Source organism: Urtica dioica, chromosome 4 (assembly GCF_054948205.1).
Source record: "Urtica dioica subsp. dioica isolate 48M chromosome 4, U.dioica_male_clone48M_v1_H2, whole genome shotgun sequence".
In the NCBI taxonomy this organism is placed as follows: domain Eukaryota; kingdom Viridiplantae; phylum Streptophyta; class Magnoliopsida; order Rosales; family Urticaceae; genus Urtica; species Urtica dioica.
Genome location: NC_142759.1, coordinates 11,464,186 through 11,603,030, shown reverse-complemented (window position 1 = coordinate 11,603,030; position 138,845 = coordinate 11,464,186). Strand labels below are relative to the sequence as shown.

The 138,845-nt window shown below is 37.9% G+C and overlaps 18 protein-coding genes, 1 long non-coding RNA gene and 3 other non-coding genes across 29 annotated transcripts in view; 15 read left to right on the top strand and 7 right to left on the bottom strand.

Moving 5' to 3' along the window:
* Positions 1 to 1,056, bottom strand: part of GC4 (golgin Putative 4) — a 5,695-nt gene extending 4,639 nt beyond the window's left edge. The window contains exons 1-2 of the mRNA XM_089612494.1: positions 640 to 1,056; positions 1 to 27 (exon numbers count right to left, since the gene is read on the bottom strand). The exon at positions 1 to 27 is cut by the window's left edge and continues 72 nt beyond it. Of these exons, the coding sequence (XP_089468620.1) occupies positions 1 to 27; positions 640 to 858 (246 nt within the window). The 5' untranslated portion in view covers positions 859 to 1,056. The remainder of the gene's footprint in view (positions 28 to 639) is intronic.
* An 11,729-nt stretch (positions 1,057 to 12,785) lies between these two features.
* On the top strand, positions 12,786 to 15,052 carry SLD2 (Fatty acid/sphingolipid desaturase). Its single transcript, XM_089612048.1, has one exon. It carries the CDS (start codon positions 13,102 to 13,104, stop codon positions 14,467 to 14,469), a length of 1,368 nt encoding a protein of 455 aa, XP_089468174.1. The 5' UTR covers positions 12,786 to 13,101; the 3' UTR covers positions 14,470 to 15,052.
* Positions 15,053 to 17,860: 2,808 nt separating this feature from the next.
* On the bottom strand, positions 17,861 to 19,919 carry LOC149400431 (uncharacterized). Its single transcript, XR_016296757.1, has 3 exons — positions 19,849 to 19,919; positions 19,371 to 19,466; positions 17,861 to 18,314 (listed from the first exon to the last, which is right to left on the bottom strand). It is a non-coding gene; the product is annotated as an uncharacterized LOC149400431 (long non-coding RNA).
* A 5,106-nt stretch (positions 19,920 to 25,025) lies between these two features.
* Positions 25,026 to 25,175, top strand: LOC149400430 (small nucleolar RNA snoR145). Its single transcript, XR_016296847.1, has one exon. It is a non-coding gene; the product is annotated as a small nucleolar RNA snoR145 (small nucleolar RNA).
* A 2,509-nt stretch (positions 25,176 to 27,684) lies between these two features.
* Positions 27,685 to 29,895, top strand: LOC149400429 (uncharacterized). Its single transcript, XM_089610430.1, has 3 exons — positions 27,685 to 27,788; positions 27,896 to 29,299; positions 29,390 to 29,895. The coding sequence occupies exons 1-3, from the start codon at positions 27,685 to 27,687 to the stop codon at positions 29,877 to 29,879; spliced, it is 1,998 nt and encodes a 665-aa protein (XP_089466556.1). The 3' UTR covers positions 29,880 to 29,895.
* Positions 29,896 to 32,690: 2,795 nt separating this feature from the next.
* On the bottom strand, positions 32,691 to 35,328 carry LOC149400428 (U11/U12 small nuclear ribonucleoprotein). Its single transcript, XM_089613103.1, has 8 exons — positions 34,757 to 35,328; positions 34,213 to 34,540; positions 34,064 to 34,147; positions 33,825 to 33,890; positions 33,670 to 33,742; positions 33,196 to 33,575; positions 33,064 to 33,104; positions 32,691 to 32,983 (listed from the first exon to the last, which is right to left on the bottom strand). Exons 1-8 carry the CDS (start codon positions 34,894 to 34,896, stop codon positions 32,905 to 32,907), a joined length of 1,191 nt encoding a protein of 396 aa, XP_089469229.1. The 5' UTR covers positions 34,897 to 35,328; the 3' UTR covers positions 32,691 to 32,904.
* On the top strand, positions 35,256 to 35,339 carry TRNAL-CAA (transfer RNA leucine (anticodon CAA)). The gene has a single exon. It is a non-coding gene; the product is annotated as a tRNA-Leu (tRNA).
* Positions 35,340 to 42,884: 7,545 nt separating this feature from the next.
* Positions 42,885 to 46,877, top strand: LOC149400426 (RING/U-box superfamily protein). The gene is made up of 10 exons (XM_089612509.1): positions 42,885 to 43,176; positions 43,846 to 43,943; positions 44,044 to 44,298; positions 44,488 to 44,539; positions 44,623 to 44,668; positions 44,801 to 44,882; positions 45,024 to 45,171; positions 45,255 to 45,336; positions 45,615 to 45,681; positions 45,846 to 46,877. Exons 3-10 carry the CDS (start codon positions 44,107 to 44,109, stop codon positions 46,446 to 46,448), a joined length of 1,272 nt encoding a protein of 423 aa, XP_089468635.1. The 5' UTR covers positions 42,885 to 43,176; positions 43,846 to 43,943; positions 44,044 to 44,106; the 3' UTR covers positions 46,449 to 46,877.
* Positions 46,878 to 55,931: 9,054 nt separating this feature from the next.
* Positions 55,932 to 59,159, top strand: LOC149400425 (interactor of constitutive active ROPs 4-like). 5 transcript variants are annotated; one of them, XM_089613007.1, is made up of 3 exons: positions 55,932 to 56,294; positions 57,703 to 57,781; positions 57,878 to 59,159. In XM_089613007.1, exons 2-3 carry the CDS (start codon positions 57,768 to 57,770, stop codon positions 58,884 to 58,886), a joined length of 1,023 nt encoding a protein of 340 aa, XP_089469133.1. In that variant the 5' UTR covers positions 55,932 to 56,294; positions 57,703 to 57,767; the 3' UTR covers positions 58,887 to 59,159. The 5 variants fall into 5 exon arrangements, with proteins under 5 accessions (XP_089469133.1, XP_089469136.1, XP_089469135.1 ...); XM_089613010.1 differs by lacking the exon at positions 55,932 to 56,294 and adding an exon at positions 57,337 to 57,357; XM_089613009.1 differs by lacking the exon at positions 55,932 to 56,294 and adding an exon at positions 57,479 to 57,497.
* A 925-nt stretch (positions 59,160 to 60,084) lies between these two features.
* Positions 60,085 to 63,739, top strand: LOC149400424 (bystin-like protein). Of its 2 annotated transcripts, none has more exons than XM_089613523.1 (11): positions 60,085 to 60,503; positions 60,800 to 60,923; positions 61,065 to 61,116; positions 61,226 to 61,553; positions 61,666 to 61,745; positions 62,038 to 62,085; positions 62,163 to 62,309; positions 62,874 to 62,946; positions 63,037 to 63,112; positions 63,257 to 63,349; positions 63,444 to 63,739. In XM_089613523.1, exons 1-10 carry the CDS (start codon positions 60,171 to 60,173, stop codon positions 63,340 to 63,342), a joined length of 1,347 nt encoding a protein of 448 aa, XP_089469649.1. In that variant the 5' UTR covers positions 60,085 to 60,170; the 3' UTR covers positions 63,343 to 63,349; positions 63,444 to 63,739. The 2 variants fall into 2 exon arrangements, with proteins under 2 accessions (XP_089469649.1, XP_089469650.1); XM_089613524.1 differs by having other exon boundaries at positions 63,257 to 63,354.
* Positions 63,740 to 75,971: 12,232 nt separating this feature from the next.
* Positions 75,972 to 77,943, bottom strand: LOC149400423 (DUF2358 family protein (DUF2358)). The gene is made up of 2 exons (XM_089613363.1): positions 77,399 to 77,943; positions 75,972 to 76,692 (listed from the first exon to the last, which is right to left on the bottom strand). Exons 1-2 carry the CDS (start codon positions 77,746 to 77,748, stop codon positions 76,293 to 76,295), a joined length of 750 nt encoding a protein of 249 aa, XP_089469489.1. The 5' UTR covers positions 77,749 to 77,943; the 3' UTR covers positions 75,972 to 76,292.
* A 4,964-nt stretch (positions 77,944 to 82,907) lies between these two features.
* On the top strand, positions 82,908 to 85,947 carry ABIL1 (ABI-1-like 1). Its single transcript, XM_089613705.1, has 9 exons — positions 82,908 to 83,419; positions 84,029 to 84,111; positions 84,308 to 84,458; positions 84,559 to 84,658; positions 84,735 to 84,827; positions 84,963 to 85,047; positions 85,137 to 85,189; positions 85,326 to 85,387; positions 85,500 to 85,947. Exons 1-9 carry the CDS (start codon positions 83,327 to 83,329, stop codon positions 85,656 to 85,658), a joined length of 879 nt encoding a protein of 292 aa, XP_089469831.1. The 5' UTR covers positions 82,908 to 83,326; the 3' UTR covers positions 85,659 to 85,947.
* A 409-nt stretch (positions 85,948 to 86,356) lies between these two features.
* On the top strand, positions 86,357 to 89,432 carry MGP4 (Nucleotide-diphospho-sugar transferase family protein). The gene is made up of 4 exons (XM_089613823.1): positions 86,357 to 87,026; positions 87,772 to 87,933; positions 88,249 to 88,464; positions 88,574 to 89,432. Exons 1-4 carry the CDS (start codon positions 86,541 to 86,543, stop codon positions 88,784 to 88,786), a joined length of 1,077 nt encoding a protein of 358 aa, XP_089469949.1. The 5' UTR covers positions 86,357 to 86,540; the 3' UTR covers positions 88,787 to 89,432.
* An 89-nt stretch (positions 89,433 to 89,521) lies between these two features.
* TRNAG-UCC (transfer RNA glycine (anticodon UCC)) lies at positions 89,522 to 89,593 on the bottom strand. Its single transcript has one exon. It is a non-coding gene; the product is annotated as a tRNA-Gly (tRNA).
* Positions 89,594 to 95,253: 5,660 nt separating this feature from the next.
* On the top strand, positions 95,254 to 100,747 carry LOC149400419 (glycosyl transferase family 1 protein). Of its 2 annotated transcripts, none has more exons than XM_089611621.1 (14): positions 95,254 to 95,969; positions 96,092 to 96,178; positions 96,488 to 96,597; positions 96,706 to 96,756; positions 96,881 to 97,052; positions 97,407 to 97,730; positions 97,799 to 98,002; positions 98,097 to 98,582; positions 98,742 to 98,951; positions 99,046 to 99,234; positions 99,340 to 99,503; positions 99,604 to 99,756; positions 99,837 to 99,915; positions 100,005 to 100,747. In XM_089611621.1, the coding sequence occupies exons 1-14, from the start codon at positions 95,538 to 95,540 to the stop codon at positions 100,449 to 100,451; spliced, it is 3,108 nt and encodes a 1,035-aa protein (XP_089467747.1). In that variant the 5' UTR covers positions 95,254 to 95,537; the 3' UTR covers positions 100,452 to 100,747. The 2 variants fall into 2 exon arrangements, with proteins under 2 accessions (XP_089467747.1, XP_089467748.1); XM_089611622.1 differs by having other exon boundaries at positions 95,883 to 95,969; positions 96,102 to 96,178.
* A 2,394-nt stretch (positions 100,748 to 103,141) lies between these two features.
* On the top strand, positions 103,142 to 104,594 carry LOC149400418 (thioredoxin H-type 2-like; the record flags this gene model as incomplete). Its single annotated transcript, XM_089610429.1, has 4 exons — positions 103,142 to 103,162; positions 103,787 to 103,909; positions 104,056 to 104,272; positions 104,462 to 104,594. Coding segments are annotated over 3 exons (291 nt in total), but the record flags the coding sequence as incomplete, so codon positions are not given.
* Positions 104,595 to 115,717: 11,123 nt separating this feature from the next.
* Positions 115,718 to 117,072, bottom strand: LOC149400417 (hevamine-A-like). Its single transcript, XM_089610427.1, has 2 exons — positions 116,900 to 117,072; positions 115,718 to 116,213 (listed from the first exon to the last, which is right to left on the bottom strand). Exons 1-2 carry the CDS (start codon positions 117,070 to 117,072, stop codon positions 115,718 to 115,720), a joined length of 669 nt encoding a protein of 222 aa, XP_089466553.1.
* A 951-nt stretch (positions 117,073 to 118,023) lies between these two features.
* On the top strand, positions 118,024 to 118,536 carry LOC149400416 (uncharacterized). Its single transcript, XM_089610426.1, has one exon. The coding sequence runs from the start codon at positions 118,024 to 118,026 to the stop codon at positions 118,534 to 118,536; it is 513 nt and encodes a 170-aa protein (XP_089466552.1).
* A 578-nt stretch (positions 118,537 to 119,114) lies between these two features.
* LOC149400415 (uncharacterized) lies at positions 119,115 to 122,226 on the top strand. The gene is made up of 3 exons (XM_089612798.1): positions 119,115 to 119,523; positions 120,095 to 120,867; positions 120,957 to 122,226. Exons 1-3 carry the CDS (start codon positions 119,200 to 119,202, stop codon positions 121,888 to 121,890), a joined length of 2,031 nt encoding a protein of 676 aa, XP_089468924.1. The 5' UTR covers positions 119,115 to 119,199; the 3' UTR covers positions 121,891 to 122,226.
* A 2,009-nt stretch (positions 122,227 to 124,235) lies between these two features.
* Positions 124,236 to 128,101, bottom strand: LOC149400414 (uncharacterized). 2 transcript variants are annotated; one of them, XR_016296482.1, is made up of 4 exons: positions 127,706 to 128,101; positions 126,492 to 127,349; positions 124,401 to 125,065; positions 124,236 to 124,340 (listed from the first exon to the last, which is right to left on the bottom strand). XR_016296482.1 is itself a non-coding variant. In XM_089611827.1 (3 exons), exons 1-3 carry the CDS (start codon positions 128,071 to 128,073, stop codon positions 124,516 to 124,518), a joined length of 1,776 nt encoding a protein of 591 aa, XP_089467953.1. In that variant the 5' UTR covers positions 128,074 to 128,101; the 3' UTR covers positions 124,236 to 124,515. The 2 variants fall into 2 exon arrangements, 1 of the variants encoding a protein (XP_089467953.1); XM_089611827.1 differs by having other exon boundaries at positions 124,236 to 125,065.
* Positions 128,102 to 129,080: 979 nt separating this feature from the next.
* Positions 129,081 to 132,455, top strand: BAG6 (BCL-2-associated athanogene 6). The gene is made up of 3 exons (XM_089613871.1): positions 129,081 to 129,297; positions 129,666 to 131,000; positions 131,132 to 132,455. The coding sequence occupies exons 2-3, from the start codon at positions 129,696 to 129,698 to the stop codon at positions 132,311 to 132,313; spliced, it is 2,487 nt and encodes an 828-aa protein (XP_089469997.1). The 5' UTR covers positions 129,081 to 129,297; positions 129,666 to 129,695; the 3' UTR covers positions 132,314 to 132,455.
* Positions 132,456 to 132,549: 94 nt separating this feature from the next.
* On the top strand, positions 132,550 to 133,771 carry LOC149400412 (Calcium-dependent lipid-binding (CaLB domain) family protein). Its single transcript, XM_089613872.1, has one exon. It carries the CDS (start codon positions 132,829 to 132,831, stop codon positions 133,618 to 133,620), a length of 792 nt encoding a protein of 263 aa, XP_089469998.1. The 5' UTR covers positions 132,550 to 132,828; the 3' UTR covers positions 133,621 to 133,771.
* The last annotated feature ends 5,074 nt before the right edge of the window (positions 133,772 to 138,845 follow it).

The window sequence follows — 138,845 nt, the reverse complement described above, 5'->3', positions numbered from 1 at the left end:
CTTAATTTCTGACTTGTATTGTTGAACCTGAAAGAAAGGTAGAAAGTTAGACGGACGAAAGAAGATGCAGGGAAAACTAGAATGATGCATCACAACCAAACAATCACACTTTAAAAATTCAAGCTACCACTTGCATTTTCTTTACAAAGGACTACGAGAGAACGAATTTTATTGTGAGAGAGAGAGAGAGAGATCTTTCTGATGAGTATTAACATGGAGTAACAGGAGGGATCTTCATTATAACGAGATGGCATTGACCAAAATAATACAAATCCTAATAGCATGCGGTAAAGACACAAGACTCTTAAAGGTCAATTCAAACACCATCAATCGCTGTAAATTTCTAGAGCCATTATAAAACACGAATTACCCAACCAATGAATTGATAAGGTGCTACTAATATACACCTGAAATTCGAAAGAAGCAGAAAGGAAGCGATTCCACCATAAATCAAGTTGACAATTGTCCTTATTCAACAAAATGCTCAGCAGCAAAATACAATTAGACGTTGATCACTAAGAATATCCGATTGATTAACACAATTCAACAGGACAACAAATTCATAATTATATCATAAGGACAATTTAGGTTAGCCAGATCACGTTTGACCCCAAATTGAGCACAATCGCGACACCGTACCTCAGGACTGTTCGTTGGATCGATGCCATTGGCGAGCGGCGAGTTGGAGAACAACCTGGAACGCGCCGAGCCGTGCGAGTTTCTCCGATCGGAAAGCGGCGTGGTTTCGCCGCCGTTAATGGCGGCATAGATCTCGAAATTACTGTCGTCCTCGTCGTCGTGCACATCCTGAGCGATCTTGTTCAGGTTCTCCTTCAGGTTCGCGATTGTGCCCCACATAATTCAGGCGAAAATTAAAGACCAAAAACCCTCGCTCACCACCTCAATCGCCCAAACCAAACAGCAATATGTCTGTAACTATGTGTGTGCATATATTTACGCACGCTTAAACAATTAAGCTCTTGACCTCTCGCTGAGTCGATAAACACACGACGTTTTTGAGTTCTTAAAGAACCGAAAATGAAATTTGGTAGATCTGAATAGTTGGGAAGTAGATATTCGAATTTTTTTTTTTTAACAAGGTAAAATAAAAATTTATATCAACGTGGCGAAACTCAACTTTTATATTTTCCAAAAATCAAATGTACAGCCCGAAGTTTGTAAGAAGCTAGTAAGAAGTAAGAACAATACAAATATATTTAAAATATTTTTTTAGCATAAAAACTCATAATAACATATCTCTGCGAAAGGGGCGATAGTTCAATCGCTAAAAAACGCAATATTAACGTTTGAATATTAGATTTTGTAATTTGTACTTAAATATTCAATGTAATTGATGATATAATACATGATGTGAAAATAAATTATTTAAAAAAAAACGCATGATAAACTACGATTTTATTAACGAAAATAAAAGTCATATACATTACTCGCACTTAATATCAATACTCGAGAGCCCGTGATGATGCAAGGGACGTAATCGATATACCACGTCCTTTAAAAAAGTTATTATCAATTTTTTTTGTTAGAGAATTATGGTTATGAAATGCAAATTTGATGTGCTACAACATCAAGTCTTAATAAAGTCAACAAATACAAGAAGGTCTATCATCAGTCTTGATCTTCTAGTCGGCAAAAAGTTGATTTATCGATTTATACCACGTGAATAAAACAAAGAAAGTGAGCTAAGAGAGTATGAATAGATTTCCCCTCATGGTGTTACAATTTGGGATTCGATCTCGAAACGGGAGCTTTGTCAATCTTTAGACTCCCATCCTTTGTGAGAGAATAAACTTGATTGCCTTTTTAATTGATTCAGGGCCTCTTAAATAGAAATAGGTTTATAACTTAATGGGTCAGGCCTAAACCATAAACCTAATTACATTAAAAAAATCCTAATTAATTATCTATATTCGAAATAATAAAAAGGCGTAATTTAAAAATCTAATTACATAGTATAAAACCCTAATTTCATAATTGAAGACCATTAATTTCCCTAATTAATAACTATAGATACTAAATAAGTAACACGCTTCAACTTTAATATTAGTATGGTTACTATGTGAAGTGGGGGCATTGAGTCTCGTCTCTAAAGTTATAGAGATTAAGTAGAGAGAGCGAGAAAAAAGAAGGGGAAATTTGACATGGTTTCTTTAAGTTAGAATGCAGTTACTTCAAACTTAGCTAAACGAGTATTTATAGAGTTTTGAAGGTTTATATGGGATCAAGATACGTTATCGGTAATGACTTAAGCGACGAGAAGCTTCGTGCGTGAGGCGGCTTGATCACGAACGCGAGAATACGCAAGGGCTAAGTGAGGCGCGAGAGTTAGGAGGACAAAATGTAATCCACGTCAAACAAGCGTGGTGTGAAAGTTTCCTCGAACTTGATTGATGAAGTATTCAATGGAGATTTGTGAGGGATCAAGATTTGATATTGGTAAAGACAAGTGAGGAAAGGTTTCACCTGCGAACTGGAATCAACTTTGACGAATTGATAAGCCTTTTGGGTGAGACAATGTGATCCTTCAATATATTGAATAGAAATGAAATTGCAAAATACTCGTGTAAATTGAAAAAAATAAAGTACATACCGTCTGGATTGGGTTTTTATTGAAAAATCAATTTCAATTCATGCCCTTTGTTTCTTTTTCTTACAAAAATTCTAACACTATGTTCATATATACATGCATACAGCAAATGTTTAAAGGATCTAGATACTAGTCACCTCATATAGGCAGCACATTTAAATCTTGATAAGATTATTACAACTCATGCAGTTTATAGATTATGGGCATCACAATTATAAATTATCTGAATTAAACAATTTGCAATCAAGGAAACAGTACATAACAACTTATCTGAATTGACCTCTTAACCTAAGTTCTTTTGTTGAAGTAAAGAAGTTAAAAATGGTTAACAGGGAAAATCGATTCATCTTTATTTCATTTATATAGTTAACTAATTTTTGTAATTAAAAAATGCTTTTGTTAATTTAAAAATACTTTTCTACTAATAATTATAAAATATATTTTTTGCTTAGTTAAACAAATGGCTAAAATTAACATGTCAAACCCGTTTGACCGGTTTAAAAACCCACCTTAAAGTTAAGCAAAGTCTAAAATACCAATATCGATACTTATAGCTCCGATACCGAATTTCTTATATGACTTATATATCGGCTATTGATTAATTTTCTATAAAAAAAAAAATTAATTTGCCACAATATTTTGTACGAATTGGATTTTCATGTATACAACTTATCAACATGTATATCAACCGATATCCTATAAAATAATACAATATATTCCATAAAAATAATCCCAAAACCACATACTCCTTGTCGTAAAATAGTCTCAAATGCTACAATTTCGGTACAGCAAGTATTCAAAGTGTAAACTTAAAATAATTTTCAAATAGTACAAACTCAATACTCCAAATCATGAATCTTAATTCAAAACTTCACATATCAAATTATATTTCATAATTTTATAGCATAATTGATAATCAATTTCATAAATGATTTGATATCATAATCAATAATCAATTTCATAAAAAATTATATTTCATAATCGATAATCACATATCACATAAGAGTTAAAACAAAATTTCACAAATCTTTAACAATAACCGATTTATAAAATTTATACTAACATTACTAACGAAAAAATTATGAGAATACTTTTCTCACTATTATAAATAGAGGTTCAGCAAAAAAAAAGTGGTGGTGCTCCTTAGAAAATTAAAAACCTCGACTACAAAAACTTGTAGAGTAAGTAAATCATCTTCTAATCACACATATACAATAGTAATAAACAAAATCACATTAAAAACTCGAAAAAAAAATCTTAAACCTAGTGCTTTATCGTGTAAAATACGAGAAAATACAAATGATTACCCGTTTTAAATTACGAAGTCGCAACTGAGGCAATCGATTTCATGGCAAGAAGGCGGCCGGGCGTGGTATATATGGCTAAAATAAACACGTTGGTATGAAACAAATAATATATGAAGATTTTGATATTTTTATACATATTGTTAAGATATCAGAAGAAATGACATGAATCAATGAGTAAAACGACTATGTTGATGTCTGTCGTTTTACTCTCCCAACAATACCCCTGATATTTACCTTCAGAGAGTTCTAGACTTTGGTGACGTGTCTATCTCAGCAGACCAGTGATATTTTCTGGTACAATTCATATCAGACCGTTGCTCATATGAGGACAAGCTCAAGGACGATTGGCAGCTATTATACAGCTTTTATTTATGCCTTTTACACCTTAATTTATGGTATTACCTGGTGTATAAAAAGGGATAGCCTACAGTGTAAAGTGTGTAAGACTGATTGAATACAATACAGATTATTTCCCATTTATGAAATTCTCTCTTTATTGATTTATTCATATGGTATCAGAGCTACCATCAGTCTTCATCACAGCATCTTAAAATGGCCCACCTTCAGCATATTGAAAACCCAAACCAAGCCGAGATTGTTCAACCTCTTCCTCATCAACCTGTTGTCAACCTCGCACATAATGCTATCACAATTCGTCTGACTGAGGCTAACTTCTTGCTATGGCGTCAACAAGTAATGGTAGCCGTTAGAGGCTATGGCTTTACACCCTTCATTCTCAGAAACACTCAACCTCCACAAACCATAAACAACCCTCAAGACCCACAAATCTAAATTCTAAACCCTATTTATGACTCTTGGGAACGTCAAGATCAACTTCTTGCATCCTGGCTTCTTGTCTCCATCAGTGAACCGGTTCTTGTGACCACTGTTGGCTTAAACACTTCATTTCAGATCTGGACAGCCATGGACCAAGCTTTTGCTGGCCAGTCAAAGGCTAAAATCCTGCAATACAAATTGCAAGTCCAGACAATGAAAAAGGGGTCAATGACGATGAGAGACTACCTTTCAAAAATGAAGTCGTGCATTGATTTTTTGGCTGCTGCAGGTCATACTCTCACTGATGAGGATAAAGTGCTCCATATCCTTGCCGGACTCGGCAGTGAATATGACGCGGTCGTTGTTCCAATCACAACCAGATCTGAGCCATTCTCTAGCAGTGATGTTAGCTTTCTTCTCTTGAGCTTTGAAGCCCGCTTTGACCGATCCACCAACCCTCAAGATATTCACCTCCCTAGCGTAAACCTAGCTACAAACTACAACAACCAAAAGAAAACACCCATCCCACGCCAAAACACGAACTTTTCTACTTATAACCAAAATAACTTCCAAAGTTCCATGAGAGGAGGTCGAGGGGGCAGAGGACGTCGCCGAAGCAGCTACAACAGTCGTCTCCAATGTCAGATCTGCGGCAAGATGGGCCATTCTGCAAACAGGTGCTTCAACCGATACAACAGCTCTTCCTCCGGCTACAACAACAACGAAAATGGTGCCTACAACAACTCTGGCGGCTCCTTCAACAACCAAAACCCATCAGCATTGGCAGCAATGTACTCCTCCAACGATCAGACAAGAGATGAGTCATGGTACCCAGACTCCGGTGCCTCGAACCACGTGACAAGTGACCTCAGCAACCTCAACCTCGGATCCGAGTACAGAGGCAACAACCGAGTTCAGATCGGCAATGGTGAAGGTTTGTCTATCTCTAATGTTGGTTGCTCAATCTTATCTTCTACACGTGACTCTCAAACCTCAAATAAATTCTTCTTAAACAATCTTCTTCATGTACCTGCAATAACAAAAAATCTTATCAGTGTTTCACAATTTGAACTAGATAACTCTGTTTATTTTGAGTTTCACCCATCTTATTGCCTTGTGAAGGATCAAGCAACACAGCGCACACTTCTTCAAGGGAAACTTGAGCATGGGTTGTATCAGTTCAAGCTCTCCACCATAAAGTCATCATCTCTAAACAGATCACCCACACCATTCAACCACGATTCTTGTTTTTCCAACAAAAAAAATGGTCCTTGTGTTAATACTGTTCAGCAGCCCTTAGGTAGTGAGTCATGTTTTTTAAATCAAAATGTTTCAAATGATGTAATAGAGTGGCATAGACGGCTTGGCCATCCCACTGTCAAAGTCATTCAAAAAATTATGTCTATTTGTAACTCATTTTTACCCAACAAACATGTTTTTTGCAATGCTTGTCAACAAGGAAAATCCCATCGTTTACCTTATTCTCGCAACACTACCATTGTTACTGCTCCTTTAGACATCATCCACACTGATTTATGGGGCCTTTCTCCGATTCTATCTCGAAATGGCTACAAGTACTATGTTAGTTTTATTGATGCTCATAGTCGATATACACTACAACAAATCTCACCATTACCGACGATTTTTTTCGTCGCTAATAACCCCGTAATCGTCGCTAAATCTCTTTAGCGATTATTTTAGCGACGATTTTTATCGTCGCTAAATGCTCGTGCCTAAATATATTTAGCGACGAATTAATCGTCGCTAAATATTTACCGACGATATTAGCGACGATTTTTTCGTCCCTAAATGTTTAAACTAGGAGTTTTTTTAATTATTTAGAGACGACTTAATCGTCGCTAATTCCCGCGGGTGAATTTCGGGCGCGAATTAGCGAAGATTAAGTCGTCGCTAATACGTTAATTGTTTAATAATTAGCGACGACTTTGTCGTCGCTAATTACAAACTTTTTTTTTCGATTTCTAAAATTATTAATTTTTATCGTCGTTAATTATTTATTTTTCATTTTGTTTTTCGTTTATGAAATTCTAACATTAAAAATCAAATAAAAATAAAATTATATTATCGAAATGAACTTATATATAAAATACGGTTACGATTTCGATTATCGACAAATATGCAAATAAAAATCTACTATATACAAAATATGTAATAAAACACTAGTCGCGACCTTTGCTTCGTCGTCCCGCCACTCGTTTTCCCCCGCCTCGACGTGAAACGCTCTTCTGCTGGCGCCGAAACTCTGCATGGTGCGGCACAAAATCCTTGTCAAGACAAGTCACACAACCAAACACGAATCAAACTATAACTTGTCACAAAATCCTTAGACTTGTCATAAAAATTTCTAGACTTGTCATTAAAATTTTCTAACTCGTCATAAAATTTAAATTTCAACTTCAAGATTAACTAGCAAAAAGCCGAGCCCGAACAAAAAAAAATCAATCTCAAATCATTATTCATTGATTTCAAAATCACAAACAAGCGAATCCTCATCAAAATCACCAAAATAAATAACCCGAGGCTCAGAATCACAAAACGCAATCGGTCAAGACAAGTCCTCGGCCAAAAATAACAACACGGCTAACTCAAATCCTCGGCCAAGATAACACATGGCAAAAACGAGCACTCGGCCAAGACAACAAAAAAGTCTCAATAATTCGAAATTCACAACAATCATCACAGCCTCATAATCAACAGAATTTTAAATAGCATTCCAAACAAAACCTCAAAATTCACACGTCCAACACAATTCCAAACCAAAATTCGTCCAAAAAAATTCAACAAAAATTAAAACATGCCCTACAATCATCACCCAACCATTAAACACTCTCATAAACGTCTCATGATCACAAACAAGCCTTAAGAAATCAAAAAGCCCCAAAAATTAACAAATATTTATAAAACTAATTTCAATATTTATAAAATTTATAACAAATATATAATTCATTTATAACTAATTACTTCATTTATAATTTATAAAATTTATAACAAATATATAATCCTAAAAATATAAATTATGTAAATATAACTAATCAAAATAAATTTATAACTAATATATAACTAAAGTTATATATATATATATATATATATATATATATAAATAACTAATATATATAACTACTATATTAATTCTATAACTAACTAATATATATATATATATATATATAAAGTTTTAAAAAAAAAACTTACCGATCCACGGTCAGAGAGAGAGCGCGCGGCCAGAGAGAAGGGGAAGCGGCCAAGGACGGCGTCGGCGGGGAAGCGGCTACGGCGTCGGCGGCGGAGTAGTGGTGGAGCGCGGCGGAGGAGCTGAAATCGGAGAGAGAGAGGTAAGGAGAGAGCTGTGAGGAGAGAGAGAACTGAGGGGAGAGAGAGAGACTTACCGGAGAGGACGACTTCGGCGTCGACGGCGTCGGCGGCACACGGCGGAGGAGGGCACACGGCGGACGAACGGCGGGAGAGGCGAAACTGAGAGAAAACTCGATTTAGGTCAAGGAAAAACGAAATGGGGAAACTGATTCGCGATCTGGTATTTAAAGACATTTAGCGACGATTAAATCGTCGCTAACTGTTTAAAATTCGTCGCTAAATCATTTCGTTGTAATTAAATGTGAAGGATTTTTCCCTCTTTAAAATTCGTCAAAATTCAAAAACATTTAGCGACGATTTAATCGTCGCTAAATGATTAAAATTCGTCGCTAAATCATTTCGTCGTAATTTAATGTGAGGGATTTTTCCCTCTTTAAATTTCGTCAAAATTCAAAAACATTTAGCGACGATTTAATCGTCGCTAAATGATTAAAATTCGTCGCTAAATCATTTCGTCGTAATTTAATGTGAGGGATTTTTCCCTCTTTAAAATTCGTCAAAATTCAAAAACATTTAGCGACGATTTAATCGTCGCTAATTGTATAGCGACGACAAAAAAAACATTTAGCGACGATATAATTATTTTCCCGGGAACTTAGCGACGACAAAAAAGAAGTAGCGACGATAAATTCGTCGCTAATTATCTTTGCCGCCAAACTTTAATATTTTTGGCACCAAAAAATTAGCGACGATATAATCGTCGCTAAAAGGGTGATTAGCGACGATTTATTAGCGACGATTAAGTCGTCGCTAATAGTTTCGTCGCTAAATGTGGTATTTCTTGTAGTGATACCTGGATTTATTTTCTAAAAGCCAAATCAGAAGTGTTCGATGTTTTTATCAAATTTAAAACCAAAGTTGAACTTCAATTTAACACAAAAATCAAACGAGTGCAATCTGATTGGGGGGGGGGGGGGGGGGGGGGTGAATATCGAACTCTTATAGATTTTCTTGCAAATTCAGGAATTGAACATTTTCTTTCATGTCCACATATTCCAGAGCAAAATGGTGTAGCCGAGCGTAAACATAGGCACATTGTCGAAACCGGTCTAACCATTTTGTCTCAAGCTAGTATGCCTCAAAAATTTTGGGATGATGCTTTTTTTCCCGGCACTTATCTCATTAATAGGCTTCCCTCAAGTGTCATCAATTTTGTAAGTCCTTTTGAAAAACTGTTCCATCGGAAACCAAATTATCAAATGCTCAAAGTCTTTGGTTGCCAATGTTTTCCAAATCTCTGTCCTTACATCAAACATAAGCTTGAATTTCGATCTCAGCCTTGCACGTTTATCGGCTACACACCCCAACACAAGGGTTACAAATGTCTTGCAAATGATGGTCGTCTCTACATCTCTCGATATGTAACTTTCAATGAATCGGTGTTTCCATATGCTTCCCAACAGCCTTCTGTTGTCCAACACAATGCCCAAACGGATACAAACCAGCTCAATGCTCCCTTGATGTTGCTGCCAGCGCCGACTCAGGTACATCCTTCACCTCATTTATCCTCTTCACACACAGCACAAAACACACAGCCACCCATCACACCCTCACCTAGCCAAGACAGTCCCTCTTCTTCCCAACACTCTCACTCACAACCTACTATTATTGAGCAACCAACTGCGGTTTTAGACTCACCACTAGCTCAGCCAGTGGCTCATAATCAACACCATATGGTTACACGTGGCAAGGCTGGAATCCGGAAGCCCAAAATCTATGCTACAACAGTGTCTACTAACGTGGTTGATTTATTTGAAACAGAGCCACGTACCATTGACGAAGCACTCGAGTCTCCACATTGGAAAGCAACCATGCTTGAGGAACTTGACGCTCTCGACAAGAACAAAACGTGGTCGATTGCCAAACCTCCGCCGGACAGGAAAATCGTGGGGTGCAAATGGGTGTACAAGGTGAAACGCCACTCCACCAGGAAAGTGTCTCAGTACAAAGCACGCCTTGTCGCAAAAGGCTTTCACCAAGTGACGGGATTCGACTATACCGATACTTTCTCACCGGTGGTCAAACCTGCAACTATTCGAGTGGTTCTTAGCATAGCTCTTGCTCGGGGCTGGAAAATAAATCAATTGGATGTAAATAACGCTTTTCTCAACGGTGAGCTTACGGAGGAAGTTTACATGGAGCAGCCACCAGGGTTCGAAGTCTCATCATCGTTGCCTCGAGTATGCAGGTTTCACAAAGCTATATACGGGCTTAAACAAGCCCCGCGAGCTTGGTATGAAAAGCTTAGTACCACACTTGCTCAACTCGGTTTTCACGGCTCTAAAGCGGATACATCCCTTTTTGTTCGTTTCACTAAAATGTCATCTATATATTTACTCGTATATGTAGATGACATTATTGTCACCGGCAGCAGCAACACGAAGATTGAGAATGTGATAACTCTTCTTGATCGTGTCTTCTCACTAAAAGACTTGGGGCAGCTCAGTTATTTTCTTGGCGTCGAAGTGCAGACTTGCAACAACGGTCTCCATATGTCTCAACAGCGTTATATCACTGATCTTCTTGCTCGCACCAATATGCTTGAAGCAAGTCCAAATCTGACTCCCATGATCAGTGGCCTTCGTCTTTCAGCACACAACGGGGATCCAATTGAAGATGTCACCTTATATCAGAGTGTGGTTGGCGCTCTGCAATACGCCACAATCACAAGGCCGGAAATTAGCTTCAGCGTAAATAAAGTAAGCCAATTTATGCATTCCCCGCTTCAGCCACATTGGAAAGCTGTGAAACGCATACTGAGGTATCTCCGAGGAACTCTACATCATGGTCTGTTTCTGCAGAAGCCCAACTCACTCAACATCATTGGGTTCTCGGACTCGGATTGGGCTACGGACATTGACGATCGCCGGTCTACAAGCGGATTGTGCATCTTTTTGGGTCAAAATTTGATCACTTGGAGTTCCAAGAAGCAGCCAACAGTCTCTAGATCATCCACAGAAGCTGAGTACCGCAACCTCGCCACAACTACAACTGAAATACTCTGGCTTCAGTCTCTTCTCAGCGAACTTCGAATTTGCACGCCTCACAAGCCGATTATCTGGTGTGATAATCTCAGCACCGTTCTACTGTCTGCAAATCCGATTCAGAATGCTCGCACCAAACATATGGAGCTCGACCTCTTCTTTGTCCGCGAGAAGGTGCAGGAAAAATCTCTTGATCTGCGTCATGTCCCAGCTCAAGACCAGATCGCGGATATCCTGACCAAGCCACTCTCACATTCCTTTTTTAGCCGACTGCGAAACAAATTGGGGGTTCAACCCAAGAGGGAGCTCGATTTCAAGGGGAATGTTAAGATATCAGAAGAAATGACATGAATCAATGAGTAAAACGACTATGTTGATGTCTGTCGTTTTACTCTCCCAACAATACCCTTGATATTTACCTTCAGAGAGTTCTAGACTTTGGTGACGTGTCTATCTCAGCAGACCAGCGATATTTTCTGGTACAATTCATATCAGACCGTTGCTCATATGAGGACAAACTCTAGGACGATTGGCAGCTATTATACAACTTTTATTTATGCCTTTTACACCTTAATTTATGGTATTACCTAGTGTATAAAAAAGGATAGCCTACAGTGTAAAGTGTGTAAGACTGATTGAATACAATACAGATTATTTCTCATTTATGGAATTCTCTCTTTATTGATTTATTCATACATATGATATTTTATCGCGTGGTATTTGAAATATTGTGATATACGGCAGTAATAAAACGGTTGTACATAAAGCAACATGGTTTTTACGCGTATTATTTTAGTGGCACTTTAGATTTTGTGATATACCAACGAGATATTGTGGTACGACAATATTTTAATCCTTGAGATTAAGTGCCTTGAGTCCTTTCGTACATACAAATACTTTTAATTATCAAATTATATTATAGCATTATACTTTAAGATTATTGCATTAAACTTTAATTTAATCAATGCGATGTATTCCAAATTGTATCTGAAATTTGAAAAAGGTCAATAAAATCATATACAGTTGCAAACGTTTCAAAAGCTTTTTTTTATTATTTTTGGAAAAACATTTCAAAAGCCTTAATAGATAATGAAACATGCTGATGAAATCTCACATTCCGAGTCAATTTATAAAATTAATTTTAAATTTTATAATTTACCGTCTTTAAATTTGTATTTTTGAAAAATTATCCCTTTTAAATTTTATTACTACTTGTGGTACTTCATATAATTTAGTTGATAATTTCATGAGTTCAATCTCATACTCTTCAAAAAAATAAAATAAAAAATAAATAAATCGTTGCTACCTCCACGCATCCGAATATATCGGAATCATTATTTCAAATAAATGTAATACACATGTAGTTATTTCCGTAAGTAACCACTATGTCACTAAAATCATCGATCAAACTCAATTTGTTAGCCAACTCTACGTCATCTAAGTTCGAGATGTCTCTTTCATTTTTTTCGATCGATAAAGAAATAAAGAAGTTATTTGACAGCACAAACAACTTTAGTCTTAACTTTATATAATAAAAAAAGAGATAATCAAGACAATTTTAAGCCCAAAGGGGTGATCTTAAATCAACGGCAGCAAGAGCAAAATATCCCATTTTAAGGTATCGGTTGTGTGACCACCAGGTAACTTTAGAATTCCCCTTTATTCTCTCACTTGGAAGTTCAATAAGATATATTATTCTCCTCTTCTCAAATCGCATATCCGCGTGCATAGCTGTTCGTTTTGTTTCTCCTCTCCCACACACTAAAACCCCTCTCCACCGCTTGTTCTGTTTCCACGTCCTTTTTTTCTTTCATCATTCTTTCCCATTCCCTTCCTAAATACACAATATATAACTCAATAAATAAAATACGAAATAGAGGCGAAACAGATCCAAAATCCCTCAAATCGCATTCTCGTCGCTTAACGGGATTGTCGTTTTGAAGGAAGGAAAAAAAAAAGGTTTTTGGATTGGTTCCGATTTCGCATTCTCAGAGTAAACCCTAGTTTTGTGGTTCCCAATCTCTTCTTCTCAACAATGGGGTCCCTCGAGAACGTCGACGGTGACAATCGGAAGTACATTACGAGCGAAGATCTGAAATCTCACAACAAGCCAGGAGATCTCTGGATCTCCATCCAGGGAAAAGTCTACAATGTATCCGACTGGGTTAAAGGCCATCCCGGCGGCGAAATCCCTCTCCGGAACCTCGCCGGAGAAGAAGTCACCGACGCTTTCATCGCCTACCATCCCCGCACAGCCTGGGCTCGCCTGGACCGATTCTTCACCGGCTACTACCTCCGCGACTTCAAGGTCTCCGAGATCTCGAAGGACTACAGAAAGCTCGCCGGCGAGCTCCACAAGGCCGGAACGTTCGAGAAGAAAGGCCACATCATAATGTACACCATGATCGCCGTCGCCGCGATGCTCGCCCTGGTGTTCTACGGCGTCGCGAGGTCGGAGAGCGTGCTCGTCCACCTCCTCTGCGCGGCGGTGCTCGGAATGGCGTGGATCCAGAGCGCCTACGTCGGCCACGATTCCGGCCACTACCAGATCATGCCGACGAAGGCCACGACCAGAGTCGCCCAACTCCTCGCCGGAAACTGCATCACCGGAATAAGCATGGCGTGGTGGAAGTGGACTCACAACGCCCACCACATCGCCTGCAACAGCCTGGACAACGACCCCGATCTCCAGCACATCCCGGTCTTCGCGGTCTCCTCGGAGTTTTTCCAATCGATCACCTCGAAATTCTACGGCCGAAAACTCACCTTCGACTCGGTCTCCCGATTCCTGGTGAGCTACCAGCACTTCACGTACTACCCGGTGATGTGCGTGGGAAGGATAAACCTCTTCATCCAGACCCTGATCCTGCTAGCCTCGCCGCACCGCCGGGTCCCGGACCGAGCCCTGAACATCGCCGGAATCCTGATCTTCTGGACGTGGTTTCCCTACCTGGTCTCGCTCCTCCCGAGCTGGGGAGAGAGGTTCGCGTTCGTGTTCGTGAGCTTCGCGGTGACGGCGATCCAGCACGTGCAGTTCACGCTGAACCACTTCTCGGCGGACGTGTATTTGGGGCTGCCAAACGGCAACGACTGGTTCGAGAAGCAGGCGAGCGGGACCATCGACATCTCGTGCCCGTCGTGGATGGACTGGTTCTTCGGGGGGCTTCAGTTTCAGCTCGAGCACCATCTCTTCCCTCGCCTCCCGCGCGGCCAGCTCCGCAGAATCTCGCCGGTCATTCGAGACCTCTGCAAGAAGCACGGCTTGCCTTACCGGAGCCTCTCCTTCTGGGGAGCCAATGTGTCCACTCTGAGGACGCTCAAGACCGCCGCGCTTCAGGCCAGGGATTTGTCCAACCCCGTCCCAAAGAATCTCGTCTGGGAAGCCGTCAACACCCATGGCTGATTCGGGCATATATTTTTCTTTTTTTTTGTTTTTATTTCTTTGCTTATTTATGATGATTATTATTGCTTTTTTTTTTTTCCCTTGCTTTCTTTGTTGAAGGCGATACTACTATGATGATCATGAGCACGACCGGTCATCTCTTTTTAATAGAATGGACTTTTTTTTCTTTAGGCTTATTTATTTATTTATTTATTTTGTTCTTTGAATTTGAATTTTGTAGAGGGAGGGAGGTTACTGATCATTGAGATGGAGATCAAGAACAATTATTATTTTTTTTTTAAAAAAATGGCTGTTTTGGAGTTGTTTTTTTTTTTTTTTTTTTTTTTTTTTTTATTGTATGTCCAACTCCAATGGCTCTAGTCTAGTTAGTTCCCCAGGAGGACCCTTCCCCAGTATTTGTTGCTGTAGTTTCCTTCTTCTTGTTGAATAGTTAAATTTGATCTGTGTAGAGATAAAGGTAAATGATCTTATAATTATTTAAATTATTGTATAGAATATGTAATTTTTAATTTTTTTTTGGGCGACGTTGCTTCTTTCTTGCTGTTTGATTTGGAGTTTATATAAATTGCCTGTCTTTGTCGTATGACTGTTGAGGATGCTGAGAAGAATATTCTGAAATTGGCAGGTTAATATATTCAAGCGGTTCAAATTTTCAAATGCAATACTCGTACCCTTTTTAGCAATACATATCATGGAGATGTAAACTCTGTTTGCCTTGTTGGTCGAAAAGGCAAATTTCAAAGCATCCTCTGCTCATAGAAAAAAATTAGTGAATCACAACCAGGCCATAAATTTAATAAGATATCAGAAATAAATGTGCTATAAAAGATATTGGATTCGTTCTAGATTAATTTTATGATCATACTTCGTTAGCGTTAGAGTACGTTGAGATAGAATAGTCACGGTAGAGAAATCGTCAAAACTCTTGAACGTTGGTGTTGATGACATTACTTAGGTTGCAAGTGTTTGCCAATTTTAGCTTGCTTAATAAAATAACCCTAAAAATAATGGTCCTTGTTAAGTTGCCAAAAATGTAGTTTCGAGAAAAGTAGAACATTTCGGGCATGTTTGGTAAGCAACTCAAAAACTGTTTTTTAGTTTTTGAGTTGAAAAAATTGAAAACAAAAATTGAAATCATGTTTGGTAAAGTGTTTTCGGAAAAAAATTTCAAAAAATTTTGAAGTTGTTTTGGAAAAAAGTAAAGAAAACAGAAAACAAATAAAATGTGTTTTTGAAAAAAAAATTTCTTCTCTTCTCTCCTCTTTCTCCTTATCTTCTCTTTTCATTCTTTCAAAAACAAAAATGAAAACTATACCAAACACTTTTTTCAGTTTTTTCACTTTCTCAAAAACAAAAATGAAAACTGTACCAAACAACTTTTAGAAAACAACTACAAAACAGTTTTTCAATACAACTACAGAAATTAGAAAACAGAAAACAAAAAACTTTTTGAGTTAACTACGGAACATAACCTTCCACATCCCAAACCATTTTTTCCACTCTGTTTTGTCTTGGGTTTGACTTTGACCTTTGGTTGGATTACAATTTGCTCCACTGAAAATGGATCTTTTCGGTGTTTTTGTGAAGGTGTTGATCTGACAGCCGTGAAAAAATGACTAGGTAAAAAAAAAAAAAAAAAAAACCCACGAGTATGAAGGAATAAGATTTTTAAAAAGAAATTGACCCTATTTTGAAATTAATGACACGGTCTATTTTCGCCAAGTTGGCCTCTGGGGAGATATTTAAATAGCTTGACCACTAAATAAATAGATATGTGCTTGTGCGTATGTGGCTAAGAATTGATCAATCTTAGATGACTTGGCAAAACATGACTCATGAGTCACATGTCATAACCAGGCCACTACCCTTTGGTGTAAACACATACCACCTCTGGCATAGTCTTCTTGGCAAGATCTGGTTATTTAAAATGAGATACTATTTGCATAAATTTCAGATACAATATATGTTATAATGAATGCACCGTATCACCATTTAAGTTCAACTGGAAAAATGAAAATCCTAATATTGAAAATAATTAAACTTACCAACTCTTTCAATTAAAAGTAAAAGATTGAAATGAGGAAATAGAGTAAAGATACTTGTTGACGTGAGAAATCACACAAAAGCAGTCACGACAACTTAAATAAGTAGATAGGTCGATTTAGATTTAGGACTGTGCATCAAATCTCCGTTGCAAGATCAAATAGAAAAACTGAATCAATTTTATATATTGGTAAAAATTAACTAAAAGAAAGAACTAAATGCAAAGTGAGTTCGGGGCCGTTTATTAAAATCACTGAAAATAATACAACGATTTGAATTGGGAGATGGTTGATGTCGATTTTTGGATCGATCAACAATCACAGATATTAAAATGCTAATATATGATATATATTTTATCGAGATTCCGAAAGACGTCGTATAAGAAACTATTTAAAGATGAATGGCAATACTAAAAGGAAATTATTAATAGGCTTTATTGATCACGACAACGAATTACAATAGGGCGAAGTGACGAAGTCTTATAGGCGAATTCAACATTGAGAACAATAATACTGAAAAAATGATTGGAAGATAAATTCTGAACTTGTGGCGCAAATACACATCTGATCCCCTATTTATAGACGAGGCGAGACTCCTTCGTTGAAGACATGTGTTGCCTGATCCGTTTCACACTGTCGGGGTTGAATTGGTCCTAGACCCTGTCTTCGTGGCGCGATTTCCCTTTGACTGACCGATTCTTCTGGTCAGGATGACGTGGTCGAACTGGAAGGTGTGACTAGGTCGGGGCCGATCTGGAACATATCTGATCTTAGGCCGACTTGTCGAAGTCGAACTGGGCCCAAGACTGATATGCGGTCTGTCCTACAAAAATGGTAATGGGCTAGGTCTGAATTGAAGCCCAATATGAGATAATATTTTTTAGAGTAGATTTTTAACCCCCACAGTTAGCCCCCGAATATTTTGAAAATATTCCGAATTTTTCGAAATATTGGAGCGAAGTTATTCTAGGGTTACGGAAAATCAGCGATTTCGACGAATACTGCGGACGCGTGGCATGTTACCGTTTGTCCACGTAAGACGTAGTCGAAGGGTTGGGAAAGCGGTTATATTATTTTATTCGTATTTATTCCTCTTTTTCTCGGAATTCGGTTTAATATAAAAGCTTATAAATAAGTGAAATTCAAAAAGACTTCTTATTTACTTATAACTTTCAGCGAACTCGGCATAGAAAGGTAACTTTTATTTTCTCTTCCTTCGCACAAAAGATTAATTTTATCTCTAAAGTTTTAAACTCTTTTAAAGACTTCGACTTTTGGCATTTCAGTTCGACTGTCGATGTCACGACCCGCAGGACACCCGTCGCCCTCGGAACGCGACCTTTCTCGTAACATTTTCATAACCATTTATATTTTCAAACGAAATGAACATAAAACATTTTCAAACGTCATTTACAAAACGTTTATTGAACGACAGCGGAAATAAATTTAATTTACATATAAGGAATAACAAAGGTTTCTAGAGCTAGTCCGCTAAAAACCGGTAAAATTTTTCGCTTTTAAAAGGGTTACAAAAATGCGGACTACCCTAGCTTGCTATCCATAAGCACATGCCCATAATCGTGCTAACCGAGTTTCAAAACGTAAAAAGAGTTTCGGGCCGATTATCTAAACGTTATTATATAATAAAAGTTATTCCAAAAGCTATATAAAACTTTCACGAGCATACAAGCTCGGTTTTCAAAAACCTGATACCCATTTCCCAAAAAGACATTTCCTATGCCACAGGTCGTCATGAGATCTACCTTGACTAGCACTCCTGCTTCGCCTGAGCTTTTCCTTTATCTACAAGGAGAGGGATTTAAGGGGTGAGTCACACCGACTCAGCAAGCAGGATATCTAACCTAGCACTACATGAGATGCATGGTTGCAGATGATAAAATGCAGATGACAGCAGGTGATAGATTCAGAAGAATAAAGAAGTTCCATCATACAATCAGGATAACAAAAATATCATTCAATCAACATAGACATATTCAGTTTTAGAACCCCGTTCTAGAACAATCAAACACATAATCATATAGGAATCCGGCTAACAACCGTCTTCCTAGAAACTCATCCATCTCGCTCATACCGGCGCCTTACATCAGTGGACTGGCCAATCAACACTTCAGTCCGTAGCCGTTCATGAGAGATGAGTAAACCATTCTGAGAACTTGAGCCTAGCCCTCAGAAGGCCGAAGTTTTAACGTCTGGGATCCACTAGCACATGTAGGAGGGCCTTAGCGCGCGTTTGGTAGAGGGAATCAAACCCTCACCAATCCCTGGTCGATCCAGGGTTCATATTTCCTTCAGGACAGGTAAGCCACCCATCGACTTCCCATTAAAGGACCTTCGGGAATGCCACTCGCTACATTGCCGACAAGAGTTCGTTATGTTTTACAGGAGCTGTCTACAGCCTACCTGTCTATCTTATTACATGAGGAGATCTTATCGGGATAAAGCCCGTCATCAACATTATTAATTTCACTGTATGGCTCTTTAAGTATTTTAGAAGGAGTAGTCGACAGCTGTGAGGCTGGACTTTCTCCTAGAACAGTTCCTCTCGGGATTGAATCCGAAGGACACCGTCTTTCCTCCTCCTGTTGTCCTCTCATCAGGACGAAGGGGTAAAACCTATTACAGAAGCTCAACATAACTTTAAAGGCTTCAAGGTTCTTATCCCGCTAACCGTTTAACCCTATCATTTTATTATCTTATTAGTTAGTGGCCGAAGCCTTATTCGGTCATCTTGTCTAACTGAGGGTTTCTCTTTGTTTTAGGATTAAACGAAGAAACATAAACAATTACTCTACTAGGCACCATTCCCCTTTTGGCGCCTCAAACTTAAATCCCACTTACCCGGAATAGTTCGTCGGAGAACTCGATGAATTCCGGAGGACACTTTGCTTTACACGCTTCCCGAGACCTTTAGCACGTCCTGGAGCGTCGAGAGAACTAGAATCCGAAGTTGAAACTTCGTTAGTTACTGGATTTGAAACTACTTGAAAAGATAAGGTTCGTTGTCGGGATTAGATTCGAGTCGGTTCGGAATTCGAGAATTTAATTCATTATTCTCCGGTTTTTCGGAAGTCAAACTTATTCAAGACTCGCGTATTTTCGTATCGAGAACAATACGAAATAAAATCCAATAACATGCTTATGAGTCTCAAATAAATTGATCCGAATAAAAAGTAACCGAGAATTCCAAAGCGAATCAAATCAATTTCTTAAACGTTGTTAAATAAATAATCATAAATTATTTATTTAAATACGCGAAATACATCACATTAATCAAATCCAAGAGTATTTAAACGCGAGACGCGATTAAAAGACTCACGAGTTAATCGAGCTTTAATTTCGATAACTCTTTTTCTTAGAATCTTCAAAACCGGCCTCGTCGCCTCCGCCTCGTTGTACCTGGATCCTTTTAATTTTATTCTCTTTTCGAGAGATGGAAAAATATAACGAGGAAATTAATCCACTAATTTCCTTTCGAACTCCTTTCACGTTGGAATTAGTTTAAGGTCGTTAAAATATATTTTCACTTTCACCATCCTTAAATCCGTGAAAATATTCTAAAATATTATCGACCTTAATATTCTTAATTTTCCATTCTCGATTGTTTCCTCATTCATTCGAGAAATTCCTTAATATTATTTCCTTCGTTCTCAAGCACTTAAATTTATTCCAACATTCAAGGGCTTTCAAAAATCTCTTTCCTTATATTCGGATTATCAAAACTCACCATTTCCTTATTGTGAATTCTTATAATTCATTCAACACGGAGAGAGAAGAAAATTTCCTTTATTTATTGATAAGAGGAAATTTTTACAGAAGCTGACGTGTACAAAAGTCGGGTCTCACAGTCGAACTCTACATTTCCTTCTATTTTCTTTGACTTCGCTTCGATTTGTTAGACTAACTCAAGGTTTTTTCTTCCAGTTTGCCTTGCAATCTTTATTATCCTCAAATCTTTTGAAGTTCTTCAAACATTTTTCTATAAAAAAAAAAAGACGAAAAAATGTCTTCTTCGGAAATTCCTCCGTCGGGATCCAACCCTTCGAATGTTGAAGATATATGTCTGCCATCATCTGTCAAGAGTTCCGATCTCGCCCTTTTTCGCCGAAAATATCAGATTCCGTCCGAGATAGGGCTTATTCTTCCTCCCCCTTATGCGACAGCGAAGACCATCCTTGACGATCGATGTTGCATGTACGAAGTTTGGTTGGATAAGTGTGGACTACGGTTCCCGATCCCCTCTCTTCTTTTTTATTATGTCGAAGCCCTGGGACTGACGCTTCCTCAGATGTGTCCGAACTTCGTCCGGATGGTTCTGGGTTTGATGGTTGTGGCCCACGAGCAAGGCGTTGATCTCGACGTGATGGACCTAGTCCGTTTATGCGTCATGAAGGCGAACTCTAAGCATGACCCAAAATGCTTCTATCTTTCGAAGGCGGCGGGCAAATGGGTGATCTCGGCCCTTCCTTCGAAGGACAAGTATTGGGGTCGTCGATATTTTTACTTTACCGTCAATGAGCACTCTCTCGGGGACTGAGCTCCTCGATTCAGGTCGAGATGGGCGAGCTCTCCGAGTAGGCCAATTAATTTCGCAACTGTCTTTATTCGCTTACAGGGATCGAAGTGATTTACTTGTTCATGATATTTTTCTATAATCGTTTCTCAGGAAAAATCAGGGCACCATCGAGTCCTCAGTTCGTCGAAAAGCTCGAGCTTCTGCAAGACGGACGCGATGAGTGGCCTTCTTTTACTGGAGAGAGATTCACTTCGGCTGGACTTTGGCCGACCTCCTCTGCAACCTTTGAAGGTTCGTGTTCTTTATCATTTTTATGTTTATATGTATATTTTATTATTTATTTATCTCTTTTTTTTCTGAAAAAGTTGTCGGAGACAACATGAACTCCAACGTTTTTGCTCGCGACACGAGGCGTCAAAAGAAATATGTTGCCGGGGTCTCTTCCTCGTCCACCACGTCGCCGGTTCCTTCTCAGGAACCCGAAGTCGAGATCATCGGGACTCGAAATCCCAGTGATATCCCGGTCGTCGATGTTGAGGACGACGTGGTTCCGGAGGACTCTGAGGCCACTCGGGGTGATCAAGCCCCTGATTCTGCTCCGGTCGCACTGGACGGAGAGGCGGAGAAGTCGGGCGACCCCTCCAGCGGACCCAGAAAAAGGAAGGACCCGGAGAGGAAGAGGGTGAGGGTGAACCTTCTGGAGACGAGGGGAAGAATAAGAGGAAGAAGAAGAAGAACTCTGATGGAGGCAGGGTGTCCACACCGGCATCCACGGTCGGGGTGGCCAAATCAGTGCCTTCATCTACAGCGGACAAGGGGAAATCCTCGTCTACTGCGGCTCGGGCGGCCCAGGAAAGGAGGAGGCCAGTTTTGGGCGAGGGGAGTCTGGTGGAGACTCATTCGAGCGGGGCGGGCGCGGTGAAATCTGTGAATGAGGTGGGTTCTACTTCGAAGCCGAAGAAGAAGTACAACATCCACTTCAGGTACCACCGCGACACCCTGCTCTGCGACGATTTGTACTCGTCCGCCGGGCTCCTTAGGCAGCTTACTGTCGACGTCTTGCCGCTGCCCAAGATCCTATGCTCATCGAGGCGGACTGGTATCTCAAAGGGAAAAAGAGGAAATTGGCTCATAAATATGTGATATTCTATAGAAGAGGAAACTACATTATTGAAGGTGAGACCTCTCCTATAAATAGGAGCCTCATTCAACACTTTTCATTCATTCCAAAGTTTTAGAGATTTGAGAGACTCTCTCTCTAGACCTTGGCCGATCCTCTCTCTCTCTCTATTCAATTTCGTTTTATTGTTTTGGCACCTAGGTCCTCATTTGACCTAGAGTTTAGCTCTGCGACTTCAAGACTCGTTCTTAAGTCGTAGTGTTTAAAAGTGCCCACTCACTGATTCCTTTTATTTCGAGTGATTCAGTGATATAAATCATCGTGGTTGCTCGAGTTATCGAGGAAATAAAGAGAGACGTGCTGGGAGGAGACGAGCGTTGCAACTTTCCAAAAGCTTCTCAAAGTTCAAGCTTCAAGAAAGGTTAGTAAACTTCTTAGCTCATAATAGTTTTTATTTATATGTACTTGCTCTTTGTCTAGGTCAGTAAAAAAATGTTTTTACTTGAAAAGAAAATTTTTAAAATTCCGCCGCTTTGCGAAGCGTTAAACTTTTTCTTAAACCCTAGATCAATTCCAACAAAATATGCAAAAAAAGACACGAATGCAATTTAGACTCATTTGTGATACAAATGAAATAATGTGCTGTTATTGTGACATTAACAGCAAATTCCACTAGAGAGATTTGCATCAAAGTCACAAACTCGGCTCCAAATTGCAAATGAGTCACGACGAAAAAAGGTGTTGCATAGATGTCATTTTGGTAAAAAAAAAAGGACAAAAATACCCTTACGTAGATTTCAAAGTATATTCGCAGTCAAATATTTCGAAAAAAAGTAGACTCACAAAAGAAATTACAAAGAGTAGACTCGCAGTCAAATATTTCGAAAAAAATAGACTCACAGAACAAATTACAAAAAGTAGACTCGCAGTCAAATATTTCAAAAAAATAAGTAGACTCCTTCACAAATACAAATACATCAACACAGATTCCTTCGTCCTCTTCTTCCCCGATTCCTTCACGATCTGGCTCCCGAGCCTTGCCGTCGACCACAGCCCCGACGGCCTCGCATTCTCGTCGCCGTCGCCGATGGTCTCCGCCGAAACTAGGCTTTTCCTCGCTGACGACGCCGATCAGAGAATCCTCTTCTCTAAAGTCTCGATTCATTCTCGATCTGCCTCCTGAGCCTCGCCGTCGACCACAGTCCTGACGGCCTCGCGTTCTCGTCGCCGTCACTGGTGGTCTCCGCCGGAACCAGTCTCTTCCTCGCCGACGACGACGATCGGAGAATCCTCTTCTCCAAACTCCCGATTCATTCTCGATCTGCCTCCCGAGCCTCGCCGTCGACCACAGCCCCGACGGCCTCGCGTTCTCGTCGCCGTCGCCTGTGGTCTCCGCCGGAACCAGCCTCTTCCTCGCCGACGACGACGATCGGAGAATCCTCTTCTCCAAACTCCTGATTCCTTCTCGATCCGCCTCCCGAACCTCGCCGTCGACCACAGCCTCGACGCCCTCGCGTTCTCATCGCTGTCGCCGGTGGTCTCCGTCGGAACCAGCCTCTTCTTTGCGGCGGCGGAGGAAGATGAGAAAGGGGAGAGAGAGTTGGCGAGCTTCTTCTTGTCGGATCTGACTAGGGAGTTTGAGAGAGATTGATTTTATTATAAGAGGGTAATTTAGACTTTCTATAGGTGACACAAATGCAAATAAGTGATACGGATGCAATTTTAGCAAATAAGTGACACAAATGCAAGGAATGGTTGAAGTTGTGACTTCAGCCGCAAATGCCACTTGTTCGAATGCAGAGGTCAACATATCTGCCCGGGTGGCAATACAAGAGAAGGTGGGGCTGAAGACAAACGACATAAGCAAAGGAAACGACTTCCCATTTCAACGTGAAGAAGTACTAACAGTGCTATGCGTTTTGCTACAGAAACTTGTCAAGACCGTCAGATTGAAGTTCATCGTGTGGCCATGAGCAACTCGGGTCAGATTTGGAATGGGTCAGGTTGGAGAGGCGCATAAGAGAGTAAACCCTAGTTGCTTGGGTTATAACTCTCATTGCCCCTTTATATCGATTGTCAGAGCTTCTCTCACTAAGCCTCTCAGCCAACGAAAATCCAACTCAGTAACTGAATCCCTACCCTTGCCAGAGATACAAACCCGACGTATTTTTCTTGCTAGTGGTCTTTATGACTCTGAGATTGAGTCTAAACGAGATTGGGGTTTGCTCTATTTTTTGGGGGTTTTCGGATATGTTGTTGTTTTGAGTTGTATTGTTCGTTTCGGTAACTGTATTGGGATTATCGACCACGATACATTTCTTGTGTCTCGTTTACGTTTCTGCACTTTTATTTCTCTGTCATTCAATCCACTGCTTGTTATATCTTGTTTCTGTGATTGTTTGGTTTGATTCCGGTTCAATTTGAGTAGTAGAGAAATCTTTAGGGCTGTTTTGATGGTTGTCTTTGTGATTAAAAGAAAATAGAGTAGGATTCGTTTCGATTCCGTGTTTTTTTATTTATCATTTTATTTGAATCAGTAGAGATGCGATGAAGAATACTATTTAATTGAAATTCGTCGATTGGTTTTCATCAATATGAGAACATCAATATTTCGGTTCGTATTCCCTGAGCATCGTCGCCACTTTGTTGTCTTTCTTTTTGCTTTCAAATAATCTGAAACGAGGGACCTATGGAAGAAGCGCTATACAACAATGCGCTTTTGGCCAAGTTTGCCTTCGGAGATTATTCAATTCGAAAACCAGATCGCCGAATCTCATGCCATAAAGCTGTTTTCGGTTTTTTTTCTATATTCTTAGATCTATATTTCGAACATTAAATAAATAGTTAGAAGAATTTTTGAACGCGAAGGTCCCAGCGGAGAGGCGGTAATTCTTGATCATTGAGGCCTCTCTAACATCAAATATTAAACCTTCGCAAATTAAAGAGCCATATCGTAGGATGACCAGAATGCTCTGTTTCTGGATCATCTGGAACCCTTGGCTACATTTCAATAACATGACTAAATACTGTTTTCCGATGTGAATCATCACTAATATGCTTTGAGGCTAGTATACAGTTAATGGCACAGAGGAGACTAATTTCTATTCCGGAGTCCGTATGATTTCGGGAAACGGAACTTGTCTGTAATAATAGAACTTTAAAAGCGATATGATTCCAGTCTTAAAACTATTAACTGAAACAATGGAACTCTGAAGGTGGCAGTTGATTTACTTGCGACGTTGGACAAATTCTTGGTTTGAATGCGAAGAATGGGTTATAATCATTTATACCTAGACGAACCAATGTCGCTGCTAGTTTGGTAGAATACTATTGCCCGGGAGGCTTAGTGATGAAGTTCGTTGAAAAAAATAAATAAATAAATAAAAAATGAACCTCACATGTAACCGTGGTTCAACGGTAGCGGGATGAGACGGAATCTCTGCTACCGTTAGGAACAATAATGGGAGCGGGACTCCCGTTATTGCTATTGGGATGGGACGGGAATCCCCGGATGTTAATTTTTTTTTATTTATTTTTTTTAATTTTGGCCGTTGGATAAAAAAAAAATAGCCGTTGAAAATTGTTACCGTTTAAATTATAGTCGTTGTAATTTCGGTCGTCTTTTTTTTTTTACCCATTAATTTCTAAAATCTATAAATACCTCACATTTCATTCATTTTTTTCACACATTTCTCTCAAACTCTCAAATTCTCTCAATCTCAATATCAAATACTCTCATACTCGGCCAATTTTAATCTCTAATATTCTTTACCGCTTTCAATTTTTCATGGCATCCTCATCCCACAAACGATGAGGTCGAAGGGGAAGAGTTTCTCGAGGTGAACGAATGCACCGTTTTGAAGAAAATTGGTTGCACTTGTCTCAAAACGCCCTCGACCTAAACACCCAATACTCTTTCGATCCAAATTATGTTGCTCTTACTTTCGGCCATTCGGAATTCACCGAAATTTCAAATACCCAACTGCCATACTACAATCAAATGGATCCCGAACAAGCCTATCAAGCTCAAATTCCGCCATCCGAAGTGGCTTACAGGGCCGGCCATGGGCTAAGGCGAGCTAGGCCTGGGCCTAGGGCCCCGAAATTGGATGGGCCCCAATTTTTTTTTTTTTTTTTTTTTTTTTTCTATTTAATGAACGAGCAGGGCAGGGCAGAAGCTCCACAACCCAAACGAACTTCTTCTCCCCTAACGACGCCGCCCAAACGAACTAGTTCTCCTCCGCGAACTTCTCCTCCGCTCACGACGCCACCCAAACGAACGACTGAGCTTCTCCTCCGTTAACGACGCCACCCAAACGAACGAGCTTCTCCTCCGCCTCCGCGCGACCCAAGCGAACGACAACGAGCCTCAGCGCCATCTCCTCCGCTCCGCGCGCGCGTCAAGTGAAGTGAGCACCGCATCCAGGCCTGACCGCATCACCGAGCGTCCGAGTCCGATCGAATCAAGGTGAGGAATTAGAAATTTCTGGTTTGATTTTCTGCTGATTTGAGCGTAGGTTAGGTATTTGATTTTCTGCTGATTTGAGCGTAGGTTAAGTATTCGATTGAATCGATCCCCTGGTTTGATTTTCCGCTGAGTTTGAGCAAGCAATTAGGTAAGGATTTTATTTGTAATTTGATTTTATTTGAGTTTGAGCAAGCAATAGGAAGAGTCTGTTTATCATTCCCTGGTTTTTTTTTTTTTTTTTTTAATGTGATTCCCTGGTTTGATTTGTCGCTGAGTATATTGTGTGTATGATATTGTTGAATTGATATATTCTTTCACATATCCTGTTTGCAGAGCCGGATACATTTGGGAAATTTCAAGTCTTACTGCAATAAAAAAAAGAGAAGCACGATCACTTTTTTGGTAAATAATTCCCAGGGCCTCACGTGGAAAGGCAAAAGCTATGATATAATGTTAGTTATTATTTAATTAGAGGAACTAAATGCACAAGCAATTAGAATTTGTTTTAATAATTTGTATTTTATTATGTTTTTTTTGCATCTTATATATTTATTAACTTATTTTTAATTTTTTTCAGCAGTTAATTTAATGAGTTCAATTAGAAGATACAAGTCGGGTGCAGAAAAAAGAAAGGAAAAAGAGAAAAAAGAAGTTTTACATAAGAGTCAAATTGGTTCTCTCGATAAGTATTTTAAGAAAGATGTGGTTACGGATGAAACAAGAGCTGAAGTCGGGATTGAGAACGAACAAACTAGTCAAAACGAGAACGAGAACGAACAAACTAGTCAAAACGAAAACGAGAACGAGAACGAGAACGAGAACGAGAACGAGAATGTGAATGTGAATGAGAACGAGAACGAGAATGAGAATGTGAATGAGAACGAGAACGAGAACGAGAATGTGACCCCGAATGAAGAACACGATAATGAAATAGGTTCCATTTGTTTTGACGAGGATGATCCGGCGAATTGGAAGCAAATAAATCAAAGTCTTATCGATTTTCTTGTTGAAAAAGGTCCTAAAAAAAACATTGATATGAGATTTCCTAAAGATGAGTCTGATAGAAGTTTCTCTTCAAGTCATTATTTGCGAGTTTTACCGAATGGAGAGAGACAAGACAGGAGGTGGTTGGTGTATTCAGCTTCAGTCGATAAAGTTTTTTGCTTTTGCTGTAAGTTATTTGCAACGAATCGTCATAATGTAGGCCTCTTAGGTGATGGAGGTTTAAATGATTGGCATAATATTTCTGCACGACTTTATAGCCACGAGAGAAGTAAGCTACACGTTGACGCTATTGCTAATTGGGTGGATTTGGAAAAAAGGCTTAAACAGGTGTCAACCATTGATTCGAGTTTACAAGAACATATCAACAAAGAAAAGGAGCATTGGAAACAGATTCTACAAAGGATACTTGCTGTTGTAAAAAGGCTTGGGAGAAATAATTTGGCATTTCGCGGGGATAATGAAAAAATATATGAAGAGAGGAATGGGCTTTTTCTACAGATGATAGAGTTGCTTGCAGAGTTTGATCCCACGATGCAAGAACATGTTCGCCGTATCTCGAAAAGGGAAATTAATTATCATTATTTGAGCCACAAAATTCAAAATGAATTGATTCAATTGATGGCAAACGAGGTGAAACTCTCAATTGTTTCTACAATCAAAGAAGCAAAATATTTTTCGATTATACTTGATTGTACGCCGGATGTTAGCAATGAAGAACAAATGTCTCTAGTAGTGAGGTGCGTGAATATTTCCAAAAATCCAATTGTGGTTGAAGAGTTTTTTATAGAGTTCATAAAGGTAGATGACACTTCAGGGCTTGGACTCTTTAATGAACTTCTACATGTTTTGGAGGCTCTTCATCTTAATGTTGATGACATAAGAGGGCAGGGATATGATAACGGTGCTAACATGAAAGGAAAAAATAAAGGTGTACAAAGTAGAATGCTTGAAAAGAATCCTAGAGCATTTTATTCACCTTGTGCTTGTCATTCTCTAAATCTTATGCTTTGTGATATGGCTAATTGTTGTCCCAAAGTTGTGTCATTTTTCGGTGTCATACAACGAATATACACATTATTCTCAGCTTCTACGAAGAGATGGAAAGTCTTTAATGATCATGTGAAAGGTCTCACTGTCAAGCCATTGTCGGAAACACGTTGGGAAAGTCGCATTGATAGCGTTAAAGCAGTAAGATACCAAGCCCCGCAGATAAAAGAAGCTTTAATGTTTTTGGCAAATAGTAATGAAGATGCCAAGACAAAAAGTGATGCTGAGACTTTAGCCGTATACAATATCCAGAATTATGAGTTCTTGTTGGCATTAATTATTTGGCATGATCTGTTATTTGTTGTTAACAACGTGAGCAAATTTCTCCAAACTAAAGATATGCAAATGGATGTTGCCATCAAAGAATTAGAAAGTCTACTTGGCTTTTTGAAGCAATACAGGGAAATTGGATACGATCAAGCTAAATTACAAGCTACAACGATAGCAATTGAGATGGATATAGAGCCCGTGTTCATTGAAAAACGAAGAGTACAAAGGAAAAGACAATTTGATGACAACGCTAGTGACGCGCTCTCACAATCCGAGGAAGAGTCCTTTAAAATTAACTATTTTTTCTACATTGTTGATCAAGCTATATCGTCATTCCATACCAGGTTAGATTATTTAATCTTACTATTCAACACTTACTATATCAACAAATATTTTTGTTCATAATTTATTGTCATAATTATCTTTGTCAATAGGTTTGTACAGTTTCAGGATTTTGAAAAACAGTTCGGGCTTTTATTTGATTTGAAGAAATTAAAGGTCGCCGATAAACAGACTTTAAAGAGTTTCTGCGACAATCTTGCATCATCGATGGAGCATAATGAGATTTCAGATTTAGACAAGAATGATCTCTTCAAGGAATTGGAAATGTTGAGCCATAGTGTCCCGGAAGATATAAACAAAGCAATAGATGTTTTGAATTACATTAAGGACTTGGATTGCATTTATCCAAATGCGTGGATCGCTTACAGAATTATGCTAACTTTACCGGTCACGGTTGCCCATGCAGAAAGAAGCTTCTCAAAGTTAAAATTGATCAAGTCTTATCTTCGTTCAACTATGTCGCAAGAAAGATTGAGCGGTTTAGCTACTCTGTCTATTGAAAAAGATATGGTCGAGAAACTTGATTATACGAATTTGATTAGTATTTTTGCATCTAAAAGTGCTAGGCGTGTTATGTTTTGATGAATGAAAATCTTGATTATAATTTTTTGTTTTATATTTAATTTTTTATTGTTATCGAAAGGCCCCAAAATTTTTATTCGCCTAGGGCCCCGGATGAGATCGGGCCGGCCCTGGTGGCTTATGAAGCATTTCAAGAATTCAAGCAACATATGCGTGAATCCCAAAATCCAAATGAAGAAGAAGATGACGATGAAACCCAAAATCCAAATGAAGAAGAGGAGGAGGAGGAAGAAGAAGACCTACTACCACCACCATCTCAACGTCGAAGTCAAGTTCCACGACTTCGACAACGTGAACAACAAGAGGAGACACAACAACGACGAGCACGACAACAACAACATGAAAGTGCTCAACAACAACAATCACCACCTCAACAACAACCACCACGACGTCGTGATAGGTCCGTTGTGTGGACTTTCTTTGAAGAGGTGATTGCGCACGGCGAAAAAGCCGGAAAATGTCACAGTTGTGGCAAAATCTTCAGCGCTCACAACACAAGAGTCGGGACGTCGCTATTGTGGAGTCATCACAGGCACTGCCAGGGGACGCAATCTGAAGCCTCGTCAAGCCAGGTAAGTCACATCGATCTTGTAAGCTTTAGACGTGATTTAGTATAATATGTTTCCACCGATCAATCTTTTAGTCATATCGAATCTCAAGGCTTTGTTAGATTCATGAGTTCTATAATTTCAAACGTTCAAATAGTGTCTAGGAAAGCCTTGAGAACCGATATCCTAAAATGGTTTTTAGGAGAAAATGAACAAACGAAAGACACAATATCATCTGGTAGGTATAGCGTAGCCTTAACCTCGGATATATGGATTGGTCAATCAAATATGGATTTCATGAGTGTTGTAGTGCATAATATAGACGACGATTGGAACCTCAACAAACGTATCATAGCCTTTAGGAGGATAGAAGGTTCTCACACTAGTCAAAACATCTTAGACATCATAGTTAGTGTTATAGCTGAGTGGGGTTTGACCGATAGTATTATATTTGTAACTTTAGATAATGCCACAAGCAACAACGCCATCATTAGAGACTTAAAGGAGAAACTTAATGTTGACGATACCCTTTTGCATCAACAATGTACTACCCATATCATAAACTTCATAGTTCAAGCTGGAGCCGCTAGTTATGACCATTCGATCAACAAGGTTATGAATTACATTAGTTGGATAAATAGTTCAACCTCTAGAGTAGACGAGCTTAAGAGACGCCTTAGACTAAACGGTCTCCAAGAGCGCACCTTTCACCTAGATAACAAAATTAGGCAGAATTCTACCTTTCTCACGTTGACCAACTTTTTATCCGAGCATTATGTCAATGTTATTGTTTCTTACATTAACAGTGAACATAGTGATGACGCTATCACCAAATATGATATTGGGAAGGCTGAATCATTTGTTTCTTTTCTCGACGTTTTTTACAAAGAAACTTGTTATCTCTCTGCTGTTTACATTCCTACTTCTTTTCTCGGTCTTCATACTATGACCGCAATTGCTATGCATTTTGATAAATATAAAAACGAAACAATTTTTGAAGATTGTATTCAAGCAATGAGAGCCAAGTTTCTAAAATATTGGGGGGCTGGAAAGGTTCCATTACTATACGGTAATAGAGCCATTCTAGACTGCCGATGTAAAATTGGTGGTTTAAAAAAATTTCTTAAGTACATTAGAAACCATTTCGAGGACGAAGATTACGTTGCACTTGATCTCGCGAGGATTGTGCAAGCTTTTTATGATCTTTTCAGGGTATACGAGGCGAAACTCCTACCGCAATATCGAACACAAGCAAATCAATCACAGATGCAGTATCCAAGAAGACACCAATACACGAATGTCTTCGTCAACGCGCCCGCTTACAACCCATCGCCTCAACAACAAGAAGCTGGGACAAGTCAGACGAGGTCGAGCCTAGCCGACGCACGGTCCCATTCGGAGATCCAAGAGTACGATCGGAACGAGTGGGTCAAACCGGATGACGAAGCCATCGACCTATTGGTTTGGTGGAGACAGAATGCGAGAAGGTTCTCGGTCTTGTCATCTATGACGCAAGACATCCTCACCATCCATGTTTCAACCGTGTCATCTGAGGCGGCTTTTAGTAGCGCGGGCCGTATCATCGACGATTGAAGATGTAGCTTGAAACCGGAGATGGTCGAAGCATTGATGAGTGGTAAGGATTGGATTCAACATAGAAATCGAGCACAATAAACATTCATGTGCTTCGATATTCTTGACGATTTTGAAGTTGATTTCGCAAATGTAAACATCAATGGTTAGACTACCTCGTATACCTAAGGGATATCCCGGCCCTTGTCCGGGATAATTTTTCAAATAATTAACGAGGAAAAGGGTGCTCTTTTTCCTCGCCGTCGCACTTTTTTAGGGGTCAGTGAGGTTTTTTAGGAGGCTCATTTTTAAATTCACATTCTTCTTTATTCTTTTTTTCTACCCACTTAATTTAAATTCTTTTAAAACATTTTTTTTTCTTTTTTTTTTTCTTTTTTTTACGCCTAACGGGGTCCGAATCCCGTTAGACGGGAGTCCCGCTACTGTCCCGTTCATTAACGGGACGGGACTCCCGTTTGGCCAAACAACGGGAGTCCGGGCTCGGGCGGGACGGGATTAGCGGTTATTACCGCTAGTCCAGGTTTACTCACATGTTTACAATGCAAGCTAAGGGAACGAGTCAATGACCATAGATATTGTAGTTTTCACGTGGAAACTTGAATTGACAACTTGCCAACTTGTATGTACAATTGTACATACTAATTTTTGTTCTAAATACTAATGACATAAATGATAAAATAAATAAATAAATAAAAACCTTGTTACAAAGAATTGTAGACTAATTGAGCTCTTAAATGGCGTTTTGTTTCCTTAAGTTGCTACCTGTTAATGACACCAGTTTCTCATCACCGAACATTGAAAGATTTTAGGACCTCAATGTGAAAAAAAAAGACAGGAGTAAATGAAGCAAAAAAAAAAAAAATGTCGATTAGTATTGCAGCATGTCATTTAGGCCTTGCCAAGTAAGACGCCCAAGTCTCGCTGGAAGGAGGCGGCGGCTGAATCCAATGTCCCGGTATCCGGCTGAAAATATAATTATATTAAAATAATTCAAAAAAACGGAGAAAATACAAAAGAATAAAGTTAAGGTTCAGCGACCCAACCTTCCCCCCGGTCGAATATAGGCGTCCCATGCTCTTCTAACCTGCACGCAGATGATCTACCTAGTTAATATTTTCGAAACGGGGCACAAATATTTAAATAAGAAATATTTTTCTAATAAAATACAGAGACACCTCGATGAGAGTTCCTATATCCTTATTGCTGCCGTGATAGTAGTGGTACATCTCGATCGGTAGATTTCTGATTGAATCGTAAGCTCCGTTGTTATTGTTACTAAAATTATACCCTTGTTGTGTCTTCTCTGGTTCGTTCGGGACGGGTGGTTCGCTCGAAGAACCCGGGTCCATATTTTCCGTGGCCTCGTCGCTTTTGTGGTCTTCCGGGTCGGTCCCGGGGATGGTGTTGAGTGTCTTTTTCCTCGATTCCTCGGCCGTTGCGATAGCCTCCTTGGCGGCTTCTGTATCGGCTGCTGCGATCGCTTGTCGCTCCTCTTCCTCCACCGCGGCTTGAACCCTCTCGAGGAATTTGTCGTCTTCCTCGGGAAGAAAATGGCCTATATTGTGAGAAGGGACATTAACCTCAAAAACATATGGCATAAAATTGTAAACAAGAAATCACAGACAAAAGAGATTTAATAGATATTAAACCTTGTTTTTTCAACTTTTCGATCCTGATTGAACGCAGTTCTTGCAACTTCTCCACAATCAGCACCAGCTCAAGCTGCAAAATATACATTTCACTATCGATGTAAAACCTAAAGAGAGTTAGGTTAAGAGTATTTTCGAGTGTCACTGATCTGTACCTCAGACTCTAGCTTGTTCCTCTCTTCTTTTGCTTTAACCTTTGCAATCTCCTTCATCTTTTCTACCTAAATAAAACCCACAAGCCAAAACCCCAGATAAGCCAATGTGATCGCTGAAGCCTGGTATCAAATACTAAGGTTTATTCATTTTTGCGAACAAGTATTTCATCAAGTTCAGTTTCTTGTCAGCCGATGGAAACCTAAGAAAACCAGACAAATGAGTGTTCTAATTAATATACCTTGCGTTGCGCGATATACTTGGCAATTTCCCTGGCTCTCCATTCATCAGCTTCTTGATCAGCTAGTTCGAACCTTTCCCGTTCCTAAGATCATGAAAACGAGACAAGTAAGCCGATATTAGAAATACAAGGGACTGAAAACAGCAAACCTTTGCGAGAGTGTCTGCAACGCGCCGTCTCTTCCTTTTCCTCCACAGCTTGTTCCGCTTCGACTTCCTCATCTTATTCGATAATCGGATCACCGCAGATTTTTCTTCCCACGGACACATTTCGTCTGTTACAACCTTGAATGGCTCGACCAGAAACCTCAACTTGGACATCAAAGAGTTGGCAGAGTTCACTGAAACCGGGACTTGCGATTCCATACTAACCCCTCTATCTTCCAAGACCTTAATGAACCCTCTAATGTTGTCTTCCTCTTCTTCTACAGACCCTTTACAGTCATTGATCACGATCAACGTCTCAAGTTCTCTCTTCCTATCCAGAACAAAACAACAACAAATCCATGACAAGAGTAAAAACCCTAAGTCCATATTCGTTCCTAACTAACATCGTATCTTTAGGAATCCTTCGAAAAAAGAGATCATTCTCAGAATAATGGAACAGAAATATAAAACACGCCACTTTTAGAGCAAAAACCCTAACGCAGGCCAACAATGATATCCAGTAATACGATTGTAACAATAATCGTACATTGCTTTGGCGAGAGCGAGCGAGTCCTGCAAATCCTTGAGTCGAGCGCCGACATTCTCAGCAGTCCAAAAGGCGCTTGAAATCGGCGGGTTCGGTGGGACCATAGAGAACCACGGAGGTTGAAACTGACTCGAATTCATCTGCGAACAAACTAAAAGACACACCAAAACGAACAAACCTCGGTTCGACTGGCCGAAGGTGTCCGATTCCGCGGAAGAAAGGGTAAATCGGAGAGAGCGAAGCCAGGAATTCCAGAGCTCTCAATCTTCCACTCGTCTCTATCGTTTTGAAAGGCTTTTTGATAGTAGAGAATGAATGTGTGCTGAGTTTTGGCGGTCTGTAAATCAAAGTCTGCGTTTTTCTGACGGAAGTTTAGAGAGGAGAGCGGGAAGCTGCGGACTAAATAAAAGAGGACGAAAGTTGCAATAACGGGGAGGAACGAACTCGATAAGTAAAATAAATTATATATGAACATATTGAAACACTTTTCGGTAATCAAGTCAGGATGGCCGAGTGGTCTAAGGCGCCAGACTCAAGTTCTGGTCTTCGAAAGAGGGCGTGGGTTCAAATCCCACTTCTGACATTACAGGCTTAGCCTTTTATTTTCTGTATAAGAAACGGTTTTGCTTTTTTTTTTTTTTTTTTTTCTTTTCTTTCAAGATAATGTAAATTTTAGGGCTTTTTAAACCTATATTAAAAAGGGTAGTGTAGCAAAATAGCCAAAATGAAACTATGAATTTTGTTTTTAGTTCATGTTTCACAACTTTTAGGGAAATAGCCAACAGGTTTACGTGTCAATAATTAAGGTCTGATTTACCCTTATTTATTAACAAATTCGTAATTTTCTCTCTCCTATTTTTTTCATACATTTTTTTTTTTACATAAAAACTTCAAAAAACCATATCTATCTCATATGAACTCGAAATTAAGTGATTCCAAATCCTACGGATTCGTGACGTCGAGATCTTAAAAAATAGATCCATTGTGTTTGATGAAAAATCATGTTTAATACCATAGATATAGAAATAACTTGAAATTTTTGAAATTATCAAAAAAATAAATGGAAACGTAACTATGATGCATTAAACATAATTTTTCATCAAACACAATGGGTCTACTTTTGAAGATCTCGACGCCACGAATTTGTAGGATCTGAAATCACTCAATTTCGAGTTCGTATGAGAAAGATACGAATTTTTGAAGTTTTGATGAAAAAAAAATTATTTAAAAAAAATAGTAGAGAGAAAGTAACGAATTTGTTAATAAATAAAGGCAAATAAGACCTTAATTATTGCCACATAAATCATTTGGCTATTTCCCTAAAAATTGTCAAACATATGCTAGATCTAAAATTACATGTTTAAAGTGGCCTAGTTAGTTACAAATCTCTATTAAAAATAAATTAGATAAAACAGCTTATTTTTTTTAAAAAATTGTCTTAAAATTTGAAGCTTTTTTTAGACCATTTTCTCCATCTCAACTACAGGTAATGCCATACTAAATAAAGATCAACTACATAAAAATATTTTACATAAATTCATCTGTAAATATTTTTCTCACCAAAATAAACATCTAAAGTTCATTAAAATGTATTTTAATTATTTAATTCTAATAAGTTGGGCTTGTATATATATAAAGGTCTTATTTGCGTTGTTATAACTTGTTTTGATTTTCGTTTCTTTTCTTTTATAATTCTAAGTTCTTTTTATATATTTTTAAAATGCTCGTGGTTGGACTTTTCTTTTGCAGATGGACATCTGTCTCGGTCTCGGTCGTGTGTATATGTTTACGCGACGACACGTGGATAGGGTTTCAGCCTTGATCAAAGCAAGCATGGTGCTGATTCACTGCCTGGTTATATTGCTGGAGACACAACTTTTAATTTTATGTATAAGAAACAGTTTAGCTTTTTTTCCTTTTGAATATAATGTAAATTTTAGGGCTTTTTAAACTTATATTAAAAATAAATTAGATAAAACAGCTTATTTTTTTAAAAAAATTGTCTTAAAATTTGAAGCCTTTTTTAGACCATTTTCTCTATCTCAATTACAGGTAATGCCATACTAAATAAAGATCAACTACAGAAAAATATTTTACATAAATTCATCTGCAAATATTTTTCTCACCAAAATAAACATCTAAAGTTCATTAAAATGTCTTTGAATGATTTAATTCTAATAAGTTGGGCTTGTATATATATAAAGGTCTTATTTGCGCTTTTATAACTTGTTTTGATTTTCGTTTCTTTTCTTTTATAATTCTAAGTTCGTTTTATATATTTTCAAATGCTCGTGGCTGGACTTTTCTTTTGCATATGGACGTCGGTCTCGGTCTCGGTCGTGTGTATATGTTTATGCGACGACACGTGACAAGGTTTCAGCCTTGATCAAAGCAAGCATGGTGCTGATTCACTGCCTAGTAATATTGCTGGAGGTCTTCATGCCACTCTTCGTCGAGTCCAAGGAGTTGACTCTCCGTCTTGGGTGGCTTGGCGTTTTTTTGACGAGCACATAAATTTGTGGAAGACTTTTATACTCTTGAGTTCTTAGTCAAATTTATATCTAATCATCATTGGGTTTATTAGTTTTTAATTTTCTGTATAAGAAACAGTTTAGCTTTTTTTTTCCTTTTGAAGATAATGTAAATTTTAGGGATTTTTAAACCTATATTAAAATAAATTAGATAAAACAGCTTATTTTTTTTTAAAAAAAATTGCCTTAAAATTTGAAGCCCTTTTAAGACCATTTTCTCCATCTCAATTACAGGTAATGCCATACTAAATAAAGATCAACTACAAAAAAATATTTTACATAAATTCATCTGTAAATATTTTTCTCACCAAAATAAACATCTAAAGTTCATTAAAATGTCTTTTAATTATTTAATTCTAATAAGTTGGGCTTGTATATATATAAAGGTCTTATTTGCGCTTTTATAACTTGTTTTGATTTTCGTTTCTTTTCTTTTATAATTCTAAGTTTTTTTTTATATATTTTCAAAATGCTCGTGGTTGGACTTTTCTTTTGCAGATGGACGTCCGTCTCGGTCTCGGTCGTGTGTATATGTTTATGCGACGACACGTGGCTAGGGTTTCAGCCTTGATCAAAGCAAGCATGGTGCTGATTCACTGCCTGGTTATATTGCTGGAGGTCTTCATGCCACTCCTCGTCGAGTCCAAGGAGTTGACTCTTCGTCTTGGGTGGCTTGGCGTTTTTTTGACGAGCACATAAATTTGTGGAAGACTTTTATTCTCTTGAGTTCTTAGTCAAATTTATATTTAATCAGCATTGGGTTTATTAGTTAGTAGTGTTAACCAAAATACGATATAGATAGTTGTACAACAACATCGAAATTAGTCACGAACAATATATATGAAAAAATCATAAAACTTAAACTAAAGTGTAGAAAATAATAAAATTTAATGTTCAAAAGCGTAGGGGACATATGCCCCCAAAGTCTGTAGCTAGTTCTGCATGAGTAGTAATTTAACAGTTATAGTAGTACATTTCAACATGAGTTTAAAAAAATTGCTAGCTATAATTTCAAACTTCAAAATACAAGTGTTTGTTAAGAAGAGAGAGAGAGAAAGAGAGAGAGAGAGAGAGAGAGAGAGAGAGAGAGAGAGAGAGAGAGAGCAAAATGCTCTCTTAGGAGACTATGAATCGATCTCAAGTGTTACAAAGCGAGGACTTAAGCTTATATACATTCTTTAAATCCTTCACACCTCAGTTACACATCAACTGCTTATTACACATAAAGTGAATGAATGTACATTCATCAACATAGTCATCCAATACATATCTAACACAACCCCTCAAGCGAAACTACAGTTCCTTCATATTGAAGTAAGCTTGAAAACGAGCCTTCAACATCTTCGAGATTTCATAGCGCTGTAAGCTTGTTGTAAAGATCATGAAAGCATGGAATTAAGAGTGCATGTGTCAATATATATGTTGTTTGGTGAACAAACCTTATCTCCAGTTCCTTTGCAATTACTATATCTCGAACAAAGTGTACATCGATCTCCACGTGCTTGATCGTGGCATGAAATACATGATTTTCTGCGAGAGATGTTGCACCTATGTTGTCACACCACAACACTACAGGTCATTGCACTTGAATGCCAAGTTCTCGAAGCAGATTTTGCAGCCAAGTTAACTCATAAGCAGCTTCTGCAACTGCTTTGTACTTAGCTTCTCAACTCGAGCGTGCCACCAATTTTTTCTTTTTTAAAACACCAATTCACCAAGGAATACACAATATCCATTTGTGGACATGCGATCATCTATCGAGCTCGAGATTCAATGAACACATGAGAAACACACAAAATTAACATGGAGAACGAGATTCCTCTGTAGAGTGTGTCTTTCAGATATCATATAATTTTATAACATGCACTCCAATGCTCAGTGGTTGGAGTTTGTAGAAATTGACTTAGCTTATTCACTAGAAAAACTATGTCAGGCCGCGTCAAAGTCATATACTGCAATGCTCCGATCTTGCTTCTATATAATTGAGGATTCTCGGGTAACACACCCCTTCACTCAAGAGTTTTTTACACGGACACATAGGTGACGAACTTGGCTTTGCTGTTATCATGTCGGTCTTAGTCAACAAATCAACAGTGTACTTGCATTGAGTGAGATGATAACTTGAGCCTCGCTTAGTTGCTTCAAAGCCAAGGAACATGTTGACCTGACCAAGATCCTTGAGTGCAAAACAACTATTCAGCGCAGTGACAATAGAATACCTGAAGATTCAATTCGCCTGGACGTGAAGTGAGATTGATTACCATAGATTCGTACTATCGGCCAACACATGCTAAGATGTATATAATCAATCCTTCATTAGAGATCATAGATCCAGAGGTATTGTGAATGTTTGCGAAGTTCTTCATCTCGAGGATGAACTATTCAATTGAAGAGTTTCCTTTCTTTGTAGTCTAAAGTGGAAGACAAAGCTGAAGAAGTTTGGCCTTATATTGAGTGGAATTCAACTTCTCAATCACATTTCATACCTCGAATGAACTCGTAGCGAATACAGCTTTGAAACTCTGGGTTCAGCTGCCACACAAGCGGATCTGCACGTATATTAATGAATTGTGATGGTGCTGAAACAGTTATGAGCAAGATCCAAAGCCGTGACAGGGGATGACTTCAGATCTCCACAACACGTAGCTTTTTCGATCGGGATGCAGAGACTGAGGATTGAGATGCGGAGATAAGTTTGGAGCACTTTGAAACAACGACGAGCTTTCATTGATGGAATAGCTTGAGTTTGATCTAAGAATAAGAATAGAGCTATGGCTCTGATACCATGTAATAAAGAGAAGAGAGAGAGAAGAAGCGCTATTTTAGGAGACTTTAAATTGATCTCAAGTGTTACCTAGTGAGGACGTTATGTTATATACATTGCTTAAGTCCTTTACATGTAAGAGTGAGTGATTGTACAATCATCAACACATTTATTAAGTACATATCTTACATTTCTCTTCCATAATTTCATACCACATTAAGTAATTATATGTTAAACTAATATTGCGGCTACTTTAATATGATATTTGATATTTTGAAGCCATTACAAGTATTATTTCACCGGTTTAAACATAACACTATTTTTTTAAAATGTGGGCGGAACCACATAAACTTTTATCTATAACCCTCGCTTATGGCGGAGGAATACCCGTGGTTACATAACACTAATTAATGAAACAAACAAATTAAAATATCGTGTTGTTGGGTTTCATTTGTATCTAAAGGTTATGATTACTTAATAATCAATATGGATTATATGCCCCACCGTCCTTCATATGAACCCATCTAAATGAGACTTTGACACAAATATTACTAAACTCATGTTATTTTACCAAAATGATTTAAAACTCAAAATTTGATAGTTTTATTACTGAATGAATTTTGCAAAGTTTTTAATATCATTCATAATTTCATGACCATTTTGTCGTGAAATCCAAATTTTTGTGATAATTTGGTCATATACTTATGTATTTTGTGAATGATTTTAAAATTTTATAGCATATCGATCATGAAACGAGAAAACGGTCGTGAAACTTATTTTTGTGAAATTTGAAGTCTTGGTTGATTTTAGTAAAGTGACATAAATTTAGTAATATTTGTGTCAAAATCCCAAGTACAAAATCAGAATTTTTTATTATAAATTATAATGCGTTATAGTTTGCTAATTTTTTTTCTCATCGAATATTTTAATAAATATTGTTTAAATAAATCATCACTTTTTCATAAATATTAAATAAATAAGTTAGTTGTGTTATCACGCAATGATTTTTTTTATGGAAAAACTCAATTCCTAAACTCAATCAAAGGCAATCTATATTGTTAATTATAGGTGTTTTACGAAAAGAATATGTGTTGCGTTCAAAGTTTTTCCCATTTGTGTATTTATTGCACGTATAATTTGAAGCTTGTTTTTGAAATTTAAATCGATTAAATCAACCAGGAATCCATGGTCGAATTGAATTCCATTATATCTAAATTTATTACACATGAATTAGTGCGTATATATTTACTTCCATATTTATATGCAAAATTTTCCTTTCTAAAAATAAGAAAAGAAACTACCAAATCAATCAACCCTTTCATTCCACTACGGTCAAAGAAACCGTTGTGAATCATAAAAATGACAGCTATTTACATGCCATAACTTTTGTTGGCATTCGTCATTGCCATTTCTTGAAACTCAATCATTATCAATGTGCCCATAATCAAAACACAGGTGTGACAACAATAATTTTGATACAAAAAAATATCGGTGACATTAACATTCAAAAGTATTTATGCGTATCATTAATGGTACAACATTCCAATTTCTTACAAAGTGTATAGAAATACTCATCGGTCATAAACTCATAGTTTTATCCTTCCAAAGTCTCAAGTCTCAACTCTCAACAAACTCACAACAAATGCCATTTTTTTTAATATCTCGTGACCATTGATATATCACTATTTTTGTACTGATTCTGAAATATATCACTATTCACTCTGCGGTTAGGTTTTCATTAGGCAAAGATAAATTTGGACGCATATAATAAGACATTTTTGGTCGCACCTTCCTTAACAAAATTGGATAAACCAAACACCACCGATTTCCCATTCTTTATAGTTAGACCCTAGAAGACAAAAAGTAAGCCCCAAAAGAAAATAAATGAGGATAAACTATTGTACATATAGTTTGTCATCTTCCCAGGAGACACGTGAGCCGTTGGATTCGGACCGAGTCAAAATTTGATATTTAATTTTAGGATTTTATAATGCCTTGATATCGTAACGCGATGACTTGTGTCAACCAATTGGACGGCTGGATTTGATAGACAGGATAAGATTTAAACATGCAGATCTTTGACAAAGGGTAAGCCGTATTATAATAAATAATTAGTCTTTTTTATTTTTATTTTTTTTATGTAAATGCACGGCAAATCTATGCCCACTCAGCTCGGTGGGGCGTTACGTGAAACATAGCAAATATTCATCATTTCACGTGTTCATGTTACATGTGAATATGTGATGAGTTTTTGACCACAAATATTATATAACTACGTCAATGTATGTACCTTATTAATATTTTTTTTAGAAACAACAACTTATGAGACCTTTCCTTAGTTTATTTTTATTTTTTTGACCAATTATTTTTGTATTACATTAATGTGTATGTGATGGCATTTGGAATTTTCAGACAGAAATTTCATAGTAGAGAGCAATGCTACAAAATTTATAATTTAGAGAAGAAAAAGGATAGATTCAACAAAATAAAAATATGAATGTTTTCTCCTTTAAAAAAACCCCTCGAAAATAGAAACATGGGCAAGGGTGAATAAATATGCATATACTTCATGGGAATTTAATTTACATTAAAGATAAGCCAATTTCTTTTCTTCTAAATTATTTAAAAAAAATATTTTTTTTATTATTTCGAAATTATGAATTAATTGGGACATCATAATTTTGTGTTTTTTTTTTAAGAATGTAACAGTAGGATTCATACAATTAACACCGAAATTAACGTCGTTAAAAACCCAAGATTAACGCGCGATTGAGTAACGTGTGGTAAAACCGCGCGTGAAATAGAAGTGAAAGAGAGAAAAAAAAAAGAGAGGAAATAGTTGAGTCGGCACTTTTCTTTCTTTTCCTTCAGGCCTTTGATGATTCCTTCCTCCTCTACTACTCTACTCCACCGTCTCTCTCTCTCTCTCAAGCTTTCCGTCGTAATAAGCTTTGATACACACAAACAAAACCCATCATAAATTTATATAAGCAGCGAGACTTTCAAAAGACGGGGAAAATGAAAGCTCGAGAGTCGTGAAATCCCTCTCTCGCCTCTCTCCATTTTCCCTCTCATCTCCGAGTCGGACTCGGAGTTATTCGGTCGCCTTCGCGAGCCGAACCGAGGTTTGTTTCCTTTCGCTCTTTTTCGAATTTCGAGTTGATTTGTTCGTTGTGGCGTTATTTCTTGTGTGATTGTCATTTTTCGAATTTCAGAGAGTTCGTGCTTGTTGTGGATTTTTTTTAACTCACCGATTTGCTTTGCTGTGTGAGAATTCGGTTGGATTTGAGATTCCTGATTCAGTTTCGCTGCATTGTACTTTGTGGCTCCGTGATTTTCGCGATTGTTATTCGTTTCGATTTGTTGCGAATTAGATACATGTTTATGGAAATTAGGGCTATTGAGACTTGTCTCAGCAGGTTAATGCTCATATCTATGACGTTTTTGTTTCCTTAGCCTATTGGCGAGTTTAGGTAGTTCATTTGTGCGAATTCTGCACTAATTTGGCTGGTGTCGGGAGGAAAGTTTTGAGGCTGAGTAGAGTTTTGTTCTATTTATGTATATTTCATTCTGTTAGTTCAGCGCAAATTATTGCCAATTTGACCTCAAATCGTTCGGGGTCAGTTAAGATACGAGGGAAAATATATTTATCGGACTGTTTTTTTTTTTTTTTTTTTTGGTAATACAAATTTGGAATAACTTTGAAATTGTCATTTGTTTGGACTTAATATTGTCTTTGGAATAACTTTCTATACCTATGCATTTGTAATTTATTTTATTTCACAAATTTGCAGGATATCTTGGTCATTGTTAAGATGCCTCGAGTAAAACTACATTTATCTGCGTGGTTTAGACGATAAAACAAATCGTGGAATCGGTGTCAATATTATTGGTAATGGTTTCTGCTCAGCGTGTTCTCAAAACACTTGAAGCATGTCCGTAGAAATTAGATAAAGATATTGTTGGAGTCTTGGGTTCTATTCCTTGTTCAGCTAGAATAGAAGACGCTGACGAATTCAAATTTCAAGAAAGAAGAACAGAATAGGTCATATTGAATGGGTAACAAGCTTGGAAAGAGAAGGCATGTGATTGACGAGAAGTACACTAGGCCTCAAGGGCTTTATCACCATAAAGATGTGGATCATAAGAAACTCAAGAAGCTCATACTTGAGTCTAAGCTTGCTCCATGCTATCCTGGAGACGAAGAATGCACATGTGATCTAGAGGAATGTCCAATTTGTTTTCTGGTTAGGCTTCTACTAATTTCATCCCATTTATATGCCTTAAAAGATAAATTATAAAAGAATTTCAAAAAGAAAACTTAATGAATAAGTAGTGATGTTTGGTCAGTTGTTAAAGTTTTCAATTTGTTGTGATTGTGTCGCACCTGTGAAATTGCTGCTCTTAACATAATTCTCGTCTGTTTTTTTCTTCAGTATTATCCTAGTCTTAACAGATCAAGATGTTGCGTGAAAGGCATATGCACAGGTATACATGTATTCTAATTCTATAAGATCCGATAGATTTAATGAATCCATGCAATCTGATGGTTCTTTTTGGGATTTCTCCAGAGTGTTTTCTGCAGATGAAGGTTCCCAATTCCACTCGGCCTACGCAGTATCCTTCATTTTCTGTCCTATATCTGTAAAGTTGACGTTTTGTATCACGAACACGAAGCAATAAGTTTGTTAGTTGCTTTATTTTGGTTTGTTATATGTTCTCTTCCTTTGTTGTACATAACTTTATAAGATGCCCCTTCTGCAAAACTTCGAATTATGCTGTGGAATACCGTGGTGTAAAAACTAAGGAAGAGAAGGGTCGTGAGCAAATCGTAAGATATATTTTATTTATTTATTATTATTATTATCCATTTTTAGTCAATCTTATGCTTTAATTGCAATCTTACATCGATCCTCTGGTTTGTTAACGCGACTGATTGTAACTTTTATCAACAATATCTTCCATTTTTCAGGAAGAACAACGAGTAATAGAAGCTAAAATCAGGATGCGACAACAGGAACTCTTGGATGATGAAGAAAGAATGCAGAAAAGACAAGAATTGGATTCTGTAAGCAGAAACACAGAATCATCAGAGGTCGAGGAGAACAACTCAGAAAATGGTATGTTTTCCATAGACATATGATTCGTGTCAATTATAAATGTTGAATTTCGCCAGTTAGAAGTGGTAAATAGTTTTCTACAGGCGAGGGTGACGAAATTGTTTCTTCACAAGACTTGTGTTCTGTACCAACGCTGAGACCAGTTCCACCACTAAGAGCACACAGGTGTGTTGTTTAGTGTTACCATATTCACACACAAAAAAAAAAAAAAAAAAAAAAAAACCCTGTTACCTCAGCATTTAATGGGTTTCCTTTTTTAGAACTTACTATTTTACGTGTCTCTTGTTCTCCCATAAACTAATGTAACAAACATAGTGCAGAGTGTAGACAGTCCTTATTTAAAATCACATTGCGCAAGACAGAAAGTATTATACAATGAACAATTTTTAGGAATACATTCCCTTATGTTTTCATGCTGATCTTTGAACTTCCTGGAACTGCAGAGAGGATGAATTTGATCTGGATCTCGAGGACATAATGGTCATAGAGGCCATCTGGCTCTCCATTCAGGTAGCAACATATCCCAATCTTCAATACAAGTTGTTGTACGAGTTATTGGTCTAGTGGTCATGCCCTTGGTTTATTATGAGGAGGTCCTTGGTTCAAGCCGAGTGTCTCTAGCTCTCCAAATGTCGTGTTGACTTGTACATGTTGCCTATTACTGGTATTTACAGGAGAGTGGGAGAAATAAAACCCCTACTTTCTCGGACGCTGTTTCTCCCGGGCAACAATACTCGACCGAAGACCGCTACGTGTCGCCGTCATCCATGGCTGCACCGGCTGCGGGCCCGTCCTCCTCATCCCCGTCGGGTGGTCTGGCGTGCGCCATAGCAGCCCTCGCGGAGCGCCAACAAACGAGCGGCGAATCTCCGCTCAACAACGAAGTCACCAACGGGTCGACGTTCAGCAACATGGCCCCGAGAGCCAGCCGGTTCTACAACAGAGTGGAATCCCCAAACTACCCTCTCGCGGTGACCTCTGCTGATATATCGTCGGACTGCGGGGTCGCTCAGGCGAGGGACGACAGAGAGTGGAACAACCTCGACCACGGCTCTGAGGTGGCCGAGGCCGGGACCAGCTACGCCAGCTCAGCGACGGAAGATTCCGGCGGAAGCGGCTCCGCGGCGCTGTTGCAGCTGCCAGACCAGGTCGAGGGAGAGTTTCGGAACGACCCGATCGCCCCCGAGGGTTACGAGGAGCAGATGATGCTAGCCATGGCTCTCTCTCTGGCCGAGGCTCGGGCCATTGTTCACGGGCCAGGAGTTTCCTGGCAGTAGGTTTAGGTTTTCCTTGATCGTGACGTGACATGGAGCGAGAAGCTTGTTTAGAAACTTGGGGTTGAAGGTAGTGACGATTCTCTCCTTCCTATGGAGGAATAGCTGGAATGGGGACAGGTTACCTTAGGTGAAATGAAAGGCTTCTGCGTTTTTCTGTTCGAAAAGAATATATTCGAAATCTCTCTGGCCTGAATTTTTTTTTTTTTTTTTAACAGCTTTTGCTATGTTTTTGCATTTGGTTTCCACATTCCAAGTATAATGATTCTTTTGTCGCATGTCAATCAAACGGTGGGGTTAAAGTCAAGTGGGGTGGTAAATAGTAATGATTCAGTCGTTGTTACGTCTCAGAAGAAACCAGTCAATAGGGATTGATTTGTTAATCCTAACCTTATTTTCTGAAATTAATGGTGGGTATTATTAGTTGACCAACTGGTTATGTACCATATCTGGTTTGAACTTGAATCTCGAACGTGCAGACCTACATTTCTAGGGAAAAAGAAAGAAAAGCCTTTGGCTAAATAGAGAAAGTCCTTGAATTGAAACGTTTCAGTTTCCTTAAGTGTTGAATTTATCGGATCAAGTCTTCAACTAGTTACGAAAGTGATTGAGCAAAGCCAAAATTAATGTAACGTCGTAAGCCATCGCTCTGGGGACTTGTGAGGTACTGCGACACCGTACGTTTTGTCAATCAGATAAGAAGAGAGTTTTGTGTTTAGATTTGCGTTGATCGTCCTTTCTTTACAATTTTTAATGGTCTAACTAATATCTATAATCGATTGGAATGGACAAACGACTATAATATTTTTGCATAATTTAATGTTGGAATGTACACAGTCGATTGCAAAATAGATTTAATTGTCTTAATTTCTCATTATTATTTATGTACTTGTTGAGCTATCGTTAACAACTTTAAATAACGTCCAAACGGTTGTTGATCTAGAGATTCTAGACTGGCTTTAGTTGTTTTCTTCGTATGATTATTATTTTTTTTCCCTTTGGGATTTTAAATCATTATCATTGAGAGGGTTCGGTCATGTACATAATCTATATCCGAGTAGGACGTCCAATTGCTTCGATGAAAAATATGGAAATATTGAATAGGTTCAAATTTATGTTAAGGCTGTCACGAAATTTTATTGAGCCGATAAGCCATGTATCATACCGAATGAAAAACGAATATGATCATAAGTTAAGGTCTGTATCCACCGAATGATAATAAAAAAGACTAGATATGTTGGAGGTTGCAAAATAACCGTTTTGATTACAAAGTTGACGTTTATTATCTAGATAACTATATGGAATCGCGTACTCGACAGTTATCAGTGTGTAACTACTAAATCGTGAGTTTGATAATCAAGCACTATAACAAGCAAGTAAGAAGATGAAAAATGGGGAGACTCTCAATAGACATTTGCTATGCTTCTTTTATATCATCATCACCTTGGACATTTATTTATTATTCTCCTTATAACTAGATTCGTATGTTATACTAATAATTTGGTCTAAAATTCATGTAGTCAGCTATTTTAATCGACATATATAGATTTTCGCCGACATAAATGTTGTAGCAATTTTTTGCCATCAACGTATTCGAATTATCTGGAGGATACTTTAGAAATTATATTAATCATCAAATTTAATTCTCAATTCAATAGGAGTCCAAAAGAGGGCAACGATTTCTTTGGGCTTCTTAAATTAATAAGAATTGGTTTTACGTCTCTTCATGATTAATTAAAGGGCTTGCAATCATTTGTATTATTACCTTTTTAGTTGATGGGGTTTGGTGTTGAATATCAATATGAATACACGGACTTAGTTTTCTTTGTGACCGGACATTAATTAGGTACTTTAATTTCTTTGATAAAAATAAATTATCTGACTGAGTGAGATACTCTTTTAAGCAGGGCTTTGCTGATAAGAAAGTGATAATAAAAACTTTTATCAAGAGTCCCTTTTGCAGAATTCATAAACTAGATTCTTGTCCCCTCAAATAACTCAATCAGTAATTACTCACTTTTTTTTTGGGTATAAAGTGAGTCTAGGATTCAGTACATTTTAAAAATACTGGCTTTATATATGATTCGAATCCACTGATTGACACATTGGTTGCATCGTTGCAATGCTTAGCATAGTCAACCAATAATGAGAGGAATGGTGTGAATTATGAGATCGGGCCTAAGAGTAGGTGAAGAGATATCATACACATTTATGTGTTCACATGCAATGTCGCTTAACACAACAAACTTGAGCTACGTTCTAGCTTTCACATGCTTTGTCACACCTTCATAAAAAATAAAAAATAAAAAAAAAAAAAAAAAATTAACGGAAAAAAAAAGTTGCGAGTTATACATCGCTATAACCTCCTTAACTAACAACGACACATGCTTTTCAACATTTCATTTTTAATTAAAGTTTTGAGTAAGGACCACACCACAAAGTTCCCTTTTTTCTTTTCTTTCTAATTTGTTACTTGGTGACCATATATAATTATAAATCAGAAATTGAAGGGGACAAGTTGAACTTGTGTGGCTTTGGAATTTGACAACTAGAGAAATTTGACTTTCAAGGGCTTGATATTTTGTACTCTTTGAACCCTAGTCGAAAAAGAAATGTGCATAACAATAATTTTGGAGCTCAATGCCAAGGGACAATTTGGTCATGGTCTCTCGGCCTTATGCTATGTGGATTCGAGTTCCACAAATTTTAAAAAATAATTAAAAAATAGACTTAGGTCTTGATGATTTATTATTTAATTTCCCAAAATAATCAAAACGACCTAGGAAGGGTTTTTTTTTGGGGTGAATCAATTCTTCCCTATATATATATATTCTTCCATATTATCTATCAAAAAAAAATTTATGAAGTGGGTTTTGTCTATATTCTTAAAAAAATTGATTGTTTTGATTTAAAGTTGAGCACAAATTGTTACACGAAATTAACGTGTGTATATTCTTAAAAAAACGTGTTTATATTTATTGTCCATAATTAAGTGTATTAGTAATATCCAAGGTACACAATCCCTATCATGATTTAATGACAAATGGAATATATTGCAAAGCCGATGGAATCAAAGAGCGATGGTTATGCATGTTACGAGTTCTAAGCTTGAAGTATAATTATGCCAATTATCGAATATAACTAAACGTGTCATATCGTTATTATTAAACAAATGACAACGACATGATAATGCTATTTGATCAAAACTTACAGAATAATAATATTTATATAATCAAGTTTAAACATATTTCTTATTGAGGTTGTGTGTTAGAATCGTGAAATAGAGTTGTGTTTGGATTACACACACGTGACACATGTGATGTGAACTAGGGGTGAAATCGGTTCGGTTCGGTTCGGTTTTGGACCAATTTGAAAACCGAAACCGAATTTTCGGTTTTGAAAATTTTGGACCAATGACCGAACCGAATTGGTCAAAAACCGAAAATCGGTTAACCGAAAATTCGGTTAACCGGTTTTGTAAAACCGATAACCGATTTTATAACCGTTTTAAAACTGGTTAACCAGTTTCGAAACCGGTTAACCGAAAAAATCGGTTAACCGATTTCAAAACTGGTTAACCAGTTTTAAAGATGTTATAATTATCCAAATCGGTTATCCGGTTCAAATCGGTTAACCGATTAAAATCGGTTATCCGGTTTAAAACTGGTTATCCGGTTTCAAAACTGGATAAAAAAAAAAATCGGTTAAATAACCGATAACCGAATTTTTGGATTTTCAAAACCGATAACCGAACCGATTCTTAAATTCGGTTTCGGTTAACCGAACCGAATTTTCGGTTTGATGACGTGGCACCGAATTTCGGTTCCGGATCGGTTCGGTTATCGGTTTAACCAATTTTCGGTCAATTTTTGTACACCCCTAATGTGAACAAGGGTTCAATTCAAAAATAGATGAAGACATATGAATATTTTTTTTTACTACTTTAAGAATGGGAACCTGTAGAAAAGGAAATTGATCCCACAAATTTTGATTCACAACATAAGCCAAGAAGACGATTATGAATTATGATGGTGGCGTTGCAGATGGGTCATGTAATTTTGTTGTTTGTATTTCATTATAATTTTGATTACTGTATGCGTTGAATGTCTATTAGATTTAGGTATATGCAAATTTGATGATGATCTTTTTTTTTTTTTTTTTTTTTTTGGCTTCTTGATTTATGTTGATAAAGTTTGTCCATGTGATTTAAGTGGCTAGTTTATTATCATATTATCGCATTTACAAAAATTATATAATTATGAGTAAAAAATATAAAAATTGATAAAAATATTATGATAAAAAATATATTTTTTAAAAGTTCATGGGGCATTTCTTCCCCCTGGTCCTCATGTGGCTCCTCCGCCGTTCATATGTAATTATAAAAGTAATTTAGATTAATTTAGGTGAACCATTAATTTTAATGGTTTTAATATTGAAAAATTACACGGACTTGCCGCACACAAACGTTGAGATTGCATATTAGCCGACGTTTGATTTTTTTTTTTTTTTTTTTTTTTTTTTTGTGTGAAATAGCCTTTCAGGCTGAGGAGGCGTTTTCAACCCAAATTTTTATGTCGAAATTGTCCTTGAATGTCCTATTTTTCCTACGTTTTTTTTTGCTGATATGTGTTATATGAAGAAATATTTTTATTTGAAAAGTCAACCATGATTTTGCTCTTAATTGTGCATATTTTTTGGGATTTCTGTTACCGATTTGTTGCAGCTGTATATGCATATACGTTTTATTCATAATTCAAAAAAAATTTCAACGGTGAAACTTTTTGAACGTGAGGAAGCCATGTCCGCGGCGATCGGCTTGAGCAGCTCGAGGAAAATTGCGCAAGTTAACTTGGCATTGAAGACTGGCGGTGAGGATCTCGTAATATCTTTAGAGAATTTTTTAATCTATTAATGAAACAGTTCTTATAATATTTTTCATTAATTTATTTATTTTTATTAACTAATTTATATTTGATAACCCTTCATTTTAAATGAAGGGTATTATTGTCTCTTCAAGTTGGTTTATGTGGTTGATTGACTGTTATACAAAATAAACTTAATGTTTACTATTTTGACAATTTTATGTTTCAAATTGGCTATTATACTCAAGCTCCATTTAATATTTTTGTCAAGTTGTCAAAATTAATCCAATTTCTGATTAATTAATTTTATTTTTCTTTGGCTACCCAAAACTAAATAAAAACCACATTTTAATCTTATTTTTTGGTTAGTTGTTTTGGTTCATTGAAAACATTTGATTACAATGAAATGTTAATTGGAAATTTCTGTGAAAAATAAAGCGAAATTGATTTTGATCGATCAAAAAACAATTCCATAAGAGAAATAATCACAAATGTCGAATGTAACCTTATTATTTAACCGACTAAGTTCTGTAACATTTGACAACTTTAAAATGAATTGCTGATTCGGTTTTACAAGAATAATTTTACTTTATTTGTCTATCTCATTAACTATTGTTTTTCTCTCATCATTAAATTAAAAATAATCATAACTAATAATACATCACAATTCTCGACAAAATTTATATCCACGTAAAACTTTCGACAATAATATTATTTCAAAGCTGACGAAAGTCTCATTTTCAATAGATCTTATAAACAATGATTTCTAATTTTCTAGTTATAAACAATAGTTTATATATACACGATTGTTTATCAAATACAAAATCGTGGTGATTGTATAAGAAAAATTTAGCTCATGGAAGATGGTTATAATTGTAGGTTATACGTTAAGCTTATACGCTACAAATGAGGATATATAAATGAACAAAAATTAAAGTTACTCGTAGTTAATTTATACAATATAAACTAGTAAAATACTAGTGGTATTTTGGAATACAAAAATTAAAAAATATTTCTCTTACTTGTGATTCTTTAACCATTTTAGAGAGACGTTTGCTATTTCGTGAGAACCTTAATTTCAAATGGATATTATGCTATTTGTTGTAATTTAAGATTCATGAGATTGTGGTGTTTTAAAAAAATAAAAATAAACAAAGGACCCACAATTCTAACAAGTTGCATTTTGGTAATGTATCTTAATTTGACAATATCTTCTTCATTTTTTTCTTCTTCTTTGTATTTTTACATTCTACGAATTTACAACCTTATAAGTTAAATTTTTTTTTTTATTTTTTTTTTATTTTCCGATATGGAGAAGGAATACTAAGAGAAACCCTAATTTGATCAATCTTGGCCCCCCTTTGCATGATGGTCTCATTCGCAGCCTCACCAACTATTTTACATGAGAGAAGTACGAGTTCCTTCACTACCGGTGTAGGGACATCGAGGCAGCCATAACTTGTGGGGCCGGTCGATTAGAGCCCAATTTCGGGGTCGGAGCTGCCATTGTCTTTTTCTTGCCGTTCTTGTCGATATAGATACCCCTACCCTTTTATCTCCGCCCTCTCATGGCATCCTCAAGCTCTAGATTTTATCAACCAAAGTCTTATGTGGTTATGCAAGTTGATGTTTGGTTGGATATTATGGGATTTGACTAGGCGAAGACTATGGGTCCCTAGGTCGTCAGCTCTAGGAGGCTCTCGGAGGTGGCGTCCATCTTCATCAGTGGTGGTTGGGAATGTGATAGAACGTGGAGGGAATTGGAGGAGTAGTTGTATATTATTGATGATTTAAATTTTAGTTTGTGTTTTTTTTTTTTTTAATATAATGTTTTTTTTATAGGGTTTAGTTTGGGATTTGGTTTTGTATCTCCATATTTCAATCGTTAATATTTTGTTATGAAGATGGAATAGCCATCCTTTGAGGATTTTCTATTGGAGTTTTGGTCGTACATATATTCAGACGTCCTTTTTCACAGTAGATGGCCTTTGGTTGTTTGGATTAATCATCCATTAACTATCGAGGGATTTTTAAATGAGTCATAGAATTGCTCTAAGTTTAGTGTACTTTCGTCTTCCGTCTATTGGAAGCTTATACACGATGTGCTATTATTCAATTCTAGTTTTAAATCTTGTACACTTAAGGCTTATCTTACTTTTTGTTTTGTTTTGAAGGATGGGCTTACCTTACTTTGATTTTAGGAATTTGATGCATCTACTTTTGGGTATTATAATTTATAATTTATACCCATCTTGTAATGAAAATTATAATAAAATGTACTAGTCAATATTTCTTATATATCTGGGCATACTTTTTCATTCTCGTGCACATTACTTCTCTAATTTTCATATATATATATATATATATATATATTATAACTTTTATGCTAAAAAAATGGTCCCTTCTCTTTTCATTATGACATGAACAATAACACAAAAGCAGTGGCCCTTTCATTCTAAAAAAAAGGCAATTTTGTCTACTTCATATTTCCATCTATTTAAACGAATAAAAATAAAATATTGCGCTGTAATTTCCAGGAGGCACTTCACGCTTTAATGATGCGAAATCTAAATGTCACTTTGCTTGGTAATAAAAAAAAGAACCCTAGAGCATTTTCTATATCTAGCTCTCTACATAATACCAAAATTCTCAACAAAGTAGGTTTGTCTTGCTCTCTCTGTGTTGCGTTTGCTATTTAAGTTGTGGCAGCCTAGCAGGTGAATCTCATATATGAAAAGAAAGATCCTTATATCATACTATAACCTGTCAACATAAAATTATTTATACATTTATATATACCTGACTTGTTTGAATCATCTACATACCACATTAACTTATACCATACTATATTATTTACCAGCTAACGGGCCTACTATAGATCTAAGATTTAATAGAAATTCCGAGGGAGCTTTTTCATAAGAAATCAAGATTATGAGACGAAAGTCATTGTCATCTCTTAATAATATATTATTTTCTCGTGTATATTATATTATTTTAAATAATGACGTGTGTAATACAATAATGTGTCCCTTTCCCTTCTTCCTATAGTCTCCATTCCAAACGCACGTACTATCATCGAAATAATATAAAGATTTTAAAAGGTTTGAACTTTGAAAAAAAAAAGACTAACACAAGAGTGAACAAAAGCAAGTATAGTAAGAGGCGTCCGAGCAAAAAAAAAAAGAAAAAAAAGAAAAAAAAAAGAAAAAGAAAACAGTATAGTAAGAGGCTAACATTCCCAAATATTCACTATACAAGTGGCCAGTATTACTTATATTTATATGCAAATTGTAAATATTTCACTTATAGTTTGCACTTATAGTTCACTCTGTTTTTTTATTTTTTGTTTTCATTTTCTTTTTTATAGTTGTAGTCTAATAATTTTTTACAGTTGTTTTTAGAATAACTGTTTGGTAGAGATTTCAATTTTTTTATTCAATTTTTTGTAGTTATAGTGTAATAATCCAAAGAAAAATTAGGCGTCAAGATATATACTAATTGAAATAATTTGTTGCGAATATCATTGTCATATCATTCGTTTTGATGATTGGTCAAATAATCATCGGAAAACACCATGTTTGTTGTCAAAGTCGGAACGACAAATGTCAGGTTTTGAAACCTAATTTTGACTAAAAATAGTGAAAACTAATCTACTCAACGAGATGATCATGACCCAATATACGATTTGTGAAACATAGTTTCGGTTGTTGAGATATTAGAGTTTAAAGTATTCAAGCCGGAATTTTAAAACTTGAATTTAATAGGAGAACGAAAATAAATTCGATAGTCCAAAGTGAGTAAGATGGAATGATGTTGAGAGAAGAGAAAAATATGTCAAGATGAGATAGTAACAAAAAAAAGAAAAAAAAGTTAGAAAGTTGAGTGAAAAAATTGAAAAACGCCTAAAAATTATTTTCTGATTTCCTTCACTAAAACAAACTACATTTTGGAAATTTTATGAGTTGTATTATGATAGTTATCAAACAAACATTGAATTAAGTTTTTATTTTATTTTACTATTCATGTTAGATCAAGTTATCAAAATGTTTTGACAAAATAACAAATTCTTTATTTTTTTTAAGCTGAGAAGTGGATTTTTTTTTCCGCTTATTTAAGCTCTAATTTATATAATCTAAAAATAACTAAATGTCAAGCTCTTGTATCATATCTATAATTAAAAAATATGGAGAAAATATCACATCTCCACTGTGTTTAATCGAAATGTTGCGTTTATTCTCACAATTTAAAAAAAAAAATTCAGAAGTGTCCCTTAACGTTTCTATTAATATCAATTATATATCAAAATCCTGCCTTTTTTAAGAGACATTTTTGATATTTTTGAAAATTGTGAAAATAAGTAACATTTTGATTAAATATAAGGGAAATATTTGATATTTTCCCAAAAAATCTAATATACTAAATTAATTTTTTGTTGTTGTTTATATTTTCTGTGTATTTTTAGTTATAAATATATCTACGTACAGACAACCTTCTATAATATATTGTATAATATGATATTGGTGTGTATTGAATTATATACTCGCTTCAAAATGACCCATTTGTCCTCTTCCTCTTGCCTTACTTCAAAGCCACTGTCACTCTCAGCCTTTAACACCTTTAATTTAAACTCTCTCTCTCTCTCTCTCTCTCTCTCTCTCGCTTACTTTAGCTTCCGGACAAGATTATATTTATATTTTATTTATAAATTACCGCTCAGTCAGACATTGTGTTTCAAAAAAGCTGTTAATTTTTTGAAGTACCATTTATCTTCTCTTCTCTGCATTGCAAAACCCAGCAGAAGTTATTTCTTCCATACTCAACGAAGCTGGTGGTTTTACTTAAAAATATAAAATAAGAAAAAGAGATTGTTGTGTTTTTCTTATCGTTGTTGAAGATTTTACATGCAGATTTTAGGACACTGATTTCATATTTCACTGATGTCATTCTGGTGCCATTTGCTTACACACACCATTGCGATTATATAAAGGTCAGACTCAGAGCTTTGTGTTCGTGTTTCATTTTGTTTCTTTTTATTTTTTATTTTTTATAATTTTTTCATGCTTCGCTTTTTGTTCTCTTTGAGTCTGTACTGATATTACTATTCACTTGTTTCTCCTCCGTTTGGATGATGAGAAAAAAATCAAGGAAAAAAAAAAAACAGAACAAAACATGTCTATAAGATTCTTAATCATCTATCTAACTCAACTTTGATTCTTTAGTACTTTCTATTTTTCTCACTTTTATATTTTTATTTTCCATTTTTCTTTCAAAAATCTCTCTTTATTGGTCTTGCATTGACTGACTCACTCACTCTTTAGTCTTTACAGCTTAGCTCTTCCGAATATTGACTTAATTAAAAGCTCACGTGTATAGTTTCAGATCTCTCTTATTGAAACATTGGCCATTGATTTCTCTTGTTCAAGTTAGCTTTTTGTATTTTAAACTCACTCACTGGCAATGATTAAAAGTATAATTTTTTTTTAACATGTGATTAGGTACAATCTGATAAGCCAATGTTAAGGCTTATAATTAGGGGTACGATATTCGTCATCATATGCATATGCATATAGTACTGGTCCATAGTTTTAGCTTGGTGGGTGATATAACAAGAGTGAGTGTGAGAATATTGAATTTCCAAGTGACAATGCACAGCTTGGAATTGAATCCCCAAAGAGGACAATCCAACCACTATCAAATTTAGTTGGTCCTACTCAGATGGGAATTTTTCTCTGTCTTCACACCAGCTCAAAATGTTTCTGCTTTGTCCTTATTACCCGAAATCCAGACCATTTGCAATCTCGCCATGAAGCTCGGCGTCATGTTTTCGAATTCGGATTCAGCATTTTACTCTTTTACTACCATTGATGAATGATGATGAGGATTATCTCAGTGCTTGTCTTCCTAAGCAATTGTGATTTTTGTTTGTTTGCTTACTTTGCCTTTGCAATTATTAAGCTCCAAGGAAATAAAATGATGTCTCATCTGCTTCAAGGAAAAGGAGGAAAAAAAAAACTGTCAGCTGTATTTGTGCTGTGGACCAATTTGGCTGTGTGAGTTTGTTTATTTTGGTGGGCCAAGTTCTGATGCCAGAAAATGTGGTAGCTTTGAGTGATTTTTTTTTTCTTTCTTTCTTATTTTCTCGTATTTAAATCGGTCCCGGCTTAACTCATGCTAAAGAGTCCAGTTTTATGTGCGTTGAATCAATTTTTTTCTTTTCTTCTCACGGTGATTAACTTTCACATTATGATTAGATCACTCGTACTACATAAATATCCGATTTCGTAGATTGATCCTTCTCAACAGTTACAGATTTGTCTCTTTTTTTTCTTTGTTTCTTTCTTTCTTTCTTCCATACTGTTTTCCTTTGCTTATGATAACAAGTTTGAACCTTGCAGATCTCAAGCTTCATAGTCTTCATAGTCGTATAGCTCTAGCTCTCATATAACAAAACAGCTACCAAATGCCAAGACCAAGGTAAGAACTAGAAGCTTTGCTCACTGGAATCTCAAAAGTTTGTTTCTTTTCGGGGCATTACAATCAAGTTCTTTTGTTTTTGTTTTATTGTTTTAGAGGGGCTGAAGCGCCTCAAAGGCCGTCTCCGCGAGCTCATCTCAGGGTAACTGGTTCGGACTCAGACCCGTCTCATCATCACCGTCCGATCACGGACCGGAGTCCCAAGCTCGGAGACCGCCGTTCCCCGAGAGGCTCGCAGTCCGAGCCCGTGACCCAGAAGAAACTCGGCACCCGAATCTCCGACCTCGAGTCCCAGCTCGGACAAGCCCAGAACGAGCTCAAGAACCTGAAAGACCAGCTCGCCTCCGCCGAGGCCGCCAAGAAAGAGGCCCAAGAAAAGCTCGAGAAGAAGACCAAAAAACCCCCTCCTCCTCCGCCGCCGGGAATGAAGGCCCGAAAACCCAGCTCCCGCGACGCCAAGCCCGAAGACGACGACGCCCTCGAAGAAACCGACGTTTTCGAGGTCCCGATCAAACCAGAACCGGAACCAGAGCCCGAGCCCGAGCCCGAACCCGAGTCGGAGGAGATGAAATCGCTGGTGAGGGAGTCGGGTCTGAAGGACGAGGAGATAGAGTCGCTGAGGTTGAAGCTGGGCGAGAAGGATAAGGAGTCGGATTCGCTCGGCCGGGAGAACGAGGCTCTGAAGTGCCAGCTGGCGTCGGCGCGGGCCCACGGAGAGGAGACGGGTCTTGAGCTCCGGCGGGCCCGGGAGGAGCTCGAGGAGAGCAAGGCCGAGGCGGGGCGGCTCGGCGATCAGCTCAAGTTCGTGGAAGAGGCGAGAGAGGGATTGGAGGCCGAGATGAAGAAGATTCGGGTCCAGACGGAGCAGTGGAGAAAGGCGGCGGACGCGGCTGCGGCGGTGCTCTCCGGCGGGATCGACGGCTCCGGCAGGATTCCGGGGAGGTGTGGATCCATGGACAAGCACTACGTCTCCGGCGGCGGCGTCGGAGTCGGAGGCTTCATCGGATCTCCGGCGGCCGATGACGTGGACGACGACGGCGGGAAAAGGAAGGGGTCCGGGATGAAGATGTTCGGTGACTTGTGGAGGAAGAAAGGCCAGAAATAGGAGAAAGGCTTTTGCTTGGTAGTAATGAAACAGTTTCTAGCTGTTTTTTCCGAGTTTGTGGTGTTATTATTATTATTATTAGTTCTTTGGGGGTACTTTATTATGTTAAAAAAAAGGGATTGTTGTGTGAACTGTGAAGTGAACATGATTATAGTAAAGTAGAGTTCAGGTGAGATATATCTCTCTTCTTCGTTGGTTTCTGTGAAGGAGAGGGATATTTTTGTTTGCTGTATGTGCTTTGACTCTCCGACAAACAAGCTAGTAATTTGAATCTCTTTTGATCTTCCTCTCATGCATATATAATTGATCTTTCCTCGGACAGACACACTCGAAAACTTTACACGAAATTCTCAAAAGCTAGGCAAAAGGCAGAGGGAATGTTCTCCGTGAACAATTTCTTGTATGTAACACTCTCTGTGGCGATGAAGATAGTGAAGCTTCCACGCTAAAACAAGCCCTCGTCGCAAAAAACTCTCGATTCTAACCAAGATAAAATTTGAGTTACCGCGTGTTAAGCGGTTTACTCAAAGATTAAAAACCGCAATTTACCACAAGGATCGCTTCTTTGCTCTTTCGGAGACCTGCATCGATGGATTGTGTTCAGCAAGAACATATTGGCCGGATATTTTCCGGAGAAAAGCAGCTTTAGTTGGGGGAACCTTAGCATAAGTTGACATGATAAAATTATCACATTCATTATTAATCTTAGGCAAACATAAAATGTAAATAACATAGTAATAAGCTATTTTATGTTCGCATGTCTCAAATTGAGTAGTAAACAGCATTAGGGAAAAAAAAAATTGGACTTGATTGTTTTATGTTTTTTTTTCTTCATCATTTATCGAGTTCTTTGTTTATATAGTAGTCAAATTTGTTAATGTAAGTGACATGTTAATGCTAATTTTAATGAAAATAAACATAAACAAAAGGAAATGTGGAATTTTAAATGCCATATTATTTTTCTAAAGATTTTACATTCTCTGTAATCATAAATTAAATAAAAGGAAAGGTGTTACATGACATTTTAACGAAATCAAACACATTGTCGTTTGAGTCTTGTGACATTCTTTTAGATGATGAAGAGAGTACGGCAGTAGTCAATAGAAAACGACAGGGACGTAGTTCAACCAAACGACGATTAGAAGGATTTTTTGCCAAAAGAAAAAACGACTATCAGAAAGCGACGTAAATAAAAAAATGAAGTCTAGGGTTTAATTTCTGGTTCCTAAAGGGGTTTTAGATAGTCAGTGAGAAACGAGCGCAGCGTTTGGTCCAAGCTCAACAATGGGGAAGAAGAGAGAGAGAATTCAGAATCCCCAAGCCTTCTTCCCCGAAGAGAATGAGTCTCTCTCCTCGAAGAGGCGTTCGAAGTCCAGAGAAGGACGGAAGCAGCAACAGGCTCCGAAGGAGGAGAAGCTTTTATCGTCTGGTATGAGCTCCAAGATCCTCAAGGAAGCCATGATTCAGCAGAGGGAGATCGAAGAAGAGACCGTCGAGGCTCAGAACCCTAACAGCTCGCTCTTGAACGTCTCCGAGGTCGACAAGGACGACGAGAAAGACGACATCGACGACTTTGACGGTTTTGATGAGACTAAGAGTACTTTCGGCGATTACGACGTGAGTTCTCGTCCTTCCTTTGTCTCTTCTAATCCCTACGATCGAATCGGTTCTTGTTTCTTTTTTTCAATCGTCTGCTAAATAATTAGGCGTATATTTCCAGAATTCTGTTTTGATTTTCATCATGTGTAGTGTTTGGAGCTTAATCACGATTTGATAGTCGCATGTTTCTGTCGGTGTTCACTGTGAGAAAAAAAAAAAATCATGCTTTACAAGCCAGAAATGACTCTTTACGAGCTTTATTTTGTTGGCTAAAAAAATATGGATCAAATACTCTTCGATTAAATTGTTAACAGGAAATTGATGAAGAGGATGAGAGAATATTGGAGTCATTCTTATCAAAGGACGCGGCTCCGATGCGAACTCTCGCGGATGTGATCGTAGCAAAAATTAAAGAGCAAGACACAACAGTTTCTTCAGGTTTGACCATATCATTTGTGGCAAGTTTTTGATTCGATTACGTGTCTGGTTCAGCTCGATTTACATTCATTTGTGTCGCATTTAATGTGCGAGTTTGTTAGTCAGTCTCAAGTCTTAATGCCTATTTTTTTTCAATTCCAGAAGCTCGGCCTTTGCCTAAGATGGACAACTCCGTTATTCAATTTTACAAGGGGTACAGTGAAAATTGACACAGTTATGATATTTTCCTTTGAAAAGTTGAATTAGAACGGGGTTTTGGATGTATTGTATGTCATTTTAGTATTTGGTCATATGTTGTGCAGACTCGGAAAGTTTCTCAGCAAGTACACGAATGGCTCAATGCCCAAAGGGTTTAAGTTCATCCCTTCATTGTCGAACTGGGAGGACGTTCTGTACTTGACGGAGCCGGAGCATTGGTCGCCGAATGCTATGTATCAAGCTACGAGGGTGTTCTCTTCGAATTTGGGTGTCAAAAAAGCGGAGCGGTTTTACAAACTCGTCTTGCTCCCGCGAGTAAGGGAAGATATTCGAAAGAACAAGCGTTTGCATTTTGCTCTCTATCAAGCTTTGAAGAAGTCTATCTACAAACCTGCTGCTTTCTTCAAGGGAATTTTATTTACTCTATGTGAGGTAATTTATGATGAACCTGTCACACTAAATCACGTACCGGAATGCAAGAAGTATTGTTGCAGATTTGATGCGATTTCATTTAGCTGATTTATTTTCCTCTATTCCCTACCAGTCAGGAACATGCAATTTGAGGGAAGCTGTTATTATCGGAAGTATCTTGCAGAAAATTTCAATTCCTATTCTTCATTCAAGGTTGGTTTGAGATCTTGAATTTTTGTTTTGACAGTTGTAGACAAGTCTTACCTGTGTTGCTGCTGATTGTATTTAGTCTCACGAAGCTATTAAATTTATAACCTTCATTTTACTAAAAGACTAAGTATAGTGAAGGGAAAAAGAATGTTTATGATTACGTGTGTCAAATGTGGAGACTTTCATGATAACTGATATGTCTAATGTGTTTGTTCTTACCCTAGAGATGATGGCTATTAGCTTTTATTTGCACTGTATCTTGATGAATGTTGACCAATTATATGTTAATTCTCAGTGTTGCATTGTTGAAGCTTGCACAGATGGAGTATTGTGGCACAACGAGGTAGTAAAGAGTTGAGCTTGCTAGTTTGTTTTACAGAATTTGTTACACGCTACTGAACATTGAGGTTTTCATTGCAGTTATTTCATTAAGCTTCTTTTGGAGAAAAAGTATGCCCTTCCATATCGGGCACTTGACGCTCTTGTTGCTCATTTTATGAGATTTTTGGATGATCAGAGGACTATGCCAGTAATATGGCACCAATCCCTTCTTGCATTTGTACAAAGGTTAGCAAACACTTTGGTGTACGTTATTTCCAATTTCGCGCTACAAATGGGGACTAGAATTGGTCTTTCTAGAAAAAAAATGTATTAGGTTCACGTGAGAGTAAAGCTTAATACGTGTTATCAATACCGGTCACTCTAGAAAGTACTGGTTTTTTGTGCCCTTCTGTCCTATCAACAGGCGATTAGTATATTCTCTTAAAAAAAAGGGTCAAGCGGCTATATAGCCAAATAGAACTTAAACTTTTGCAAAATAGCGCCATAGTTTGTCAACTATAAGTAAACTAGCCAAAGTAAAATTAATCTAGGCTGGATTAAATTTAATCCCAATGAACTATAAAGACAGAATGTAAGTTTTATGAAGGCTAGATTAAAATTAATCGAGGCAGGATTAAAAATCGCAGTACTCTCAATTGGCTATTTTGCTATACCTAATGAAACTATGGCTATTTTGCAAAAATCATAGTTTGAATTGGCTACTTCATACCATTTTTTCTAAAAAAAATAGCCCAAAAAGAAAATTCTAATACTCTTTACATCTTGTGGTTTTGGTGTAATTACTTGCAGGTACAAGAATGATTTGCGGAAGGAAGATAAAGAGAACCTGAGAAAGCTTCTTGAAAGTCAGAGGCACATGCTTGTGAGAAAATTCTTCTAAGCTAGTGTTTGTTTTTATTAATAAACATAAAAAATAGTCTCTGTCGATATAACTTTGCAATATTTATTACAGGTTACACCTGAAATCAGCAGGGAGCTAAATAATAGCCGCAACCGTGGCGAGAAGGAGGATGACCTTATGTCAATCTATATCCTTTATCTTTAAATTTCCTTTTTTATTTTTCAAATATCGTAATAGTTATGCGTGCCTAGGGATGATTTTATTTAAGTATCTAGTTCATGGGTCAGATTAAGTTTTTTTTGGATAGATTGTTTCCTTGACTGAAAACTACCTTCCCCGCTGACAGTGATCAATAATAGTATTGAAGAGGACAGGTTTGACATTCCAGATGTACCCATGGAGGAGGATATGATTTAAGTTCTTGGTATGGTAATATTATTTACCTATGCCACAATGACTTACTTTATTTCTTGCGGCTCTTTTAATCCCAACTTATTGACTGTATTTTTCCTTTTTAGGGTTCACAAAGAAAAGGAGTTGAAAATGGTTGTTACATGATGAGCACTCATTCAATTTTGCTATGGAGGTATACTATACATGTTTTCACTAGAGAAGACCCAATTTTGACCATATGTGTATTAGCCGAGTGGGAATATAGTTAACTTTGTTCATATTGAATGTGGTGTTCAATAAGACTTAGAATCCTTTTGTGTTTACTACCGTTGATGTAAAAGCAAATTATTTTATTTATTTATTCATGAATTTTTTTTTTGCTATTAAAAACTAGCAGATGAAGATAGATTGGTCTCATTCATTTCGGTCTTAAGCTAGCCCAACACACTATGCACATCTTTCTTTTTTGGTCCCCTATTTGGTCACTCAAGAGGAGACTTGAAAGAGTCGTCAAGCTAAGTTGGTTAGTCTTATCAAGTTTGATCTTGTTCTGTCAATAATTCTGAAATGGCATTTAGTTGGGGTGCATTATAAGCACACGGACTCTCGGCTCCGACAACATTACAGCCATGCCATTGGTCCCCCGGCCAAGTAGTTTGTCTTTTCCGGTGGGGTCGAATAATAAAATATTCTCTCTTAGTTGTCTCTTTTTTAGAAAATTCACAAAAGAGATGTTTTTGTTTTAGTGTATCTACAAGTCTTTCAGTTTTTAGATTGACAGTGAAAAAAGAAAAAGAAAAGAAAAAAAGAACACTTTATTTTTTTGAAGAATAAAATCACCTCTGCAACGAACTTGTTCCAATAACAAAATCAAAAGTGTTCACTAATCAGTTCAAAAATCATTGGGGATTTCTTATTTTAATTTATTTGTGGTTATCGACGAATGTTGGTTATGTTATTCTGCAATAAAAAAGAGTAGGCAAAAAAATTGCCAGAATTCCAATAAAAACACCAGTGATTATAAACAATTTAGTTAGTTAGTAAAATTTCCAATTTATTCAAAATTTTCTTATTGGTGTAGTAAATCTTATTTTTGGATTCCCAGCGACATTTTTGTAAAATAAAGCTATTTTGAACATCACCACTAAGAGATATAACATAATGATAGGATTATGGGAACATGGCAATCTTGGATTAGATTTGATTGCCACGGATGCGATATATATTATTCTCATCTTGTATTATCAAAATATTGTTCAATTATCATCCAGCTTTTGATCCCTTAACAGCCACAACTGGGGTCTTCTTACTCTGGTTTCTCCCTATTAATTATTATTACTATTATATAATCCAAATAATATCTGGTGCCTGATTCATAGACGATGACGTGGCGGGAACGTAGTGGTCCAGAGGAAGATTCGAGATCGAGGAACGCCTCGTGTATGAAACGCTAGAGCTGTTTTTGATCTATAATCTCCAATTGTGTCATTGTTTGGATGGTTTTTCAAAGAAAGCTGGTTTTCGTGTTTTGACTAGAGAACAAAGGTTTGAGAGTGGCTGTTAGCGGAGACACAGAAGGATGTTGTACGGCCCGGAATGTTTGGTCCGCTTTCGTTGACGATGAAATGTGTCGCCCTAAATCTTGGCAAAAGAATTTAAAAGTGTCAGCGAATTACATCTTCCCATGTTTTTGCTCTTCTTGTTTAACGATGGATATATTCTAGATTGTGATCCGTGGAAAACCAATTTTAGAGGATAAGATTGTCTTTTCTTCAACCATTCGTGCCCTTGTTCCCATTTATTTAGCTAGGTACCACCATTAGATTTCTATCTCTTCCTTACAAATGCGAAAGAAAAAAAAGTCATTTATGCCTCATGGGTTTTTTCACTCAAATATTGCACTCATAAACTATGTTGTAAAGCTGATCTCAATCATACCATCAATTATCTATTAATTGCTATATTAATCTTTGTATAATATTAAATGTTAAATATAACCTTCAGACAATTATTTAGTTGACTTTTTACATATTAATGGATTAAAGTGAAAATAACATCAGTGTATATTATCAATGTCATATCTTGAAAATCTAAGATGTGAATGCAATATTTGAGTAAAACACAAAAGATAAGAATGATTGTATTTTCCTTTACAATTAGGGTTTTTTTAGGAAAATCGTACAGCGTTTTTGTCCATAAACTTAATTTCAGAGCGAAATGGAAATCAAATTATTGATTTGAGAGCATTTTCGTAGTTGAAAAAAATATTATTTGTAAATAAACGTATTACTGAAAAAACTTATAACATATTTGTAAGCTTATGTTAATTTGTAAAAGAAAAATATGCACATTATCTAGCTTCAAAATTACAATATTTATGTTGAACAGTTTTGGATTGCGAAGTAAGGTTTGATTAAAAAATATTTACGTTTGCAATAATGTTTTAAGTGTTTACATCTTGCGATTTCACTAAATTTTGTTTTTGAAATAAAATGTTTAATACTTTTGGTATGTAAGGATTTGTGACTTGACTAACAGAATGTTATTTTTGTAAGTACTCGATTCTTCAAAATTAGAGCTTAATGAAAATTCGAATGGTTAATAAACCCTTTGCATCGCCTTTCTTCTTCGAATTAGACTATCTATTTTTTTTTTTTGTATTAAGAAAACAGTATGAGCCTTATAATTGTAGGCATACAGATCTGACCGGAAGTTCTCTTTACAAATATGACATTCGATTAATCAGGTTCAAGACTTTCTATCCATTATATTTACTTCACCCGATGCTATTCTTCGAGTCATATTTCTATTGGTTCGGGTTTTTTTTTTCTTCTTCTTTGCTCTTTGCCTCGGGCTCGCGTAATCCTAGCTGCTCTCGGCTCCTATTAGTGGATTACTAACTCCCTACATTGTACTTAATGAAAATGATTAAAAATGCTAAAACATCACTCCTGCGACATTTTATGACTATATATGCTAAAAATGATGACCTTAAATATAAATTAGTAATAGTTTGGTGATTAGTTGAAACATAAGGAACACCGACTCGGTAATAAGTGCTTGTGATTTGCTAATTTTACCAATGTCATATAATCTTACACACCAACCGTGGACTTGAAAGTGATTGTGATCAGTATGTCGTACAACAAATGTTTTAAATAGATACAAAAAAAACAAACTTTTGACAACTGATTAACTTGAATAACAAGTTGAACATTGTTGGATTCAAAGTTTGAAATATGTTATTATATTTCGCAAAGTTTTGTCAGGATTACTTTTTCCACAGGTGTCGATAGTCGTAAAGTATATTTTTTTTTAGTTATTTCTTGGTTTTGAAATTCGTACAAGTTATTAGTTAGATATATACGTTCATGAATAAGTTCTATCTGGCTGTCAATAATAAAAGAGTGTATTTTACTCAACTCTAGTGATTTATGTTTCATTTACAAATATAAAAATATGTATTTTTTTAGATTGTGTGACATATTTTTATCGGCACTGATTTTCAGGCGGCATATTTTTGTTGATAATATTTTTGCAACTTTTTTCGTTGGCACAAAACGTCCACAATTGATAAATTACCCGCCAACATTGATATTATACCTACAAAAAACCTATTTATTCTTTTTTTGGGGTGTGTGGAGTACTTCAATTTTTTTTTTCTTCATTTTATTATTATTATTATTATTACTACAGTACTACTATTATTATTATTATTATTATTATAAAAGGAATTCAATTGTGCTAACATATATTTCTAATAATTAGGTTACAAAACTTGAGTTGGAACGAGAAGACAAGACACGTGATAGGGTCTATTCGGATTCCTATTTATTACCTAACACCAACATATTACCACGGATTGGATCTTTCTTTTCTTATTAATTATTTTTTAATGTTATTTTTTTTGTATGATTCTTCAAGCGATTCCATATCACCCAAAAGCATAGTATCTTGAGGTTATTTACTTTTCTTGATATTATTTTTTCTTATTGTTTGATTAGTAACAAAGCCTAGCCAACACCACAATAAGCACACAAATCATTACACTTCTAAAAAATAAAATAGAAATTAATTTTATTTCTTATCCACGTACAAGCTTGAAGGGAAAAAGTATAAATAAAACTTCCTACTTCTTCAGTTCAGTACCTGAATTTTTTTTACAGCTATTTGCCACAAATAAAGCTCCAATTAAAACAGCCGCCTTCGAAAAATAAATAAATAAACAATCACTAAAAGAATAGTACAGCCAAGAAGTAGAACACCATATGCATGGGACAAACAACAACTTGACCTAAAAATAAAATAGCTAATAATTTTTTTAATTTCCAAGCCTAATAAAAAAGAAACCCATCAAGCTTTCTTCTTGCTTTTCTCATTTCACATTCCTGAGGAAAAAAAAAAAAAATTACATAACCATTATTATAATATCTTTTCTTCTTAAAAAAAAAAACATTGATACTTAACAATATTATAATACCTATTGATCTTTTGCAGTGAAGAACAGCTTCGTTGATTGAGGTCTCAACATCATAGTTATGGTTCGGAGACATCATTTGCGGCGAATTATTAAAGCTCTTGACTTCCATTGTTCTTCTATCGATATCATCCACTTTAGTACTGCTTTTCTTCATCAGCTTACCGTTATAACAAAGCCGAGTTCTTCCAAGAAACCATTGCAATATCTTCTCACGCGAAAAAAACCTCGTCCTTCTAAAAAAGCAGCAACAAGAGCAACCCATTTGAGCGTCGCTGTTGTACTCGATCATCGGCGACGAAATGATATAGGACGTCGATGGTGATCCGACGGTCGAGATTGCCCCGTTGCATGTTATCGTCGGCTTGATCAGGCCGTTGGAGAAGATTTCATCGGCGTGATGATGATGATCACGAGATGAGAAACAAATTGGGGTATCGAAATAGAAGGCAGTGTTTGTCGTTTCACAGCCATGGGTCTCTATGAAGGAATTAGGGCTTGAGTTTGACAACCAACTGTCTGAGAAGCTTTCAACTGCTAAAGGTCTAGAGCTAGTCGTCGTTACTATTTCCATGGAAAAAAATCAAGAGAAGAGAAGAGAAGAGAGAAAAGAAAGGAATATGAATATACGAATCTGAAATTATATATTATTGTTTTGTACGTAGTTGGATTTGCGATGACATGTATTTATAGAGATGTTGGTATGGTGTGAAAAAGGCACACGTGATTGGTTCAAGTTTTAAGTTACTGACTTTTTTTAAAAATAGGGTTTAATTTGTTTGTTTAATTATGGTGTGTTTTTAAGTGCATACAGTGTCTATTCTTTCACGTTCGTTCAGGAGACAAATGGAACAAAATAAACAAGCCTTGACAATACTCTTTTTGTCTTGTTTTGGAGATTTCCTTATCTGAGTTAATTACTACCGGTCCTTATATTTGTGTCTCTATGTATTTACAATATTTTATTTATAAATGTTTATATGAGTCATCATTTTGAATAAAGAAATACAAATTTGCTAATTTTGCCAGTTACAATATATTGATAGTCTTTGGAACAATATCTTATAAGTTGTATGATCCGATATATAGTTATATTTGTTAAAGATTTTATTCTTTGCCTTTTACACTATATTAAACGAGCTTGTGACTTACTTTTTGCTAATAATTGAGGTCGTATCATAGTAATATTGCGGAATATATGACGGATGAAAGTTGAATTAGATAGAGAAATTGACATGGCACTGCACAAAATCAATACCTTAACATGCTATAGATTTCGTGTCGAGTAAATTGCTTTAACTAATTATTAATTAATCATTTAACTATTTATAGATAGATTTTCCTATGTTATTTTATGGATTAACAATCATACAAATTAAGTTAAAGGGACTAATATGCAATATTTTTTAAGGGGGTTAATTTATAAAATTTATAGTAAAAAAAATTAAACTAGTAAAAAGTATATTGAAAAGATGTGGGCCCAATAAGAATACTCAAGTGAATATATAAGTCAGTCACTTCATTGCTGATAGCTGATAGCGCTGAAGAAAATCAATACCATTTGTTTAGGGGGGCTAAAGGCCTATACTCCCTCCGCTATGGAAAAGGTAGTCCCGTACCGTTACACGAATCTTCAAATATGGTCTTCTCTTTTCCATAAACCTCAATGGGTCAATTGATAAAAAAAGAAGAAAAAATGAGCTAATGATGAGGATGCCACTAGCACATGTCTCGGTGAAGCGACAAGTCGCTTCTAAAAGCGAAATGTCACTTCTAATTAGAACAAAGATCGAAATACCGTTACCGTTACCGTTCCGAGCCTTCGAATTTACTGGTAACCCCCCGTACCGTAAAAGAATACCAGGGGAAGCGAGAAAAAAAAAAAAAAAGAAACCGGTACCGTTGAACTTACCGTTACCGTAGAGGAATACCGTATTTACCGAGGGGAATTCAGAAAAGAAATATACAAAAAAATACAAAGTACGTAGGATAAAATTCATAAAATTAAAAATAGTGTAGAATGTTTCAACACAATACGAAATTACAAACACAACAAAAAGTAAGTTTAATAACCAAAATGATAAAGTTCAACACAATCCACCAAATACTATTGGTCAACAAATTCAACATAGGAGGGATACAAATGACTACTCAAATCGACCGTATGCAGCGGTCATACAGTAATCATACCAAGTCATATAATGAGCATATGCACTAAAGTACATGTTCAAGTGATAGTCGTACTCATACTGAGATGAACCAACAGACATTGAGTGGAGGGGATAACCTGGAACTGGTTGCACCATTTCGGGAGCGTAACTTGATGCATAGGAGTCCTGGTAGTTGTAATTGGAAGATCCGTCATCATAAGATGACTGTGTGCCTTGAGGACCAATTGATACCGATCCGAAGTTGTAGGACAAGTCATCAACGTCATTGCTAGACGTAAATGACATGGCATCATTCATACCTCCGCCCTGACCTCCGCGTCCGTATCCTGAATAAAAAAAGGCAGGGTGATAAAGACGATCAAAATCTTCTTGCGATGGTGCGTATCCAAGTTGAGCACCGCCGACATCACTAAATGAGGTACCTCCAGCAGTAAAGGAACCCACAGACCGATAGGAACCTCCAGCACCTCCCCCTGATCCACCGTCACCTGCACCTCCACCTGCTCCGCTTGATCTACGGCTTGAACCTCCGCCATCTGAATCCGAACTGTCTCTGGATCCGCGTTGAGGTTGGACGTCCTCGTTCAGCACTCACTCCGCTTGATCTACGGCTTGAACCTCCGCCATCAATTTTTGTTTGCTTCGCACTCGCTGACTTATATAATGACGGAGCAGCTGGTGGAGATTTTGCCGTAGAACCACTGCCGGGCCCCGACATCATCCGAGCCTCCCATTCCGTCTGCGCTGCCTCTTGTCTTGACCTCTTCATAACTGCTCGTAATTGCGCTTCGTATGCTTCTTCGTTTGATTCTTCCCCGCCAACATTTTTAGTCAATGTCGTGCGAAGCGTAGATTCCAACGACTTTTTGTTCTTCTTTTTTACGACATTGCCTTGAAGTAAAGCTTGCATCTCTTCTCTCACTTCAGGAGGGACTTTCTCACAGAATTTGACACTCGTCGTTGGGTCTACATGGGCTAGGTGGTTTTTCACTCTCGTGATGCCGCCACCTCCCATAATGTGCTCGCAAAATATGCACTGGTGGCCGCTACTTTTTCCGGGAATAGGTGTGCAATACTTCCTAGCTGGTTCGGGGGTCGACATTCTTGCAACTTGTAATCTACAAATGAACAAATAACATTTACAAAATATCACAAACTAATAACATTTACAAGTCACAAAATTTCTTCATAAATCAATAAACAAGTTCATCATAATTCATAACCTTAATCATCACTAACTAATCACAAAATTATCAAATAATTCGGATTAAATCCAAAAAAATTACAAACATCAACACAAAATTTCTAAAATTAAAAACAAGTCCCAAAATTTCTTCATAAATCAATAAACAAGTTCATCATAACCTTAATCATCACTAACTAATCACAAAATTATCAAATAATTCGGATTAAATCCAAAAAAATTACAAACATCAACACAAAATTTCTAAAATTAAAAACAAGTCACAAATTTCTTCATAAATCAATAAACAAGTTCATCATAACCTTAATCATCACTAACTAATCACAAAATTACCAAATAATTCGGATTAAATCCAAAAAAATTACAAACATCAACACAAAATTCCTAAAATTAAAAAAAAGTCACAAATTTCTTCATAAATCAATAAACAAGTTCATCATAACCTTAATCATCACTAACTAATCACAAAATTATCAAATAATTCGGATTAAATCCAAAAAAATTACAAACATCAACACAAAATTTCTAAAATTAAAAACAAGTCACAAAATTTCTTCATAAATCAATAAACAAGTTCATCATAACCTTAATCATCACTAAATAATCAAAAAATTACCAAATAATTCGGATTAATTACAAAAAATTAGAATCATGAACACAAACCTTAAATCAACACTACATTTAAGTTCACAACTATCAATTTATACTTAATCTTCAAGAATTATCAAGTAATTTGAAAAATTAAACTCAAAATCAAGAAGAAAAAAAATCCGGGTCGGGAAGCTCACCGGAAATGTATGAAACCGGGGGGATCTGGGAAGAATTCAACAGAGGCGCGTCGGGAAGCTGGCGGCACGGCGGGATCCGGGCGGAATCTGGGAAGAAATCAACAGAGGTGCGGCGGAATTTGGAGGAGAGCTTACCGACGCAAATGAAAAAAAAGGGGAATCCGGATTTAAATACCCGGTTTTGTTTTTTTTTTTTACCTGGACCGGACCGGGAAGTGGGAACCGGGTTCCCACCCGGATCCCGGTCCGGTTCCCCCGGAACCACCGGAAAAATCCGGTTTTGGTGGTTCCGGTGCCGGGTAGCTCCAAAAAGGGGGAACCGGACCGGTTCCCGTCCGGTTCCCCCGGTTTTTAAATCCTTGAATTAGAAATGACTTGTGACTTCTAAAATTACATTTTGTAGTAGAGAGAGAGAGAGTCGTCCTCGTTATGTTCGTTATCAACGACAAAGGAGAGTAGTGACGGAGCCATGTAATGAACATATGCCATCCGGAACTAATAATTATGTGATTTTTGCGTATGCGTCCCTCTTGAATAATATATTTTCTTATACACCCCATACAAATTTAGAATAAGTTGTTTCATATCAATTTTGCCCTCTCACAACAAATTCTAGTTCGTATCGAAGGCGAAACCCGCAACGAATGCAATATTTGAGCTTCTCAGCCTCATCTCCTCTTGAAGATCAAGTTTCTCTCCTCTCTGATCACGGTGGTTCTATGATCTTCAAGGAATATTTCACCACTAGCAAGTCAGACACGATCCACCGCTTTTCCAGAGTACGATTCACTTACATTACAAACTTATAGTAAAATCATTTTTTTAAGTAATTAGATAATGTAACTTAGCAGAATGAAATATAAAGGGTGGTAGAGGATTACATTTTTATCCTTTCCTTTTATGCATTCTTTGCCACTTCAGAATGAATATATATATATAGAATTTATTAATTTATGCCAAAGTTATTGAACCATTTTGCATTCATTATAAACCTTTTTTTTTTAATTTAATTCTCTTCTTTTTCATTTTCCGTACATATCGTCCATTTGAATTGAAGCCTTGGAGGCCAAACGAAATATTCGCCAAACATTGGAAATATATTTGGGACAAGTATCTATACAAGCACAACGAATGCGCATGCATGTATATTGTTTAGAATAATTAAGCTGCTAGCTGCTATTATGTTAAGGTGAAGAAAAAAAACTGCTATATATCTGTTTTAATATTACCATTTTAGAAAAATACTTAAGAATTAAAAATGCTTACAAGTTAGGCTTTTTTGTTACGATTGACCAATATTGTTTGCATTTTGAAAGATGCAATAGTCTATAAATAAAATAATTTGGAAGTATTTTTCTAATTAGATCTAATCAGTATGTTTCAAAATTTCTTTATTTTTTTCCTTTACGAGTCATCATTTGTATTAAGAAATATCAATTTGCTAATATTGCTAGTTACATTGAAAGTTTCTGGAACAATATCTAATAAGCTGTATGATCAGAGAACTATATTTGTTCAAGATTTTATTCGTTGCTTTTCGCACTAGAGTTAACGAGCTTATGACTTACTTTGTTCTAATAATTGAGGCCGGATTATAGTACTATTGCGGAATATTATGGATCAATTATTAGATGCTTCTTTCTTAGTTGTTATATCTTGACGTGTCTTATGACATCTAGCTAGTAGAAAACTAGAAATCCTAGTATCAGGCTATTTCAATCTAACAAAATATCAATAAATCTTCAAACGAATATCTAGATTCTTAAAACCATTTTTTTTTTAGATTTTTCAAATTATTAGGTATATATGAAGTTTTGGAGGGAGTGAAATCGTGAAACACGTTGATATTGACATAAATCTCTCTCTCTCTCTCTCTCTCTCTCTCTCTCTCTCTCTCTCTCTCTCTCTTTTTCTTCGTCTCCACGTCAATTCTTTTTCTCCGTCATGTTTTCTTCTTCTTCTTCTTCTTCACCCAAAATGACAAAGAAACATCAAAACTCAAACCCTAAAATTAAAGCCATGACAAATAAATCTAAATCATCACTAGTAAATGGAGAGAAGCTCGAAACGAGATTGATTTCGGATGTGTAGTTGTTGATTTTCTTTGGTTTGCTTGAATTTTTTTTTTCTAGAGTCTTCAAGTTTCCAAAAAAAAAAATCGCAATTTCAATAAATCAAGTAGATTATTGACGATACTGTAAATAAACTAGACAGACGAAATATATATATATATATATATATGTATATATATAAGATATTTCATTGAGAGTAGTTTTGTACCAACAAATATAAGGAAGTCATATTTTTGGAATAATTTTGACATATTAGATTTTGGTTCAAAAGTATTGAGGATATCATAGTTTAGGAATAATCCCAATAAAATAAAATAGTCTTTTTGGTATAATCCTTATTTGTAATAAAATTGTTAAAAGAAGGTCGTAGTCCAACAATTTAGGCTTTGTTGACAAGTGGGCATAAAGTTTATGGGAAATGGCCTTAACTAATAGCAATTTTGATAATTTGGACCAAAATAGTAACAAATATGTTTTTTGACACTTTTACTAGTAACTGTACACATCAACGTATACATTTGTCATAAACTGTAGATTTACAAGTCTACAATTAACAACCGTTGTAGATATATAAGTCTATAATTACTAATAAAAATGTTCAAAAATATAGTTGCTACTATTTTTGTCCAAAATATCAAAATTGTTACCACTTAAATCCATTTTCCTATAATTATTTTTAATAAAATTGTCAAAACAAAGTCCAAGTCCAAAAAATTGGGCCTTCTTGGCAACGGGATCTAAAGCAACAACTTTATCACACTCAAGGATGAGTTGGGCCTATAGGTGGCGGTAGTGTGGTAGTGGTCGTCGACGGCAGAATTGTGGCGTTGTTTTCCTTGATGGGGGTACAGCAAAATTCGTCGCTGGAAGTGGTATGGTTACGTACATCAGCGACGAACAACGTTGAAGTTGATGGTAAGGTGGAGCCGAGACCCACGGTCCGACGGCTCTGAAGTATGCACATAATGAGCAAAACACACGTAGTTTGTGTTGTGTCTTGTACTAAGATACACTTCGTTCTTATCGGTAAGTGTTTTACCCTTATTGTAATCAAATCCATCATTAGTCATGACCGGCCCAACCATATGCCGTGCGTGTGGGACTCACTTGGTGGTGGAGATTTGAGAGATCAATCCTCATAGAACCCTCTCTCATGCTAGACCAAGGTGGTTGAGAAGTTTCATTAATAAACCCTTGTCGCTCGAAGAAGATGACATTTTTTTTATCGATCCTTGTAAGCAAGCCTTGACCCATGACACAACAAAAGGCACCATTTGGCGCGCATTTGGAGATAGAACAGCTTTTCCTATACACAGCAAAGTATTTGTAAAAGGAAAAGTTGTTCAAAATATCATAGTAGAAACTATTTGGTTCACAACTTCTTTCAGTTCATCTTAAGACTTAATTTGTGGGTCTTGACATTCTTGTTTTTTGTGCTCCAAATCTTTGTCGAAGATTGCGAAGTGAGTTGAATGACATTCCTTTAATATTCCTTGAATGAAATTAGGTAGATAAACCTACAGTTAACAGGGTTGAAAAAATCACCAATAGCAAACTAAACAGACAACATTTTGGTGTGTTTTGCACGTTGTGAGTTCTCTCTGAATCAATTTGGAGCAATGAGGCACATCCCATGGACTCCTAAATCGAAAGAGCTCGACGGGTATCTGTGTTACTGAACTTCATGCTCGAATTGTAAGAAACACTAGTGTTTGAAACTACAGGTGTGTAACTACCCGAAAACGCGGCCATAATCCTGTGTGAATATATCATGCCTATATGATTTGGTTACTTATAATTCTCTGCGTCCATTATTCTCCAAGTAACGGTACCAATATATATTTTACATTATTAGCTTTTAACCTAAGAACACTATCAAACTAAAACTTCTTCCCCAAAAAAATATCAAAGACGGTATTGCTTAGCGAGCGAGTAATAACGCACGTGAAAGAGAAATTGTTTCTTTTAAGGACAACTTACATTTATATCTCAAACTATACAGATATACAATATTTATACATATATATTGCAGTCATCCCAGTGTTGTTTAGTCGAGACTACGAATCTACATATTCTTTTTACATGATAAAAACAGCCTATACGATTGCTATTTGAGTAGTTTTAGATTACTGGCTAAGTTATATCAAACGAGTACACAAGCAACTAAAGAACAGAGAATGGATGCAGCGTTGCATAAGCTTCACCTTCGCTCAACCATGGCATGGCATTACAAAACTTTCGATGCTGAGTTTTAACGTGAACCTAACTTCCCTTTGACGATGAAGAGGACGAGGATTCGAAAAACGTCGGCTTCGGGGTAGAGGGACAGCCAAGAGACTGGATTATATCCATGACCTGAAACTTTGGAGGTGAATTGAGAGCAATGTTATCAACACGGTGCTCGAAGATCTTCCCTTTCTTGTCGAGTTTGTACACGGAAGTGCAATCGAACCGGCCGCGGCGTTCCCATGGAACTCGTGGGATTCCATGGATGGTCCAACGGACCATTATGACGTCCTCCATAGGCTGCCACACGCTGCCTATTTCAACCCATAATGCCTTGAAGAATATCTTGCCATGGAATCGTAAAGCCCAGAAGATTGACTTGTAGTTCTCGATTCCCATAATGGTATTAAGTGGATCTTTAAACACGATATCTTCCCTGTAGATATTTCAAAAGGAAAAAGCATTAGAATGCCACTATTTTCTCCAAAAAAAAAAGAAAAAAAAAGGGAAAACACTTGTCCAAGAGAAAACTAAGGAAAACAAAGTGTACCAAACCCAAAGCTACATAGTTTTAAGCACACCACTTCATATTCAAGAACCAAGGGTATAGCTTACTACATAATAAATAAAAACTGTAAGAACAAATAAAACATCCAACTCCAGGAAAATATCACTATCATTATTGAAATATAAATTACATATATATATGTATATTAATAATAATTATACTCTTCAGCTGTATCGTATCAGTATTATTAGATTATGTAAAGGAAATCTATGGCAATCAAAACATGAAAAAGATAAGCTAACATCAACAGTAACAAAGAGATTAAACAAAAAATAAACAGTCAATCAAATTCAAAGCAACATTACCGGTCCATTTGGAAGGGCTAACATCAACAGTAACAAAGAGATTAAACAAAAAATAAACAGTCAATCAAATTCAAAGCAACATTACCGGTCCATTTGGAAGGGCCATGAATCAGTCTACACTTTTCAAGTAACCAAAATGAAACAAACTACAATATCAAAATTCCTCTACAAACCCCTACGAAATATCGAAATTCTAACCTATCATCTACACCGACAGCGAAAGAGACATCGAGGCACTACAAAGAAGAAATAAGAGGGAAAATCAAAACCTGTAGATGTCGAAGCTAAGTTCTCTGTAGAACAGCTCGGGAAATTCCTCTCTGATAGTTCGAATGGCGTATCCAATATTGACGTAATAACTCTGCCTCTCTTCCTCTTCTTTGCTCGGCGACGAACTCTGCTTTACCTGAGCTGAGAACTGTCCGTAGAGCATCAAACTCTCATTTCCTTCCGAAACCCTAACTCCACAGTCTCTAACCTCGGCGCAAATCCTAACCCTGTGATTCGACCCAAATTTCTTCACGGTCGTCGATATTTTCACGCCTCTGAGCTTGCTAGGTCTAGGATTTGTTAGATAGAAGACCTTGGAAATATCCGTCGCAGGAGCGATAAGAGCCATGATAGAAGATTCAGAGTTTTGTTGCTATATTTAGGCTCGGTAGAGAAGAAAATTCGCCATTGATCGACCTTTCTTTCCTTCCCGGACTCGAATTTTATTTTTATTTTTTTAAATATTTGGGAGATTTATTTGGTCGATGTGAGAGAACGAAGACGGTGATAGATAGATAAGAAGAATCTGTTTGGATAATATTAGTTATGTATTTGGATAATTTGATATTTATCTGTCTGTTTAATTGTTCCCGTGCGCTTCTTAGACCTCAAATATATATAATTTTTTTTTTTTAATATTAGACCTCAAATATTTTTCAATTATAAATTTATATTTTTGTGTGGATAATTTCAAATGAGAGGAACAATTCTGAATTCGGAATTTTTTTTTTTCATGATTAGGTTAAATTAGTATTAAAGAACCTCAGGTTTTTTTTTTTTTTTTAAGTATTAAAGAACCGCAAATAAAGATTTCAGGATATACTTCATTTCCTTATGTGTAGTTTCTTTTTAAATTAGTTTCAACAACGCGTTGAGTTACGCGTCAGTCAACAAAATTATTATTGTTTTTAAACAAAAAATAAAAATAAAAATAAAAAGTAAAGTAAGTTGAAAACTTTTAATTTTATTAATACCATATAATTTTTCCAATAATAATATATGTTATTGATATAGTATAATATAGTATTAGTAATTATGATATATACATAAAAAAAATTATACAAAATATATTGATAATTAAGTTTAATAATATTGATTCATATATTATATATGTTATACAATATGGTAAGATATATTTATAGTAATCATTATGATAATTTACGAAAGTATTTCATTGTCAGGTATCAACATCAACTTATTTACATTTCTTATTTCTCTTATATATCGTCAGATTTATTTTCTCAATAGTAAATAAAGAGAGAGAGTAATAAATGTAAAAGAATGACAAAGAAAAAAAAAAGGTCACCACGTGTCGTCGTTTGACGAAGTCACGTGGCGAATTTTGATTGAAAATTGGAAGTGTGTTTCCTTTTTATCATCTATTTTATAGATATATATTTACAGTTAGTGTATTTTTTTTTTGAGGAAGTGCAATATTTATGTAGTGATATTTTTATCTATTTTTAGTATTTTTTAATATTTGACTAGGACTCGAACTCATCTTTTTATTATTATTATTATTTAAAATAGTGAACATTTATCGTTGACCTATCTCATTTATCCCACTTTTTAGATCTAGTGATATTATTACTCTATTTTGGCAATTGAAGACGTTGTAAGGATTTGAAGTTCATGTGACAAATTCGTGTTCGTGTCTTGTTTATCGTATTTTTGAAAAAATGGAATAGAACTAAATTCGATCATTTATTAATCGTATTTGAAATTTAAATCCAAATTCGATCATCTAAGTTTTACAAAAATCAGATCCGTTTAAATTAAACTATTTAATAATTAGGCTAAGTGTTTTAATTGTTTATAGTTATTCACTTAGACAAATTACTTGCATCTACATTATAAGATTCATCAATTAGTAAACAACACTAACCACTATTTGTAATTGACTTTTGTAAGCAACATGATTATTTTGCTCTTTGTAGTTTCCACCAATAAATTCAACAACAAAAATTCATACTTTTTAAACTTAACTGATCTAATAAAGATTATATGTTTTCTTTACAAGTGTGTAGTCCATTCAACGCGCAACACATTGAGCTCGGGTTGATTTCCAATTTGAGATTTTGCCATCAGTGTAAAATATATTAGGGGTGTACAAAAATTGACCGAAAATTGGTTAAACCGATAACCGAACCGATCCGGAACCGAAATTCGGTGCCACGTCATCAAACCGAAAATTCGGTTCGGTTAACCAAAACCGAATTTAAGAATCGGTTCGGTTATCGGTTTTGAAAATCCAAAAATTCGGTTATCGGTTATTTAACAGATTTTTATTTTATCCAGTTTTGAAACCGGATAACCAGTTTTAAACCGGATAACCGATTTTAATCGGTTAACCGATTTGAACCGGATAACCGATTTGGATAATTATAACATCTTTAAAACTGGTTAACCACTTTTGAAATCGGTTAACCGATTTTTTCGGTTAACCGGTTTCGAAACTGGTTAACCAGTTTTAAAACGGTTATAAAATCGGTTATCGGTTTTACAAAACCGGTTAACCGAATTTTCGGTTAACCGATTTTCGGTTTTTGACCAATTCGGTTCGGTCATTGGTCCAAAATTTTCAAAACCGAAAATTCGGTTTCGATTTTCAAATTGGTCCAAAACCGAACCGAACCGAACCGATTTCACCCCTAAAATATATTGTTTCAAGTAAAGGAACTTCAAAATTTCATTCCTAACATCTCCATAAAGATTAGATTTCTATAGCCCCTATACAGAGTATAAAAATGAACTAATAAAAACAACGATAGCAGAGTAAAAAATTACTTTATTGAGTTTATTTTATCAATTTTTTTTAAGAAAGAATATTGTAAAAATATACAAACTATAGATAATGTTGTAGAACAAAAATATGGATTTGCATATCATAAATGAGAGAAGCCGAGTGTAATAATCATTATTATTCTGCTGAAAAAAATATGATACGTTTAGCAAGAACTCAATTGTAATTAGTCTCAATGATATATATAAGAAACTAATAGATAGTATACCCCGATAAAAGACTTGTTTTCTCTTTTACTATAGTTGATAAATACCTCCCCATTCTACATGTAACTTCTTCACTAATTTTGAACGTTTTACTGTTTTATAATAAACGCGACCTATTATATACAACAAAGATCAATTTCCAAAAAAAAAAAAAAAATGCAACAAAGATCGAAATACAAGGGCTTGTAATTGATGATTAAAATAATAATTGCAATTTGCACATTATTGTAGGTCATCTTGCATGATCATAGACAGACAATGTGGGCCATATGATACTTAAGTATGAGACCATCGTTATCCTCTTTTCCTAATGGATTAGGATATGGCCCAAGGTCTCAATTGCCTATTAAAAAAACAATTTTTAATTTTTATTTGGGAAATGAAAATTTTCTCTGGTTTCATTTAATTTTACACTATTCATTATTTCACTAATTAATAAGCAATGCATAATTAGGTTTATTGGTAGTGCTTCTTATGAATCATAAGTCATTAATATGAATAATGAATACCAACTTCACTTTTTTTTTCTTCTTCTCACTAATTAAGAAACCTTAAAAAAAACAGTTGCCCAAGCCGTTCACCTAATTTCCCACCTTAACTAACCTAGCAACCACATTAAGGATTTGCCTTTTTGAGTACCTAACTTTATAGGGAAGTTCAAGTGGATATAATAAAATTTACCAATTTAATTACTACAATTATTGACCTAAACTAGTTCCAACTCTGTAACGAGAAGTTAATCTGAAACGAAACAGCATAATCTTAGCTATGCATTAATTTATTCTATTTTATTTCATTTCATTTTACACAATGGTTAAGTTCAAGGTAGCACAACGTACCGCTAGTGGTGACTTAGCGGTGAATACGAACTGTTTTTTTTTCTTCTTAGATTTTTGTGTAAAGTATTTTGAGTTGACTCCACAACTGTGAATGAGACCTCAACATTTCTTTCCCGGAAGAATTGCCCTCCATACGAAAGGGGCTCATGTTGCTAAAGAAAATTAGATAGGATGGAATTGGAAATCCTTAGATAGCCTGTGCAAAAAATACTTGATAATACTAAAAGCATTAACGTTGAGTTAAACATTAATGTTTTTATTTTTAATCATGTTTGCTGAAAAAAAAAATATACTTTAAAATTTGTATTAAAAATTTATACTTCTATCACTACTAGCTAGTTGTACTTGTACGTACGTATACGGTTATAGCTCTATCATTACTGAGTTACTTGGCTATAATTATGTACCTTAAGAACTTTGATGTGTTTTGCAGGTGCTTGAATATTTACTTGATAATCTTGCACATGTATGACATTCATTGAGATTCATATTTTATCCAGTCTTACCTATGTGTCTTATTCGATCGAGTGAATTCCATACAATTTTATTGGTTGCATTAATTGACTATTTATGTAACTTCACACGTACAGATTGAAGTTTACTAAAATAAAATCAATTTCACACGTATAAATTTTAAATACGATATATAATAATGGAAACCATTTGGTCATTTAGGCCATGGTCTAGGGCCTCAAATTTTTAATGGAAAAATAAGTCTAAAAACCTGGAATTTATATGTTTTATATGTTTTTAAAATAAAGGTTTCAAATTTTATTTTTGTCTAAGGCCCCGTAGTACTTTGCACCAATATCGACAAGAATCGCAGCCTCATATCCAATCAACTACCATGTCCGTGGACCTTCAGCGATCTGGGTTGGCCGTCAATGTGGTCTAGTCCCTTAATTTCTCCATCATCTTAGGGCCTCTTCGGTACTACGGCTAGCACTCTATGGCATTGTGTGGCCGTGACGTTGTTGGCATAGAACAAATTGTTCATTGTCTCTGGTTCCAAATGAGTTTCGACACTAGATGAGTCCTACACATAGTATAATGGATGATTCGACACTAAATGAGTTTCGACACTATGGTTTTTGTAAATCTTTTCCTAGCATCATATATAACATATGCGCTTGTTATATTATTCACGATCAAGTATAATTTCTAGTTTATTTGTGCTTTTTTTTTCAAATATACTGATTTTTAGCATCTTTTTCGACTTTACGCATCGGTTATATTGTGAATCAGAGAGGAATTAACTATAGTCCATATCTCACTGTGAGATTTTTGTTTATGTATATTGAAAAATCATCTTGTTCAGTGCTAACGAACCGCAATTGATTGAAGTCCTCGATTAATAATTATAAGTACTCAAAGTATACTTTGATTATTATTATTATTTATTATGCCAAAAAAAAAAGTTCATATTGAACTAACACATGTACTTGGTATTATATACGCGTGCGTGTTGTGCAATGTACATTTATATCTAATCCTAATCCTAATCCTAATCCTAATCCTAGCGTGCATTTAAGATGTTGTACATTTATATATTCATCTGAATGTTTTTATCATTTTTATAATATAAAGTTCCATGCATTTTCTTCGAAAAAAAATAGTGATAATAATAGTGAACAAGGGCAATGCTGTAATTACATAGTCAAAGTCCGATCCCGGCCCGCCGTTAATATGCAGATATCAAAACCACCGCAATGCCAACCACTCCATATAAATGCGTACAATTCTCGCAATTAAAGCAATGTCATTTTCCCTTGCATTTAAATCAAGAAACTCTACATATTCATCTCCAAAGTTGATTATAATAATAATAAATTATAAATCTCATATTCCCTTAAACTTCAATTGCTTCCACTACACTCTCTCTTTCCCTGTTGCACCTTAAAAAAGAAAAGAAAAAAAACTAATCTCCGTATCTAAACCACAAGCTAAATTCTTTGTGTGCATATATATTTGGCACATATACAACGAGACACTCATTCCACTTGAAAACTATACAAATTTGTGCGTGTGTGTGGGGTAATTGATTTCTCTGGTAATTTCGCTGTTGTGTTTTCTCTGGAAATGGAATTGGAAGTATCGAGACCGGTCAATCCGGCCATGACTTTCGACGAGGTCTCCATGGAGCGTAGCAAGAACTTCGTCAAGGCTTTGCAGGTTCGTTCGTCTCTCTCTACGTTTGTTCTTGTGAACACACTTGATCTCTCAGCTGGTTTTTGTACCTTTGAGGTTTTGGATCAGATCTGATGCTGATTGATTTCATTGCTCGGCTTTGGCACAGTTCTTGCATCGAGTGCTTGTTGGTTTTTCTATTTCTCGCTGTAATATTGGTTGACTTTTTTTTTTCTTCTTCTTTTATTTTCCAGAATAAATGCATATGTAGTTTGTTTGTTTTTCCCATGAGAATGAGAATGAGAATGAGAATGTGGAAATTTTGGGAAACCGCTGTGATTGAGTCTTTTGAAGTAATTGGTGTCTGTGGACTCTGAAAGTTGTTTGCGACCTAATTTTAGGAATTGGCTACTTATCAATTACCAAGCATTTAATTTACCCTTTTTTTTCCTCAATTTCTATTTTTAGCAATTAATGCCTTGCTTGTATAGGTCTTGTAAAGAATCCTTTACTTTGTAGAATTAAAAGTCTTTATATTCTGGCAGTATCACCATTGCTTGTTTCTGTGTTTTAGATTTGACTGATATTGGATTCGAGAGTGAAAAGCGGATCATTCGCAATCAATTGATTCATATGTGTGTCCATATATTTCAGGAACTCAAGAACTTGAGACCTCAGCTTTATTCGGCTGCAGAGTACTGCGAGAAGTCTTATCTTCACAGCGAGCAGAAACAAATGTTAGTACTTGATATTTTTTGGTACCTGATATTTTTTTCCGCATTATTTTATTGCTTGATTAACTCGGGTTATGCAAGAAAATTGAATCATGAGAAGCTACCTAGTAACGCAAATTTGGGAATCAATGTATGCATATCCAATGACCCATTGTTCTTCAAGAAGAGAATGAGCTTGATTCAAAGTTATGACTTTTAGGGTTCTCGACAACCTGAAGGATTATGCAGTGCGAGCCCTTGTTAATGCTGTTGATCACCTTGGCACCGTGGCTTCCAAATTGACCGATCTTCTTGAGCAACAAACATTAGATGTCTCAACCACGGAGCTTAAAGTCACTTGTCTAAATCAGGTGAAACATTAATCCCGTTTTTTTTTTCTTAGCATAGCAGGAATGTCAAATAGAACCGAGAGCACAGCTAAACAAATTTTGTGTTTTTGGTGGGTAATAGAAACTTCTCACATGTCAAACATACACGGAGAAGGAAGGTTTTAGGCAGCAGCAAATGTTGGCCTTCATCCCGAGACATCACAAGCACTATGTTTTGCCGAGTAAGATTGAGTGTATCATTACAGTCTTTCGGAGATTCAGACACCCATTTTCTCACTATACTATCTATACAATCAGATTCTGCTAATAAGAAGGTTCATTTCGGTCCACGTGTACAAACTGACGCCAGGCAAAACAGCTTACAAGCCAGAGCTCGGCTTCAGCCATCGAGTACGTAGTATTTTTCAGATAATCAGTTTATAGCTGCGAAGATGTTATCTCTGTAGTTCACATGATTTTATTTACAGTGTCATTGACTCGGTTAATTAATCATTGTCCATAACCATTTGTATCGTGTTACATCAGGTTCACCAGCATCGAAGACGCTTTCTTGGCACTTATCCTCAGACACAAAATCTACCCTAAAAGGGACTTCACATCCTCCAACAAAGTGAGCATTAATGTCTTATTTGATACCGTGTTTGTTTCTTTCCGAGGCATTCTCGGTTCTCTGAGTAACTCGATGTCTGGTATGTGTAGCACCGAAGACGCTAGGAATCCAACTAAAACTACAGGGGTGTTTCATCTCGTAGGTATGTAAAACCAGACACCTATTGTGTGGTTAATTAAAAAAAAAACCTCTTTCTTATAATAATATTAATAATAACTAATTCAGACTAAAATACAATATTTCCTTTCTCTAATACTTCTATGTTTATTTCCACGCAGACGATGCGGGTGGTATTCCATCAACTGGAGCTCACCCGGCCGTGTTGGGTCCCACTCGCAGGGTAATATTTTTTACCGAAATCTTTATTGCCGAAATAATTCATATTATATCCGATTGTTCCTGTTTCGAACGGAAAGTCTCAAACACTCGTGTTCATGATTGTGTTATAACAGGAAGGCACAGAGGGATCCAAAACTATGGGAGGTTTTAGATCGTTTGATGGGCAAAACCAACGGGCGATGGTACGTGTTCCTGTTCGCAGCAAGAGCGTGCTGTCAGCTTTCTTTGTCAAACATAAATCTCAGAAGATAAAAGCCGGCCCAGTTTCATGAAACTCTTCTTATAGTCGCTGTTTAGTGCAAGGGAATACTTGCGACTTCTTTCTTATTTTATTTATAATTATTGTTGTTGTAGATCAGTGTCATTCAACCTAATTAGCAATGTCAAATATTGGAAATCAGTTTTTTTTTTCACTCCACTTCGTCTCATTTTGGGCGGGCAATAATGAAATTTGTGTATAGAAATCTTGTAATATTGAGGATGGTTTCGAGTTAGCTGTCACATGTTAAAAGATATTACCTCGTTAGTAGGCGTCGATCAATTCGTGTCTGATTTATGATTTATCACAGTAATTTCTGCCATAGCCATCGCCAGACAATGCAATGTCAATAACCTTCTTTTGTTGTCACCTTCACAAGTGTCCAAAAAAACACATTAATTTCTATCTTCGAGTATGCTTGGTTTTCATAACATACCTAGTAAATAATAATAAATAAATAAAACTGGAACTTCCAGGCTTGTTCTAATGTCCGACATTTGTTGGAAGTTGTAACGATGGCATTTTTCTAAAAAACAACCAAATGATATCATAATACGGAAAATCTAACAAGTTACTGCTTAGAAGCTGTCGTTTTCCCTTTCTGCCCGGGGAAAAAAAAAACTGTCGTTCGCGTTATACTCCGCGCGAAATCAATAATCACCGACGCGTAATTGCACCCAAAAAAATAAAAAAAAATATAAAACCTTACTGACGCGCTATTTACAACAAACGACAACCGTCCGATCTACCGGGTCTGAATCAGATCTGATCTCAATCGACTAAACTCAAAGTTTTACACTCTCATTCTTCCTCCTCAGTTCTTCACTTCGGAGCTTTTCTTCTCTTAAGAAATTATCAATCTGAAGCCCTGATTCTCACCTTCGACGCCGCAACAATGTCATCATTCTTACACCAGAGACCGATCCAAAGCCCGCTCACGAATTCGAACTCGCTCTCGCCTCGCTCGTCCTCATCGTCGCCGTCGCAGAGGCCGTTCTCGGTCTCGAGCCCCGTGGCTCTCGTGGTCCTCCTCTCGCTTCTCATCGTCCTCGGCGTCGTTTTTCCGTGGACTGGATCGACGGCGAGTATGTTCGCCGCCGTGAGGCCGTCGCCGACGAAGTGGAGATCTTACACGCTGGCACAGGCGGCGGCGTTGGTGGCGAGGAACGGGACGGTGATCGTGTGCGCGGTGAGCCAGCCGTACCTTCCGTTTCTGAGCAATTGGCTGATCAGCATTTCGAGGCAGGGGCACCAAGACAAGGTCCTCGTCATCGCCGAGGACTACGCTACGCTCTACGCCGTCAATGAGCGTTGGCCAGGTCACGCTGTGCTCGTCCCGCCAGCTCCGGATTCTCAGACCGCTCATAAATTTGGCTCTCAGGTATGGAGATTCTGAGGCTTTGTAGTAATCACGGTTCAAGATTGTTTGGTTTAGCACTGTGCCTTTTCTGATTATTGATTACTTATTTCCTTATATAATTTTAGCTTGTGTAGAATCATTGTCGTGTCTTTTTATTTATTCATAAATGCTTCGGGGTGATTGTTTGCTACTACGTAGGTAGATTGTGTGAGATTGGATTACCCAGGCTGTATCATAATTTTTGTTAGTCTTGGTTTGTGGATCAAGGATATGAGTTCTTCCTCGTTGGCGTTCAAGTTGTATGCTGTAGCGTGTGGGTATCATGAACTAGGCAGATGTTTAATATGTTGTAAATTTGTAATTCTCTTGTTTGACCCGTTTGCTTGTATGGTTTGATTACTAGCGTGTAGTTCAGTTCTTCGAAAACACGGCCTTGATGACCCACTGATTATAAAAATGGTATTATGGTTAGGTTTTTAATTTTGTTTATTTAATTTATTTCACTTCTTGGGTGTGGGAGATAGATTAAAAAGGCGTAGAGCATTAAATATGCATTTTGATTTATTTCTGTTTGTCAATTTCTCTCATACAAATGGGTTAGCATTAAGAGTGTGAGGAGATCCAGATTTATGTTTTAGTGATCAGGGTGCTTTGCCTTTGATAGTTTGATTTGATGTTTGCTTGCTTCATAGGGTAAATGAATATGATCATTTCACTTGTTCTATCCGTGGTTCTGACTTGAACTTTCCCTCCTTTTATTAAATAGGGATTCTTTAACTTTACTTCACGAAGGCCACGCCACCTACTTCAGATTTTGGAGCTTGGCTACAATGTTATGTACAATGATGTTGATATGGTTTGGTTGGCTGACCCATTTCCTTATCTAGAAGGCAAGCATGATGTTTACTTCACTGATGACATGACTCAAGTAAGTCCATCTACTTCTGAATCGACATTTGACAAGGGTTATTTCTATAGATTTGAGATGAAGATTCATTGCCTAGCTCCTATTTTCTTCGTGGAAGTAACTTAGAAACACATCTCCCCTGTTGATCAAGAAGAATTTTTTTTTTTGGGGTGTGTTTGAATCCATACTTCAGTTATTGTATGTGATATGCTAGATTGCAATCATCGAACTTTCGCATCTCTATGATGCCCATTAGTTGGGACCTTTCATTGCAGTCCTAGTTTTGTGTTTTTGTGTCGATTTTTCTCACTCCGATGCTCATTCTGGTATTTTCAGGTGAAACCTTTGAATCATTCTCACGAGTTACCTCCTCCGGGTAAGAAAGGTCGCACTTATATATGCAGCTGCATGATTTTCCTACGCCCCTCAGACGGAGCGAAGTTGGTGATGAAGAAGTGGATTGAGGAGCTTCAAGAACAGCCCTGGTCCAAAGCCAAGAAAGCCAATGACCAGCCTGCTTTCAACTGGGCACTCAACAAAACTGCCGGAGAGGTATTTCCTCTTTCACCTTCTCACTCTTGTTGCCTTTTACAATAGTTTTTACCGATGATTCCCCGATGGGATTTTGCTGTTGAAATTATATGGTGTCGATGCATTGTAGGTGGATTTATATCTACTTCCTCAAGCAGCGTTTCCGACCGGAGGATTATACTTCAAGAACCAGACCTGGGTAGAAGAAACCAAGGGCAAGCACGTAATAATCCACAACAACTACATCACGGGTTTTGACAAAAAGATCAGGAGATTCCACGAATACAATCTCTGGTTAGTGGACGATCACGCAGCCGAGTCTCCCCTCGGTAAATTTAGGTGATTGGAACATCTTTGGAGAAAGCCTTGTGTCAAAAATTGGCTCTAAGCTTTCCTGTCAGTTTAATCACATTGCCAGATTTCTGTGGCCACATAAAGAATCTATACCACAAATGGGAGTCTGGGAATTCTTTTGTACTGATCTGTAGGATTCATTTCAGGGCATAGTTTGAAACTATGCTGTATAGGTTCAATTATTTCATTACATTGTCCTTAATTTTTTTTTTCAATGAAAAAACTTATCATTATTTTAAAGTTTTCTTCTCTTCTGAAAGAAAAGATACCGGCGTATGATGTATGTATACTTCTATAAAATACACACCGAATGAACGTAAGATAAGCTCATTATTTGTGAAGCCATATTTGGGCTTAATAATTTTATTTTCTTACCTGTCCGGTGAATTACACGGCCAGATATTGGAGACCACATAAAGAATCTACCAAAAATAGGAGTCTGGGAATTCTTTTCTACTGATCTGTATGATTTATGGGATTTCAGGGCACTGTTTGAAACTATGCTGTATAGGTTTAATTATTTCGTGGTGTATTATTTCATCATTGTCCATTAATTTCATTTTTTCCTTAAAAAACTTATCATTGTTGTAGACTTTTCTTCTCTCCCGAAAAAAATAAAAGATACCGGAATTTTTCTTATGATGTATGTATACTTCAATGAATATATCTCATTATTTGTTAAGCCATATTTGGGCATAAAGAAAAAAATGAATGCCTAATGTATTGCGTCTGCCGGGAGTCGAACCCGGGTCTATTGCTTGGAAGGCAATTATCCTAACCGTTGGACTACAGACGCATATTTGCTCAACAAACACCAAAAGCATTAAATATTTAGATACTAAAAGTGTCGGCTGATTCTGTTGCAATAATGCTAGTTGACCAACCACAAATAAATTTTTGTGGTTGAGGAAGTTTATTCGAAGATAATTAAGTTGGAATCTGATCTCAATGTAATATCTCTTGTTTTAATTTCTGTTTGCAATTTATTTACAAAGCCAAGTTTGGTAATTATTCATATGTGTCGTGTATTTTTTGTTAGACAAATTACACTGATCAAGGGAATAAGTATCGCCAAGTGGCCACTTGGATAAGGATTTGGCGACAAATGTATAATATTGAATGGTAAAAGGGGAAGGAAAAAAAAAAACAAGAAAACTTGTGACTTAAGAAAAGAGTACCATCGTGATTGCCAGCTTGACTATGTGATTGTCCAAGCTGTTAAATGGTTTAAAATTTACAGATTTTTTTTTTTATGGGTCAAATAAGCTTCTTGTTAGCCCATATACAAACAATTCATTTATTTTTATTTAAAATTCATCTACCATTTGTTAATGTCAGAAAATAGATACAACAATTGTCTCGATGATTATACAACAAATACCGATTAGATTTGATAATATGTTAAGTATAAAGATTGGATTGTTCTTATATTAAATGAATATCAATACAAGAATCAACGGTTACAAAGGGATTCGATATAAAGGTGAAAATAACAATGGAGAATTGTGCAGCGCGGGTATCATTCGTGAAAAAATGAGTCTCTCCTCTCTTAAGGGGGTTCTTGTGCTTTTTACAGACGGGGACCAGATCTGAATGTGGGTTGATTAGACCCACGTCTTGAGCGGTTATCCAATAACTGCTCTGATCGTGTTGCGTAATCGTCTGGATAACTGTCCGTGGGTTATTTGCGCTTACGTGGCCATTGTAAGCTATATTATTTGACTAGTCTTTATTATACCGAGAGCTTCTCCGTCATTCACGGTTATGCCGGTCGGTATTGAAGCCCAACTTATGCATCTGATCGTTCCTCACGTTACTACACCTCGAAGAGTATCTTGTTCGGTGTTTTGTGGCTATTAGGTGTTGTGAAATTCCGATCATAACAATGTCTTCTAGTTTCTTAGTATTTTAAGTAGTGAGAAACTTTGATTTGTATTCGGCATTTAGAACTTATATACCGAATAGCTGAGAAATTATCCCAGGTGTTATATCTAAGAAACTTGGTATGTGACGTATTAATTTTATGTTTCGATACCTATTATTGGACATGTGTTATCGCTGTCCCAGGTGTCGATTCAAATTTCAAAGTCATCAATGTGAAAAGACGTTCACTCGCAACTCTCTATTGTCTGAGTGACGACTCTAGATTCATTTGTCATATTGAATTTGGATGATCTCGACCATTCATTTCGAATGCTTCTCTTGTAAGTTTTTGTCTTTTTTCCCTTGTAACTTCGCCTATAAATACGAGAGTTTTCTCTCACTTCGCCATAAAACTCTTGGCATCAACCTAAGCTCCTTTATAGTCTCCGAGCCTCGTCTTAAGCTCACACTTGATCGATTTGTTGACTGCCTCCACCAAACCATTAGCCTGGGGCCTGATCGGTGTAGAAAAAGCCTTCTGGATTCCATATTCCTCACATAATAGTTTGAATTTTTTACAATCAAACTGTGTTCCATTGTCAGTGATGATCTTCTTTAGGATGCCAATTTTGGAAATGAAATTTTTTCAAACAAAGATTACCATTTTGCTTTCTGTAATACTCGTCAGAGGCTTGGCTTCCACCCACTTTGTGAAGTAGTCGATTGTGACAACTGCGTATCTGTAATTTCCTCTTTCTTTCGGTATGGGGCCAATTAAATCAATCCCCCACTCGACAAAGGGTACCGAGCAGACGATATTTATAAGATCGGAAGGGGGCTTTATCGGGAAATTGGCGAATCTTTGACAAGTTTCACACTTCAGAACAAAGTCTTGCATCTGCCTTCATAGTGGGCCAGAAAATACCTTGCCTAAATATTTTCTAGGCTAGGGTCATTATGTCGTTGTGGTTTCCACATATTCCTCCATGTACTTCTCTTAAAACGTAATTGACATCTTCTTCATTCACGCATTTCATGAGAGGTGTGGAGAATCTTTTTATGTATATTGAGTCGCTTTGGAGAGTATACCGAGTAGTTCTATATTTCAGGTTCTTTGAATCTGTTTTATCTGCAAGAAGAATTTCATCTTTGAGGAATTGGACGATTGGAGTCATCCATGATTCTTTCTTTTCAATCATTTGTATATCAACCCTGTAGATGCTCGATATTTTGATGTCAATGATCGATTGTTCCATCGTTCCTAAACTCTACATCCTCGAATGCTTCTGCCAAAGCTCTCGCTGTTGTGGTGTATTGCATCATGGTTTCTCCTCTTACTTGATAGCCATCTTGGGTCGACAAGACTATTCTTGCCTCTAATATGTGGATATTTTCTGCCACATCAACATATAACTCCCAGATTGGTGTTTCCACAGGTCAGTACGTAAATTCAGCTAAAAAGTAAGCTATTGTCTGCCCTTTGATAGCTGGTTTGGGTTGATAGTTGATTTCGTACCGGGTGAGCTCGATCGATCATTTCATCAACTAGCCAGAGGTGTCTGGCTTTTGCAAGAGTCGTCAAAAGTGGTAAGTTGGTCAGCACTTTGATAGGATGAGCCAAGAAATAGTGGTGAAGCTTCCTAGATGTTGTCATCAGAGCTAATGCCAATTTTTTCAACTCAGGATACCGAGTTTCGGCATATTTCATTCGGCGACTAGTGTAGTACACCGATAGTTGAATAAAGCCTTTGTTTTTTATTAGCGTCGAACTGAGAGCATGTTCGGATACCACTAAATATATGTCGAACGGTTCTCCTTGTTGTAGTTTCACGAGCTGTGGAGGTCAACTGAGATATTCTTTTAATTTTTGAAGTCTTCATTGCACTCTTCAATCCATTCAAATTCTTTCGAGCCTCTTAGGCGGTTGAAGAATCAGACAGTCTTATCAGTGGATCAGGAAATGAATCTTACGAGTGTGATGATTGAACCAGTGAGCTTTTGTACTTCTTTAATACTTCTTGGCGGGTTCATCTCGAATATAGCGTTGATGTTGCTTGAATTTGCTTCAATGCCTCTTTCGTTAACGATGTAGCCGAGGAATTTTTTTGCAAAAACACCAAAAGTACATTTTTAAGGATTAAGTTTCATCCTAAAATGCCTCAACATTCCGAATGTAACGGTGAGGTCAGTAACATGATTAGTCGCAATTCTACTTTTCACTAATAAGTTGTCGATGTAAGCTTTCATAATAATACCTAACTGATCAGCAAACATTAAGTTCACTAATATTTGGTAAGTAGCACCGAAATTTTTTAGACCGAATGACATTACTGTATAGAAGTATAAACCTTGATCGGTAAGGAATGCATTATGGTCTTAATGAGATCATACATCAGGATTTTATTGTAACCCGAATACGCATCCATGAAACTTAACAATTCATGATCAGCTGTGGCATCGACTAGTTGATCAATTCTAGGCATTGGAAAACTATCATCAGGACAAGCTTTATTAACATCAGTGAAATGTACACATGTACGCCATTTGCCATTTGTTTGTTTGTTTGTTTTTTGTTTTTTTTTTATAACTAAAATGGGATTGGCAAGCCAGCTAGGATATTTTGTTTCTCTAATTGACCGATTAGAAATAAGCTTGTTGACTTCTTCTTTGAGTGTTGCGTATCTATCAGCATTTACGAGTCTTCTTTTTTGTCTAATCGGTCTAACTTTAGGATCAATGTTCAATCGGTGGCAAGCATAATTAGGATCTATTCCTAAATTATTTGCTAATAAGAAGATGGGTTCAGTTTTTATACCTTGATTCAGGAACTTGCCGACTTGTAAAGCTTTCTCGGGTTGAGTAGGATTCCGGATGAGTAGCTCCAAGTCATTTCCTGGACTGACATAGCCTTTGCTCGACAATCTTGGATCAAGATCTTCTTGGATTATCATTACCGAGTGGCCACATTTATCTTGACTTCCCTTTAGATAATCCGAGTAGCAGCTTCTGGCGGTTTTTTGATCTCCTTTTGTCTTTCCGATCCTTAGCTTGGTTGGGAATTTAACTATAAGATATTTTACCGACGTAATTGCTCTGAGCTCCTGTAGAGTCGGTCTCCGGATTACTGCATTGAAAGCTGAAGATCCTGGGACCACGACCTATTTTGTGTTGGTCATTTTTTTTTTCGAATGCTCACCGATATTTATTGATGTTACGGGCTGGTATCATTGGTGAAAAAATGAGTCTCTCCTCTCTTCAGGGGGTTCTTGTGCTTTTTACAAGCGGGGGCCAAGTGTAAACGTGAGTTGATCAGACTCACGTCCCGAGCGATTATCCAATAATTGTTCTGATCGTGTTGCGTAATCGTTTGGATAACTGTATGTGGATTATCTCAGCGGTTATTTGCGCTTACGTGGCCATTGTAAGCTATATTATTTTACTAATTTTTATTATACCACAGCTTCTCCGTCATTCATGGTTATGCCGGTTGGTATTCGTAGCTCCACTTATACTTCTAATCGTTCCTCACGTCTCGAACCGTATTTTGTTCGATGTTTGTGGCTATTCGGTGTTGTGAAATTCCGATCATAAGACATATATAGTATCTCGAGTCAATTCAAGACTACCCATTTTTACTTGTTATTCTAAGATGTGGATTTATATTACTTAAGTTAACTATCAAATCAATATATATTAAATCAACATTTTGGGTTCCATAGTCAGTCGTTGCATTTTCTTATAAATTTATGGTAAAAATTGACACCCCAGACTTTACTGATGTTTTTGAAAGTGTTCTCATTTAATAAGATGTAGAATTTACATCATGCATTTACTATGCATCGTCGTCAAACAAACTCACATGCTCTTTCGTCAGCCAAGAACAATAAATTAAATGAACCTTGGCTATAAATAAAACTCATAATTCTTTTTTTTAATCCAGTTGTATCCTTTTTCTCGAACATTTACCACTATAGGAAAGAAGAATGCCTGGCATTTCGGTTACTTAATTTTTATTTATTTATTTTGCAAAATGCCATACGTTTTTTTAAGACTTTCCGAATAGTAGCCGAAAATAGTATGCCATTTGCATGAATAACCATCTGAAGCTTAATCAGAAGAATATAGCTAACGTGGGCTTTTTATAAGATACGAAATCGTACACATTTTAATTACAAAGATTTTATGTTATTTTATTTATTATTATTATTATTTTTTTCGGGTGAGATTGAACACATGATTTTTATTTTGAGGATTTTGGAGGTAATTAACACTAAACTACGTAACTACAATTACAAAAATTAGTCTTACAAAAATAAAAAATCGGAAAATAAATATAATATAAAAGTCAGCTCAAAATTCAACATCAGCGAAAATTTCCCTCAGAAAGGTCAACCTTAAGTCCTCGATTGATCTGTAACAATTTTTTTTTTCTTACTACTTTTATTTCATTTTTCGGTGCTAAAAAAGACAATAACCTATTTTCCCCGCATTTACTGCTCTCTGCAAAAAACATACAAAAATCCAAAGATATTATTAATTAAATAAAAGGCTATATATTTTGTCTAATGAACTTTTTTATTTCTTCTTTTTACTCTTCTTCTCTCTCCTCACTCTGACCTCACTTTTTACTCTCTTCACAAGCAAGCTGAGAGAGAGAGAGAGAGAGAGAGAGAGAGAGAGAGAGAAGAGAGAGAGAGAGAGTTCTGAACTTCTGATTGAAAAACCACGCTCTCTCTACTCAATCCGAACCACTGACATTCGATTCCATTTCTTCTGCAATCCGAAGGAATCAAATCCAAATTCGAAATCTGTTCTCACTTCGTACTCTCTGAAGAACTCTTTTTTTCTGCTTTTTCTCATTGATGGGAAGGTAAAAGATGGGTTCGTTGGAATTTGGGTCGACCACAGTAAAGAGAGACCCATTACTTCGCTCAACTTGGCGAGTCGAAAAATCCCCGTTTCTGCAGCGACAAAGATCGAGATTCTCAAGGTTCTTTCTCTTCAAGAAGCTCGATTACCTCCAATGGATTTGCACAGTCGCTGTGTTCCTCTTCTTCTTGGTCTTTTCGCTCTTTTTCTTGCCCGGCTCGGTGGACGAGAAGCCGTTAGGGACGCCGGAGAACGGCGGCGAGTTCGGCTCCGGTGATTCGTCGTTTCTCAAGGACTACGGAATCTTGGATTTCGGCGAAGACATTAGATTCGAACCCTCAAAGCTTTTGGAGAAATTCGCGAGTGAAGCGAGAGAGTTCAGTCTCTCCTCGAACAGAACTAGGCTTCGTTATCCTCATAGAAAGCCTCGTCTTGCATTGGTAAAAATCATTATCAATTTTTTTTATTTCTTTTATTTGAGGGTATGGTTTTCTTGTAATGGGTTTGGTGTTCTATCAATGTTTTATTTTATTTTATTTTTATTTTTCGGTGTTACTTGAAGGTTTTTGCAGATCTCTTAGCTGACTCTCAACAGCTGTTGATGGTGACTGTTGTAGTTGCACTGCAAGAGATTGGCTATGAAATTCAGGTAATCTTTTTCTTTTCTTTTTATAATTTTAGTTGCACTCAATGAGGACTCAGGGTAATTAGTAGTGTTTGACTCTAGCTATAATTCTCAAGAACATTTTTTTTAGAAGGAATTTCAGCTTGTAAGTTTAATTTACTAAGCACCAAGAATATCTGTTAAGTGGATTTGACTTGTCCAAATACCTGAAGAAAACAATGGCAATCTCTCTGGTTGTGATTTTCGGCATGCAGTTTTGATAAGCATTAATCTAAGGGCCTTATTGTATGATTCTGGGGTATTAAAGTTGATTTTTTATAAATAATTTTGCAGGTTTATTCTCTTGAAGGTGGTCCTGTAGAGGAGATTTGGAAAAATTTAGGAGTTCCTGTTAGCATTGTTAAATCCTGTGATCAGGGCAACGTTAAGGTGGACTGGCTAAAGTATGTATGTTTATCACTCGAAAATAAAAGTGCTCATTGGATATCTTTCACTTAAACGATTTTCCTTGTATCTGATACTTTTTTTTTTTTGTATTTCCTTTGTTACAGCTACGACGGGATACTCGTGAATTCTATTGAAGCGAAAGGCATGTTTTCCTGGTAATATTTTCCATCATTTTTTTAAGCTGCGAAAATTGATGTACTTGCTGATTCGTTACGAGCTGAAAAGATCTTTAGCGCTTACAACTTCTTTCTTTGAACTGAATGATTTTACTTGTCACAGTTTTTTGCAGGAACCTTTTAGATCTGTGCCTCTTTTGTGGTCAATCCATGATAGAGCACTCGCTACTCGACTGAGGACTTATTCCTTAAACAAGCAGAACGAGCTTTTGCATGATTGGAAAAGAGCCTTCAATCGTTCTAATGTTGTCGTCTTCCCAAACTATGTCATGCCGGTAATACTAACCTGGGTCTTTTTATTATTATTATTATTATTATTATTATTATTATTTCTTTCTCCTCCTTTATTGGGGTTATTTTTAGGTATCTACCCATTTATGTGTTGAGTGTTAATCGTTAGGCAAAAATTGGCTATTCTATGTTTCGTTAGATACTAATGTCTCTCTCTTTAAAAAAAAAAATTATAAGAGAAACAAATTTTTATTTTGGTAATATAATAACAGTAGCTTTGAAAAAGCCAAGACCTAGAAATCTCTGAAAAATAAAAGTCTCTAAAGGTTCTACATCAAAGGATAGATGTATCACTCAAGTTATGCTGAAATAGTAGTGTTCAATTCCTGATTTCGCAGATGATGTATTCGACATTTGATGCTGGAAATTTCTTTGTTATTCCGGGATCTCCAACGGAAGCATGGAATGCACACAATTCGAAGGACCCAGAAACAGTTAGAGATAATCTGCGTCGAGACATGGGGTATAGTCACCAGGACATTGTCATTACAGTTGTTGGAAGTGAATTGTTGTACAGGGGTTTGTGGCTCGAACACTCAATAGTCCTACAAGCCTTATCACCGCTGCTCGAAGACTTCTCATCGGATGACGATTTACTTTCCCATCTCAAAATTATTGTTCTGAGTGGGTATTCGATGACCAACTATAGTTCAGCCATTGAGGTACTAATCTTACAAAATCCCTCTTGTTCAGTTGGCTCTGAAAATAACGATCTATCTATAAATAATAGGCGATTGCTGGCAATTTGAAGTACCCGGTTGGTGTTGTGAAGCACGTTCCATTGGATTCGGATGTGGATAACGTTCTAACCGTTTCTGATGTCGTGATATACGGATCTTTCGCCGAAGAGCAGTCTTTCCCCGAGATCTTGATCAAAGCGTTGAGCCTTGAGAAACCGATTATCGCTCCGGATATCTCCGTTATTAACAAATATGTAATGCTTCTTTTCTCTGGTATTTGAGCCTTATTTTCTTTGTGGGTTGTTCTATAATCAAATCACTGACTTATATTGGGTGTAAAACAATTAGGTTGCGGACAGGGTAAATGGGTTCATGTACCCAAAATGGAACATCAAGGCTCTATCGCAAGTCTTGATGCAAGTTGTCTCGAGAGGAAAGTTATCGCCTTTGGCTCGTAAAGTGGCCTCTATGGGAAGAAACACGGCAAAAAATATGATGGTGTCAGAGTGTGTTGAGAAATATTCGTTGCTTCTTGAGAGCATTCTCAGGCTTCCATCGGAAGTTGCGCTGCCCAAGAATGTATCGGAAATTCCCCTTAATCTGAAAGAGAAATGGCAATGGACTCTGTTTGATTCGGTGTCGAACACGCCGGGCGTTGATACGAAGCTCAGAAGTTACGATTTTTTGGACACATTTGAAGAGCGGTGGAACCGTACTCAAGTAGAGAGATCCGTTCCTGTGACTGTCTCCGATGATTCTTTCATGTATCGCATATGGCAAGACGAGAAAGAAAGTGTGATTTCTAATGCGAGACGGAGAAGAGAGGAAGAAGAGGTAACACATGTTGGCATTGGACCACGTGTTATATCGATGTATTTCCTTAAAGATAGTTTAGTGACCATTATGTCACTAGCATACTAGTTCAGGGACTTTACTCCAAAAAAACAATGCTCAATCTGTCATTTATTTTTTTGGCATTTTAAATTTCTGCAGTTTAAGGATAGAACCGATCAGTACCACGGAACATGGGAGGAAGTTTATCGAAATGCTAAAAAAGCAGATCGGTCGAAAAACGATCTGCACGAGAGAGAAGAGGGCGAGATTGAAAGAACGGGCCAGCCACTCTGTATATACGAGCCTTACTTTGGCGAAGGAGCTTGGCCTTTCCTTCACCGTACTTCTCTCTATCGAGGAATCGGTCTGGTAAGTTCTTTATCATCACATGGGTCCCCGTAATGTAATGTTGTGAAGAAAGAAGAAAATCTTAATGACATCAGTTATATGGTTGTTTTGTTAGTCCACCAAAGGGCGAAGACCTGGGATTGATGATATAGACGCTCCATCTCGCCTCTCACTTCTCGGCAATACCTATTACAGAGATTTACTCGGTGAACACGGGGCTTTCTTTGCACTTGCTAACCGAATTGACAGAATACACAGGAATGCTTGGATTGGATTCGGGTCTTGGAGAGCTACAGCGAGGACGGTGTGTTTATTACTGCAGTCCTTATTAATATTTTTTTTTAAGCTTTGTTACGGCTTAAAATAATTTCCTTTTCTGACCCGTTTTCACATTGGCCTTTTGACACAGGCTTCTTTATCAAACAACTCCGAAAACGCTTTGCTACACGCCATTCGAACAAAAAGGCACGGAGATGCACTCTACTTTTGGGTGCGAATGGACTCCGATCCTCGAAATCCTTTGCAGCTCGATTTTTGGTCGTTTTGTGATGCTATTAATGCTGGCAATTGCAAGTAAGCACCATAGTTATATCTTTGCCCTTTATTATTTTGTTTCGGCAAGCCAATCAACTCGAGCGATATTTTTATTTTTTTTTCATTTTTTGGTTTGAAGATTTGCCTTCTCGGAGGCCATGAAGAAGATGTACAGCGTGAAGAACGATTTCGAGGTTTTGCCTCCCATGCCACAAGACGGTGACACGTGGTCGGTGATGAATAGCTGGGTTATGCCAACTAGGTCGTTCCTCGAGTTTGCGATGTTCTCTAGGTAATTCCCGTTTCTCATCTCGACTTTGTGCCATTCGAAGCTCGAACTTCATCTTTGTTTTTTTTTTCTTTTTTGGGCAGAATGTTTGTGGACTCGCTGGACTCTCAAATGCACAAAGAACACCGTTCCACCGGACACTGCTGTCTTAGCTTGTCCAAGGCTAGTTACTTGTCCGTTTTTACTTCCGATTTTTCGATACTCTCGAAGAAGGACCGAACTAAATCAATTGCACTATTATGTATGTACAGGATAAACATTGCTACTCGCGGCTCCTGGAATTGGCGGTGAACGTGTGGGCGTTCCACAGCGCGAGAAGGATGATTTACGTGGACCCGAGGACGGGGGCGATGAGCGAGCAACACGGGTTCAGGGGGCGGAGAGGGCACATGTGGGCCAAGTGGTTCTCGTACTCGACGCTGAAGGCGATGGACGAAGAGTTGGCGGAGGAAGTGGACACGGACCGAGGCGGGCCCGCCAGAAAGCGGTGGCTGTGGCCGTCGACGGGGGAGGTGATGTGGCAAGGCGTGTTGGAGAGGGAGCGGACTCAGAAGCAGCAGCAGAAGGAGAAGAGGAAGCAGAAGAGCAAAGAGAAGTTGGACCGAATGAGGCGCCGGACACGACAGAAGGTCATCGGCAAGTTCGTCAAGCCACTGCCCGAGGAGGCTTTGAACAACGACACCGTGGTCTCTCGGTAGCGAAATTCTCGACATGCCCATATCAATTTTTTTTAAAATTTATTTATAACTTCATGGGGTTTGATGGTAGGAGTAAAAAATGAAAGAAAAAGAGAAGAGAAGAAGGCAACTTGATCATATTTTTTTGTTAAAAGAAATATTCTTCTCAGAATTGTGAGGGAAAAAGTAGGATGATGCATGGGATTTGTGTAGTATGTGAATGTGTGGGTGAGAGAGGGTAATTTTGTATGTAAAAAACTGCATCCAAGTTCCAACTAATAGAGGAAAAGTGTATAATAGTTCATTGATTCTCACTATTCTTCTCTGAATGATCTTAGGTGAGAAAATTCATTTGGTTATAAAATGCATATTTTTTTTTAAATTTCCCTTTGGTTAGACTGGCTCACAGAGAAATGTGCAAATTTATTAGAAAATATTTTTCATATATGTATATATAAAAATGTTAGTCTTGTTTTATTGGTCGTTCAAAGTGGATGTCGTGGGTTCAATCTTTACTTGCGGCGAAGCTGCCTTAAAAAAAAAAAAGGTAGTGATGCAGTTTCTGTTTGAACAGCAAAATAAAAGAGCATTACTAAATATCAGTGGGCGCTGATATCAGCGCATGGCAAAAAAAAAAAAAAATGGTCCCATTGTGTGAAAATCTGCTTATCATTGAATGCCATATATGCGCTGTTATTCACCATTTCCGAAAATAAAAACTTTCATAGTCACGGTTAAATTTGAGGCTGTGTATCTATGGCCAAATTCTGCTTAATGAAGTAACAAGTTTTTTTTTTTGTTTTTTTTTTTTTTTTTTTATTTTTTATTTTTAAGGAATGAAGTACCAAGTTCATGTTTCATAAATGCCGTCTCAATAAATTCGAGGCTGTTACGTTTTCGACCCTGTTAAACACACAAGCCTTCAAGACTGAAGTACCTTGTGATGCAAGAAACAGATCAATACAAACACAATGTACAAGAACGTAAAAGATAAAGTAGGAGCACACCGGATTTTATCCTGGTTCGGTCTTAAATGACCTACGTCCAGCCTTGGGGTAGTTCCACTATCAACGATGATGAACAATACAAACCAACAATACAACCGGAAACCTTCAATCTGATATCATTCGATGTCCTCTCTCACTCGATGATATTCTCTCAGCTTTTTCTCTCCAATGTAATCTCAGATAGTTTGTGAATATGTTCTGTCTATAAAGGTTACAACAAGCTCGTATTTAAAGACCCCTGCTCCGCTGACGTGTCCTTCAAGTAATCTCTCGCTGATGATCCAACGGTCTTCAGAATAAAAGAAACTTGAGTCACGCAAGCACCAAACCAGCTCGCTCAACTTAGCTCGCAGCTCGCTCAACTCCTTAGCTCGCCCAGCTCGCTCAACAAACTGAAACTTGCTGATGAAGCTTTAGCCGTCAGATGAGGATCTCTTGATGATTTCAAACACCTCCACTTGTATGCTACTTAATACAACAATTCTCCACCTGATTGAACATCATCTCTCATCATTTAGTGGAAAAATCCCGTCTTGATCTACTCCTCAAAACCACAGCTTCCAATATTGACCAGCCTCAAGCAATGACTGAATTTGTTGCTTGGCAGTGGCTTTGTCATCATGTCAGCTGGGTTGTCTTCAGTAGACACCTTCTCGATCTTCACCTCTCCCTTGCTCACAATGTCTCTGACAAAATGCAGCTTCACATCAATGTGTTTGGACCGCTCATGAAACACCTGATGTTTAGCTAAATGAAGAGCACTTTGACTGTCACTGTGAATGATCACTTGAGGCTGCTTGAAACCTAGTTCTGATATGATTCCCTTCATCCATAAGGCTTCCTTTACAGCTTCAGTGATTGCCATGTATTCAGCTTCAGTAGTGGATAGAGCCACAACTGACTGAAGAGTTGATTTCCAACTTACAGCTCCACCACACACTGTGAACACATATCCAGTTAATGACTTTTCCAAGATAGCTTTGCTGATAGAGGCACAATTTCTTGTTCTTTCTGTCTCTAATTATCTCCATGCCAAGGATCTTCTTAGCTGGTCCCAAGTCACTACAACAAATACAGTTTTTCGGTGCGGATGACTTTTGGGTGCGACTTTTCGCACCTAAAAGTCGCATCAAAATTACTTTCGGGTGCGACTTTTCGCACCCAAATGTCACTAAAGTCGCACAAAAAATTTCGCTGATTTTTTTAAATTTGGGTGCGAAAAGTCGCACCCAAAAGTTTATCATACCATTGGGTGCGACTTTGTCGCACCCAAAAGTCCAAAACATACCTTTGGGTGCGACAAAGTCGCACCCAAAAGTCCAAAACATTTGTCTAAAAATTTAGCGGGATTTTGTTCCCTCTTATTTGTTTTCTTTTTTGAGGGATTCCCTCTTATTTGTTTTCACCAAAGAATCGGGAAAGGAAAAAAGAAAGAAGAAAAGAAAAGAAGAGAGAAAGGGAAAGAGAGAGACCGAGAGAATGAGAGAGAGAGAGCCGAGAGAAGAGTATCGGCCGATGGAGACCGAGAGACCGAGAGAGAGGAAGAGAGCGAGGGAGTGAGCCCGCGGAGGAAGAGCGAGGCCGACAGCCACCGAGACCGGGCCACTGGACGCGCGCGCGGGCTGAGAAGAAGCGAGCGCCGCCGCGAGCCGCTGAGCGCGCCGCCCACGAGGAGACGCCGGAGAGCGAGAGAAGTAACGTCCGGGAGTTGATTTCGCGAGCAAGGTAATGAGATTTCATTCTCAGCCAAGAATTTCGAAAGTTAGGGTTGAGAGTTTGATTTGGGGGTTTTGATTTCGGAGTGAAATCTGAGGTTTTGGCTTGGTTGTGATGTTCATTGAGCTCGATTTTGATGGTTATGACTTGAATTTGTCCTTTGATTTCAGAGTTCTTTAAGATTGACAGCTAGTTCTTTAAGATTTGGTTTTGGATGCGACACTAGTTTTATTTTCTCAAAATTTGAAGTGGTGGTGATTTGGGAATTTCTGTTTGACTCTCGTCTTTTGGTGTGAAAATTTCTATAATACGTAAACGTTATATATACAGTAGTGAAAATTTCGTACATAAATATGCTATGTGAAGACTGTGTTGTATGTTTTTTTTTCACTCATTAGTAATTTAGTATATAGAATCCTTACTATATGTTTGTTGTGTAAGATAATTTTAGTATCATTTCTTCTATTTATTATTTATTGAATCGTTATTTGAGATATTATATTCTAACATAGTATATTCTAAACAAGTGGTAATCTCTTTATAATTTACAAACAAGATTTTGTTTATGAAAATAAAATTCGAGTCTATCTATGTATGAGTATGAGTATGACCCTGAATGATCTATATGATCAGCTGGTGGTTGATTTCTCTGCTTCATGGTGCGGGCCGTGCCGATTCATCACTCCGTTCTTGGTCGAGCTTGCGAGGAAATTGCCCGGCATCACCTTCCTCAAGGTCGATGTCGATGAATTGAAGGTAACCATAAAATTCACTTTCCATGTCGTGTTTATTTTCCTCGATAAAAATTACGTTCGAAACAAAGGGGCTTTTAAGCACAATATTTCTGAGATAGTTTTTTTTTTTTTTTTTTTTTTTTTTTTTTTTTTTTTGTGTTTGCGTAGTCTGTAGCCCAAGACTGGGCTGTGGAGGCAATGCCGACATTCATGTTCCTGAAAGAAGGAAGCATCGTGGGCAAGGTGGTCGGAGCGAGGAAAGACGAGATTCAAGAGATCATCGCCAAGCACGTTTCTGGCTCTGCTTCTGCTTGATTGATTGATTGAGTGATTAATTGAGTGTTGATCATAGTTATGAATGGGATTTTTCCCATACTTTTTCTAGGTACACCTTTTTGATTCACAGTTACAGCCCCTTCTTGAGACTGATTTTTGTGTTCATCTTGATGCCAATTTCAATAAATAAATCAAATAAAATAAAAACCTATGTTGTTCCCTTTCACATCATAGCTGAGGCTCATCTCTGCTGTTTGGAACTGTTAGAGACAATTCTTTATGTATGCTCATGCCACAGGTACTCCCACAGGTGGCGGCGTTGGCGGCGGAGAGCGCGGTGGCGGTGTTCGGAGTGGGAGGGTGTTGCATGTGCCACGCCGTGGAGAGGCTGTTCCGCGGCATGGGAGTGAGTCCGGCCGTACACCAGCTGGACCGCTACGCCGAGGCCGCTCTCTGCCGCCTCCTCGACTCACCTCTCCGCCGCTCTCTGCCAGCTAGATCTCCTAACACTTTGTTGCTTTTTTGTTTACCGCTGTTTGAGTTATTGCTGAGTGTGTGTTTGTGAATCGTGTCATTACGGCAGAGCCCTCGACCGGACGATAATCTGCGGCTGGCGTGGAACAAGCCTTCTGCTCCTACATCTCCTCTGCCTCGTCACCGCCCTCAACTCCTATGCCTCGTCGCCGCGATCTGCTCCTCCATTCAGGTTCTGATTTTATATTTAAATAAAGAATTTGTTCTCAAGAATTTTTGCTGAATGTGTGTGTTTTATTGCTGAGTGTGTGTGTGTTTTATTGCCGAGTGTTTGAACTTGCTGAGTATGTTTGGACTTTGAAATGACTTGTGTGTATGTCTGAATGTGTTTATACTTCTCTCAGGTGATTAATTTTTTTTCGAACGATCTATTGCTTTGAAGTTTTAGGATTAGTTTTATACTGTTTTTTTTATTATCAATTGGTTTGTTTGTTTATTGTTTGATTTTAGGACGGCCTTATTTGTTTAATATGTTCATTGGTAGAACTCAGTTCATTGGTAGAAATCTGTCATATTATTGGTAGCTACTCTTTTTAATTAAGGAAGCTTGCCTCAATTTGGTACTCAACATTTTATTCGCGAGTCTGAGCTAACTCCCATTAAAGAACAACCAAAATAAAAACAAAAACAAAAACTACTCTCCCCTGAAAACAAACTCCTCACTTAAAAGAATAGATTCGTTGAACTCTTTTTATGAACACTTGAGTTCATTTTAAAACTTTGTAGCAGAAGTGTCTAAATTTGGATTAGATCACCAACACTTGGTTCTGTACTTAAATCTTATGTACTCGGTGTACTATATAGCAATAACCTTCTTTTCTCCCTATGTTTGGAACACGAAAAAAAGAAAAACACGAAAATCCCTAGTATTTTCCATGTCTTATTCGGAGTGATGTGCATTTTGAGACGTTAAAATTTATACGTAAAATTTGTTTGAAAAATGTATAAATGATTTTATTTTCCTTTAAGAATAATGTGGAAAAATAAACCCACACATGTTTCCTTTCACAACTAACGAACGATTTGGTGACAAATTTACCCTGATATAATTTTTTTTTATTCGCAGGGTCGGCGTGGATGATGCTATCTCGGCCGTTCATAGAGTACTGCATATGGGGTTGGGACAACCTCCCGAGAATCGTCCTAATGTACTACGCGAACTTCCTATCCTCGCCGGAGGGCTATTTCCACACGGTGATATGCAACGCGAAGGAGTTTCGAAACACTTTGGTAGTGAAGGCTTTAGCTTTATGGATTTAAATGTCATATTAACGAGACCAATCGCTTGAACTTGTGAATTGCTATAACAATTTTTTTATTCTGTGTATTATGTGTATTATGGACCATTTAGGTATAATTTTTATTTTTCAATTAAGCAATTCAATATAACAAGTTTCATTCAGCCTTTTATTTTTAATTGCTTAATTGCTTATAACAGGTTTCAATAAATTAAATCAAGTAATGTCATTTAATTGCATTTTATTTTATAAATAAATTAAGAATCAAAGTCACTTTCAAATCAGATGACAACTAAATCACAGTTAACAATTACACTTTTCAAAGATTTAAAGTCACTTTATAATAGAGCGAGTCTAAAGTACTATTTTTTTTTTCCTAAAACTGACTATCGGGTGCGACAAAGTCGCACCCAATGCTCTTTTACCCGCCTTTTCCACGGATTTTGGTGACATTTTAGGTGCGACTTTAGGTGCGGAAAGTCGCACCGAAATGTCGCACCCGAAAGTCAAGACTTTTGGGTGCGACTTTTCGCACCCAAGACTTTTAGGTGCGAACTTTCGGGTGCGGAAATGTCGCACCCAAAGTCGCACCTAAAGATATCTTTGGGTGCGAAAATTGACTTTTGGGTGCGAAAAAAGTCGCACCCAAAGGTCTGTTTTGTACTAGTGAGTCTTTCATCTTGAACCTCTGATTGAGTTGTGCCTTTAACCTGTTCAAATCAGACTTTTCCTTGCACACAAGTAACATGTCATCTACATAGAGGAGCAGATAAATAAAACCAGAAATTTTCAGATCCTTGAAATAGACACACCAGTCATACTCACTTCTTTGATAGCCATGACTGATCATGAACTCATCAAATTTTAAGTACCATTGTCTTGGAGACTGTTTCAGACCATATAGGGACTTGTGCAGCAAGCACACCTTTTCACCTTTTGAGCCAACCTCAAAACCCTCAGGTTGCTGCATAAAAATATGTTCTTCCAGGTCTCCATACAAGAAAGCTGTCTTGACGTTCATTTGATCTAACTCCCAATCAAAATGTGCACACATAGCTAGTATAGTCCTGATAGATCTGTGTTTGACCACAGGGGAATAGATTTCATTGTAATCTATCCCTTCAGTCTGAGAGTACCCTTTTGACACAAGTCTGGCTTTGAACCTTGGCTCTTCAACTCCTGGAATTCCATCTTTTAGCTTGAATATCCACCTGGATCCAATGATCTTGTGTCCTTCAGGCTTGTCAACGATAGACCATGTCTTGTTTTCCTTCAGAGAGTCGATTTCTTCAAGCATAGCAGATTTCCACTGTTTGCAGTGACTTGACTTCCACGCTTCTGTGTAGGTCCTTGGTTCTTCTTCCAAGAGAGTTGATCCTGTCATAAAGGCATAGGCAGTGAGATCATATCCAAAACGTTGAGTAGGTTTAGGAACTCTCCTGTTTCTATCTCTGACAAGGTTGTAGTAAGAAATGTTCTCTGAACCCTGTGTCTGGGCCTCTACTTCTTGACGTGGGGAGCAAGCTTCTGCAGGTTCCTCAGTGTCTTCAACCACTCCACCTGGTTCAATATCCTCTTGTGGTGCTTGTCCTGTTGAAGTTTCACCAAGCTCCACCTGGACTTGTGTGGTTTCAGGGGCCTCATTTTCAGATAGAGGCCAGATTTTGTCATCTGATTTCCTGTTTTGGAAATCACTTTCATTGAAAGTGACATCCCTGCTAATCATGCATCTTTTGTGACCTGGTTCTAAGCACCAGAGTTTATAGCCCTTGACACCATCTGGATATCCAATGAAGATGCATTTGAGGGCTCTTGGCTCTAGCTTTCCCTGCTTGATATGAACATAAGCTGTACAACCAAAAACCTTGAGTTTTGTGTAATCAGTTTTGTGATCAGACCACATCTGCATTGGAGTCTTTAAATCTATGGCTGTGGAAGGACATCTATTAATGAGATAGCATGCTGTTTTGACAGCTTCAGCCCAGAAAGATTGAGGCAACCTAGCATGGTTAAGCATACACCTTACTCTTTCCATTATGGTCATGTTGAACCTCTCAGCTAAACCATTCTACTGAGGTGTGTGCACAACTGTGTGATGTCTTTGAATACCTGTTTTTCTACAAAACTCATTGAAAACATCAGCACAGTATTCAAGACCATTGTCTGTTCTCAGCCTCTTAATTTGTTTACCAGTTTGGTTTTCAACCATGATTTTCCAATCTTTAAAGGTTTCAAAGGCATCACTCTTGTGTTTCAACATATAAACCCATACACGTCTAGAATAGTCATTGTTGAAGTTTAGAGAGAGAAGATAAAGAAAGAGAGAATCGGAGAAGAGAGAGAGAGTGTTCCGAGACTTTGAATATTTCTTGTATTTAATATTAATTTGTATCACCTATTTATACATAAGGTGGGTACAAGAGAGAGTGTAATAAATACATGTGTAAAAACTACTTCTAGGAAAAAGAGAATAATAAATATACACAGAGAGCAAGACATCGGAAATAACATGAGAAATAAATGTGACAATTTCCCATGAGGAATGAGTTCCAAGCAGAGGACTTCCGAGGCAAGCTCGACGCGAAGGGCAGGCTGACGAGCTCGACGCGGAAGGGCGAGCTGACGAGTTCGACGCGGAAGGGAGAGCTGACGAGCTCGATTTCAACACTCCCCCTCAAGCTTGACTGTATATGTTGAGGAGGTCAAGCTTGCTACATAGCTCGGAAAAGGTTGCTCGCGGAAGGGCTTTGGTGAGAATGTCGGCGAGCTGATGACCTGACGGAATGTATTCCATATTGATTATTTTTTCTTCAATATTTTCACTGATGAAGTATCGGTCGATCTCGATATGTTTTGTTCTGTCACGATGGACTGGATTTTTGGCTATGCTGAGAACAGCTTGATTATCGCAAAAAAGCTTGATTGGACCTTCGGTGATGATCTTGAGGTCGTCGAGAACTCTCTTCAGCCAGATGCCTTCACATACTCCACTTGCTAAGGACCTGAGCTCGGCTTCAGCACTACTTCTTGAGACAACAGACTGCTTCTTGCTTCTCCAGGTAACAAGATTTCCCCAGACGTATGTGCACATGCCTGATGTTGATCGTCTGTCTGGAACATATCCGGCCCAGTTTGCATCTGTGAATACTTCGACACCTCGACTTCGTCTTTTCTTGAAGGAGAGACCAGTCCCTGGGGCAGATTTGAGGTATTGGAGAATTCTCATGACTGCGTCCATGTGAGTTTCTGAGGGATTACTCATGAATCGACTTACCATACTCACTGCGAATCCAATATCTGGTCTCGTGTGAGTTAGGTAGATGAGTTTTCCTACGAGCTGCTGAAATCTTTCTTTGTCGGTGGCGGCCTCGTTGGTGCGAGCTAGAAGTTTCACATTGGCATCCATCGGAGTGTCAACTGGTTTGCAGCCAAGCATGCCAGTTTCTTTGAGGAGATCCAACGTGTACTTGCGCTGGGAAACAGAGATGCCATTTTCTGATCGAGCTACCTCTATGCCGAGGAAGTATCGTAGGCTGCCGAGGTCCTTGACTTCGAACTCAGATGACAAAGTTTGCTTCAGCCTCCTGATCTCTTCCAGGTCGTCTCCGGTGATGACTATATCGTCCACATACACACTAAGAATGGTGTGCTTGCCTTGTGTGGAGATTTTTTAGAAGAGTGTTGGATCTGCTTGACTCTGCTCGTAGTCACAACGTTTGAGCACGTTGGTGAATTTTCCGAACCATGCTCGAGGGGACTGTTTTAGTCCATATAGTGACTTCTTGAGTTTGCAAACTTTATTGGCTCCTTGATCTTTGTCAAATCCTGGTGGGAGTTGCATGTAGACTTCCTCTTCCAGTTCGCCGTTTAGAAAAGCATTCTTTACATCGAGCTGGATGAGAGGCCAATCTAAGTTGGCTGCTAGTGAAAGGAGGATTCTGATGGTATTGAACTTTGCAACTGGAGCGAATGTTTCTTGATAGTCAATGCCATACGCCTGCGTGTACCCTTTTGCGACAAGTCGGGCTTTGTATCTCTCCACTGTCCCATCTGGATTGTGTTTGATGGTGAAGAGCCATCTACATCCAATAGTTTGCTTGCCTGGTGGTAGCTCGACGATATCCCACGTATCATTCTTTTTGAGGGCTTGGATCTCAGCATGACTTGCGTCTCGCCACTCGGAACTTTGAAGGGCTTCCTCGATGGAGTTCGGCACTTTTCCTTCATCTAACTTCGCCACATAGGCTTGGTAGCTCGTAGATAAATTCTCATAGTACACGTAATCTGCCATCCTGTATGGAGCACACGACCAATGAGGTTTTCTCAATGCAATGGGTAAGTTTGGAGATTCGATGTTATCTTGTTCAATAGTGTCGTGGTTCAGGTTCGGAGAGACATCTTGGTCGCGAGCTTGTACCGGACTCTGGGTGGTATTCAGTTCGCATGGAGAGGGTTCAGAGGCTTGCGAGCTGGGAATTTCTTGAATGGGTGAGGTCGGCGAGCTAGGAATTTCTGGAACATGTGAGGTCGGATTTTGAGGCGAGCTGGGCGAGCTGGGAATTTCTGGAACAGGTGAAGTCGGATTTTGAGGCGAGCTGAATTCAGGGTTTATGATGAGCCAATTTGGGAAGTCATTTTCGTCATTCTCCCCCTGACGAGCTGAATTGGCGAAGTAAGGACTGAACTCATGAAAAGATACATCCATTGAGACTATGAATTTTTGTGATCGGGGTTCATAGCATTTGTAGCCTTTCTGGGTTGCTGAATAGCCAAGGAAGATGCATTTGAGCGATTTTGGTTCAAGTTTACCTTGGCCATAAGAATGGGTGAAGACTGAATAGCCGAACACTTTCGCAGGTAGGGTTGAGATGAGTCGACAGTGAGGGTATGTCTCTAGAAGGACTTGAGATGAGATTTTATAGCCAAGGACACGAGATGGCATTCTGTTTATGAGGTAGGTGGCTGTGAGAACAGCTTCTCCCCAAAAAATGAGATGGGACGTTTGAGGAGAACATGATGGCTCGGGCGACCTCGAGAATGTGTCGATTTTTCCGCTCGGCTACCCCATGTTGTTGCGGGGTATGAACGCACGAGCTGGAGTGAATTATGCCATGTGTTTTGAAGAAATCGCCGAGCTCAGAATTAAAGTAATCTCGAGCGTTGTCAATGTGGATAATTTGAATGGATGTGTCGAACTGTGTTTGGATCATTTTGTGAAAGGTTTTAAATAGATTGGATGTTTCAGATTTTTGTTTCATCATGTATATCCAACTGAGTCTAGTGTGGTCGTCAACAAAGAGAAGGAACCATCGAACTCCAGTGATATTGGGAACTTTTGAGGGCCCCCATATATCACTGTGAATTGTGGCAAAAGGACGAGATGGTTTGTATGAGGTGGGGTGATACGAGCTTCGAGAATGTTTCGCGAACTCACACATGTCACACTGAATGGAATTGATATTTTTATTGATAAACAAAGAAGGAAACATTCGTTTGAGATACATGAAATTTGGATGCCCTAGTCTAAGGTGATTGAGCATGATCTCTTTGTACTGGGGTGAATGTTGGGCGAGCTGACACATGGCAGGCTGATCTGGCTTGATGACATAGAGTCCGGTGCTTAGCTCGGCATTACCAATCTGTCTCCCCGTGACCTGTTCCTGAAACACACATGAACTTCCATCAAAAATAGTTCGGCACTTAGAATCTTGGTTGATCTTATGCACAGATAAGAGATTGCATTGTAGTTGAGGCACAAAGAACACCGAGTCTAGCCTCATGGACTTCGTCAAGACAACGGTGCCAATACCAGTGACTTGAGTTTTGGCTCCGTTGGCGATGGTGACTGATATGCTTTTATTGCAAACGAAGTAAGTTGTGAATAGATTTCGATTACCAGTCATGTGATCAGTGACACCGGAGTCGACAATCCATGCTGTGGGATTCTCTGAGCTTACATTGAGGGCTCTAGGAGAGTTACCTAGAGGGCCAATGCCCGAGTGTTCTCCACTGAGTTGGACTTGTTGAAGAAGCTTCTGGAGAATAGCGAGCTGGTCGTTGCTGAAGGGAGAGGAGTCTGAGGTCGAGGTCGAGGCAGCGGACGAGGTGGATACTAAGTTTCCGACTGAGTTAGGATCCTTAGTATCTTGGGTAGACTTCGAGCTCGGTGGTTTCCCATGCAGTTTCCAGCAGGTTTCTCGGAGGTGTCCAGGTCGTCTGCAATGATCGCAGTAGGGGCGAGGTTTGCGAGGTTTCTCTGTTGAGACGCGGGCTGCAAGAACTTCGTCTCCATGTGTGGTGAGGGCGGACGAGTCTGAGGATGAGCCCGGAAGTGAGCTCGATTTGATAACTCCCAACATGAGTTTCCTCCTGCTTTCCTCGTGTCTGACCGCGGAGAAGGCTTCACGGAGAGATGGTAGTGGTTTTGTACTAAGTATCCGACCTCTGACCTCATCAAGGTCTTGGTTGAGGCCGGATAGTAGTTTAAACACACGTTTGGTCTCCACTATCCTGCGGTAGATTTTTGAGTCTTCGGAGCTGGTCCACTGGTGCTGTTCGTAGAGGTCGATCTTCTGCCATAGATGTGTGAGCGAGCTGAAGAACTGAGTAACAGACATCTCTCCTTGACGTAGGTCGTGGAGAGTGTTCTCAGTTTCAAACAGCTTGGACATATCTTCTGAGTTGGAGAAGATTTCTCTAGCTGCTTACCAGATTTCTGCTGCCGTTCGGTAAAGGAGGAAGGTTTCTACGATTTCGGGGAGCATAGAGTTTATGAGCCAGGACATCACCGTGCTGTTTTCGGCCTTTCAACTCTTGAACGTCGGATCTTCGATCACAGGAGATGTGGCCACGCCTGTGAGGTAGTCATCTTTACCTCGTCCCGATATGAACATGAGCACAGATTGGGACCACTGTAGGAAGTTGTGGTCATTGAGTTTGTGGCTCGTGATATGTTGGGAGAAGGATTCAGATTGCGACTGAGTGGGCGTGGTCTGAGTGGTGTTCATGATGGTTGATTTTCCCTGCTCTGATACCATGTTGAAGTTTAGAGAGAGAAGATAAAGAAAGAGAGAATCGGAGAAGAGAGAGAGTGTTCCGAGACTTTGAATATTTCTTGTATTTAATATTAATTTGTATCACCTATTTATACATAAGGTGTGTACAAGAGAGAGTGTAATAAATACATGTGTAAAAACTATTTCTAGGAAAAAGAGAATAATAAATATACACAGAGAGCAAGACATCGGAAATAACATGAGAAATAAATGTGACAATTTCCCATGAGGAATAAGTTCCAAGGAGAGGACTTCCGAGGCAAGCTCGACGCGAAGGGCGAGCTGACGAGCTCGACGCGGAAGGGCGAGCTGACGAGTTCGACGCGGAAGGGCGAGCTGACGAGCTCGATTTCAACAGTCATCAATGAAAGACATGTAATAACTGTTACCACCATGTGATGTTACCTTTACTGGTCCCCAGAGGTCTGAGTGTATGTAGTCTAGTATTGCTTCAGTTCTGTGCACAGCCTTGTTAAAAATGGCTCTTGAGGCCTTTCCATATATGCAATCCTCACAAAACTCCAGCTTTCCCAGTTTGCTTTGGCCAAAACATCCCTGTTTCTCCAGGACATTCATGCCCTTTTCACTGACATGGCCAAGCCTTAGATGCCACAATCTTGAATTGTTTTCCCTGTCAACAACATTTGTAGAACCAACCACAGTAGATCCAACCAGAAAATAAAGGCCATTTATCCTAGTGCCTTTCATAACCTTAACAGAATCCTTAGATACAAACAAGTTTCCATTTTCAGAATGAAAATTGTAACCTTGTTCATCTAAAGTACCAAGGGAAATGAGATTCCTTTTTAATTCAGGAATAAATCTCACATTATCAAGAACTCTCTCAATACCATCGAACATTTTGATACGTATGTTACATGTACCAATCACCTTGCATGCTTTGTTGTTTCCAAGTAGAACTGATCCTCCATGCTCAATCTTGAGATCTTCAAACCAGCTTTTGTTTGGTGACATGTGATAGGTACAACCGCTATCAAGAACCCAAGATTGTGAAGAATCTTGGTGAGATATGTTGAGGGCTTCGGCAGAATCATAGCCAGTTTCAGCAACTGTGGCATTAGCTTGTTTCTTTGGCTTGCTGAAGGTTTTGTCTTTATCAGGACAGTCTTTCTTCATGTGTTCTTCTTTGTGGCAGTGATAGCACTTGTAAGGAAATTCCTTTTCTTCGCCATTCTTCTGATCCTTTCCCTCTGATGCTTTGTTCTTGGATTGATTCTTCGAATTCGACTTCGAGTTCTTCCTTGGTTTGCCTCTGATGTTGAGCCCTTCGCCAACAGGTTTCTTCTCAGACTTTGAGTCTAGTTCTTTCGATTTCAGCGCAGCTTGAACCTCTTCTAAGGTTAGCGATTCCCTGGCGTATTTCATTGCTTCAACGAAATTCGAGTAATTCTTTGGGAGCGCATTCAAGATCATAACTGCCTGATCTTCGTCGTCGATCTTCACATCAATGTTTTCCAGATTGATGACGATCCGATTGAATTCATCGAGACTGTCGCTGATTGGTTTGTCTTCTGCGATTTTGAAACCAAACAGTCTGCCTTTGAGGTGAATTCGATTGGATAGCGATTTGGTCATATAGAGGGATTCCAATTTCGACCAAATCCCAGCCGCAGTTTTTTCTTTCGAGACTTCCCTCATAACCTTATCTCTGAGATGAAGAATTAAGGTGATGTACGCCATTTCGAGAGCCTCGTTCTTTTCAGTCGCTGACATTATCTCCGGGAATCCCTTATCACCCTCCAGTGCCTTTGCGATCTTCATTTGAACAAGAATTGCCCTCATTCGTATGCGCCACAGACTGAAGTCTCCTTTGCCATCAAATCTTTCGATCTCCACTTTTGTGAGACCCATCTTGAAGTTCTTGCAGAGATTGTGTAGGCTCTGATACCAATTGTTACGTCTTCGACCCTGTTAAACACACAAGCCTTCGAGACTGAAGTACCTTGTGATGCAAGAAACAGATCAATACAAACACAATGTACAAGAACGTAAAAGATAAAGTAGGAGCACACCGGATTTTATCCTGGTTCGGTCATAAATGACCTACGTCCAGCCTTGGGGTAGTTCCACTATCAACGATGATGAACAATACAAACCAACAATACAACCGGAAACCTTCAATCTGATATCATTCGATGTCCTCTCTCACTCGATGATATTCTCTCAGCTTTTTCTCTCCAATGTAATCTCATATAGTTTGTGAATATGTTCTGTCTATAAAGGTTACAACAAGCTCGTATTTAAAGACCCCTGCTCCGCTGACGTGTCCTTCAAGTAATCTCTCGCTGATGATCCAACGGTCTTCAGAATCAAAGAAACTTGAGTCACGCAAGCACCAAACCAGCTCGCTCAACTTAGCTCGCAGCTCGCTCAACTCCTTAGCTCGCCCAGCTCGCTCAACAAACTGAAACTTGCTGATGAAGCTTTAGCCGTCAGATGAGGATCTCTTGATGATTTCAAACACCTCCACTTGTATGCTACTTAATACAACAGAGGCTTTATGTACGTTGAACCAAAACTAGTCTTTGAAGAAACCTATGAGTTTCTCTATTCCTCAACCATTGAATAATCCAATCAAACCGAGCACTTTTTGTACATTGCCTTTCCTTCATTGCATTGACATGAAAAAAACTGGATGCAATATTCTTAGTCAAACATAAGGCTTGATGGCCAAGCTATACCCGTCCTGAAACGTGGTAAACATAATCATATGAGACCCCCGTAATTGGAAGAGAGTTTGGCAAACGGCAAGACTTGAGAGAAGAGCACGTCCGGAGGGAAATATGAGCCGTTGGTAAAAGCCATCTCTGATGGCAGCGACGATGGCACGCCCACAAACACTTTGGCCGACCCAACCGATAACGCCCATTGGCTCCAAGAAGCCTTCACGGCATTGATGCCCCCGGAATATTCGCAAGACTCGTCGTTGAAGAATTGGACCCAAACGTAGTCGAATAAACCTGTTTCTAGTCCGTGCTGTGTCGTGGCATTAAGGAACGCGCAGTGCGGCGATGCGCTCAAATAGTACCTCTTTTTCCTCTGGAGATCTCTGTACCCGTCCAGTGTCTTTGCAAGCTCAGCCCAGTTCCCCGATATCTCTGTCCCAATGTCGAAATCGATCCCATCAAGCACAGCGTCGCCCAATGGCCTCGAATCCGATTGTCCTCCCAGAAAGTTGTCCCACAGATATTTAGCCACTTCCCTGGGCGGAAATTAAAGTGTTTAAAAATTTAGTTTGTGAAAACAAATGAACAAAAAAAGAAATAGTATATATTACGTGACATTGCCGTCGTTCTTGAGGTCTACCTCCTTTGAGGAAAAGAACTGTTAAATGTTGAAGCTTTATTCGTTGTAGTTTGTGCTTAAATGTTAAATGAGACAAATACGAAGTCAAGAACTGTTCTTAAGCTATAAATGAAAAAAATGTTATAATAATTTGATATTTGTATTTCACAATTAATCATTTATTATCTTTTATATTTGTATTTTTTTTTTTTTTTTGGGAAAAGGAAAATAGAAGAATGAGATCCATCCGGTTGAAACTTGAGATCTGAATAAGTACCTGTTAATAAATTAAATGCAATATAATTAAATATTTACAACGTAAAGCATATTAAAACTGAAGAATTCTTGAGCATAATTGAAAAAAATGAACATGATTTAGAAAACCCACAAATAAATTATTAACATAATCAGTAACTTAAAGCATCCAAGTCCTAATGGGCTGAGAATATACGGAAATAAGAACATATAATTCAGATGACAAAAACAAGTATATTATGTTTGATAAGTAATAAAATATTAACATGATCAAAAAATTATTTATAGTCGATATCAATATTTTATTAACATAATCAATAAATTAATAACACTTGTAAAGAGTAATACCTGGATTTCTTTTCCTTGATAAGTTCAGCAACAGCAGGTAAGTAGGAGTAAGATTCCTCGAAATCACCCCTAATACTTTTTAAAGTAATGCTTCGCCCTTTTGAAGCATTATAACAAGAAACATGCACTTTAAAATGTTGAAGCATAAAACCTTTAACATCTATCAGAGTCATGCGATCTCCACGGCCGGTTAGAAACTCGCTTCTAACTAAAGGTGGCCATATGGGATCCCGCGGGACTCCGTTTCCCGTATTATTGGTACCATGTGGGAAATGGGAAAAATCCATATTATAAAATATGGTACCGGAAGTTTTGTCCCGGAACCATCCGGGAAATGGGACGGAACCGGGATCCCCGTTTAGCACCGTTTAGTACCGTATTTTTTATATTGTATTTTTTTAATTGAAAATATATGAATTTTTATTTATTTTTAAATGTATGGAAAAATTCTTTTTTTACTCATTGGACTCGTACCTCGATTTCATTTCACCCCATGGACTCGGGATTGTTGCAGAACTAATCTCAGAACTTAAACACGTGTTACAACTTGCCACTTCCGTCAGTATTTGGACGTTAAGTTTAACTTTTTGATGACGTGACAATATTTTAAAGGGTATAAGAGTATTTTTCCTATTATTTTAAATACTTTTAATATTTAAATATTGTTATTAGATATATTAATTATTAAAAAAATAAATATTTCATTTCTTCCTCAACCAACTCTGCAAAAGCTACTTTCAGTCGGGATTCTTGGCCGTGGAACACTCGGTGCAGTGTCTTCAGCTCTTCAGGGCTCGCTTTCCTCAACAATCCTCTGACCACTATCTTTGTCTCGTCATCGATTAGGTCATCATCATCTCCTACTGTCCCGGGACTCTGTTCCTGTGCTAAGTTAAAGCCAAAGAGTTTGGTCTTCTGATCTCCTCCTGAAGAGGAAGCCGGCTCGATTGCCTGCCTTTTCGCATCGCTATTTGTTCTGTTCCAGTAATCCGAGCATCGATGCTCTGGATCGAAGGCCTCTATCGCCTGATATGAACATTTGTTATTAGAACGAGACTTGATTATTTTAGGGTTTGAGGATTGAAGCTTCAAGACTTTTTTGGTGCGAATTGGTGCTCGGCAAAATGCTTGTCGATCAAAGCTATACCCGGTTCGAAACCCTAGACGTGAAGGCTCTAGTGGTGCAGCGAATCGGGCATCAGAGAGCCGAGAAATACTTTGACAACCTCATAAGGCTCTTCAGCAAATCGGGCATCAGCGAATCGGGCATCAGAGAGCCGAGAAATACTCCGCTGCCGAGAGCCCTCAGAAAGAAAATCGGAGTCTTCAAGACCTTGAACGGGTCTCTGAAGAGTCCACATCATCACCATTCCCTGAAGGCTAGGTCTTCGCTCCGGGACCATCCAAGCCCTCTCGGCCCGCACGGGAAAACCCAGCAGAGCGCCGCCACAGAGCTCTTGTCCCTCGGAAGCCGACCGCCGCTCGAAGTGGCCTCCGTCGAGGACGGCGAAGAAGTCGAGCAAGCCTTCTCGGGAAGCCCCGACGTGCATAGTCGGAGCCCAATCACAGCCCCGTTCGGGCTCACCCTCGGAGCCTGGTCTCGCAAGTCTCTGTGCATCAACAACAATCACCGCTAAGTCGAGACTTGTCAGAGCAGCGGGGAATTTCCCGATACGAGGTGGCTGAGGAACCGGATGAATTGGAAGCTGGAGAGAGGGAGAGAGAATAATAGATAATTATATAATAACAATTAATATATTTGATAAATATTAAAAGTATTTAAAATAATAGGAAAATACTTTTATACCCTTTAAAATATTGCTACGTCATCAAAAAGTTAAACTTAACGTCCAAATACTGACGGAAGTGGCAAGTTGTAACACGTGTTTGAGTTCTGAGATTAGTTCTGCAACAATCCCGAGTCCAGGGGTGAAATGAAATTGAAGTACGAGTTCAGGGGTAAAAAAAGAATTAATCCTAAATGTATTTATGATTAAAATAAAATAAAATAAATAAATATGGGAAATATGGGAATCCCGGAACCGCGAAATATGGTACAGGGAATTCCCGGTACCGTGGAAAATCGTTCCGAGATTTCCCGGTATCATTTTTTACGGTCCCGGGAATCCCATTTCCCGCAAAATATGGGACGGGACCAGGGTTCCCATTTCCCGGGTTACATATGACCAGCTTTACTTCTATCACACTCACTAACCAATCTAGCCAAACCCTGTCTATGAATAGATTCAAAATACTTCCTATCGCAAAAATCTCTCTGAAAACCCTAAGAAACCCTAGCAATGGCGTCGAGTAGCGAAAAAGAAGGAGACATTGCGGCGATCCTCTCGGAGCCGAGCCGAGAAATGGCGTCTGAGTCGGAGCCGGAGTCGGAGTTCGCGGTGTACTTCAAGGGTCTGGTGGCGGAGGAGAAGGCCGGGATCGGCGTCGCGATTCACGATCCCCGAGGTAACTTGATATTCGAGGCCAAGAAGCCTCTGCTCGGCAACGGAACTAGCTGCGTCGCCGCCGAAGCCAGTGCCCTGGTCGAAGCGCTCGGCGATGCTCTGGCTCTTGACTTGAAGCGGATCGTTTTATACGGCCATAACATCACTATTCACAAATTCGTAAGCTTGACTCTGTTTCTATGTCTCTGAACAAGGCAAATTTGCAAATTGCAATGCTTAGTGAGTTCTCGAGAATTGGTGATATCATTTTGTAAAGTCTTGGGTACGATTTTTATGTATCAAGAGTTTACTTGTGTGCTAAGAATGCTTAATCAAGTGAGCTGTACTTTTTAGGGTAGATAATTTCAAACCGAAGCCAAATTGAATTCATGGGTAATTTGAACTGATACAAAGTGTGGAAGAGAGTTGAAGGAAGTCTTTGAAAGAACAAAGATTTAAAGATATCACTTGGTCATGATATAATTAGCACAACACAATGTTAATTATTTCTTTGAAGATAGTACATTTCTTAATATGAAGAGAGTGCTGGGTTCGATATTTATATATATATGATTCAAATCTGCTTTCTTAACTTGGGAATTGCTTAAAAAGAATATACATTGTGTTGTATGTGTCAATAAACATGACATGTATTCGGTGTTGAAATTATATAGATTTAATGTTGGCTTTCCTTTTATGGTTAAGAATCATCCTGATAGGGCTCAGTGTCATACGTTTTATATCTCTGTAGATTTCTGGGAGATGGAAAGTGAAGCAGAAAAAGCTTGCATTGGTTATCAATCAAGCGAGGGATCTCCAAAAAAAGTTTGTAGTTTGCAATTCAAAGCAGGTGTCATGGAAGAAGATTGAGTTTGCATGTAATCTTGCAAGAGAGGCAATAGAGTCACAGCTGAAAATGGTCGCTGAACCAAGCCGTTCCAAGAATCAGAGCGAGACATGTGTTATTTGCTTGGAAGACAATGACACCACCCAAATCTTGGAAATCAACGGTTGCAAGCACAGATATTGCTTTTCTTGTATGAGGCATCACGTGGAGTACAAGCTGCACAACGCCGTGGCACCTAAATGCCCCCACGAGGAATGTGAATCCGAGCTCGACCTTGCGAGCTGCGAGAAGTTCTTGACCTCGAATTTCGTGGAGATTATGCGCCACCGGGAGAAGGAAGCCGAGACCCCCGTCATCGAGAGAGTTTATTGCCCTAACCCGAAGTGCTCGGTTTTGATGTCGAGAACTGAAGTTTTAGAGCATTCGAGGAAACACCAAGTGGATGTCGACTGGCTTGGTGCTAGGAGATGCGTGAAATGTGGAGAACTCTTCTGCGTCGATTGCAAGGTCCCTTGGCACAGTAACATGAACTGTGCCGAGTACAAGCATCGACACCCTGACCCGCCCGCGGAGGATACGATGCTTATGTGTCTCGCGACGATAAATTTTTGGCGCCAATGCAAGAAGTGCAACCATGTGATCGAGCTCGCTGAAGGTTGCTACCATATGACTTGCAAGTGAGTTGTCATTTGCTGTTACTTTCGATGCTCCTCTTTACTGTCTTTTGATATTGGTTTTGATTTGTTTAATTGGAATCATGTCATAGGTGTGGGCATGAGTTTTGTTACGAGTGTGGAGCTGAGTGGAGAGACAAGAAAGCAACATGTAGTTGTCCACTGTGGGCTGAGCATAATATATGGTTTGCTGATAGAGACTTGGATGGCATTGGAAACGGAGAAGAAGTAGAAGAGGAAGAAGAATATAGAGATGATGAAGTCAGAAGAGAAATTGAAGCAGAAGAAGAAGAAGAAGAAGATTTTGATAGCGAGTTCGATGATGACGAAGGAGAAGTAGTTGAAGAAGAAGAAGAAGAAGATTTTGATATCGAGTTCGATGATGACGAAGGAGAAGTAGTTGAAGAAGAAGAAGTCATTGATTCTTATGGGGATAGTGAGTTCGATGGCGATGAAGACGGAGAAGAAGAAGAAGAAGAAGAAGTCATTGTTTCTGATGAGGACTACAACTTCGATGAAGATGAAGACGGAGAAGTAGTTGAAGAAGAAGAATTCATTGATTCTGGCGAGGGTAGCGACTTCGATGGCGATGAAGACGGAGAAGAAGTAGAAGAAGAGGAAGTCGTTGATCCTGATGGGGATAGATACTTCGATGGTGACGAAGACGGAGAAGAAGAGGAAGTCATTGATTCTGATGGGGGTAGAGACTTCGATGACTTGGTCGAAGAAGAGGAAGTCATTGCTTCTGATGGGGATGGAAATTTCGATGACGATGAATACGGAGAAGTAGAAGAAGAACCGGAAGCCATTGCTTCCGATGTGGTTAGAGACTTCTATGGCGATGAATACAGAGAAGAAGTCATTGTTTCCAATGGGGATAGAGACTTCTACAACGAAGATGTCATTGCTTCTGACGGGGATACAGGCTTCTATGGCGAAGAATACGGAGCGTCTTATGGGGATACAGACTACCCTGACGATGGATGCGGAGAAGAAGTAGGAGGATATGATGATTATTATTACTAAGACAAAAGTTGTCTCGTTAATCTTCGTAAATTCGGAAACTAGCGTTTTTATCAGTAAATAATTTTCCAAGCTTGCTTCACTTGTAAATAATCTTTTTTCTCTCAAAGAACGTGGTCTTGAATTCACTGGTTGAATGTTCTTCTTAAGAATTTTATTACCCAAACTCAAATGCGAACTTGACTTCGTTGTGGATTCAATGACACGACAATGAGAATGGAGTGAGACTTAGACATGAAGAATAACTCTGGTTTGCATACAAATTGTAATGGAGAGTTATATGTGAAAAAGGCTTGTCGTGTATTGCACATGAACAACCTGATTAATTAAGATTTTTAATATTAGTGTATTTTCTTCTAAAAAATTCTTCAAAAAAATATTAGTGTATTTTCCCTAACAGTCTGAGTAACTAATATTTCCCTAAGAAGTGTAGGGGCCGTTTGGTTTAGTTTTTTAAACTCGTTTTCTGTTTTTAAATTATGTTTTTTTATTCTAATTTTTAAATTTAAATAACAGATTTAGAATTACGTTTCAGAATATTTTAAATGTTGTTTGGTTATGTTTTCCATTCAATTGTATAGAGATAAAATAGAAAACAACTTTTCATTGTTTTCTGTTTTCTAAACAAATTTCAAAGAAAACAGAAACATGATTCTAAATCTGTTTTCTAAATTCATAATCAAACAGTTTTTTTAAAACTGTTTTCTAGAATTTAGAATCAGAAAACGGGAACAGAAAACATAACTAAACGCCCCGTATTTTCTCATTCCCTTCCTGAAAAAGGCTGGTTCAACGTGTGGATCATCGCGTGGGCCCGGTAGGTTCCAAAATTCTCAAGGAAAAGGCTCCGAGATTCCCAAAGTATTCATTGATTTTGACTCCAGTCAATAAAGATTTTTTTTTTGGGCTCATAGTAAATAAACAAAAGACCATAAAATAGTCAATCAAGCTTTTGGGAAATTTTCAAAACGGCCCTTAGTCTCCTACAGTTATCATTTCTTTAACCTTAGACTTAGAATGATCATTCTTTTTGAAAACTTTGAAAATACTTCAGCCCGTAGGCTTATAAAATATTTATTTTCTTTAAAAGAAAACTTTGATAATCTTTTTTAATACGGAATTTTAAAAGCGGCGTCGTTTGTTTTATCAATTCTGCTGTACCACAAAAATAACTCAATATAATAAAATACTTTTGCCCAATAAAATTATTTTATTATTAAAAAAAACCGTGAAGAAATATAAAGTTAAGTAAACAAATAATCTTACTCGACATAAAATTTGTTCGGCCGTGTCTAGCTTAAAAATAATGAATTGAAGGACGAGAAAGTCATTCGTGTGGACACGATTTATAAAAATAACGTGTGATATTTAAGTAGGACAAACTCCTAAATAAAACATCTATAAATAGCACCAAAAATCTACTCAAAAAAAAAAAAATAGCACCAAAAAAAATATGAACAAGACATGATTTTCGTCATTTATACTCTTATGCTAAAATTAATGTAAGAAAAACGATTGTATTAGCATAATTAGTAGTCATATTTTTTCATTTTAATAAACTCAATTCAATTACGTGCATTTCAAATTGATTTTGAATTAAAATATTATTTGTAAATAACCTTGATTTGAATTCTTTGTAACTGAAATTATAAATTGAGGTCTAAGTAACCCTAAATTCAATTTTGAATAAATATTTTAGTACATAAAACACAATGATTTCGAACATTAAACATCATTATATGTGAATTGTATTTAAAAATCTACAGTTCACGATTCCCAATTCAACCTCATACTTATAATAGTTTCTAAAAGTTCAGGGTTAAAAATAAATAAAGACAATAATTTAGGGCTATTTTCGTAAACATTTATCCAGAGGAAATAAAAATAATATTTTTGGTTCCTTGTTTAAGAAGCCAAACTTTCTTTTTTCAGTTTTGCATTAGTTCTCCTTCCGTCGTCGTCCTTCGAACATAGAAGAGAACAACACTCACAAAAGCTCTGTGAAAACCCTAACAATGGCGTCGAGTAACGAAAAGGACGGAGATCTCACGGCGATCCTCTCAGAGCAGCTCCAAGAAATGGCTCGAGCCAAAACCCTAGAATCGGACCTCGACTTCGCTTTCCAAGTCCAAATGGAAGAGGCCATGACCGCCTCGCTCGCCCTCTCGCCGTCGTCTTCGGCCCAGAAAGACGTCGTTTTTCCGGCGAGCGACGGAAACGACGACGTTCTTGGCCTGGCCGAGGCGTTTCTCCTGACTATCATTGTGTGAAAATCTGCTTATCATTGAATGACATATATGCGCTGTTATTCACCATTTCCGAAAATAAAAACTTCCATAGTCTGACCGTTAAATTTGAGGCTGTGTATCTATGGCCAAATTCTGTTTAAAGAAGTACCAAGTTTTTTTTTTTTTTTGAAGGAATGAAGTACCAAGTTCTTGTTTCATAAATGCCTAGTCTCAATAAATTCGAGGCTTTATGTACGTTGAACCAAAACTAGTCTTTGAAGAAACCTATGAGTTTCTCTATTCCTCAACCATTGAATAATTCAATCAAACCGAGCACTTTTTGTACATTGCCTTTCCTTCAATGTATTGACATGAAAAAAACTGGATGCAATATTCTTAGTCAAACATAAGGCTTGATGGCCAAGCTATACCCGTCCTGAAACGTGGTAAACATAATCATGAGACCCCCGTAATTGGAAGAGAGTTTGGCAAACGGCAAGACTTGAGAGAAGAGCACGTCCGGAGGGAAATACGAGCCTTTGGTAAAAGCCATCTCTGATGGCAGCGACGATGGCACGCCCACAAACACTTTGGCCGACCCAACCGATGACGCCCATTGGCTCCAAGAAGCCTTCATGGCATCGATGCCCCCAGAATATTCGCAAGACTCGTCGTTGAAGAATTGGACCCAAACGTAGTCGAATAAACCTGTTTCTAGTCCGTGCTGTGTCGTGGCATTAGGGAACGCGCAGTGCGGCGATGCGCTCAAATAGTACCTCTTCTTCCTCTGGAGATCTCTGTACCCGTCCAGTGTCTTTGCAAGCTCAGCCCAGTTCCCCGATATCTCTGTCCCAATGTCGAAATCGATCCCATCAAGCACTGCGTCGCCCAATGGCCTCGAATCCGATTGTCCTCCCAGAAAGTTGTCCCACAGATATTTCGCCACTTCCCTAGGCGGAAATTAAAGTGTTTAAAAGTTAAGTTAGTGCAAAAAAAAAGAACAAAAAAAAAATTATATATTACGTGACATTGCAGTCGTTGTTGAGGTCTACCTCCTTTGAGGAAATGAACTGTTACATGTTATTCGTTTTAGTTTGTGCTTAAATGTTAAATATGACAAGGACGAAGCCAAGAGCTGTTCTTGAGCTATAAATGAAAAAAATGTTATAATAATTTGATATTGGTATTTCACAATTAATCATTTATTATCTTTTATATTTTTATTTTTTTTGGAAAAGGTTGCATACATAGAGCCCTCCATTTCGAAGTAATGTTACAAATTTACACTAAAACATAAAATCTTACATGAGTTAGCCAGACTAAATCTGTATATTTTTAAGAAAATATTCCTCACTAAACTCAAATTTCTTTGAATTTTTAGAGCCATACTGTACATGTCGAATTTAGCATCACTTAAAGGTAAGAGTTTGGTTGGAACAGAAGTTCCGCTCATACCGAAACGTTTCCGAATAGTGCTGAAATTCCAGTCAAACCAGAACAGAACATTCTGTTTCAGTTATTTTCCGGCCGTATTCACCGAATTAAAAAAAAAAAAAATTGAAACCTAAAACATTACGTACTTTCCAAAAAAATTGTGGATAGATAGTACAGGAACGGTATCGAAACGATCCCCTGAACAGTTCGGACCATAATTCTAGTACTTTGAACAGTGTAAGAACATAACAAATTTTTTAGTTTATTCCGTTTCAATAGCCCATGTTTACCACAACTATCTGTGTTAAATCGCAGATTGTATATTGTTATAGGGTCAAAATCGGCCCTCGAAAAGAGACAAAATGCGATGGCATACGAGGAATGAATTCATTCCTCATCGCCGCTAAACAGTCTCCGACCCGCTAACGAAGGAGCGGGAGCTAGTCGTCCTAGGCAGGCCTCGCGAGCCACAAGTGGGCCCGAAAGCCACCACGGGCTCGCCAGACGGTCCATTGCACTCTCAACCCATATGCCTATAAATATGGGCTCCCTCTCCTCATTTCGATAAGTCACTCGCAACTTGAGAAAACTCAAACTCTCTCTAGACTACTCTATACACGCTTCCGAGCTAAGATGACGTCCTCTCCATAACGTGAAACTTACACTAATACTAATGTTAAGCGTCGGAGAACGCAAAAAAAGGAAACCTTCCGCGTCCCTCTAGTTCATGTTTGTTTTCCTCTCACAGGTTACAAATAAGAGCATTTTTCCGACAACCCCCAAAAGAAGTCAGTGATTTCATGCGTGTGATGACACCAGTCTACGTGCAGTCTCAAGGTCTGACCTAGGATTGAACCGCGGACGGCTCATCAGTGTTGACCCGACTTCGAGCGTTAACATATATAATATGATGTAAGAATGAAATATTTAAAAGGTGACTACCTGGCATCATCCGAGGAGGTTAGGGTATAGAAGCCTGAATAACCAAGACCGCCGATGGAGAGCATGACCTTGACACCCCGGCTCTGGCAGCTCCTGATGTCGTTGCTCAAGCCCTTGCAGTCGTTTAGCCTATCATCGCAGTGCGGCGGAACAATGCTTATCAACGGCTTCGAGCCGTTTCCAAACCTGTATAGATACGCCACGTTGATTATACCGTACAAGCCCGTTGCACAAACATCGGCCAGGCTTCCTTCCGTCGTGTACTGGCCCCAGTAGAGCGCGATCGTGGAATCATCATCGATCAAATCCGATTCTACTTTTGTTTTCACGGCAGAACTATAACCGTCACTGTCGTACGCCTTTGACCAAAGCATTACACCGCCGTAGTTTGGAGAGGCCTTGATGGCCGGCAAAACCTCGGAGGAGAGCGATTCCGGCGAGATATACCCGCCAGCCGGGGCCGCCTCGGGAGACGCGGGAAGGCCTAGGAATATTTTCCCGGCAGGGATTTGGTCCTCCCATTCGCTCCAAGACCTCTTCAGATTGTCTGCATTGTCGGAGTATTGACAACTTGGGTTATTGTAGAATTGGACCCAAACGTAGTCGAATATGCCTGTGGTTATCGCATTGCTGATCCAAGAGTCCGGGAACGGGCATTGTGGGGCCGCAGAGAGATACACTTTCTTCTTGTTCTTCGCCAACTGACTGAGCTCGATGAGTGACTTGGCAAGCTCGTCCCAGTGCTTTTCCGTGCCTTGTTGGATGCAGAAATCAACCCCGTCAAGGACCGCGTCGCCTAGCGGACGAGACTCCGATTGGCCTCCCAGAAAATTGTTCCATATATACTCTCCAACTTCCCTGTTATGGAACATGGAACAAGGAGAGAAAAAAAGGATCAAAGTCTTGGCCTTGATCAGCTTGTAATGTGTTTCCAAGTCTAAAAAAAATTTGTTACTATTTATTCTTTGTACTTAAATAATTGGAGGAAAGAAACTAGGAAACCAAAATAAAAAGAAAAAAAAATCAAGTATATATTGTTACTTTTAAATTCCTATGGATTTTGATCATCATACATACACTATATACTTGTTTTAGCTATCTCTTTTTAAGGTTGCATTCACAAAATTAGCCCAAAGTTATGTTTTTTTGTTTTTTTTTCTTCATCTCCTTGATGAGACTCATAATTAATAGAAAAAAAAAATGGAGATATATACTTGGCATCTTGGGCGGAAGAAAGGGAATAGTTTCCAACTCCACCGCCGATGGAGAGAAGAACGTTGACGCCCCGAGCTTGGCAAGCCTTGATGTCGGCGCTCAGAGCAGTGCACGATTTTTCTACTGCGCTTCTCGGATCGCAGTGCTCGGCTAGGTTCACCCAAGGGGTCTGACCGTTGCCAAACGTGGACAAGAAGCCAACGGCCACTATTCCGTAGTTGCCTGTGGCACAAGTTTCCTCAAGGCTTCCTTCTCTAGCGTTTTGGCCCCAGTAAACGGCCATCGTGCCGGCGTAAGACTGGCTGAACAATATCATGATGTGGAAGACAAGTGCCACTATTGACGAGGCTGAGAATATTGATACCATTCTTTTGGTCAAGTTCTTTTTTTTTGTTTTTTTGTTTTTTTTTTGTTTGGAGAAGTGTCAATCAATGGCTAAGCAATAGCCAAAACCGTGTGTTTTAAGTCAAGATTTTGGAAAATTCCAGGAAATAGCACGAGTTGATTAGTAGTCAAAGCAAGAGAGACAGTCAACGGTCTCGTGTTCGGTGTTTGATGTTTGAGTATTTGGAATGTTCGAATCAAAATCTATCTGTTTTATATTTTATTTTTATTTTGTAAATTATTATCTTATAGTAATCGTAGTAAATAATTTATCTAATCGTATTTTTATTATATTTACTCATTTATACTCAATTAATTATATCTAATCTTGTCATCACATGCAAAGTATATCCGGGCCGCCAAAATCACATATCACTCAGTTTTAAACACGGTGATTGGCCTTATTATTATTTTTTTTTACCTCTTATTACTAATAGCATATCATGACTTGTGAAAACATTAGATTTATGAAACTAAAATCCATTTCTTCATTTATTACTTTTTACTAAAATTATTTGTTTGTTTGTTGACCTTGCATATAATATAATAGCTGAACATTTAAATACCATACAAAATCGAGTAAGATAGCTAATCCCAGAGCACAAACTAATGCCTCTAGTTGTGCTACCGTTTGTTATTTAGATCTAATTGATTAAATCTCCCTTTGTTAATCCGTTAATTTTAATTTTGTATAATTTATTTTGTTGTTGTGATTGAATGTAAAAAAAATAGAGCGGATGTCAAGCAGCAATACGTATTTTTAAACTTGCACATTTAACGCAATTCACGTAATAGAGAGTTGGAAATGTCAACAGCGTGACAGGTGTCCGGTTGCAACAAATCCCAAATAAACCCTATCATACCAGATAACCAAAACTTAAAAATCCCACGTGGCACGAAAAATCCAGAGACGTCGCGAGAGAGAGAGAATTTGCGGGAAACCTCTAGAACTTGTCAATAAATTTCGTTGTCTATCAGCGCTCACTCAGTATATAAAACGGTAATATCTAACATCATAGATTTTCATCAAAAATTGAAAAAAGCCATCCAAAACCTAAACAGACTTCGCAAAGAGAAACGTTCGTTTTTTCTTTATTTTTCTTTTGGGTTCGTGGACCGATATTGCCGATATCTGAGTCACTGGGATTGTGGAATCGTTTGGTCGGAGCATTTAAGTTGTCATTTCAATACTTGCCAGGAATCAAGCGTAAGCTCTTTTTTCCCTTTTAGTTCTAATATTGATTTGAAATCTGAATTTCCGTGTGAATTGTTTGTGTGACTGTTGAATTCGATATTGCAATTTTCAACAAACCTGAGTGAAATTGAGATCGTATATTGCAATTATACTGTCATTTACTTTGAATTGTCATCAACTCAACGGGTTCCTTATGAGGATACTCTGATGATCCAGAATATATAAGCTTGTTGAAATTCTAGTTTTGCTTTATACCAAGCTTGTTGTTGAGAAGACAATAAATAAAGTGATGCTCAACCAAGAGCCCAATTTCGAGATACGATCTGATTAATTCATTGTGATTAAATTCTAATTCATCTATGTCTCATGGTTCTCTGCAGATCTACTCTGATACATAGAGTTGGTTGAAAATGATGCCAATATACAGACACACAGACTCATACCCAAAGCAAAGAAGCCAAAACCTGTTCCCAAATTACCCCTCCAACCCTCCAACAATGCCATATGAGCCCTCTTGGCCTCACAGTGGCTTCTACGGCTATCCTCCGATGATACCCACCGGTCCTTCCTATCCATTTCCAGTCCCTTACAGTCCCGTTCCGTACCATCCAATGTATTATCTTCCCCCGCCTTATTACTCTGCCGAGCCACCTCGGTTCGAGTTCGAAAAGCGCGTTCCTTGGAACCAGGAACACCATTGCTGTGGCTGCCCAAACCATCACCACCACCAAGGAGGGCTGAGAGAGAACGGGTCTCCGGTGGTTTGGGTTCCCGAGGAGTGTCTGAAGGAGAAACGAGAGAGGCCTTCTGAAACGGAGCCCGAGAGGGTCGATAGTCCTCTCGGGAAGGAACGGAACGGCTTCGATGGGGGTAGAAAGAACAGAGAGGAAAATGGGTGCTCGTTTCCGATTGTTTGGATGCCTTCTTGGGACACGACGGCGAGACAGAAAGATGAAAAAGATGAGACCGTCTCTCCCGCCGAAAAAAAACCCGATGATCTGCCTTGTCTATTCAACTTCTTGCCGATGAAGCGGATTTTGGGCGAGGAAGGTCCGAAGGAGAACGAGAGATCCGCGTCTCAGAAGAACGAGTCTGAGAAGCCGAAACCTGACGAGGCCAGAAGCGAAGCAAGCAAGGGTTCCGAGGCTGAAGGGGATAAAAAGCCTTCACAGCCTCCCAAGTCTTCGAAGCTACCTCCTATATGTCTCCGAGTCGATCCTCTGCCGAAGAAGAAGAAGAGTGGAAATGGGAGCTCTAGGTCACCTAGTCCTCCTAGGGAAAAAGGGGACAACACTCGGAAGAGCTCGAGCGAAGATAATCCGCCGCCGAAGAAAATGGATCCGAAGGTAATCGCAGTGACAGATAAAGGCGGCGACCAGAAACAGGTTCGTGTTGAGCGAACCAACGCCGAGCCCTCGGAGAATAAGCCTGATAAGAAATCTGTGAATGATGAAGAGAAAACGAAGGGTTTGGGGAAGAAGACAACGGTATTGTCGGATGTGGAAGCCGCTGTGAGGATTCAGTCTGCTTACCGTGGATTCGAGATCAGGAGATCGCAGCCGCTGAAGAAACTGAGGCTAATTCGGGAAGTGCGCGATCAGGTCGTGGATGTCCGGGACCGTATTCGAGCCTTGGAATCGAGTTGTGACATCAAGCAGAAACTGATTATCGGAGAGACCATTATGAGACTTCTTCTTCAATTGGACACCATTCAGGTATGTTCCACGAGATTGAAAAGTGTACCCTGATTTAGTGATGATGAAAAGGCTTTAGAGTTCTTTGATTAATTAATAAATAAATAAACAGCAATTCTTGTTCTGAATATCCACTTTGATTTTGTGAACAGGGTTTGCACCCAAGCTTGAGAGAGATCAGAAAGTCGTTGGCGAAAGAGCTTGTCTTGCTCCAAGAGAAGCTGGATTCTCTTGCGATTGAGCCTGTAGAGCCCAAATTGGAAACCTTCTCTTCTAGACCTGTGACAGAAGAAGATACAGTTTCCGAGTCGAAGCAGGGACAACTAGAGAGCGATAATAGTTCGGACGATGTTCCTAGGACCACATTGCTAAGTCAAGATCAGCTTGTTCCTGACAATGCAGGGCTGTGCTTAGCTTCTGGAGACAATGGCCAGGATGTCCAAGTGGACCGTGAAGAACCTAGTTCGGAAGCAACTATAGAAAGAAACGCCATGGCTGAAGTGTCGATGGATAAAGCTCTCGAGCTCGAGAAAGCTAGTGAAACCCCGGTGGAGGAGGAAGAAGCTGCCATGGAGCCTGAAGCTGAGATCAATCTCGAAGGAAAACCACCAATGTTACAAGTCAGCGGTGATGGTCCGACCGAGGCTAATGTGGATGATTTCAAAGAAGCTGAACTAGTAAATGGGCAAGAAGTTCAGTCTATCGTAACATCAGAAGTAACTTCAGAGGAAGTTGTCGAACGAGTGGATATGCAAACTGAATCTCGGGGCTCGACCGAGACGTTGACTGACGCTGAAAGACCGGGAGAAACAAGCGAGAATAATCCAGCTGTGGAAACATTGGACAAGGAAGATGAGAGCTTTGAACTCGAAGAATCACCGGCGTCAATCTTGATCGAAACCCAAAACTCTTCAGAGCAACACTTGGAAAAAGCTGAGGTAGAGCTCTTCACTGTGGGCAATGAAAGCCGAAACTGTTCGGACAAAGAACAAGCTGAAGAAGAGCCGATCGAGGTGGTCTCAGCTGAGACTGAAACTGAGAAGGAAGACCTTACAGAAGAAGTAAACGAGAGCGACAAGGTCTCGGCCGAGCCTGAGCTTGAAACGGACAGAAACAACAAGAGGAACAAAGAAGAAGAGATTTCAAAGGAGAATGAGAGGCTGAGGGAAATGATGGAGAAACTGCTCGAAGCCGGAAAAGAACAGATGAGCGTAATATCCACTCTGAGCTCAAAAGTAAACGACTTGGAGAAAAAACTGTCCAAGAGGAACAAGAAGAAGAAACCAAGGTCTAACAGACGCCTCAAAGATAGAGCTGTTTGCAGTGGAACATAACCACCAAGTTTGCTCATCTTCCTTCTTCTCTCGTCGTTGTTCTGTGTCTATATATGTACTCTATAGTGTATGTGTCTGTGTGAATGTTCTCATATGTATCTTTGTTTATCTTGACTTTTGATGGTATTGTATTTGTATTGCAGTCCTTTTTCTTTTTTTTTCCGTTACAGTATAATTATAACTTACGTTCAAAATTTCACTTACAAACGCAAATAAAATAAAATAAAGAAGGCAATTTTCGGAAACCGTTAACGCTACTGTTACAGCTGTGATTTACGCGCCAAAAAATAAGTACACAAAGAAAAGATACTTTCCTTTTTTGATCAGAGACAAAGACACTTTCTTGGAAATAAAGAACGGGAAACTCAAATGCCTCTATATTCGTGACTCTTCCTTGTTCTCAGAATGGAATCGCCAATATACCATCCCCAGCCCAATCCAATCAGGAGCGTCCATTCCTCTCCGCTCTTCTCGCTCGATCGAATCAGCACCGTCGTTCTCACCGGAGAACAACAATGATCATCGCGACCAAGAGAGCAGAAGAGGAAACCTCGGTGGTTCTGGAGATCAACCTAATCTCCGCTCAGGGCCTGAAACTCCCAACCTCTCTCACTGCGCGGCGCGTGCGCACCTACGCGCTCGCGTGGGTCGATCCCGCCGTGAAGCTCCGGACCGGAATCGACGGAGACGGCGGCGAGAATCCGACGTGGAACGACCGATTCCTCTTCCGCGTCACCCCGGAGTTCCTCTCCGGCGATACCTCCGGCGTCTACGTCGAGATCTACGCCGTCGGACGCCTCCGCGACTCGCTCGTCGGAACGGTTCGGTTTTTGATCGGGAACTTCCTCGACGTGCGATCAAAGACTCCGTCGTTCACGGCGCTCCAGATTCGCCGGCCGTCGGGGAGCTTCCACGGCGTTCTCAACATCGGAGCGACGATGTTCTCGAGCTCCGATCTACTCGCAAAGAAGTCAGCCGTCGGGTATCGTGAACTAATGGCGGAAGGTCCCCGCCGCCGCGGGAAGAGAGATCGCCGGAAAGAGGCGGAGAATCTGAGCCCCGACGGTGGAGAGTTCTCCGACGGCGGTGAATCTTCGTCGTCTTCGTCGAGCACTTCGACGGCGATGAAGGACTTGAACGCGATCAGAGACTTTTCCGGTCCGAGGCCGAGTCAGTGCGCGGGGTTCTTGTGCGGTCTCTTGTTGCAGAAAGGGTTTGTTCAGACTCAATCGCTTCCGTTGGATGATAATCAGATGAAGAAGGTCGACGGTGGTGATTTCTGTGGGTCCCAGAACAGTGAGAGATGAGATTGATCTAACGGTGCTGATCACCTGTGCTGCAATTCCTTTTCTCGTAGATCTTCTCTTTTGGTATTATTGTGAACACAGATGAATTCTGAGTTCTTATTTTTGTATTAACTTTTTGTTGCTAAATTCTTTTGTTTGTTTTGGGCACTCATAATCCAGAATGAAGTTTCTTGCTATATTTCGTTACCATTAATATTTATCTTTGTGTTACGTTTACATCCTTAGGCTCGAAAAGGCGTTAAAAACAAATTAACAATTAAAAAACAAACACAACTAGAAATACATGCACTTTCTTTGAGCACGAATTCGCGTTCTGTATATAAGAGAAGTTTTGTATACATGCACTTCCTTTTCGCTCCGGTGAGCCTCGTCGTGGATTTTGGGCATCAAGATGAGCTCCGACTCATTCAAACAGAAGTGTTGTTGTTTTCTTCGATGTGAGGAGAAGACCGAGAGTCGCTCTTTCAAGCCTGCAGAGGTTCTTCGTCTTCCAGGTCGAGGACGAGCGGTGTTCATGCAGCCTCTCTGGGTTTTTTCATTGTCGGGCGGTGACATCTTCGTGGCACGTGGGAGTCTCGAGTGCTCTTCGCAAGGTTTTGCAGCTCTCCGTATCTGGGCGGTCTCATTGCCGGTGGGCTCGTCGCCAGAGGCAGGCAGGTTATGCGATGAGGATCAGGTACACCGTGGCTTACTCGGCGCTTCATGTTTGTGGTGCACTCCCGGAACAGAGTTGACATGAGTGAGCAGAAGTTGGAGATTAAGATCTGAGTTTTTTTTTTTTTTTTCTTTTTTACTTTTATTGCTGTTACAGTTGCTTTATTTTTAGATTTTGTAGCTATTTTACACCAGAGTTGTGTTTGTTTGGTTGTGCTACTGCCATTTTTAGAATGGTTTTTTTGTGCATATTAGATTTGTTAGTTATCTGAGTGTTTAAGTTTGTATCTGGCTCTCTAGTTTTTTTTTTTTTTAAATGTTGGATTTTGGAGAGCCATATCAGTCTTAATTTGTGCCTGGATGGCTTAGGATTCGAGTTTTGGACTGCTTTGGAAGTGAAAGTTTTGCTCGTTCCAATATTTGCAGGAGATCTTTGTTGAAAGAGCCTAATGGATTCTTGACGAGTATGTTATTGATGAGTACGTTTACACTCGGTTGAATCCTCCATTATATTATTTGTGTGTTTTCTGCTTCTCATTTTCATTTCAAGACATTTGATTGTTGAATGAGATATTGACCTCTGTTCGGAATCCTTGTATGGTCGTAGCCCGTTCTGTTTTGTTAATGAGAATTCCTTATAAAAAAAAGGACGAACCATTGCTAAAGCGAAGCACTTTCTTTCTGTTTGATCCACATGAAATCGTTCATGATTTTTTTCGGTACTAGTGTATGTCGAGGGGATCATCATTACCTTGATCCCTAAAAACCGGAGATGCCGCTTTATTTGACAAATTCCAACCTATTAGTACATACAACTTTTGCTATGTGATTGTGTCCAAGATCATCAAGGTAACCTTGGAGACATTAAGAAAAGATTGTTTCCCATACCAATAGGCCTTTATAATCCAATGCGAAAAATAGTATGTTCGTACGCAAACTCATCCCTACTATCTTCGATATTGTGTGTTCTTTGATATGGTAATCCTCTATTTGAAAAATTATTCTAATCGTTAATAATTTTGTATTTATTTGTGATAATGAATATATATATAGATATATATATATATATATATATATATATGTATGTGTGTGTGTGTGTAAGTAACTTTGTGTTAATTTTTATATATTTGTGTAAATTTTAATAAATTTGTTACAGAAACGCAGTCTGAATAAATCTGGAGGATTTCAATGGAGCTTTTTCATAGTGAGAGTAAAAATAAGACCATAGAGACAAACTCTTAAGAGCATAGAGACAAACTCTCATTGATGGAGAGAGAGAGAGAGAGAGAGAGAGAGGATATTTCATGTAGTTATACTAAACTCATTTAGTGACTCATTTTTTTATATTTTAATTCTGAAATATGTAATGAGAGTATTTTAGATATTTGATTATCGTTAATTTATGTTAATAGCTATTTTAAAAAATTAATAAAACTTTGGCTATTTAATAAAATTTAAGTTTGTTATTGACTAGTTAGCGATAAAGTACATAAAATTAACTGTTGTTCTTGTTACGTTTAATAAGAATAATTGTTATTATTGATATGGTTAATAATTTTAACTTTTGTTCTTGCTAATAAGATTAATGGTTATTGTTAACAAAATTAGGGACAATTAGATCAGTAGTCCAATAGTGCAGTTAATTTAATTAATTGAACATTTAATTTAATTAACTTCGGCCTGCCTGAGCTACTTCCCTAATAAAATGAAACTTGAGCTAGATCCTTAAAAAGAGGTAGATGATTGGCTAGTTACAACAAATGCTTGATAAAATTAACTGTTGTTATTGTTACGACTAATAAAATTAACTATTTTGTTCTTGTTACGGCTAATAAGATTAACTAGTTCTTCTTATTACGGCTAATAAAATTAACTGTTGTTTTCGTTACAGTTAATGAGATAAACTGTTGTTCTTGTTACGATTAATAAAAATTAACAATTGTTCTTGCTAAAAAGATTGATGGTTATTGTTAATGAGATTAAGTGGTGTATTAAAATTTTGTTAGAAAGGGTAAAATGATAATCTATTATAATATTGGCTATTCTCTTAAATAAATGATAACTGTTGATGTTGGACTTTGTTCTCCATCACTACGAATTTGTTTGGGCCTAAATTAACCAGTTTGGTCCAGACCCATAGATTGATCTCGAGTCTCAGTCCACGACACATAGTGGGCTAAGCCATTTTAAGCTTAGTTCTTTGGCTCAGATAGTCAGCTTAGCTCTCCGGCTCCGCTCTTCGTCTCAACTCGTCAGCTTACTGTCCGGCTCAGCTCGTTAGCTTAGCACTTTGTCTCAGCTCGTCAACGGACTGTTTCAAAGAGCTCTTAGAATCTTGAAGATTGAGGACCAAGTCAGCCACTACTCTCAATCGCTTAGTCAATTTCAGATCGTGCCACATACGTGTCACGAGATGATAGGAGAGAACCCATTCAACAACGACGTGCCCCCAAATTAGCAGAGCTCATCAACTTCTCATAAGGTCAATAAATAGAGACCTCCATTTGAAGATCTGAAAGGAAAATGAGAGTATTCCATCTGCCTTTTTCTTTAAGCTCTTTATTTATCTCTCCTATGTTCTTCATAATATTTTTATTGAAAAGCTTTTATTTAATATTTAATAAAAAAATCCATGAACCATTCTTTTATTCTTTAATCAACCTTTATTTATTTCAATAATATTATGAATGAAAGTCGATCTCGTAACGGAAGTTTGAGTCCCATTCATAAATTCCAATCGACCATTTCTCGTCACGAATCGTCGAGATTGTTTTTAGGCGAATTTTCAGTTCAACAAATACTAAGGTATAATTTTAACTGACCTTTAAAAAAAGTGGTTAGTTACTTATAAATCTATAAAATAAATATTTAAGGTTGATCAAAGATTTTGAAATAAAATTTGAGGAGTTTCGAGTTCATCTCGAGCAAATTAAATTTTTCGAACGCGGATTCATAAATTTTTTGATCGAAGTCAATTTTCCAGAAAGCAACATTAAATTCTGAAACACCGATATATAATCAAAATAATTTAAATTGAACAAGAAGATACTTGATTTAATTTTTCACTATTGTGTGGTTATATTTGTAAGGTATTTTAAGTAAGAAGACCAAGGTATAAGGAAGGATGACTCAAATAAATGAAAGTTGTGGTAGGAAGTGGGATAAACATTCAAGTCAGGGGCTTAAGGGAATAAATACCCAAAGTTTTGAAAAGAACCATCTAGAAGAAATCGAGCAAAAGAAGTAAGGAAGAAGAATTTTTTTTGGGAAGGAACGCCGAGCCGAGCGAAGGAAAAGAGAAGTAGAAGGCCGGAATCTTTTCGGAGAAAGGGGAACACCGCCGGAAAGCTCAATCCCAAGGTAGAAACACATTTTCCTTCAACCCCCTCAATTAGTTCCTTAAATTTCCTTTCGAATCTCTCAATTTTTATCTAGGGTTCTAAGAATTTTTGGGTCGTGTTCTAAGAAAAGTTTTTTAGAGTTGAACGAAGGAAAAGAGAAGTAGAAGGCCGCCGGAAAGTTCAATCCCAAGGTATCCCTTCACCCTCTCAATTAATTCCTTAAATTTCCTTTCGAAGCTCTCTCAATTTTTATCTAGGGTTCTAAGAATTGTTGGGTTGTGTTCTTGAGGGTATCGGCCGAGGATGGGTTGAACATATGGAGAATCTAGCAATATATCTGGCAGAGAGGCAACTGATTGTTAGGCATTTACCTAACAAAGGACGTTGCCCCTTCACGACAAGAGACTTCGATCCAGGTTTTCTATCATTTTTCAATTCTCAGTTATTATTCTTCGAATGATTTTTCAATTCTCAGGTTGCCTCTCCTGAGCGCACATTTCATCTAGATAACAAAATTAGGTGGAATTCTACATTTCTTATGTTGACCAACTTTTTATCCGAGCATTATGTCAATGTTATTGTTTTTTACATTAACAGTGAACGTGGCGATGACGCTATTTCCGAATATGATATTAAGATGGTTGAATCATTTGTTTCTTTTCTTGACCTTTTTTTACAAATAAACTTGTTATTTTTCCGTTGTTTACACTCCTACTTCTTTTCTCTGTCTCCATACTATGACCGCAATTGCTTTGCATTTTGATAAGTATAAAAATGAAGCATTTTTTGACGATTGTATTCAAGCAATGAGAGCCAAGTTTCTAAAATATTTGGGGGCTGGAAATGTTCCATTATTATACGGTTTTAGAGCCATTCTAGACTGCTGATGTAAAATTGGTGGATTAAAAAAGTTTCTTAAGTACATTAGAAATCATTTCGAGGATCAAGATTACATTACACTTGATCTTGCGAGGATCGTGCAAGTTTTTTATGATCTTTTAAGGGTTTACGAAGCAAAATCCTACCGCAATATCGAACGCAGCCAAGTCAATCACATACGCAATATCCAAGAAAACACTAATACACGAGTGTGTTCGTCAACGCACCTGCTTATAGCTCATCTCCTTAACAACATGAAGGTGGGACAAGTCAATCGAGGTCGAGCCCAGCCGACACACGCTCCCATCCCGAGATACAAGAGTACGAGTGGGACAAACCGGATGACGAATC

Bases quoted from the DNA above. Each gene is read 5' to 3' on its own strand.
- SLD2 (XM_089612048.1), top strand. From the start codon at position 13,102: ATGGGGTCCCTCGAGAACGTCGACGGTGACAATCGGAAGTACATTACG.
- LOC149400429 (XM_089610430.1), top strand. From the start codon at position 27,685: ATGAGTCTGATAGAAGTTTCTCTTCAAGTCATTATTTGCGAGTTTTAC. The intron at 27,789-27,895 runs GTTTTTTGCTTT...ACGACTTTATAG, and splicing joins ATTCAGCTTCAGTCGATAAA to CCACGAGAGAAGTAAGCTAC. The intron at 29,300-29,389 runs GTTAGATTATTT...CTTTGTCAATAG, and splicing joins ATATCGTCATTCCATACCAG to GTTTGTACAGTTTCAGGATT.
- LOC149400428 (XM_089613103.1), bottom strand. From the start codon at position 34,896: ATGAATTCGAGTCAGTTTCAACCTCCGTGGTTCTCTATGGTCCCACCG. The intron at 34,541-34,756 runs GTACGATTATTG...TGTTCTGGATAG, and splicing joins CTCGCTCTCGCCAAAGCAAT to GAAGAGAGAACTTGAGACGT. The intron at 33,576-33,669 runs GTTTAATATCTA...CTCACAATATAG, and splicing joins CGAAAAGTTGAAAAAACAAG to GCCATTTTCTTCCCGAGGAA.
- LOC149400426 (XM_089612509.1), top strand. From the start codon at position 44,107: ATGGGTAACAAGCTTGGAAAGAGAAGGCATGTGATTGACGAGAAGTAC. The intron at 44,883-45,023 runs GTAAGATATATT...TCCATTTTTCAG, and splicing joins AGAAGGGTCGTGAGCAAATC to GAAGAACAACGAGTAATAGA. The intron at 45,682-45,845 runs GTAGCAACATAT...TGGTATTTACAG, and splicing joins CCATCTGGCTCTCCATTCAG to GAGAGTGGGAGAAATAAAAC.
- LOC149400424 (XM_089613523.1), top strand. From the start codon at position 60,171: ATGGGGAAGAAGAGAGAGAGAATTCAGAATCCCCAAGCCTTCTTCCCC. The intron at 60,924-61,064 runs GTTTGACCATAT...TTTCAATTCCAG, and splicing joins AGACACAACAGTTTCTTCAG to AAGCTCGGCCTTTGCCTAAG. The intron at 61,117-61,225 runs GTACAGTGAAAA...TATGTTGTGCAG, and splicing joins GTTATTCAATTTTACAAGGG to ACTCGGAAAGTTTCTCAGCA.
- LOC149400423 (XM_089613363.1), bottom strand. From the start codon at position 77,748: ATGGCTCTTATCGCTCCTGCGACGGATATTTCCAAGGTCTTCTATCTA. The intron at 76,693-77,398 runs GTTTTGATTTTC...AAATATCTACAG, and splicing joins CTTAGCTTCGACATCTACAG to GGAAGATATCGTGTTTAAAG.
- ABIL1 (XM_089613705.1), top strand. From the start codon at position 83,327: ATGGAATTGGAAGTATCGAGACCGGTCAATCCGGCCATGACTTTCGAC. The intron at 84,112-84,307 runs GTTAGTACTTGA...TATGACTTTTAG, and splicing joins CACAGCGAGCAGAAACAAAT to GGTTCTCGACAACCTGAAGG. The intron at 85,190-85,325 runs GTATGTAAAACC...ATTTCCACGCAG, and splicing joins AGGGGTGTTTCATCTCGTAG to ACGATGCGGGTGGTATTCCA.
- MGP4 (XM_089613823.1), top strand. From the start codon at position 86,541: ATGTCATCATTCTTACACCAGAGACCGATCCAAAGCCCGCTCACGAAT. The intron at 87,027-87,771 runs GTATGGAGATTC...TTTATTAAATAG, and splicing joins CTCATAAATTTGGCTCTCAG to GGATTCTTTAACTTTACTTC. The intron at 88,465-88,573 runs GTATTTCCTCTT...GATGCATTGTAG, and splicing joins TCAACAAAACTGCCGGAGAG to GTGGATTTATATCTACTTCC.
- LOC149400419 (XM_089611621.1), top strand. From the start codon at position 95,538: ATGGGTTCGTTGGAATTTGGGTCGACCACAGTAAAGAGAGACCCATTA. The intron at 96,757-96,880 runs GTAATATTTTCC...TACTTGTCACAG, and splicing joins GCGAAAGGCATGTTTTCCTG to TTTTTTGCAGGAACCTTTTA. The intron at 98,952-99,045 runs GTAAGTTCTTTA...TTGTTTTGTTAG, and splicing joins TCTATCGAGGAATCGGTCTG to TCCACCAAAGGGCGAAGACC.
- LOC149400417 (XM_089610427.1), bottom strand. From the start codon at position 117,072: ATGACTCTGATAGATGTTAAAGGTTTTATGCTTCAACATTTTAAAGTG. The intron at 116,214-116,899 runs GTATTACTCTTT...ATTTCCGCCCAG, and splicing joins ATCAAGGAAAAGAAATCCAG to GGAAGTGGCTAAATATCTGT.
- LOC149400416 (XM_089610426.1), top strand. From the start codon at position 118,024: ATGCTTGTCGATCAAAGCTATACCCGGTTCGAAACCCTAGACGTGAAG.
- LOC149400415 (XM_089612798.1), top strand. From the start codon at position 119,200: ATGGCGTCGAGTAGCGAAAAAGAAGGAGACATTGCGGCGATCCTCTCG. The intron at 119,524-120,094 runs GTAAGCTTGACT...ATATCTCTGTAG, and splicing joins ACATCACTATTCACAAATTC to ATTTCTGGGAGATGGAAAGT. The intron at 120,868-120,956 runs GTGAGTTGTCAT...ATCATGTCATAG, and splicing joins TGCTACCATATGACTTGCAA to GTGTGGGCATGAGTTTTGTT.
- LOC149400414 (XM_089611827.1), bottom strand. From the start codon at position 128,073: ATGGTATCAATATTCTCAGCCTCGTCAATAGTGGCACTTGTCTTCCAC. The intron at 127,350-127,705 runs GTATATATCTCC...GTTCCATAACAG, and splicing joins TCTTCCGCCCAAGATGCCAA to GGAAGTTGGAGAGTATATAT. The intron at 125,066-126,491 runs GTAGTCACCTTT...ATTTCCGCCTAG, and splicing joins ACCTCCTCGGATGATGCCAG to GGAAGTGGCGAAATATCTGT.
- BAG6 (XM_089613871.1), top strand. From the start codon at position 129,696: ATGATGCCAATATACAGACACACAGACTCATACCCAAAGCAAAGAAGC. The intron at 131,001-131,131 runs GTATGTTCCACG...TTTTGTGAACAG, and splicing joins TTCAATTGGACACCATTCAG to GGTTTGCACCCAAGCTTGAG.
- LOC149400412 (XM_089613872.1), top strand. From the start codon at position 132,829: ATGATCATCGCGACCAAGAGAGCAGAAGAGGAAACCTCGGTGGTTCTG.